Here is a 118,787-nt window from a genome sequence, read left to right as displayed (position 1 = left end):
ACGCACGGCTAGAAAATATAATGCCCATAAATAGGGCATGAAAAATGGTGGGTTTAACCTGGTTTTGTGGCTAGCAAAACCTCAACACGGAGCCTTGCCTCATACCAAACAGTGAGCTATAAGCGGCATAAAAAGACAAGTGTAAAACCATTTAAACAGAAAAACCAACGGTCTATTCTATATAAAACGACAAACAGTTATGTACCACATCAACAAAAGACAACCACTGAACATCAGGTTCCTCACTTACGACTGGTCTAAACTCAATCAAATTACATACATGTATTACAAATATTAATGAACATACTTGATTACATAAGTAAATAAACATACGCTAAAGAAAAAAAATGGTTCTATGACACAATATTAATACAAAATTATTGAAACAAGGGGTTTAGATGTCAAACAATATCAGAAAGACAACCATAGGGAAAATAAAGTACACGTACTACAAATGATTTTGTAGTTAGATATACAATGGAGTACGGATATATATATTACTGAAAAAAGAACAAGATTGTGACATTTTATTGTTTAATTCTAAAATGTATTTCCGAATTGAAATGTTTAAATGGTAGGTACTTATATCTTTATTTCAGTACTTGCATCTGATATAGAGTATGTTTTGTGTTTTTCTCTTTGTTTGTTTCTATAACCAATGACCCAGTTCAGCGCTTTTGATGTAATTTCTATTTTTTATATGTGACGCTTTATAAATATTCATTCTTTCATCATCACACATGGAGAATATCAAATGGAATGGGGACTCTAAAAGGTGATGGCCACGTTTTAATACGATGGCATGCGCTTATATGCAAATGTCTGATGCGCTAAAGTGCGATGATCTGTGCTATTGAATGGAACACGCTAAAATATATATAGAACCACACAATGAAAATTGTAAAACAATTCAAAAGAGACGGACAACGACATGATTTATAAACACAACAATAGACGAAAAACTAATAAGAACACAGCAAAAAAGAATAAACAATAAAACATTGCCGGAACCCAATTTCCGTAACACCATCACACTTTAGCGTGTTATACAATCGTATTTTTGCATGTCATATATCTTTGCACTTAAGCGTGTCACTGATCGCACTTCAAAATCAAACATCCTTCGCACTGTAGCTTTCGCACTTAACTAAGATTGCCATTGCACTTCAGAGTCCTACATATGAAAGGATATCCAAATATCTGTCAGTTTTGTATAAATTAATTGGTGAGTGTTGATATGGAAAAGTGAGAAGATCGTGCTCCTTAAAACTGCAGTGTATTCCATCTATTAGTCTGTATTATTAAGTGTTTGTCAAAAAAATGCAATGTAAAGTTGTTACCATCTGAAGGTAAACACAGATTATAATCGATACAAGAAGATGTTAAAAAGTATATAAGCATTGATAAATAAAACGATTTTTCCCGGTCTCTGCAGATGATCGTTTGCTAAATTTCTCCGATAAACTGAAATGAATATGAACACACATCTTATATTTTTTGTTTAAATAACATAAGTAAGGCAATTGTTTAATCTTTCAATGTATTTATAAAATATAAAAATCACTTTGACTCAGGCGTTAGTTACACAAGTTTGATTAAATCATTAATCATGAATCTAAATGAGATGAGATGAATAGAAATGAAATATGAGACTATGATTAGTATTGATTTTCATTATATATTATGCTCGAAATAAATAACACAAATATTATTGAATATCAATTAAAGGTGTTCATTTAATGTTAGTATATCGAAACCCCTACGTAATTTAAATACTTTTAACTTTTCAAAAATCGTCAATTGTTTCCTAAAAAGCAGTGGAATCATCAGCCTAAAAGGAACCAGTTTGTTGACTTTTCTAGTCAGAACATGATACGATAGGCTTAATAGCTTGCAGTATAAACGTGTTTTCTTATTAAATATAAGATGTCGGTTTTTTTTGTTTGGTCCTTCTCCGTTATTTTAGGGCTTTCATTTTACTAATACTAAACAAATAATGACAGGTAACCTTTACATGGAGCTAGTCTTGTATCATTTGACTTCAAACGTATGGATTAAGTGAATATGCAATCACTGAATCTTGATTGAAAATGTTTTGAAAATAATGAGTTGTTTTCCTGGAGTTTTTTTTATATAGGTATTAATTATACTGGTCTTGTCTTGTTATAAGAAGAAAACAAAAGAAATAGAATAATATTAAATAAAAAATGAAGCCGAGTAAACAACACGACATAAACAATAATTAAAAACAAGCTAAGAAAAAATTCATCTAAAAGACAAAGATAATGTTGATGACACAATCGATGCTAAATAAACCGTCTGCATTATTCTAAACATAAAATAAATAATCGAAATTCTAAATAATCTGAAAATGAAAACAAGGAGATGTGGTATAATTGCCACGACAGCTATCAACTAAAGTTCATATCATGTTGCTATGCGTCACCAAAAGGCCATTTAAATTGACCAAACCAATACCATATAGTCAGTAAAAAATGGTAATACAGTAAAATGTATTTAGTTAAAATAAATTGTAACCTTTAATCTTGACACAACAAAATATTTTAAACTGAAAAAAGCACACACATGAAATGTATCTTATTTGTCATCATGCCAGAATATTCTTGGGCACTTGCATGTGAGCTACGTAATGGTATATACACTAAGAAATACCAGATGTCCAATTTCGCCCTAATAACACGTATGTCAGGAATAACCTTATTTGTATATCGTAACTTGATTTCTGGTATCTGAATTAGATTTGGAAAACACTTACAAGTGGTAATTGACTTTAACTCAAAACCTTCATTCTTGTAGATGACTATCAATTTTAACTGTTATCGTAATGACACAGAAATGTGTTTTTATTGATCCACTTTTGATTGCATATCTACTAATCTATTCAGTTAATATTACATAAACTATCAATAATCAATCAAATATAACTATCGTGTGATAGATATCATTTTCGAAAAATCTACTTTCAATTTCAGTCAAACTTTAAACCCACATTGTATTCATTGAATTCCTGTCACAAATTACCAGAACGAGGTTATTTCTTACAGAGCATGATAACAAACGCACCAGACAAGGATTTGAGTGTGCAAAACTAGTATATCAATGTAGATGTACACGAGTAAGTGAAAACATCACTGTATGCAAGATGAATAACGCAAATGAAGAAAAACGGGTGTCCGCTATATTTGCAGGTGGAATTCGAGTGATCTAAATATTTGAGTTGGCACACAACATGTGATATGTAAGTTGTTTTCCTTTACTGACAGCTTGTGTAAATTAATTTAAAGGACGATTTAGAGATAACTGCAGTTAATTACATTATTTTCAAAATCGCCTATGGTGGAAATGGATCCTTTCCAAAAATAATATGGTGTCTAAACAAAGAATGTTGACTATTGTTTGTTTATGAACGCGGAAATGTCAATTTGTACAATAGAACGGTTGAAAACAATCAACTGTTGTTAATCCGATCAATTTATTAAGATTTTAGAGTATGAAATTCAATTGTGGCTCATTTAATGTCCTTGTGATGTAGCGCGCAAGATTACTCACACGATTCAATGTTGGATAAAACAAAGTTGTTATTCCCTTAAATACACTTCAACTTGTCAACTGTTACTTCGATAGAACAACGTAAACAAATAAACAAAACAGTGCCCGAAAATGGATTATAACTGGTTTCGAATTCTGACTTCTAAAAAATAAGAGAAATACAACTAACCAAAGCCTTTTCTCATAACTGTATAAAAACTCACTCTTTTAGTTTTGAAAGTTTCAAAGTTCAAGAACCGTTAGCAGATAAATCTTTAAAAAAAGGGGGAAACAAACACGTTGAAACAATAAACGACGAAGTGCGCTATGTTAACATGATGGGTTAAAAAAGCAATATACCTTACTTTGCTAATATAAGTCGATATAGCTTTAAATCGATTGACTATGAACAATGTAGATTAATATTATTGATTGGCTTGCATATATATCATGTAAGTGACACACATTCAATGCAATGGGTTCTAAAGATTTAAAATGGTTTATTGTAATATTTAAATGTCTGTGTGAATACTTTTGACACATTTTGTTTTATTCTAAATCTTATCCTGTCATCACTGTATCATGATTTAAAACGTTTTGATAGAATGCCTTCTAAGTACATGTATTCTGATTACAGATTTAAATACAATTATCAATAACCAGACTGAAAATTTCTTTAATATATAACTGTAATCAGCTAAAGACGATTTGAGGGCTTGAGCTCTATGTCCTGATAATTGGACTGAGGGTTTTATCATAGTGCCGATATGGAAAATGTCTTTATTGTTCTATTCATCACATATATTTGTTCAATTTCTTTTTCAAATTCCCCATTTGAAATTGTAATAGTACAATTCATTTGCTCCAAACGGCAATATAACTAATGCACATGCAAAGCACAATGTAAATTTTTCGATATGTTTTGTGAATACTAGCACCTTATACCTATCCGTATAGGTTTGCAACATGTTATCCCTCCCCCCATATTTATAATTTTACACTTTTCCTTTCAAGTGCAAGCCTAACCAAACCTAAATTTGTATGAACTGAACATCTGTCTGCTGTTCTATTTTCAAAATTTACATCTCTATAGGTTTGTATTTGAGTAGTAAAATTGAACACATATCGGATGTTTGTTAATTGAAACATGTGTAATTTTTGTCTCTTTTGTGGAGAGTTGTCTCATCATTATTTTTACCACATCATTTTAGTTTTATAACCTAAATATATATATGGTGAACGGACTGATCTAACATTCAAGTAAAAGTTACGTTTTCCGGATACCTTTTTACTTAATGCTAGCGCAGCCACAAAATAACCAAATTAACCGAGGTTCTATGTACTTCCTACCAAAATACACAATAAATATTCTAATATTATGACAGTAAGTTGTACAAAAGAGGGACGAAAGATACCAAAGGGACAGTCAAACTCATAAATCTAAAACAAACTGACAACGCCAAGGCTAAAAATGAAAATGACAAACAGAACAACAATAGTACATATGACACAACATAGAAAACTAAAGAATAAACAACACGAACCCCACCAAAAACTAGGGGTGATCTCAGGTGCTCCGGAAGGGTAAGCAGATCCTGCTCCACATGTGGCACCAACAATACAGATGTTAAATAAAGTTGGAAAATGTTTTACTTTAACTAGCGGCTGTTTAAATGTATCATTTAAACCATTTTATACCCAAGTCCTAGCGTTTGAGCCCTAAATACTGCCTAAACATTTAAGAGAAGAATTGGTCCTGAACAGTAATAGTAAACAGCATGGCTGTAATGAATACTGATAGTTACCTTCAAAGAAAGTCTGAATTCTGGACAATATATAAAATGTGAATTCAGTATATAATTAATAACAAAATGACTTAACAAATGGTACTTTCTTGAAATAAGATTTGCCATTAAACCAATTGCCAACATAGTCTTACCTTTAACTATGAATAACTGGTTTAGAAAATGAGTAAATTTATTGTGTACATAAACACAGGTGCAAGTTTTCATGTAAACAATTGTAATTATATAAAATGTAAATACGCTCAAGCTAACAAAGTGGCTAACAAAATAACTCTTAATTTCGATATTGCCACAATATATATAGTTATTAAAGGTACCTATAAATATCATATACACAAAAGAAGTGGTATGTTTGCCAAATCCCATATGACATAAATCAATAAGACATTAGATGAACGCCAAACCACCGAAAATTAAATTTGTTTTCACTCTTTTGGTAAAAACTGTTGATCGCTCTTGTCGATATCGAGTCTGCTGATTATGTTGATCTTCTATGGTAGATTGGTGATTCTAATGCAATTTGTATGTAACAATATTTTTCATTGGCTAAAAGTTGCCGTCAAATCCACAGTTGACCAGGCGTAACTAAGGATGTACCCGCCATTTTGAATTGTTGAATCCACAAATGTTCGATTACTACTATATAATCGAAAATAAAACAACAACTACCTCTAATTTGTCGTTTTAATGTAGTTTTATTCGAATTTGAATCGTACAGGTAACGTAATAACCTCCAGTTAGTAAGTTTTCATTTGTATGACGTCACGTTAAGCTATGACATCTTTGCGCCAAAATCATTCATGAAGTTTCGCGGATTTTTTTTTATTTGTCAAATTTAGACCTTTTTTCAAGTGTTATCGTATTATTTCTTTTTGTAATGCATTATAATCGGAATAACAGTACTGTAGTTGAAGAGCTGCCACCGTCAATCTTGATTTAACGGTATCAAATCTCCGTTTTACTGTCTCCGCTACGCGTCGCCAGTAAAACTGCATTTACGACCGTCAAATCTACAATTGACGGTGGCAACTCTTCAACTACAGTACTGTTATTCCTTAATTATATGATTTGCTACCCAACTCCTAAGCATACTTCATTCAAGAAAAAGTATTCAGTTTTCCTTCAAACATAGTCCAACAGTAATGAAATCTAATCAATAGAATAAAATTGAGAATGGAAATGTGAAATGGGTCAATGAGACAACAACCCAACCATAGAGCATACAATAGCCTAAAGCCACCAATGGGTCTTAAATGCAGCAATAAACTCCCGCACCCGGAGAAGTCTTCAGTTGGCCCCTAAACAAATGTGTGTACCTGTTCAGTGATAATGGACGTCATACTAAACTCCGAATTATACACAAGAAACTAAAATTAAAATTCATACTAGACTAACAAAGGCCTGAGGCACAGGCGCAAAAAATGGCGGGGTTAAACATGATTTTGAGATCTCTACCCTCCACCTATACTTCTAGTCAATGTAGAAAATCAAACACACAACAATACGCACAGTAAAACTCAGTTTAAGAGAAGTCAAAGTCCGATGTCAGAAAAGATAGCAAAGGAAACTAATCAAAATGACAATACTACATAAATTAACAAAGGACTACTAGCAGTTATTAACAAGCCAGTTTCAGACCTTAATTTAACTGATTGAAAGATTATGTCATCATCATATGAATATCAAGCACAATACCTCACGTTAGTGATTTAGTATTATACCATCATAAAATATATGAAAAGAACATAGCCCGTGTCATGCCAACAACAGGTTTTAGAACAAATGTGTTTAATTAATGATGCAAAGATACTATAAGTGAATCAATATTAAAGCCAACATATGCAATCTTTAATGACCTGACAACAGTATCGTAACTAAATTCTTTCTCAATAAGTCTGTTAAACGTTTTTGTTAGCTTTTGAGGTCAATAATATCTATAAACACTAAGAATACTTTCCGAAATAAAAAAGCTTTTTCGGGCATGAGTTTCAATATAAAGCACTGAAGGAAAGTATGCTTCTAACTTGTATATAAAGATACAAAAACATATCAAAATATTTTAAAGAAAAAGATACTTCAAGGATATTTAAGCTCGATAGATAAATAAAAAAACATCATGGCCAAAAACCGCAAACAACCAGAAGACAAACAAATGTCAATTAAACGAAAGGTAGAAAAATGAAGACTAATCACACCAAACCTGGAGATGATCTCAGGTCTTAGATCCTGCTTAAAAAAATAGCAGTTTTAGGTCAATTTGGCAAAAATCAAGAAATCCATCCTCATTTTGTTACCATCAACAAGTACACATTTCTGAATTTTAGTAAAGATTAAAAACCCTTTTTTTTAACTGCCCTGCAGATAACCCTTTTGATAAATTGTCCCATTACACATATGTTATCTATATATTGTATAAACAACGTAATGTGCATGTGAAATGTTGTTGCAAATCTGTCGAAGTATTTATCTAATGCAAAAAGCATTTAAACAACAGACGTAAGATACATGCAATGAGCACTGATAAAAACATCATTGAATATCCACTCAAAATGTCATTGAAGTTTTATTAAAAAGATTAATCGATATAAAATGCAGTGCATACATAATGGCATATGAGAATATGATTCGTTATAGTTTTTGTTATGAACTATGTTCCACATAAAAGACGACAACGTGATTACATATTAATTAAAGATCTACATAGTTTGTTTAAATTCTGAAACGTCTAAGTTATTTATAGACAATGCATTTTCCGAAAGTCGTCAAATAATGATTGGAAATCGAAACCAATATTTCACATGCATGGATATGAAGACGCACAGACTCAGGTATTTTAAACACGTTTTGAGCTTAATCAATACGTTATATATTGCAAACTGGATACAATATGATTTCTTTAAATTTATATTTTGTACTGATCGAATTCTTAAAATCAAAATATTGAAGTCGGCAAAATTTGTAAATTAGTAAGATGGTTTCCGTGACATGAAAGTCCTGCAGGTTGATTAGTTTTAAGGTCAATTTATAGTTAATTGTACTGCATTACATACTAGATGATACAGCTATGTACTATAATGAAGAGAATCTCGATAATGTGGAGAAGAAGCTTCATCAAGATGGAAATGTTTTTTGATTTTTTTCTTTTTTGTGATTTACAAAACAAATCTTGATTACCTCTCCTGTTTTATTCAATTTATTAATTTGGAAGCGTATTCAAGGTCAGTTGTCGCTCATGTTATTTGCTGAAAACGAGTGAACGCTTATTTTGCACGATTCAATGTTGATAATATCTCCCCGTTTTTAAGGAGTGTACCTTATAAACAACACAACTTGTCAATCCTTTTATGGTTTTACGTAAAACGTAACCAAATGAATAAAACGTTGCACAAAAAAAGATTGGAATAAGTTTTAACTGGTTTCTGATATCCATAGAGAATGTACATTGAAATAGCTCGGCTTTGTTAACAATAAATAATAACATCAATCATCAGGTAAAGAAGAAAAAAGAGAAAACAACTATTTAATGCCAAAACTAGCTTGTCATACCATTTCATATAACCGCAAACTATACCTCACTATTTGATAAATACAAAAAAGGAACATTCCTGTTAAAAGCCAACACATTGAACACATTAAAAATCAACAGTGTACCTTATTTCGTCAATTTGAATCCATAGTAAAAATTTATATTGACAGTAAATGTTTTAAAAGTAAGATCAATGTCATTGGATTCGGAAAAATGATAAAAAAAATCTAAAATTTACCGAACCAAGCAATATATGAAAAAAATGTTCTTTTTGATAAAAAAAATATAAATCAGAAGATCTGATCCAATTATTGAAGTTCGAAGTGTCACAGTCTACATTATTGCACAAAGAATTTTAAAATCATCAAAATCAATAATATATATTATAACTCATTGCTAATATGATATAAGTAACAACTGTGCATATTAATCGACGTTCTTTGAACATTGAATGCCAGTGTATACAATTTTGTCACCTTTTATTATATTTTTAAACGCATCTGATCTACTCTTTATAGTTATATAAAACGTTCCATTCTAATGCTTTTCGAGTACCGGTATTCTGATAAGAAATATATTTAAGTACTAATACGTGTATCGGTTACCAGACTTGAACATTATTTTATGGCATTGTTGTTGTTTTAGTAAGAAATATACTGACTGACTCTAAAACGCAACACTCGTTTTGTTGATATTTTCTTTCCAAATCATGTTTGATTCTCATACAATTACTATTCATGATTTCCATACTTCCTTCTTAGAAAAAATCAACATCTGACTTACCTGTGTTTATTAAAATATCGGATTTTTAAAGCCGCACGAATTTCTTAAAGCGAAATTTGGAACCCTTAAAAGATTTTTCATGTTTTTTTGCTTCGTGAAACAGTTCTTTCAATCTTAGGCTACACTTAAATCAGTTTAAAATGTTGCATCTCAATATTGCCAAGACCGAGGAATGAAAAATTGAATCAGCCGATAAGAATACGAGAAACTTAAAACCATGAACGTGCAGCAAACATACAGATTGACTTCAGAAACTCGTCTTACTGTCCTCCCGACAACGATACACGAAGACGGGATTCGTTGATGACCATCAATGACCAGGTCAACATGTAGTTACAATGCAAGGTCAAAATAATTTGATAACGTTTACGATCGTAACGTCAACTGCTAATCGAATTGCCGAATGCCATTGCGCACAGATTCATGCCATAAATTTTTACCATCAACTGAACTGCCAAAATGTCGGCTGAAGAAAAACATTTTAAGCCCTAAAGTTCAATCGTATCATTGCCAAAACCCATTGTAATGGGTGGATCAAAGGCAAAATCAGAAGATGTAAAACAGAACCCAAAACGTGTCGAACAGAATTGGTTGAACATTCTGACAATCATTGTGGCTTTTGTTACAGGCAGTCATTGCTTTTCACGGTGACACATTCACTCAAATTTTTACAATTAATAATTTAGTGTTGCGTTTCAGTATAGAACAGTGTACGCCCTGTACTTCAATGCGATCTGTAAACCTCGGTGGTCTATGTAGTTCCACTACTGGAATGCTATGAATAGTGGCAACTATTTAAATAATCACATAGGATCCAACATAACATTATGTTTTGATATTATTACCAGTAGTCCGAGTGTTACAACCAATAACCCCAGTGAACTTCGCGTGCGTTTTCTGTTGTTTCGTGGTTGTTTCCGGTGTAAACAATTTAATCTGCGGATTCAATATTCATAGTTTTTTTAAAGGGAAGTGGGAAGGGTAAAAATATTACCATGTTACGAAGAAATATTCTAAAATGGACTTTTCACAGAACTGACGATTTTTATTTTCTATTTCAGTTCAATGTAGGAAATGGAAAGAGATAAAAGACGTACATCAATTTCAAGTAAAGGCAACTCGCGTAGTACCACAACGTCAAATTTAAATCCGAACCAGTTTGTAAGACAAAGCATTGATTACAGTGGTGTAGACTCTGACGCATTATCTGAAATCATCAAACATGAAGATAATGCGAACAATGACGTTATTAATACATCACATCACAAAGAGGGACTAACCTCGAACAAAATTAAATGCACTTTAAACAAAAAACCTAATATAACAGACATAAACAAATCAACAAAAGATGCCTATAGAAGATCTATACTTGAGCTTCCAGGTGCTGCGTCAAATAAATCACTGAGCTCCCCTTTTATAAATGTCTCTCTAAGTCAAACTGTTAGCAATTGTCAGCACACGTTGAACAGTGTTCAGAATAAGGATATCTCGTATAAAGGTTCTCGTCCCAGCATCCATCATAAAACAAATAAAAATAAAAAATCTGATAAAAATGTTGCAATTCCAGAAACAAGAGGACAAGACATTATTTCATCAAAATATGAAACAAATGAGTCAAGAAAACGAAGACACAGAAGCCGATCACATAGTACGGACTCCAGAAGACGAAAGAAAATTAGATTGTCTACCAATTGTGTTGGTAATTCAGAACACAAACAGCAAAGTTCTAGGAATGACAAATATCCTGATGGAAAAACAACCTATTCCGTCGGACGAGGAGATAAATCACCGGTCAGCCGTTTTCACGGTCGGGATAGGCGTGACACAAACTTTGACCGAAACATATATCGTAAAAGCACACAATCACCACGAAGTGCTGCTTATAGAGAGAGGTCTCCATTAAGGCAATCACATGAGCAGCAAAAGGGACATGTTTCCAGGCGACATGCTTATCATAGGTCTGGAATCAAAAGAGCAGATTTACATTTATCTTCAAATCAGAACTATGATCTTCATCGTGAGCAGAATCATACATTTGATAACAGATCACGTTCAAATGTTGATATCAATACTGAATATGATCGAAATATCCAACGAGCACATGAATTAGAGAGGAGTCATGAAGATTATTGGCATGGAGCGTCTTCAAACAGCTATGATGATCTTTGTCATCGGCAGAGTCCTACATTTGATAGAACACCTCGATTAAATGATGATTTCAAGAGTGAGTATTATAGAAATAGCCAAAGAACACATCAAAAAGAAAGCTATTTTGAAAATATATGGCAGGGTGTGTCTTCAGACAGGAATTATGACATTTATCATGAGCATAATCATATATTTGACGGAAGATCTCGTTCAAATTATGATATCAACATGGAATATGATAATAATGCATTGAGTTCATATGAAATAGAGAGTCAGCATGAAACCCCATGGCATCGAGTGTCTTCAAACAGGAATTATGAACTTTCTCGTGAACAGAATCCTACGCTTGATAGAAGATCTCGTTTAAATAGTGATATTAACACTGAGTATGATCGAAATACCAAACGACCATATGAGATAGAAAGCAGACATGACAACACAAGACATACAGTTATTCCAAATAGGAATTATGAACCTTATCGAGGGCATACTTCTTCATTGGATAAAAGATCTCGTTCAAATGTTGACACCGAATATGATCGTAATATCAAAAGAACACATGAAAATATCAATCGCACAATAAGTAACAAAGAGACATATGAAAATCGTTCAAACTCAAAATCAAACGTTGTAAGCACATTACAATATACCTCTGAGAGACAACATTTCAGACAAAATTCTCATAATAGATTTCAAAAGATAGACCTGGAGAAATTGTCAAAGATGGATACCGATAGCCTAGCTGCTCATTTGAGCACTTATAGAAAGGAGCTAGACACATATCTGTTCGAGGATTTGGGAAGGGAGCAGATTTCTTTACTTTTGCAAGTGATGTGTCAGTTGTGTGAGTGTAAGCGTAAATTGTTAGTTCAGAAGGCTCTCACCCCATTAAAAGAAAGAAGGTTCTTCGACCGACAGGATATAAAGAATATTATTTGCGAGTTACGTTTACAGTTTGATGAAGAAAAGATTCAGATACTGAAAAATTTACTTCTTTTGATGAAAGGGCTTGCTTATCATGTCAATACTGGGCCCGCTGATTTAATCACACCATTAGATTCCCTAGAAGTATGCGTTAGTGAAAAACTAAAAGATGAAAATCAACGAAAGGAACTTAAAACATTAATTCAACAAATAAAGGACAAGTGGGATCCTGAAAACAATCACTGTAAAGAGAACAAACTATCAACATTAGACATATTGCCAGATCTTATTGAAATAGAGTCGTTTGCGAGTTCTTCCATTGATTCTGAGTATGAAACAGAGGAAAGCTACTTACGAAGACTTTTTATGGTTCATCGACAAGATTTTATAAGGCCTTTATGTAAAGGGTTGATGTCTTTAAAAAACGCTTTATTCGAAGATCCTTGTTGTCTAGAGAGGAAATGGCGCCATGATGACATCCGTGTTTATAAAAATATATTTTTTCTCTCTCGATGCTGTAATGAGCAAAACGGCATAACTTGGAAAATAAGATTTGATACCAAACCCTATATTCGAATCAACTGGAACACAAGAAAATTACTTACATTTGGATCTCTTGTTTGCTTAACTAACAGAGAATTTACTATTCTTCAGTATGCAACTGTAGCAGATCGTAATGCTGGTGACCTAAAAAATGGTCTTTTTCAAATCAAACTTGTCGACGATATTGGTGAGGGGACTGAAATATTGAAACAGCCTGATGTCCTTCTAATTGAGAGCCAAGCCTTTTTTCCGTCTTACTTTCATACTTTAAAATCGCTTAAAAGTATGCACAGTGAGATAGTCAATGCAGAAAATAGTTTACCATTTGGGAAACAATTATTTAACAAAAAGCACAGTGTAGAACAAGATATGCCAGACTATTTTAAATCAACTTCGTTCGTAGAAGGATTTGACATCCGTTGTTTGAATTCGGAACAAAAAGCCAAGGTTGACATCTCAAATGAGGCAAACTGGCCTGATGCAGATAATCTTTGTATGGACAATTCTCAACACAGGGCATTTACCACATCAATTAAAAGTAAGCTTGCATTGATACAAGGACCACCAGGAACAGGGAAAACCGTAGTTGGACTTAAATTAGCAGAACTTCTTTTGAGAAATAAACATATATGGCGTCAACATGATAACCAAGGACCAATGTTACTTCTTAGCTACACTAACCATGCATTAGATCAGTTTTTATTAGATATTTCTAAAAGATTGCGAATAACTGACGCCGCAGATATTGTCCGATTAGGAGGAAGATCAGAAATCGAAATGTTGAGCAAATATAATTTAGCTGCTAAACGTAAGGCATACAGTTACAAACAAGAAGAATTCGTTACTCGCAAGGGAGCAGTTAAGACGCACACGATAAGAGAAAGCTCAAGCGAACTGAATGTTATAGCATTCAATTCAAGAAAAAAAAATGAAAACTATACTTAGCGAGCATGAAACCTTGCAAAAGCTGCGGGATGAAATTCAGACAGGAATAGTTCATCAAGACTGGCTCTATGATGTTGCAGGAGTAATTACTGACAGGCATTACAGAACACTTCGGAGTACCTATTCTTTAATAAAATGGCTTAACCTTGAATCTATAACACAATTTGTTACTACTCAACAAAACCGCGTGGCAGAAATTTATGAGGATGATGATTTTGATTATTTGGATTACGAAGACAATCGGTATGATTATCAAAATGAAGATTATGACGAAGAGGGCATAGAAACAACAGCTGCGGTTTCAAACACACATTTGGATTTACAAAAACTGAAAATGTTAGTATCATCCGACATTGTATTTAACCTACAGAGAACACACAGGCAACGATGGTTTTGGGATCAATACAACATGAAAGTCAAATCTGTTTTTATTGAGACTATAAAAGAGAAACTTTTTCACACTAAAGAAATGCGAACAGTAGAAGCAAATTCGGTATCAAATATATGGTACCTCCCCAATGTGACAAGATGGCGCTTGTATAAATACTGGGTTCAGAAAGCTCTTATTCCAATCAACGAGGAAATACAAGACTGTGAGGAATATTACAAAACAGAACAAGAATGTTATGAAAATAACCAACAGATAGCTGATATTAACATACTGAAAAGGGCAAAACTTGTAGCATGTACCACAACAAGAGCTGCAAGAGATATAGAAATTCTTAAACGAGTTTCTCCAAGCATTGTTATCCTTGAAGAAGCTACCGAAATCCCAGAACATCACGTGGTGGCATGTTTGACGTCTTCGTGTCAGCAACTTATTATGATTGGCGACCACCAACAACTGCGCCCTTCTTACAACGATTACAAAACTGCACGAGAACATAAAATAGATATTTCACTTTTCGAAAGACTCATTCGTGAAGGTTTTCCATTTACACGATTAGAATATCAACATAGAATGAGGCCACTAATATCTAAGCTATTTGTGCCTCACATTTATCGATCTCTAATCGACGATCCAAGTGTGTTTGAATACGAAAACGTAAAAGGAACTAACTGTAATATGTTCTTTTTATCACATTCTGTATTTGAAGACAAGGAGCGCGAAGAGCTTTCGAGAAGTCACAAGAACACATTCGAGGCAATGTTCATTTGTAAATTGTACAGGTATCTCAGAATGCAAGGATATCCATCTTCTAAAATAACTGTGCTTTCAACATACTTAGACCAGGTTCGGCTACTTTGCAACCAGATCAGGACCGAAGAAAAAAACATTTCAACAAAAGATGTGTTGATCGACGACTTTGTCAGTTATCCAGAGATATCAAGTGGTCGAGACAGACCATCCGCAAGAGTTACGGCAGTAGATAACTTCCAAGGAGAGGAAAATGATATAATTTTGTTGTCACTTGTGAGAAGTAATAAGGAAAATAATATAGGTCATCTATCCGAGGCAAATAGAATCTGTGTTGCCCTATCAAGGGCAAAAATAGGACTTTACGTAGTAAGCAATTTTAAACTTTTAACATCGAGATCAGAACTGTGGAATAATATTGTCAGATATGTTAAAAAGGAGAAATGTTTTGGCACTGAGCTACAGTTAACATGTCAGAATCACAAAAATTCAACATACGTTTCTAAACCAGATGATTTTGATAAGGTTGCAGATGGCGGATGTCAGGAACCTTGCGAAATCAAGAGACAATGTGGGCATTTCTGTTTAAGAAAATGTCATGTTGATGATCCAGATCACGAAGGTATTTGTCCAAAACAATGTCACAGAGAAATGTGCGAATTGAAACATAAGTGCATTAAACCGTGTCATTTTCCAGTCCCATGTGGAAAATGTAATGAAGTCGTAGAAAAGATAATTCTAAAATGTCAGCACGCTCAAAGTATGCCTTGTCATGAAGATCCAAATTCGGCATCATGCAATGAACAATGTCAAGCTACTATATCATGTGGTCATCGTTGTCAGAAACGTTGCACAGATCCTTGTAATACTGAAGACGACTGCAATGCCTTGGTAAAGATAAACGCTCGCTGTGGACATGAGGTTCAAGTTGCTTGTCATACCAAATATGATGCCCCTTGTAAGTTTCCATGCAATGGAATATTGAAATGTGGTCACGAATGCAAAGGAACACATTCTGAATGCAGCCAAGGAAGGCTTCATGTTCCATGTAAAGCAAAATGCCAAAGAAACTTGGTATGTGGACATATTTGTGAAGATTATTTCAATTATCGCTGTCCACCTTGTACTCAGAAATGCGATCGGAGATGCATTCATGGCGATATATGTAAAAATAAATGTAGCGATAGCTGTATACAGTGTACTGAACTTTGTAAATGGGCATGTAAAGCAAAATGTCCAAACAAATATAAGTGCGAACAAATATGTATGGAACCTTGCAAAAGACCAAAATGTAATACTCTGTGTAATACTACATTAGATTGTGGCATCGGTCACAAATGTTCGGGAATATTATGCGAAAGATCAAAGTGTATTTGTAAAGTATGCGATAAATTGACAGAAATATATTTTGGATATGAAGATGAAGATAACGCCATGTTTATTCGGTTAGAAGACTGTAGATGCGTTTTGGAAGTAAAAGGACTAGACCAATATATTTCTACCGTCATGGATAATATCAGTGATGAAATAAAGCCTTTGAAATGCCCAAAGTGCAGCACAAAAATATCAAAGTCAAAAAGGTATTCTAATGAACTAAAAATTATCAACAAAAACATTTGTGAAGTATTTCGAACCATTCAAAATATTGAAAAAGGTACGGATCTTCATGCAAAGCGTTATACTACAAGTAAGCTATTAACTGACAATAAAGAAAACGTATCTATTAAGAAATTCATTCAACTTCGGAAACAAATTGAAAACACCAAGAGGGTCGATTCTCTGAACATGATAATAGACCAGTTAACTTTTTGTAAAGAAATCCATATTATCAGAAAGGAATTATTCACATCCAAGTTCAAGCCGCTGTTAAAAGCATGGTTAGATCGTCTAGAAAAATGGGTATTTTTAAAGCGAAGTCGATATGCCGAACAAGAACACATAGAATTTTTTCTGGAAATACGAAGACTACAGCTTGCGATAGATATTCATAAATTCAAAATAGAACTGTCTAAAAAAGATGAAGGACTCGATATCCCAGAGAATATAAAAAATTACCTGCTTGAAATTGAATCTATTGAAGTCATTGACGAGAACGAATTGTCAAAAATGAGAAAGGAAACCCAAGAAATCTCAGACAAAATGATTGGTTTAACTCTTCAGGAGAAGTTAATGATTAAACGAACCATGGAGAATGAGTTTACGGGGTCGGGACATTGGTATAAATGTAAAAATGGTGAGTAATAATTTGAGATACATTTTACTAATTAAGCATTTAATTACATTAATAAAAACTTCAAAGCGATATTTGTCGTCAAATTCATGTTGATCTATATAGTTATATATATAGTTAAACGGAAGAACACATTTCTCAAAAAATATGCATCGAATCATAAAAAGTATCACTTTTTAGGGATAGAATGCCATTTAATTAACCGCCGACATGACCGTCCATGAGTTCTGGTTGATATGTTATACAGATCTAAACGTATGTATATAAATTACACGTGCTAATATATATATATATATATATTAAAATTAAGAACGAATATCGGGATTGTTTCAAGAGTCAACAACCGGACGAATTAGCAGAAATCAGTCAAATACCACCAATCGGTCGTCAACTCAGCAATAAGACTTTTTTTATATCATAATAATCAAATTATAATATCTTTGAAAAATCCCGTAATTTAATTCCAATATAGATTTGTTATTACAAATAAAGTCTACGGCAACTGTATGTATTAGTTGTTCAAATCTCAAACAATAAAGAAGATATTTTATAACTTTATTTGTATCTTCTAAATAGACTTCAAAGATTTCAACTTTGGTAAGCAACTGTTATATTTATTTACCATAACTCCTCATTTACTACATGTAAAACATTGTAAGTAAAGCATATTCTACGCAATTTTAGGAAATATCCCGATTGTTCATCTTTCTACATGTATATTAGTTTATCGATTAGCGTAATAGAAAAAAAACTTCAAGTAAAAAAAGTATGAACTGCGACATCTTTTCATTGATAACATGCGCGTAGCTACGTTTACGTCAAAACGCCCGGGCGTACACTTGAATTTTGAAAAAAAAATATATTTTAATCTAAATAAAATACAAATATTTATAAATAGTACATCAGCCCTGTAAATCTTTTTTCAATTGCGAATAAAAGTGACGAATTTTAGTTTTCGAACAAAAGGTATCATGTTATATAGATTTGTTTCTCAAAGTCTGAATCTACTAGTTGTGAATCTTCAGAGAATTCTACCAACTCTCCTTCTATTTAAATGAATTCATTATATTCTGTGATTCGATATGGGGTTTGCATTTTGTCGAGCCTGTGACATTTCTATATGTCGCAAAAGCAAAACATGCGATTCTAAATTTCGTCGGTGGTGTCACTCTTGACCCCCCCCCCCCCCTTCTTTAGGATAAGTGTGTGGTTAAAAGGTGTTCATTTTAAATATCAATACCTTAAGCAAACATTTGTATGGAAGTTGGACAGGAACTGTGCATGACAAAAAGAGTATCCAAAGCATAATGAAGAAATTATTTAGAATAAAAAAAAACCTTGTTGCACGAGTAGATACAGTCTGGGATAAACGTTTATTATAGATCAATTACTTTGTCAAACCATTTTTGGATTTTATGATGGAAAAAGCTTTTTTCTGATTAATGTCTGAATCAAAATTTTGAAAGCAATTTTTTTCTTCCATTGTTTCAGCATTAATCTGACAGAAGGACTTATCTTTATTCAATTTAAGATTCTTGGACTTTTTTCACATAATTTTATAAACCTTAAGAGATTTTCGTTAAAATTGGGTTGAGTCGATTTTCCAATTAAGAAAAGTAAAAATATCTATAAAAAAAAAAAAAAAATTAAATCCCGTAAAAGATAAATGCATTCACTTTACGCGGGAGCAATTTCAGCCGAGAACCAGGTTTCAACATGCAGAAACCTTCCGAACATTAATTATTTTCATCAACGACAATTACCCCATGGCTCCTTTCGAACATAATAAACTGTTTCTCTATATCCAAAGATTCAAAATCAACACAATGAATAAACTAAACATTCGTTCTTATGTTGTACTGTTATACCACTGTCCCAGGTTAGGGGGAGGGTTGGGATCCCGCTAACATGTTTAACCCCGCCACATTATTTATGTATGTGCCTGTTCCAAGTCATGAGCCTGCAATTCAGTGGTTGTCGTTTGTTTATGTGTTACATATTTGTTTTTCGTTCATTTTTTTTTTACATAAATAAGACCGTTAGTTTTTTCGTTTGAATTGTTTTACATTATCTTATCGGGGCCTTTTATAGCTCACTATGTGGTATGGGATTTGCTCATTGTTGAAGGCCGTACAGTGACCTATAATTGTTAATGTCTGTGTCATTTTGGTCTTTTGTGGATAGTTGTCTCATTGGCAATCATACCATAAATTCTTTAAGTATGTTGCTATTGATGAGAATTTTCAATAACGGGAACGGTATCTCATTCTTGATAACCTGTTAGCTTACGTGGGCTTCGCAACGTTGAACCAACTACCAACAGGTGCTATGACTTATACCCTCAGACCCCTAGCCGAAGTTCGGGCGTACACGTTACAAACACCTAGCTACGCCACTGGATAAGATATCACATCCCTTAGTATTAATCTGCTATTAAAACAAGGAATATATTTCAAAGGAAATTTCTGGGTATCTTTGATGTCAGTTTTCAAGAAAATTGAGAATGGAAATAGGGAACGTGATCAAGAGACAACCAACCTACCAAAGAGCAGAAAACAGCCCAAGGCCACCAAAAGATCTTTAACATTGCGAGAAAAACAGGCACGCAGAGGCGGGCGTCATCTTCAAGATTTATATTTATTACAATAACATCCGAATTATTTAATGATGGAACAGCTTTTAAATTTTATGAATTCTACTGATAGATTATTAAGTTGCTCTTTTTTTATCTGAATTGCAGGACACTACTATTCTATTGGGAAATGTGGAATGCCTATGCAGATGAGAAAATGTCCACAGTGTAATGTGGCAATTGGAGGTACAGATCATATGCTAACTGATGACAATGAGAGAGCTATGGACTTTGAAAATCTTTAAATTTCTGTTATATACTCTACAATACGTTGTCGTTAGGAGATGACATTGAATTTTTTAGCGTATTGTGAGGACATTTAACGCAAAAAAAAAACAAATATGTTAGCGCCAAAGTGTAGCCCAAATTTTTGTTTAAATAACGGGCTTTGGACTTGATAAATTGTTGAAAATCACAGTTATACGGACCTTTTTTCTAAACGCTTTCAGATATTGGGCTGATTTTTTGTATGTCAGTTACTCATGATGAGTTACAGATCAAGTTTAAGTTTCGTTCCGCTCTGCTAATTTTTGCCAAAATTAAGGGTTTACAACTTTGAAAATTGTTGAAATTCATAGTTATACAGACTTTTTTTCTATACGCCTCCAGATTTTGAGCTGATTTTGAATATGTGAGACTACCATCATGTTTGTGTCCAGCTGTGTTATTGAAATAATATTGCAGATTTTTCAACTTTTTGAGACGGGGCCATTCGTGTCGCTTTGACACATCTAGTTCAAATACTGTTGTGTAAGTGATTGATAAGTGCACACTGATATTTATTACGTAAATATATATGCAATCATAGTTACAAAAAGAAATCCGCATTATACAAAAAACTTTTTCTGTTTAATTCTTGATTAATATGTTTAAGTGATTTACTATAAGGTTTGATTTTATTTAATTTAGTTTTTATGTTTGTTTTTATGTTGAATATTATACTAACTATTTATTACCATAATTCTGTAGATTATGCAGATGTACCTTTATTGGAACGTATAATAGTAAGATTCCTTTTTAGCTCACCCGACCCGAAGGGCCAAGTGAGCTTTTCTCGTCACTTTGCGTCCGTCGGGTCAAATTTAACCAAACTTGGCCACAATCATCATTGGGGTATCTAGTTTGAAAAATGTGTTCGCTGACACGGCCAACCAACCAAGATGGCAGCCACGGCTAAAAATAGAACATAGGGGTAAAATGCAGTTTTTTTATTATAACTCAAAAACAAAAGCATTTAGGTCAAATTGTTTTTCAGGTAAAGATCTATCTGCCCTGAAATTTTCAGATGAATCAGACAACCCGTTGTTCGGTTGCTGCCCCTGAATTGGTAATTTTAAGAAAATTTTGCTGTTTTTGGTTATTATCTTGAATATTATTATAGATAGAGATAAACTGTAATCAACAATAATGTTCAGCAAAGTAAGATTTACAAATAAATCATCATGACCGAAATGGTCAGTTGACCCCTTTTAGAGTTATTGCCCTTTATAGTCAATTTTTAACCATTTTTCGTAATTCTTAGTAATCTTTTACAAAAATCTTCTTCTCTGAAACTACTGAACCAAATGAATCCAAACTTAGCCACAATCATCTTTGGGGTATCTAGTTTGAAAAATGTGTCAAGTGACCCGGCCATCCAACCAAGATGGCCGCCACAGCTAAAAATAGAACATAGGGGTAAAATGCAGTTTTTGGCTTATTATAACTCAAAAACCAAAAAAATTAGAGGAAATCTGATTGGGGTTAAACCGTTAATCATGTCAAAATCTATCTGCCCTGAAATTTTCAGATGGATCGGACAACCTGTTGTTAGGATTGGTATTTTTAAGGAAATTTTGCCGATTTTTGTTATTATCTTGAATATTATTATAGATAGAGATAAATTAAACTGTAAACAGCAATAATGTACAGCAGAGTAAGACCTAAAAATATTAAAGTCAACATGACCAAAATGGTCAATTGACCCCCTAATGAGTTATTGTCCTTTATAGTCAATTTTTAACAATTTCATAACATTTGTCAATTTTTACTAACATTTTCCACTGAAACTACTGGGCCAAGTTCGTTATAGATAGAGATAATTGTAAGCAGCAAGAATGTTCAGTAAAGGAAGATGTACAAACACATCACCATCACCAAAACACAATTTTGTCATGAATCCATCTGCGTCCTTTGTTTAATATTCACATAGACCAAGGTGAGCGACACATTCTCTTGAGAGCCTCTAGTTTGCTTATTGTATCAAAAACCCTATATTTCTCCCAAACAATACTGAGATCACTCCCAGTTGTTGGTTGGTTTCGTGCTTAGTCTTTAGTTTTCTATGTTGTGTCTTATCATCATCATATGTACTATTATTTGTCTGTTGTTTTTTTTTTCATTTTTAGCCATGGCGTTGTCAGTTAATTTTCGATCTATGAGTTGGACTGTTCCTTTGGTATCTTTCGCCCCTCTTTTACTAACCATACAAAACAAATTTGCAATTTAAGAATTTTATCCAACTTTATGCACAGGAAGTAGATTTCCAACAATTTTTTGACAATGTTAAATAAAAATATATTTCTTTACATCATGATCAAGCAAAACACACATATTATATAACTGCATATATATGTCATACATTTTGCTTTGTGTTCGTTTTCAATACCACAAATGTACATGTATAATGTTTATGATATTGTACAGTGTATTATGCCAATTTCTCCTGTAGTACCTAACTTAAAAACAAGAAGTTTTTATGAAAACTATTTAATCACGTCTGTTTTGAGAAATGCTCTTACGATTGTTGGTTTTAATAGGTATAGGAAATAGAGATTTTAGTTTAGAATGCAAATGTTTATATTTGGTTCCTTTTTAATAAATATTATAGTTGATATGTAAATTTTTGGTTTTTGGTTTTAGGGAAGCACATGTTTTCCTTTTTCATTGTAAACCAAAACGATATAGAGGGTTATACGCCTCTGGAACAACTACTTCACAGTGTGGGAACGGAACTGTTCGATTTTCTTATATTTTGGTCATTCGGGTGACTGTCAAGCGGTACTCTGACCGAAAAAATAACAATTTTATTAGTGGAAATGTTTATGAACTTTAATTCTTTATTATATAAAGTTTCTGTTGCAAGCTTTAGTAATCAAAACTTTATATATGTGAATATGACTATTCATGTAATAAAAACGATATTTGCATCCAAACGCTTTCCTTAGAATGGTGGAGCTCCGAGTAAATCGATCAAAATTGTCAAACAAACATCGAAAAACCAATCGTTGCTACACGAATTTTCACATGTACCTTTTTATATACAGTTTAACCTCTCTGAAAGTTTAAAAGCCATTGTCAAAATAGAAACCCAAATATATTCATTTTCTCAATATTAGATATTTTTATTGACTGTGCAATCGCTTACGAGTTAACTGTATAATTATCACTTGGAGCTTTACTGTATAATCGCTTGGTAAATTTGTTTCTTTTAAGTAGTTATCAAGGGCACCAGGATAGTAATTTAATACGTCAGACGAGCGTTTATTCTACACAAGACTCATCAGTAACGCTCAGATCAAAATAGTTATAAAGCCAAACAAGTACAAAGTTGAAGAGCATTACATATGCATTTCATTGGTTGTTCCTTGTCTGTCCTATTATATATCTATGGTATTTGAAATGAATCAGACTCATTTTGGTCTTTTGTGGATAGTTGTCTCATTGGCAATCATACCACATCTTCTTTTTTTTTATATCAGATAGAGGATCGGGAGATTCTAACTTAATAAAGGCATGTGAACGTGGAATGGTTGTAGCTATTCACGGAACCAAGAAAAGACATTCATATGTCTACAACAATGATATAAAAATAAGTAGATGTGATATATATGCAAATGAGATGTCCATTTATTACAAGCTATAACAATTATAGCTTCTGGTGTAAAAAATAATCTCCCTTAAAAATAAACGTTATCAAGGATCGGGGTATGACTTGTTATCTGAATAAAAGAGAAAACATCAAATTATTAAACATGAATTTTCGTCATAATACTAATGCATAAAGGCTTATAGCTTGGTTTAACATGTTTATGTGTGCCCAGTTTTCCCCAAAACCGGGACTGGTGTTACAGCACAACACAAGACACAACCATAAAAAATCAGTTGAATTGTCAGGTCACCTTTTCAATACTATCATGAACGATATCAGACTACACAGATACTATAGTACAAGTAATTTTGATGTACAGTTTTAAAGCTGTATATATATAAACTGTATATGAACATGTATATACAGCTGTAAAGCTGTTATATAAACACTATTTTTAAAGCTGTATATAAACTGTACATCTGTTAAGCTGTATATAAACCGTACATCTGTAAAACTGTATATACATTCTAAAGTATATCAATTACCATATGGTAACAAGAATGTGTCCCTAGTCACGGTACACGGATGCCCCATCCGCATTATCATTTTCCATGTTCAGTGGACACAAAATGGGGTAAAAACGCTAAATGGCATTAAAATTAGAACGATTATATCATAAGGAACAGGTATACTAAGTTTCAAGTTGATTAGACTTCAACTTCATCAAAAACTACCTCGACCAAAAACTTTAACCTGAAGCGAGACAGACGAACGAACGAACTAACGGACGGACGGACTGACGGATGGACGAACAGACAAACGGACGCACAGACCAGAAAACATAATGCCCATAAATGGCATAAAAGTTAAATTATTCAATGCCCAGTTTATATAGTTTTGCAGATATACAGCAGTCTTGCATGTAGATTACAAAACCACTTTGCTTGTTGATAAGAACTGTTATAACAGGGCTGTTATTGCTTCCACTCGTGAAAAGATCACAATGAACGGTGTGTTATATGAATAACTGATTCGAATCATGCATTAATCTGGTTGGTCTGTGCTTCTATGTGCCACCAAACGACGACCTTTCCTTTAATTTTGCGCACAACCACTTGTTTCAGATCTCCCTAAATAATATACCTTAATGTTATATTAAGGTATACAGGGGAAAACTCTGAGACAAGTAACTGTGGTTATGCGTTATATTTAGGTCAATGTGGATGAAATAAATGAAAGTGAATATTAAAAAAAAAATAACAATTATTTGAATAAAAAATAAAAGAATGTTTTTATTAAACAACCAAGTTACCATAACCAGATAAAACTCTTTGAATGTGCAGATAAATGTATTGTACTTTACATATTAATATCATTGTTTGCTATTTGAAGAAGAAGACTCCACGTAGATAACGTTTACTTATTTTGGTACCGGTGTGTCCAGCGTGGAGTTCTCATAATCTTCATAGTTTTCTGCCTGACATAGAGACTGACAGAAACTCTTAAACGACCATGGTTCTTTTGGTGGTTCATATACTTTGTATAACATATCGAGCACTTCATAAGATGTGGGTCTTTTCTTTGGATTAGCGTGAGTACATCTACTGGCAATTTCCTTCAGCTGAAAATGAAAATTTACAAATACAAAAATATCACGTTATACTGTACAAGTTTAAAATAAGCAAATATACGTTGTAAAGTATATTTATGTTAATATACTAAACAAATGTCTGTACATTTCTATAAGTATAACATAAGAACATGTAGATGTGTAATAATTGCACTAGGGCCAACTATCAACTAGAGACCTAATAACGTATAGATATATATAAGTAATTGTATGTCACCGTAAGACCTTCAACAATCAGCAAACTCCTCAAACTCAGCTAAAAAGATCACTACATGACAGATGACACAATGTGGAACAATCGAATAGAAAAAAAACAATGGTTTTGTTTTGTTTGGACAAAAACGCAAAACAAATATGCTAGTAAACAACAACCAACGACAACCAGTAATAATGGTCGACAACAAAACAGACATACTAGTGTTATAGATGGAGTTCTTTATACGGTAGGCACTTACATGGCATCTGTAGTATTTACACGAAGAGTAAACAAAGTGAATGAAGTTGGGAGATCTTTAACATAACTAAGCTGCGATGCTGTAACCTAAAAATACCAATTGAAACAGGAAGAGGGAATGGAATTCCTAGAGATGAAAGACAGTGTCATCTCTGCTACTTGTCAATTGGAAATGAGTTTCACTACTTATTTGAGTGCCAATCTGATCTTGTTAAAAATATCAGAAAAAAATATATTTCAGAATATTACCGCATTTATCCATGTGTTGAGAAAATGGAGGGACTGCTTTCATTTTGCAATATCAAAGTTCTTAAACATTTATCATTGTTTATTAAGAAATTAGTTAAAATATTGTAACTTATATGATTATATGTTAACATATATATATTGTTTTGTAGTAACCGTAATAATGACTATGTATTTTGCCTCTTGTTGCACATGTAAATATGTGTCTGAGTGTTTTCAAATAAAGTATATTGTTATATTATTATTATTATTGTTATTGATAATATAACTAGATTACTCAGTCCATTCATAAACACCCATTGTAACTACATGTATTATGATAGATCAAATGATGTATGGCCAACTGTTTTTGCCATGAATAGTACAGATCGGAAACTATGATAATACTATTTTAGTCTTTGCGTCAAAATACTTGTACATGTAAGTTTCTGATATTATGAACATCGATGTTTAGTATAATTGTTCACATGATCAAGATGGGGTAAGAACCGAAGAAATTTTGACTTAACTTTAAAACGTATAAAAGTCTTACACATTGTATTATTTTTCTCTCTTCCTCTTCTTTCGTCATCCAGTCACAATCATTGTCCTCACCTTCGTCATCTTCATTTTCGTTATCTTCATCACAACCGTTCTTTTCTTCCTTGTCACCAGCATTGTTCTTGTCCGGGTTACCTCCCTTGTTCTCCAACTCATCTTCAGAAATTTAAATCATCACTTTCTAGAAGGGGTGTGTTGCTCATTCTCAAGTGCTTTGTTGGCTTTTGTTTGTTTTTGTTTATCATTTTCCGTTTTTTACCAACTAACATTATTAACCCCGCCACATTATGTATGTGCCTGGCTCAAGTCAGGAGCCTGTTACGGTAATTCAGTGGTTTTTGTTTGTTTTTGTGTGACATATTTGTTTTCAGTTCATTACATTGTAAATACATTAGGGCCATTAGTTTTTCTCGTTTAGATTGTTTTACTTTTGTCATTTCGGGGCCTCTTATAGGCGACTATAAAATATTGGCTTTGCTCATTGTTGAAGGTTGTACAGTGAACTCTAATGGGTAATTTCCGAGTCATTTTCTCTCTTATGAAGAGATATCTCATTGGCAATCATTCCACATCCTCTTTGTTATATTTCAGCAAAACAAGTGCAAAGTTAAAAATAAAAAACAATACACATAGTTTAGCTAATATAAACTTAGATACATGAACAGATAAGCATACTGGTAATATACAAAATCAATTCCAATCAGGAAAAAACATCATGAACTTCTCATTTTTGTCAAATCTTTAAATATCGCTTTGGTACATGCACGCAATAATCGCTAAAATTACAGTATAGCAAGTATCTGTACTTCGATTTATATTTCTATCGCGTATACAGTAGTTCTTTTTTCCATGTAGGAACAAAATACTATAATATGAAAATTGATATTTTCTTTAACAGTTGTATTTTCTATCACTTTTCTATTTCTACTACATGACTGTTACCTGGTATTACATTGTCGTTCAGTTTTTGTTTGTTTTATTGTTGTTTTTTGTGCTTTTTAAAACTTACAATTTTCTGCATTTTCTTTTTCCTGTATTTTGCATGATTGTGTCCACGTCTTTTCCTCTATAAACGATCTGAAATGTTTCAAGCATTTCCAAAATGCAGTGAACAAGAATTTAGTTAATTTAGAACTAACTACTTAGTTGTCTAAAGGTATCGTTTAATTCCCTTTTCTATAATTTTGAACCCATACACCGAGTGACATTAACTTAGCAAGAACCAAAATCCTTCAATTTATAGAATGTGAAAATTGGTAGTCTGTATCCCTTGACGTATTGATAGAAGGGCGTCGAATAAAAATTAATAAAACAAGCAGTCGCACATTACACAAAACAACACAAATGACTGATCAACATGAATGTGTACGCATGTGTGGAGTGACGTCTCAGATCTCAATGTTCGCTACAACATTTGATTCAGCACAAAGAGACACATTTTAAAATGCATTTTACTGAATCCCATTCGACATGTGCTTTTCGAAGAAGTTGGAAGATACACAAGGTGTGCGTCATTATAATATTGATAACTTTACACTGTAAATGATACCTTTTTAGAATCTTTACCAGGAATATGACAAAAATTACAAAATTCGAAATGAATGATCAACAAACAATACTTACTTATTTTCTGCCATTTTATTGATATCTGAAACTTCGCTGATATTTAATAGAATGTCAAATGCTCATAGCTATTGAACATTTGTATCAATCAGTTTTATTTCCCTAGACAGACTTTACCAATGAATATTTATATGGTATTATAAATTTGTGTTTAAATTGTAGCTTACCGTGGGGAATGTCGGTGGAATTTAATGATTTTATTTGATGCAAATGCAACTTTCATTAATATTTATCTGAAATACTTGTAAAATGACATCTAATTTGATGATCTTTCTAAGATATTAACCCCTAGAGGAGAAGATTCGCTTGATAACTAGTCACAGATTGGTGTTTAACTGTTAGGGCATTCAATGTAGTACATATATCATGGGTCTTAGGACTACCTTAAGATATTAAGTTTTCCAATAATTATGACTTGTAAAGACCAAAAGAGAATAGATTGCCTAAGACTCTAAGACTAATGAAAATAGGGGCAGATAGTATCATGTTGTTAATATATATAAACTCATCATTAGTGAATAAAATAATTCCTCATAAAAGCTATAAACTATTAGAATTAAATGAATTGATAATACAACATACATTGCATTTCACAAATTTCGATTCTGCACTAAAATTAAGGTTTCAAATTAAACTGTATTGATAAGCACAGATTAGCAATATGTAATCTTATAAATTGAACACAGTTGACGAAGGACGTGCATGTTCAAGGCTTATATCTAATGTACACGAAACGCGCGTCTGACGTATTCAATTATAACCCTGGTCCCTTGATAACTATTTACACATCTGGGCCGATGCCACTGCTGGTGGACGTTTCGTCCCCTAGGATCGATATTATTACGAGAGGTAACCAAGCAGCTGCGCAAAATTTGATCTGGCGAAAATTACGAACAATTAGTATTAAACCTACTAAACGAAGATTCAGAACAGAGGTAGAAGGAATTTAAGTAAGCATTTATCAATTGGATAGTTTTTTGTGACATTTTCCCCTGTTTCTATCGAGTTAAATAAAAAGCATTTTTTAAGCCGACAACGTCGCCATCGAACGCCGCCATTTTCTTATTGTTCAATCAAGTTTTCTTAGCAACGTAAGACAATCTGCTTTAATTTTGCAAAAATCCCGCAATATTTAGTGTTATAACGTCAAAATAAAATGATGGAGTCCAATGCTGGTAATCAAAATATGGAAGAAGATATTGTTGAACTACTTACTAGAATCATGGAAGTAATATTTAATATTACTTCCATGCTAGAATTGATCACCGATTAGGTGTTATTGAAGGGAGGACGGATAAAATAGAAAGCATTGATAGAAAACTTGGCGAGCTTACGAGTAAAGTGACAAGCATTGAAAAAGAAGTTGATAATTTAAAAAAACGAACAAATACATTAGAGAAAGATACAGTGGAATTTAAAAAAGAACTAACTGAAGCTAAGAGAGATATTAATGAATTGAAAGATGCCTCTAACGCCGCTAACAAATAAATGTGTCAGATCTGCGGGAGAAAATTTTAGACCTGCAATGCAGGTCAATGCAAAATAACCTTGTTTTTAGTGGAATTGAGGAAAAACCCGAGGAAGATACCAAAATCGTAATTCAGAACTTCATTTCGAATGAACTTTCAATTAAAAAAGATATACAGTATGGAAATATCCATAGGTTTGGTAGGGCAGACAAAAATAAGGGCAAACCACGGCTTATTGTTGTGAAATTCGTATATTTTGCTGACCTACGAAAAGTGTTAGAAGCAGGGCCAAAGTTAAAAGAAAAACCTCAGTTTGGGATGAACTTACAATTTCCTATCGAAATCGAAGAAAGGAGAAGAAAATTATATCCTGTCATGAAAGACGCGAAAAGAAATGGGAAAAGAGTAAGTCTGATACGTGACAAATTAATTATCGAAGGCAAAGTTTATTATTCTAAAAACAATATAGAGGAAAGCCAAACCTCCCCAAAAGAAAATAATGATACTGTAAGTAGGCCGAACAAGAGATCTAGAACTAGCTCATCGTCATAGGAAATCGCAGAAAATACAAATGTATATATATAAAAACTTTGAATCATAAACAGTGTAAGCTAAACTGCCGTGAATATTAAATTAGAAAATTAAAAATATTAAGCTTAAATTTATGTGGAATTAATGTGGAATTAAGACAAGCATGAAATATCCCGAATTTATTGACCTTATAACCAAATACGATATATTATGTTTCCAAGAAACCAAAACCGACAACTGCGACCATTTATTCCTGCCTGGCTATACTTTCAAATGAAAAACAGATCAAGCTTATCAAATAGACGATCCTAATAATTTGTTATAAAGATGAGATTTTAAAATATGTCCGACTTATAGAAAATGAGAGCAAATTTGTCATGTGGATTAATATTTCATCCCAATACACAAAAACGGAAATCGAATAAATCATGGTTTGACAACGAATGCAGGCAAAAAAGAAAAAGACAAGGCGCACTCAAAGATTATACAGACTATGTAAATCATAATTTTGTACTTTTAAAATATCTTACTGTATTTGTTTACCTTAACTATTGTAAATGTATTTATATTGTATGTTTCTCTGTAAACTTGTATTTAGTTTTTAGAGAATAAAGTATCTATCTATCTATCTACCAGCCCAATAGTCAGCACTTCGGTGTTGACTTGGCTATCAATTATATGGTAATTTTTATAAATTTCCTGTTACAAATCTTTAAATTTTTCGAAAAACTAAGGATTTTTGTATCCAAGGAATAGATTACCTTAACCGTATTTGGCACAACTTTTTGGAATTTTGGGTCCTCAATGCTCTTCAACTTTGTAGTTGTTTGGCTTTATAACTATTTTGATCTCAGCGTCACTGATGAGTATTTAATTTTATGTAGACGAAACGCGCGTCTGGCGTATTAAATTATAATTCTGGTACCTTTGATAACTATATCATGATGAATGCATGTGGATATTTTAATTTGTAAAACACATTATATGTAAACAAAATGACTTTTAAATTTTATCAACATCCTTATAACATTTAAAAAGAAGATATATTTGCATATCTGAAAAGTGCATTTCTAATTGGACAGGGTGTTAAAAGGATAAATTATTATATGAAGGGTGATTTAATGTGAGATGTTAATCAAACCACCATTATTTACAATGCAAGACTCAGTCCGTGCATCGTATAGGTTATCATATGGTTTGCGGCGTCATAAGTAACAGTACTCGGAACTTTTCTGTCTGCTGGATCAGGTCCTGTTCAGTTACGTACCCTTAAAGCGGCCCGAGGGTACACAAATTTCAGCAAACATTTAAACATTTATTTTTTAAATTACAAATTTTATTTATTACGTATACATTATTAGTTGTTATTTTATGATATGGTACAAAAATTAACAAAATAAATCAATTCGTTTTGACCCTAGATGATTTTTAAAATGTTTATATCATTGAAAAAGCTCCAAATTATCTCCCTTTGGTGCAAAAATGCATATTTTTGGCATTCAAATTGAAATATCTTTTTTAAATCATCGGTGATTTATATGTTTTATTATTTTTGTTCAAATCAGCTGTACTCAAAACTAAACAGTTGTAAAATTTAAGCGATTTTATAATTTAGTTTTTTTTTTTTTTTTTTGTTTCGATGTTTCCTCTATTTCTCCTATATAAAAAAAATTCAACTATAAAAAAAGTACCTAAGTGAAGTTAACAAAAATGTATGCTTCTTTCGAAGGCAGATTGTGAGCTTAAATGAACGGTGATCCCATTCTTTTATTTTATTGTTTTATTAAGTAAATGTTAACGTTCATTTATAGAAAAAAATAGCGAAATCCTACATTTAAAAAAAAATGATTTATTCCCTCGAGTCCCCGCAAAACGTAACTATAGCCTTATTTAAGCTCTGTTATACTTTTCAGTATGTTATTTTTAACAAGCACTAATTTGATGGTGTTAGATCTTACCCAATTATTTTGCTCAGAATACACTAAACTTAAACAGCTATGGTCAGTCTTACACTTGCAGTGAGGATGAGTTCTTTTTGCTTCGTATTGAAGATCTCGCTGTGACCAAGGATTTCAATAAAAAGAGCTGTTCCTTTGCGTTTGTGTTATGTTGCTGTATGTGTACTGGTTTTGTGTAATGAGTGGTAGGTATCCAATATACTTTTTTTTTCTTGCAAGGCAAAGTCTTATATTTTGAAAAGAAGGATCTCTCTACAAAATTATTTATTCCCATAAAATACATGTAGTTTACAACAGTGATTAATACATTGTAACGTTGTATTGTAGAATCATTTGTCCCTTTCAATGAACTATCGGCTTGTAAATGATCCGTTTTTATTTTCTAAAAAGCAGATAATTCTAAAAATGTTGTGCGCAATTATAGATAATTCGTCATAGATGCAATATTTTATATTATGTGACTTTTCATTTTTCAACAAGACTGTACTAATATATTTATCAGGAATGATTTTTTTTGTTTTGTTTTGTGAATCAATGAATTCCTAGCACTAGTACCGAATACCGTTCTGCAACTATACTTTTCAATAAAAAAAAAGAGGTGCACGACTTTCGAAATCAATCGTATGTTTCATGTGTCCAGCAGCATCTGTTGACCCTACCTGGGCACCTGAGATCATATTTGTTTCATATTTGCAAAGTGTTTCTAAATCTATATTTTATATGTTTACTGCTATAGTTAAGCTGTTGTTTGTCGTTGTTCGTTTTTGCTTTTTGATTATTTGTTTTGACTTGTTCTCGAATTATGAGTTTGAGTATACCTTCGGGATCCTCCTATAATAACAACTGTCGGGTAACTGCTGCTTAAATTGTTTAAGTCAGGGACTATCTTTTGGTCTGTTGGGTTTTTTTTCTTTTTAGAGCCTTAAATGTAAATACAAACTATTGTTTTTTTTCCGATTTAATCGTCAAAAGTAACATAACCAGTATATTTTGAAAGACTGGCTGAATTAACCACATTTAGTTTGACATGTATGTTCAGATTCAATTTTCAATTGGTACATATGTTCACTGCACACAAAATTTCGCTCGCCTTTTGCAACAATTTTATTTTAATAGACATAAGTGTAAGAAATCAACAGGGACAACTTAACAGTAACTCTAATGATGTAAACCTTCAATATGACCAATATTGACTAGTTGCAACTAAAAAGAAGAAATCAAATTACAACATCAACCATATGATTTACTGAAACGATTACAAGTATATCGATAATCGGAAACAAATAACGATATAACAAAGCGGTCTCATGTTGCTGTTATTTTTTTTTTTTTTTAATCATAGACCATTATTTCGAGGAGGAATTACTTCACCTACTGCATTCGTACCATTTAAAACAGAAATAATGTTAGCCGCAGCAATTTCCGACATACTGTTTCTTGATTCCCATGTATTACTACCCATATGTGGGAGAACAATACAGTTGTTTAAGGTCAATAACAGATGATCTTTAGGAAGTGGTTCCGGTTCAGTTACGTCTAATCCGGCAGCCGCAATAGTGTTTGTACGTAATGCTTCATATAGGTCATCATGTTGGATTACTCCCCCTCTCCCGGAATTAACTAACACTGCACTGTTCTTCATCTTTTCGAAAGCCTTCGTATTAAACTTGTGCTTAGTTTGTGGAGTTAAATTACAACATATACATATCATATCAGAATCGCTCAACAAAGTGGGGAAATCTACATATGTAGCGCCAATATCATCAGCGTAACTAACTCTGCAGACATCATGGTAAATAATTCTTTCAATTCCGAAAGGTTTCAGTCGTTTAGCCACCCCGTATCCTATACGACCAAGTCCGAGGATTCCGACTGTTTTGTTTGTTAATTCGACTCCACACAGCCACATAGGTTTCCATTTGCCCCATTCTCCTACATGGACAGCACGTATTCCTGAAAATACAATGAATGTATAAATGTTATTTAACGGAAAGGGGGTAGCATTTATTTAGTAATCCTATGATTATAAGCACACATTGACATAGTCAGCTAAGATCGTCCTTTCAACAAGCGCCAAATATGAAGCAGTATCTGTTTACCCTTCCGAAGCAACTGAATCTCCTGGTTTTGGTAAGGTTTGTGTTGCTCGATCTGTATTGTTCTAAGTTGTGCTTTTGTGGGTTTGCTTCTATTTTCGTTGTGTTTTTGTTGGTTTTGGGTTTTTTGTTTTTTTTTTGTTTTTTTTTGGCTATGACGTTTTAAATTTCTCTCAACTTGATATGAGTTTTGAGTTTTGAGTTTTGGATCCCCGCCTCTTTAATTTTCACAATGCTTAAATCCTTTATACGAATAAGTCTCGTTACCAAACAATTTGATTGAAATCCAAGAACACAACTTGGTGTTCGTTACTACATTTATGTTGAGCTCTATGTACCCTCTAAAGGTTTTAATAATAATCATTTCTGAGGTTGGATCATCTAATTAAAAAAATATATATCTCTGATTTCGTTATACTACATATGAGTATTACGTAGTATAACGAAATCAGAGATCTATATTTTAATTAGCTATAGATAGGAGGTTGGATTAATTTGTTGTTAAATATTTTGTGTGGAATGTCGGAGCTGATCTTAACAATTATTCTAAATTTTCAAATAATTATAACGGATTATTTTTCAACATAATTAGTACATTTCTTTAAAGTATTCATTAGCAGAACATTGCTTTTTAAGCATGTTACTTGTCAGGTTGAGCATTTACTATATATCTAACTCGAGACTACTTTTAAAACTACATGTACCTTCATATAGTCTCCTCGCCACCAGCAGTAGAAGAGACACCGTTAGTTCTGACACACTATCAGTTGATACATTTGGAGTGTTTGTTACAGCTATCCCCCTTCTTTTACAAGCTTCAAGATCTATGTGCTCATAACCTACAGACATAGTCGACACAATACGCAGGTTTTCACCTAGTAAAAAGAGGATATTTGTTAATTATACTCAGGTTTTCATCTAGTAAAAAGAGTATATTTGTTAAAACGCAGGTTTTCACCTAGTAAAAAGAGTATATTTGTTAATACGCAGGTTTTTACCTAATAAAAAGAGTATATTTGTTAATACGTAGGTTTTCACCTAGTAAAAAGAGTAAATTTATTAATACGCAGGTTTTCACCTAGTAAAAAGAGTATATTTGTTAATACGCAGGTTTTCATCTAGTAAAAAGAGTATATTTGTTAATACACAGGTGTTCACCTAGTAAAAGAGTATATTTGTTAATACGCAGGTTTTCACCTAGTAAAAAGAGTAAATTTGTTAATACGCCTAGTAAAAAGAGTAGAACTAAACACATTTATTCAAAAACCCGTTATTGGCATGACACGGATTATGTTCTTCTCATATATGTTAATATGATGGTATGATGCTAAACCCCTAACGGGAAGGATTGTGCCTGATATTCATATGATGAAATCATAATCTTTCAATCAGTTTAATTGAAGTCTGGAGATGGCATGTCAGTTAACTGCTAGTAGTCTGTTGTTATTTATGTATTATTGTCATTTTGTTTATTTTCTTTGGTTACATCTTTTGACATCAGACTCGGACTTCTCTTGAACTGAATTTTAAATGTGCGTATTGTTATGCGTTAACTTTTCTACATTGGCTAGAGGTCAGGAGCCTCTGGCCTTTGTTAGTCTTGTATTATTTTAATTTTAGTTTCTTGTGTACAATTCGGAAATTAGTATGGCGTTCATTATCACTGAACTAGTATATAATATTTGTTTAGGGGCCAGCTGAGGGACACCTCCGGGTGCAGGAATTTCTCGCTACATTGAAGACCTATTGATGACCTTCTGCTGTTGTTTTTTCTATGGTCGGGTTGTTGTCTCTTTGACACATTCCCCATTTCCATTCTCAATTTTATATTTGTTAATAAGCATGTTTTCACCTAGTAAAAAGAGTATATTTGTTGATACGCAGGTTTTCACCTTGTTAAAAGAGTATATTTGTTAATACGCAGGTTTTCACCTAGTAAAAAGAGTATATTTGGGTGTTCACCTAGTAAAAAGAGTATATTGGTTAATACGTAGGTTTTCACCAAGTAAAAAGAGCATATATGTTATTGTCCTATCTGAATTACTTCCCTTACACTGCAAAAATGGTTTTTGATGTGTATTTTTCTGTCGATATTTTTCAAATTTTTTTTTCGATAGCCTACATCGAATTTTTAAACCAAATACAAAGGATTACAAATGTCCTCATCACATTGAAAATTTGGATGTTATAGAACATTTAAATCTAATTTAACAAAATCAATTAAAATACGTTAGATTTAACAAAATCAATAGACTTACGTAAGATGCATGTGTCTGACATATGCACCAAGGTCTTATATTTATTGCCAACTCAGGACAAATCTTTCTACAATATTTTTCTTTTTATAATCAAGTTTAAAAAAGAATTTATAAGGTATATCTAAATAAGATTTTTTTTTAAAACAATGGAGAAACCGTGTTCGTTATCACCCAAGAAGCTTTTATTTCAGATCAAATTTGTTTTAAAAAATAACCATATATACGATAAAAGTTATAGTACTGATGCATTTTGATATGAAAACAAGTATATAATAAGGCAAAAATACCAAGCAACTTCACAGTATGTTACTGTTGAAGTTTGTCCTGAATGGTGTTTATTTTTTCATTGACTTCCTACTTCATTGACTTCCTACTTCATTGACTTCTTACTTGCAAAGAAGCAAAGACGACAACCTATGATATATCATAACAATACAGTATAAAAACCGATGCTGTGGCCGTTATTAATATTCTACAGCAGTTGAAAGGTACAGGAAACAACTATTGCAAATACACGAGTATGTTGCTAGTGAGTTGGAAAGTCAACTGTCCAAATAAAAGCTTTACAAAAATACATCTAAAAATCATATTACGATTTTTATCCAATAAGTCGAAATAGTGGTATCAAAACACTTTACAGGAAAAGAAAAGTAAATATGTATATATTTACCTGCTTTTGCTAGGACTTCGTCATCTATTTTATCAGTCAGCATACACAGCAAAGCTCCTACTCCCTGAACTTTCTTGAGAAGTTCGTCTTGTGGAATGGCTTCATCACTGTCCCAAAACTGTACATCACAATCCTGTTGTAGTATGTCAAGTCCGGGTTTGGGTATCCTCCTAGTCACAAACACTTTAATTTTTGTCATCCTCTCTAGATATGTTAAAAAACATATACTAGTAATCTGTTATATAAAATGTTATTCGAATGTTATTAATAACTATTTGTTTAGAGTAAATATAGCAAGATAAATTAGCTGTTATCAATATTTCTGTGTTGAAATGTCGATGACACTGTAAACGCCCATACGATACTGGACAGTATTTTATACATAACAGTGAAACCTACGAAAGGATTACGTGAGAAAATTAAGGTTTAGAATCAGCTCTAGACTTCTATCTATCGATTGATAGCAGACAATGTCAAATGAAGGACAATCCAACCTCCGCAACATAACGAATAACATTCGAACATCTTAATGACGACAAAAGGATGCAGAAGAGTAACGAATATCCTAATTGATAATCTGTCTTAATTGACCTTGATAAAACAGCAAACGTGCTACCCTGTGCACGCTAATTTACATCGACTTCTGTCTAATTTCAAAACGATTTAAAAGATGAGGTGTTTTGTATGATCTGACAATTTAATCTGAAATTAATTACGTAACATTTATTCCTTTAAAAGTGCATTCTGTTATTAATCTCATTTTTATTCACAACTTGTATCACACGAACACGCCTATTACATACTTGTACGTGTTTGTCTTTCTTGTATATTCAAGGGTGAGATCAAACTTTACCGTTTGATTAAACATAAAGACCTTGTGAGTAAATCATTTCTTGACACATTGTCAATCTTACATAATTACGTATTATCTTTGCTCCTCTGTATGACAAACTATAAATAGATCGAGTCTACAATATTGGGGCGAAATAAGAAACAAGATAAGTTTTAGAAATGAAAAATAAGAAAAACCGACAAAGTGGAGGATTTTCTTTACCCTATAAAAAGTGTGTTGTTTTTTTAATTGTATTGACTGGTTGCAACTTTTATTAGTTAAGATCCAGCACGGGACAGGTGCACTCGACAAGTCATAGTCCTAAGTCAAACAAAGTTTGTTAATGTCTGTGTCATTTTGGTCTTTTGTGGATAGTTGTCTCATTGGCAATCATACCACATCTTCTTTTTTATATCTTCTAAGATATGTATCCTAACATTGGTTTTTATATCGTAAGGATATACAGTCTGTATACTTATAGGTGTCATAGGATGGTCTAAGGTTTGTCTTAAAAGTTGCGATGTCGTAAGTCCAAATAGAAACAGCTAATATGGCCTGCAGTCAGTATTGTATTTCTTATTATTCTTCTAAATATTATTTGCTGTCATATGTGATAGTTTGCTGAATACAATTCCACTTTGCTTATCTTTATCGGCAAGAATAATATGATAACACTAATTTCCTTTATTTTTAACAATTTACATGCAGAGGTAGTAAAAAGACTAGTATTGTTACATATATTTGCCAGGGTCCTCCACCATATATTATAACAAAAATAAAAGGACGACAATGCTATCCAATGTGAATGGTATATAGATTGTTGGTATATTGTGAAGTTAGCCGTTGTGTTGATTCCCGACAAACTCTCAACAGACGAACTACATCCGTGAGAGCTGGTTCTGGGTCTAAGCATGATGGGGGAAACTAGCTGTGACAATGCCTAGGATGGTGCATGGCATTGCTGCCGATGTAGAGGCAGGCCGGGATCGACTGACAACTAGAATATCAAGAAACTCGCACTTTATTTAATAAACAAAGTACAACTTTAAAGTTAAAATAAATTGAAAACAATAATAACATACTACAAACATTGCTAATAAAATATCAAATAATAACAATAATAATTACTGTTAAATTAAACATTTGAATTAAAATATTAGTTACTTGTAAACTTTATCTATTTTTCTTCAAAATAAAATTAAAAGAAAATCATTTTTAAAACCAAGAGACTCACCTAGAATATCAAGAAACTCGCTATTAATTTTATAGCGGCTTAATCAGTGTATAATATACTAATTTCTGAACTTCTAGTAACCTTTAATTGACTGCAGCAAACAGAATTACAAAAAATAACCAGGATAAAAAATAACAGGATAACGAAAGAATTTATAAGTTATTAACTAAAATTAGAATGCATATAGTTATGATCCAAAAAATAAAGGCAACAGTAGTATACCGCTGCCAAACCTCCCGCTTTTATAGCAATAATAAATATATAACATTAAACTGATAACATTTTATGACAGGACTACAATACAGTACAATAGAAAATCAGGCTAATACTAGTTTACAACAAGGTCCTGAATTGTATGTACATATCTAAAATAAAGTATACTTATAGATTATCGTTGATCATCTCAACGAGATTGATTTTCTCGCTTGAGCCGCTTGAGCAATCGAGTTGAGATGACCAATGAAAATCTGTTTATCGCTATTTTACCTATGACGATGTTGTCATGTCAATTACATTAGCAACGTTACGCGCTTCCTTAGTTTCTAGCGATAATTTTCCATCTCAAGCGAGTAGCATGAGATGAAAAATCATCACAAAAAAAAAGATCAAAGGAAAAATGCGCAAAATAGCGATAAAATTCAATAATACAAAATTAATACAACTACAAATATCAATATATATCCAACATCGTTTCGAATTTGTAGACAAGTTGTTCCTTAAAATACTTCAAGATAAATGTTTTAACTATGAACCGAGCGTATATATATATAGTATTCAGTTTTAGTTATTGAAACGAAAATTAGATATATTTCAAGCACGTTATCTGTATATGTGTAATATGACTTACCTAATGCACGTAATATCTAAATACATTGAGATATTCCGGAGTGATTTCGTGAAGTACAAAATAATCTGAAAAGGGCACCCATTACAGCTCTCCCAAAAGGTTTGTTTGACGGTGTCATATTTATTACGATTCAAAAGGATTATAAATCCGACGATAAGTGCACAAAGGTAACCTGTATTAACACAAATAAATAAAACTGCGTAGTAATAGGTTTTAGAAATAAACTAGATCGCGTACAAGTGTACTACGCAATAAAGTTTTTGCTTATATCATATTATTGACTTTTGCGGATTTCCGAGTATGTACCTATACATTAGTGTTGCATTAGTATAATATTGAACACCATAAACGGTAGTTTTGTGTTACAGTAGTAGCTACCTTTGATATGCAAAGTAAGGAAAAAAAAGTTGAAAGAAAAATGTTTAAGAAGATTGAAAGAATACCAATAATTGTAACGGTCCCTTTCTATCCCACGGCCGACACTCGGCTAACCGAGAGATTGGTCGGTTAATCTATATTGAGTATGCGGCTATATGGGAGATTGGTCTGTTAATCGGGTTGGCTATACGTCTGTTAAGAGTAAAACGCACAATTTAATGTTAATTTCTATCAAATATACAGATTTTTGGCATATTATAAGAATCAAATCAAAAAAAGAAAAGTGTCTGACAAAATGATATCTATCATAGAACATTTTCCACCTTCAAAAACATTTCATAGTCTACGCAGTTTTTAGTAAAAGTAAAAGGTGTCGCGCAAGTATGTAGTATTAATGACTACACGCATAGCAATTTTTTTGATAAAAGGCGAAACAAACAATTTTAGATATCATTTAAAAGACACAAACTACTACTTTGGTTCTTGCATATAAATTGACATTAGTAAATATTTCATAATTGTAATATAACGTGAGTAATACCACGTTTTAGTGAAAATTATGGGTTATAAAGTCTGTTAATGGGTTGGACAATTGAAATTGTGTCAGTTAAGAGTTATTTAGCCACGAAAATAGTTTTGCTACCTTTATATTTTCTCATTGAAAAAGTTAAGAATGAGAGATTCTTGAGTAAAAAAAAAATGATAACACGGTGCAGCACTATCCTTCCAGTAAACGCATTTTTGTTTTGACTTTCTTTGCATTTTATTGAAGAGTGTGTCACTTCAATATAGCGTGATCTGGGTTGGCCGCTGGAATATGCATGAATTTATTATTAACGATTTCAATCAGCCTTAATTGTTGTGTCTGCAAAAAGTAGCATGTTCTCAAATCCGACTGAACGTGTCTTCCTAATACAACACAGGGTACTTATAACGTGTTGTCGTTCTCATATGCACATGATATTTGTCACTGGACGTTTAACCCAAATTCGTCAGTATCATCCAATTGGTTCTTTTCTTCTATTACTTAATAATCATCTGTTGTTTATAAATCATTCTAAAGAAGTAAATGGAAAGGAGCGAATGCAGCTACATTTGGTTGTATTAAGTTTAAATTCATGTTATTCCGTTTAGTTCCTTTTCAACATATGTGCAGTGGAGAACTGCAGTTGTCCACATGTAAACTTCAAGCATTTGTTACCAATATGAGTACATCGCAATCCGTTACTGTTTCAACATCCAGGGTGGTTTTATGTCTTTATTCTTAAACAATTATTGTTTTTTTTCTCTCTTTTTTAGCAATGCATCACTCTCTACTGTCCTTATCTTTTATTTATATTCTGTATCTCCATCCAGATTCTCGTGTATACAAGGTTGGGTGGTAAAAACCACCCCCGGTATTTACCAGTGGTATTTACCGGTATTTACCGCCCCGGACAATACTCCCCAAGTGGTCAATACTGGCAAATACTGGTCAATTGAAATTTTTATGGTTGTTTTTACTATTAATTGAAGTAAAAACTTGACAAAAAGTAAAATATACTTCAACTTTAATCTTTATGAATGTGTCAGCTTATAAAATTAATGAATTTGATGTTTTATTCATTTAAAACACTTGTTCCTACTGATTTAAAATTTAGTTATTATGAATTATGATATTGCATACTTCAGATATATATATAAAATTACATTTTATTTCAACATTTATAAATCAATATATTTTTTATTCAAAATGTATGATTTTACAGGTAGTTAGAATTAAAGGTAAATAAAACTACAGGTAAATGAAGTTACATGGGTCTTTTTACCCATCACCTGGCATTGCTAGGTGTGAAAATTTAATTACTAAAACAACAGCCCCCAATAAAAGTTGACAGTACATGGGTTGAAAGTAATAAAATTGATACATGAAGACTCCCTTAAACAATAAATTATTTCCTGTCTATTTAGCTGTGAGATAAAAACCTTCTTCATGCTGGAAATGGAAATATTGAAGCAGGGACAAAAAGTTTTGATCTTTTACTATAATATTATATACACATTAATCAATGTAGATCCATGTTTGAATTTACAATAGAAATTGAAATGAAAGCATTAAAAATGATTTGAACACTTTCTAGATAAATTAATTATTAATAGTAATTATAATTGACCAAGAAGATAGTGGTTTTTATAGGAATGACCACTAAAAATTCAATCGACCAGTATTTGCCGGTATTTGCCAGTATTTCCCGGTATTTACCGGTATTTACCACTGGCATGGTCTAGAACACTTTTTTGCCAACCTTGCGTGTATACCATGAGGGTCCGGATTGGGGTGTTGATTATTTCTGTATTCTTTAAATTGTTATGTTACTTTTCTATACATTTTATTTATCTTACTCATTAATTATTCTTTCTCTATTCTATATATTTAGGCATCCCAATATATTTTACTTACTTATGTTTAGTTACATTACGACGTTAAACGTTATACTGGTCACCAATGTAGATGACAAATTGGTGTCATTCATGACAATAAAACAGAATCCACACAATATATGCGACCATTCTCGGATAAAATTAATTTTACTCTAATTTAACACTTTTTGAAACCACTTTTATCAATTTTCAATATTCATTGACTAAATTGTTAATTGTTCATGTGTTTTGTTTCCGTATATTTTATATTCCATTGCTCATGTTTTGTTTCCGTATATATTTTATGTTCCATTGCTCAAGTGTTGTTTCCGTATATTTTAGCCGCTCGTCTTGAGCCTACCAAATTAACACCCTATATAGTAATAAAATTATACTTTTATTGTCATTCATAACTCTTAACAGACCAATTAACAGACCGGGTTTTATACATCCGACCCATTAACAGACCAGGTTTTAAAAAAAGATTGATTTATGTCACCAAAATACGGATTTTCGTGTAGATTTTTCACACAATGATATCAATTTGGTTAACACACATAATGCCTGTCTTTTTTCGATGTTCAAAATATTGCATGCAAGTAAATTCAACACAGGTGTCATTTTGTGTACATTTTGTGTGTGTAAAATGTGTATAAATTTATTGATGAGTAACTTGCCTTTTCATTTTATAGGTCGTACATAGAAGCTAGAAAAATAATAATTACACCACTGGATTCAGAACATTGAATATTTTTGTTAGACATAAATATTTTTTATGATAAACATATATTTAAAAGGTTATACAATGAAACATGCTGAGTTTTCAATGATTTTCTCGATAACACCTGATTAACAGACTTTAGCCAACCCGATTAACAGACCAACCGCCGATATAGCCGCATACTCAATATAGATTAACCGACCAATCTCTCGGTTAGCCGAGTGTCGGCCGTGTATCCCGAAATGTATTTTACTTTCAGCTAAAAAAAATAATTTTCGGAACAATTTAAAGATCGATGCATCATAAACAATTTATAAGCTGATCTGTTTAGGAGTCAATTAAAGTCTCATGACAGTGTTCCTAAAATTCACGACGGAGGACATTTTTGCCCCAAAAAATGGAGGTTTTGACGCCAAAGTTAAACCTATTTTAGCGCAACCTATTTCACCGATTTTAGCGGAAAGTAGAATTATCTATTGCAATTTTAGCGCAACATTTTTAATCCATTTTATAAACGGGTTGCCTGATTGGTCTGAAAATTTTAGAGCAGATAGATCTTGACTTAATAAACAATTTTATCCCGTCAGATTTACTATAAACGCTTTCAGATATGAGCCAAAAACTGCATTTTACCCTATGTACTATTTTTAGCCATGTCAGCCATCTTGGTTTGCGGGCCGGGTCATCGGACACAGTTTTTAAACTTAATACCCTAATGATGAGTGTGGAGAAGTTTGGTTAAATTTGTCCTTGTAGTTTCAGAGAAGAAGACTTTTGTAAAAAATTACCAAAAACTAAAAGTTGTAAAACATTTACCATAAAGGCCAATAACTCCTTAAAGGGTCAACTAACAATTTTGGTCATGTTGACTTTATTTGTAGTTCTCACTTTGATGAACATTATTGCTGTTTACAGTTTATCTGTATCTATAACAATATTCAAGATATAAATAACCAAAAGCGGCAAAATTTCCTTAAAATAACCAATTTAGGGACAGCAACCCAACAGCGTTGTCCGATTCATCTGAAAATTTCAGGGCAGATAGATCTTAACCTGAATAATAATTTCAACCTATCAGATTTGCTCTAAATGTTTTGGTTTCAGAGATATTAACCAAAATCTACATTTAAACTTATGTTCTATTATTAGCCATGGCGGCCATTTTGGTTGGTTGGCCGGGTCACCGGACACATTTTTTTTAAATAAGATACCCAATGATGATTGTGGGCCGGCCAAGTTTGGCTTAGGAGTTTCAGAGAAGATTTTTGTAAAAGTTAACAACGACAGACGACGACGACGGACGCCAAGTGATGAGAAAAGCTCTATTGGCCATTTGTGCCAGGTGAGCTAAGAACTTTAATAGCTGGGTGACAACTACAAAGTTCTCAAATTTCTACATACGCGGATTGGATATTCATTTTTGACAGTGCTTCATGTTTTTCTTGTCTAGATTTCGCAAGAGGAAGATGTGCACTACGTCTTTTTCTGTAAATAGCTTTTGTAACACATTTAAGATCATTTGGTTGCAAATTATACTCATCCAACCTCTGCAGCTCCGTGCTTATCATCTTAGAAGGCCTTTCGTTTCAAAACATTATTTTCATGATGGACCCAAGTGAACATACGAACAACTTAACGTTAAGTAAGCATGAATTATTTTTAATAAACGTGGAATGTGTCAAAAACTTTTAAGACAACAACCCGACCGAAGAGCAGACAACAGCCGAAGGCTACCATAGGTCTTCAATGCAGCGAGAAAATCCAGCATCTGGATGTGGTCCTCAGCTGGCCTCTAAATATAATAGTGTATAAGTTCAGTGAACTATTGAATACGATTGGCAGATAATGATGTCGTACGAAGTAACCTGTTCAACATTTTATTTTTTAAGATAATCTATATAGTCACTGCGAACGGAAGCGAACACTGTACTTTGCAAAATGCTTTATTGAAATCAAGTAAAAGTTGTTAATTTATTGCATCAACCTTTTGTGTATAATGATTAGAATGATTGTGGATAATTGTGCCTTCAAATAAAAAAAAATCGTTTGACGTGCCATCGACACTAGCTCAAACAATGCGCTATTATAATTGAATACAACTGCATCCATTTGGTGGAATAGCGCGCGAAATACATGTAGTATAATTCATTCAATCCGAATCAGTCAGATCAAGAACCGCCAAAATATTTTTCGCCGTGTTTATTGACATACTCTTCCTTGCCTCATTCGTGTTAGTACCCATGTGAGGCAAAATGACACAATTCGGTAAAGATACCAGAGGATGGTCTGACGGAAGTGGTTCCGGTTCAGTGACGTCAAGTCCTGCCGCTGAAATTTGACCGGATGTTAACGCACTATGCAAATCATCAAGTTGAACAATTCCTCCTCTTGATGTATTTATCAACACGGGTTTCCTTTTCATTTTTTTAAAGGTACTTTGATTGAATAAACCTTTCGTCAGTGACGTTAGTGCACAACATATGCAAATGATGTCTGATTTCTCTAAAATCTCGTCAAACGAGACAAAGGTAGCGATATCTTTTGCAAATTCATGTGGTCTGATATCGTTATAAATAATTTCTTTGACCCCAAACGGTTTAAGTCGCCTCGCAACACCAAAGCCAACACGACCAAATCCCAGAATACCAATGGTTTTAGACATCATATTTGAACCACATAACCACATGGGTTTCCAATGTGACCACTGACCTTGTCGAACAGCGTCTACTCCTTAAAGATAAAAAAGGAATCCATTAAATAATAAATGATGATCACATATTGTATTTTCTTATAAAACATACCAGTAGTATAAATATACCAGTATTATAAATATATTAGTTATATTTAACCACTATTGTCTACAGTTTATTTCAGTTGACATGCATCGCCATTAAGATAAATGTGACCATATGAAACCAGTGATACTCTAGAGACATGTCTGATCTAACCCAGCTAACACATAATATTTTCATGATATTATTGACTGGTTATATATATGTTTTTCAAAAATATTTACCAAAAAATATTTTAAAGACATTTTTTTTTACATCAGAAATTATGCATTAATGATATTTTAACAATAATATTTCAGAGGCGGATTTAGGGGGGGGGGCCCAGGGGGTCCGGGCCCCCCCTTTTTGGAAAAAAATTTGGTTGCTTATATAGGGAATCACTGAAGCGTGACTGGAGCGGGCCCCCTCTTAGGTCAGTCAGTGGGCCCCCACTTATGAAAAATTCTGGATCCGCCACTGTATTTCGTCCCAATGTTTGATTGCTAATATAAACACATTTTTTGTAAATATTTTTTTATAATGAATAATAAATATTCTTTGCTGATGTTTTTAAAACGTTAAATAGACAGTTTTATAAATGAGAACAATTGTATGTCGAGGAGATATTTCTTAGCAATATTCAATCAATATCTGATGGACATTTTTATATAACATTTAATATATATATTTTTTAGATGTGTAAAAGAAATATTTATAAAACATTTTTGATTTACATCTATGTAAAGCATAGGTTTGATGTATAATCAAATATCTTTTTGATGTAACATCAATATACTTTTCTTGTCCTAATCAAAAATATAAAAATGGTAATATCTAATGAATATTTCAATAACATCATAACAATATATTTTTTCGATTTTATTTAGAAAATATTAGTTAAAGACTGTTTCATAATAGTTTTAAGATAATATGTTTAATAGATATTTGTAAGATGTATGCTAGAAATGTTCTCCAAATGTTTGTCAGTGATATTTGAGTGAAGCACATGTTTGATATGAAAAAAGAAATATTTTATAAACATTTTTACATAATATTTTTAATTGATATTTGTAAGATGTACGACAAATGTTTTTCTTATGTTTGTTAGTGATATTTGTGTGAAGTCCATGTTTGATATGAAAAAGAAAATATTTTTTATATAATTTTTTAATCAGATTAACATGAATGTCTCCTCATTTTTGATAGAAAAGTCTTAACAATTCTAATCTAACTTAAATGAAAATTCAAATCAAGTCAAAAGAAAAATTATCTAGCGATTAACGATTGTGTTCTAAGAGAATTGAGGACCCAGTAAAAAATCAAAATGATAAAGTCATACCAAATAGGACTACAATAATCTGTGTCTAGAACTAGAAAATTCTTTGTATTTTGTCTAATTCAAAGTTTTTTAAACAGTGTTTATAAAAAAATATCATTGATATTTCATGCCAATAAAGAAATATAAGCCAACATTGTGCCAACAATATGCCAACGTATTAGGTACTTATCTCCCCCCTTTATACCACATACTTGAAAATTATATTATTCCAATGTTCTAACAAAAAATGTGCTCTTCCTTCTCTTTATCTAACATTTTCAAATCTGTGTAGTCATTTAAATGTATTTACCTAAATGATTGAATAATTTTATGCACAAACAAAAAATATTTAAAACCAGCCCAAAACAACAAATACAATTTGAATATACTTTCATTTTTTTCATTTTCTTGTATATCAACACATCATTGACACGAGTGCATTTTCTTACTGTCCAATTGATAGTTGTTAATCTATTGAATATATATATTATAAAATCAACCAGTAGAACTTATGAATTGACTTATAATCATCATAGTTCAATTCAATGCCTGAACTTTTTATTAAAATGAGAATAAGGTTAACAGACTGTATTTAAAAAAAAACATTAGGTAGACATCAATAAAACATATCCTAGACATTAGAAGAATATTTTGTCCAGATATTGAAAGATGTTGTCTGGATATTTTCAATTGAAACTGAATTATATCAAAATTATGTTATTTCAATATAAAATCAAGATATTTAAAAATAATGCTCTTTAAACATTAAGAACAAATATTTCCAGAAAATATGCTATTCACATGAGTACAGCCAGACATATCACGTCAAAAACATGTTTTTGAATGATATTTTGGTGATATTTTGCAATATATTTTAAAAATATCAATAAAATGTTTTTGTGCTACCTGGGAAATTGCGATTCGAGAAAAAGATATGACAGTGTGTTACTCATCATGGTCGGACCAGAAAAGGACTAAAATTTTCATTCTTCAGAAAAGTGAGGGAAAAAATGTACATATGACGTGGTCTTTTATTAATACAGATCGAACTTTTGTGTCATGGTAATTGACGAAATTGACCACTCCTCTTACTCCAATTTTACAATAAATTATTGGACAACGAAAACATAACAGTTCCAAAAATTTCGTTTTAAATTCCGACTTTTATTAACAATTAAAATAATTCAGACCAGTCTTATCATTTCTTGTCATACCTACATACATTTCAATCTTTATTTGTCATAACGGCAGGTATTTTCATTTCCTGTCATACCAAAATGTATTTTTATTTCCTTACCCAATGTAACCACTTCCCTTTCAATATTAGGGACGACATCAAAAGTTCAATGAAGGATAAAAAAACTTTAATTCACATAGTTTTTTTACTGACCCCCTCCCCCTCTTAACTTAATTTGGGAAAAATTGATTGACCAATTATATGTAAAATCGATTTAAGATTAACAAAACTTGCAGCAATGTTGACCCCCCCCCCCCCCCCACACTCACCCCACCCCTAAACCCCTATTTGATTTAAGTTTTTTTATCCTACATCGATCTTTTGATGTCGTCCCTTATGTGAAGCTATATTTTCTTTGTTAATGCCACACATATCGATATTAATTCTACTTATATATATATGAAAGCAACCGGCTCGGAATGAAATGAAGAACCTTCCATAGGTAATGTTTATATTATTACCTTCAACCAGACGTCTTGTTGTCATTAGGACAAGCGCCATAGTCAGATCCGCAGCACTATCCGAAGCTATGTCCGGCGTGTTAGAGACGAAAACTCCTCTCTTCTTACACTCCTTCAGATCAATATGGTCTGTCCCAACGGACATTGTAGCCACAACTCTGAGGTCAGGACCTACAAAAATTACTAAAATGTATTGGATGAAAACAAACTATGAAATCTATTTGTTATAATAGTAACACAGCGGCGGATCCAGCCATTTAAAAAAGGGGGCCAACCCAGGACAAAGGGGGGGGGGGGTCAAAATATATGTTCCCATTCAAATGCATTAATCGGCAAAAAAGGGGGGTTCCAACCCCCGGAACCCCCCCCCCCCCCCCCCCCCCCCCACTGGACCCGCCAATGTAACAGTTTTTCATCTCCTGCTGCCATGTGCAAACTAATCAATCGTGTATACTTTTGTTGAATTTAGTACATGTAGTAAGCGAAGATTTGAATTTTATAAATTTACTAGTTTTCAACGGGTATACACAACGCCATATTCTTCAGGAAAAAGGGAAGGGTTAAAATTTACTTAATTAAAGTAATAATTCTTTAATTTCCAACTGATAATTTTTCAAAAATAAGACGTATTTCAACGACTAACATTTCAGTCGTATCATAGTTGTTAGGAAATGCGTATTGTTTTTGTTTTATTTTATAGAAGATGCTTAATAAAATAAGACATTCAATGACAAAAATCAGTTTGAAACAATATAATTTATGTTCATATTCAAATGCTTGCACATTAACAAATACATACCAGCAGCATCCAAGAATTCAGCATCGATCGTTTCTGTAATCAAACAAAATATTCCGTTAATTCCTTTGACATTCTCCAATAAAGTCTTTCTCGGAATAACTTCATCGTCATCCCAGATTTGAACCTCACATTTACGTTTCAGAAGTTCCAATCCATCAACCGGTACCCGTCGAGTAATGTACACTTTTGGTTTAGACATTGTACGAGGATTTGTTCAAAGAATCAGACTATAAGTTAAAATAACCCGTCAATATGTTTTGACATGCGCATTGCTATTCTCCTTGAGGTTTGTTATTTTGAACCAAATATAGGACAAGGATGTTTACTTTGCAATTAAATGAACGAAATAAAAAAAGTTATCTCGATCGAAAACACAATCGCTTGCCAGGTCTTCTAGGTGCATATGCGTGCACATGCGAAAATGTCAAAGTGCTACAGATTATGCAACATGAATGCATCAAGTCTTTATGCATTTACCTGTGCATCAAAACACATCAAAAACATGAATAGCTTTCCAAAGTAAATAGGTTTGGACTTGATTTATATTATAAATCGTGGTCTATGTCCTCAAAGTACTGATGATAATAAACATGTAAGACATTTGTTAAGCAACTTGACATGTATCTGATTCGTAAGGCTATGAATTATTGTTGGTTTGTTGTTTGTCCAGTGACAAGTACTTCATGAATATTCAGGAAGTAGTAATTTGAGTGATCTTTTCTCTACCCTTTGCAGTTAATATAAAATGCAACTGAGTATAAGCATGCATAATAACTTGAAAAAACATTGTTCGTTATTGAATATTTAATTATAAAGATGTTATATCAATTTTCAGTATTGTTACAGTTATCCACTTTTTAGTTAATAACTCACCATCCTTTTGATAAGCTTTGGATTTTCAAATGTTTTGTCCTGGAACATCGCTGGAGGGAGATTGATTGTCGAAATGCGCATCTGGTGCAGAAAAATGGGCACCGTTTATGTTATAACTACCACTGGTTCAATGCCTGTGCTGGTGGACGTGTATTACCATCCCATTAGCCTGTACTTCGGTACTGGCATGAAAATAGGGATTTTGTGTTGTAAAAATTCGCTATTCAATCTTTTAGAATTTTTCAAAATTAAGGAATGTATCTCCCCCATGCAAAGCTCTGAATTTTTGCCAGAGTTAGGTTATACCTCCTGTTGGTATATACAGTTTAGGTAAGACAAAAATCGCTTTGGACCGTTTTAATAGTAGGCACTCAGTTTTGAGCTTTCCAGTGATCTGAGAACAGGGACAAAGCAGGGAGATAATTAGTTATCAAAGATACCAGGATTATATTTTGATACGCCAGACGCGCGTTTCGTCTACATGTACATAAGACTCATCAGTGACACGAAGATCAAAACAGTGATCAAGCTAAAACAGTACAAAGTTGAACAGCATTGAGAACACAAAATTCCAAAATGTTGTGCCAAACATGGCTAAGGTAATCTATTCCTGGGATAAGAAAATCCTGAGTTTTTCGAAAAATTGAAAGTTTTGTCAACAGGAAATTATTAAAATGACCATATAATTGATATTCATGTCAACATCGAAGTGCTGACGTACTACTGGACTGGTGATACCCTCAGGGACGAAACGTCCACCGGTAGTGGCATCGACCCAGTGGTGTAAATAGTTATCAAAAGTACCAGGATTACAATTTGATACGCCAGACGCGCGTTTCGTTTACATAAGACTCATCAGTGACACTCAGATCAAAATAGTAATAAAGCCAAAACAGTACAAAGTTGAAGAGCAATGAGGACCCAAAATCCCAAAAAGATAACTTGCACCTTTTGGAACATTTGTTGTCTACAATTGCCTATGTTCTTCTGTGGTATGATAAGATAGCCACTTTTGCTGAAATTATGGGAAAACAAAATAAATTCTCAAGACAGTTAATTGTATCAAATGTTTGTATAATGGGAGGTAACTCTGGTTTACTTATACAATATATCCAAAGACCAGTCGACTTTTGGTCAGAATATTCAACGCTTTTACGTTGAACGGCTGAGATAAATGTGAAAGTAACGAATTTAAAAGGTGTTTATCGTTTTCCCCTCACCTCACCAATCCCCTTCATGCCAGTCAGCTTTCAAGTAGGGAAGGGAATATGATCCGCCATAATTATACAATTCTTAAATTGTGAAATGCAATTTCTTAATAAGAAACATGTAATTTTTTAAAAGGTGCTCCAACACTTTCAAGTCAAATAGAAAAACATGTATTTATTGGGTGTCATTGTTCTGTCAAATAAAACTTTTCTGTCTTGTTTATGTGTACCTAAATTCACATTTTATGATAGTATGATATCTACATTAAATCATGGGTTCTTTTACTTATAAAAATTCAGAAAGGGCAATACGTGATTTTTCCCCTCAAAATACTGCTGATTGTATGTTCGTTGCGTTCTTTGAAATATCTCTCTATATTAAAATAACGTTACATGTATTAAATGTGTTCTTATTCAAGTGTCTCCACCGCCAGCTCCCACTATTCATCCTGTTCAACAGTGATTCAACCGACAGATAAGAAAGATTTGTTTGCTGAATCACTTTGTAAACATGTACATGTATGCAAACCACAGGGCTTCGGTTAACGGATACGCACTTTTAATCATTGTAATTTAATTTGTTTACGTACGTCTCTCCTTATATGCCTGTCTATTTGCATTAAATAATACAATATTGTATTATAAATGTCCGTTTATTGAAATATCATTTGTTCGTGACGATATAAATTATCTAATGCAACTAGACAGAAAATTCGAAATACAAATTAAGTTACAAAAATAAAAATGAAAATATATCCCTCTGATAAGCAAGACTAGTGTTTACTTTTCATATTCACTAATTTTCATTTTAAACTATAGTGTTTTTCTTCAATTTATTATAGGAAGCATCATATGAAGTTAGTAGTCAAAATCAAATCTAGTCGGTTTTGCTCATTGATGAAAGCCATACGGTGACCTATAGTACTATTTTTTTTTTTAATTTTACTTCGTTTGGTCTCTGATACAGAGTTGTCTCATTGGCAATCAAATCACGTCTTATTAATTTTTTTTTCTTATCTACATTTTTTATCTACTTTTCACTAGTTGGCGTTGAGAATTTGCTTCCTATAGAAATGCTAGGGTGCTACAATTGTATAACGGTTTCTAGAATAAGTTATAACGGCAATTTCAGAAAGACGTGTGTCTTGTGTGTTGAGTAGCATACAGCATCGGTCTGAGCATGGTGATTGTACAGCCATGGTCCAGTGGGATACTTTTTGTTTTGTGTTGTACAGCCATGGTCCAGTGGGATACTTTTTGTTTTGTGCATCCGTATGTGGTATATATTAACACTGCTATGAATATGTTTCTCGTTTTTTTTTAATAGATTAAACAGTTGATTTTCCCATTTGAATGGTTTCACACAAGTAATTTTTTGGGGACCCATTATAGCTTGCTGTTCATTGTGAGCCAAGGATCCGTGTTCAAGATCGTACCTTGACCCATAATGATTTACTTTTACAATTAGGGACTTGGATGGAGAGTTGTCTCATTGGCACTCATGCCACATTTTTTCTATATCTATATAAATATCGACACAACAGAAGTAAAATTAACTATTTATATATACATAAAACTTGTAACAAGAACTTCAAAATTTCTAACAAGCGTTCTGAGATGTTTTATAAAGTAACGGCTTACATTCTCAAATCTAATAGCTCAATGAATGGTGAAAATGTGTATGTACACTGCTTAAATAAATTCAATCATATGCAATATTGTTCGATGCGTGAATAAAAGTTTGAACCAACAGATGAAACAACAATAACATTAGCCAGACACTGGACGATTCTCAGGAATACAATCCGGCGTTTGTAAGATAGCAACAATTTTGTTTGATACAATTGCAGAAATTTTGCTTCTCTTGTCCCAACGATTAGATTCTTGATAAGGAACGAATATACAGTTATTTAAGCCTAACAGTTGGTCTTTATAAGGGATCTTTCCCTGCTCTCTCAAGTCCACAGCCGCGGCAGATATATGTTGTTCACGCAATGCCTCGTATAAATCGTAGTAGTTAATCACATGACCACGTGCTGCGTCGATTAAGATGGCCGATTTCTTCATTTTTTGAAAAGCGTCTTTATAGAATAGTTCGCTGTTTTTATTGTTCCCTCTGCAGCAGATACAAATAATGTCAGATTCTTCTAAAACTTTTTCAAATTCTTCGTAATTGGCTCCTATTTCTTTTTCTTGTGCTGATTTGACTGTAAAATCACTGTATTTAATGTCTGAGATGCCCTTTCCACGTAATCGTTTACCAATGGCAACAGCGGTGCTTCCAAGTCCAATTAGTCCAAGTGTCTTGCCATTGTACATTTTTTGAATGACGTCATTCTTATTTATTGACTCATTTGCATTAACATCTGGAAAATGAAATAGACAATTGTTTTATCATGTCCATAAATTCAGAAATATGGAAGTAATTATTATCATATTTATACATGTAATGTTGTTTGAGCATGTTGTGATAAAAAAAAATGCACTTAATGTACGTATATTGTACTTTGTTGTCTTAGTAACAATCGTATTCTACATGTATGTGATAACTTCTAATTGCGTAACAGAAATCAAAACATATTTACAGTTGTTTCATACTTTTGCCAACTATTTTCACATTGATGGAAAAACAATGCATGTTTCAAATGAAAACATATCATGTAACTTGAAAGAACTGAAAATTAAAATGAAGCTGAAATTATTAGAAACCTGATTTCTCAACGTGGTCAACGGGGGATAACTCTATTATATCGCCTTGCTTACCTTCGTTCGACATTAACTGTCCCTCAAGTGCAGCTACCGTTAAATCGGCCACAATTTCTGTAGATATGGATGGCATGGTGATAATTTGTATGTTACGTCTTTTACATTCGTCTACATCTATGTGATCACATAACTCAGATAATGTTCCAATCACTTTTAACGATGGACCTGAAAATAAATTAAACTTTTCTAATATTTGTATATGACAATTTCTGTCAATATATAAATTCAATTCAAATTATTTTTTTAACTCCATACACATTGAATGTACAAGAAGACTGTCAACTGTTGCTTTTTAATAAGTTATTTACCGCACCTCGGTTAAATTAGTACGTTGTGACTGGTTATCCGGTGATCCCCTATCACCCATATCATGCATATGGGGTCAGGAGATTTTATAAACAGTGACGCCATCTATTAAATGAATTTATATCTTTATACCAAACTTGACAGGAAAAGTCCCGTGTGCGAAACAGTTGTTATTCGATTCACTACTGACCCTCAACAGTTCCGTATAGGGTTAGTAAACTCTCAGTATAGAGAATTCGTCCTTCGGCCTAACTCACTAGAGATTATACTAATCCTCTATGGATCCGTATGGGGCCAGTACAAACCATACAACTTATACATGTATTATTATTTTATTCATAATCATCGCAGTTACATTTAGTTACGCTAATAATGTATTTATTAAGTTATATATGTTTTCATTAAGTTAAGACAACGAATAAAACATTACAAAATCCGGATTTAGTACGAATTGGTTTATCTATAATAATTCTTTAGAGCAGTTTGGACTTCCTTGTTTGTTCTTTTGATGACGTATATTATTCGATACCATGTCGAGTTGTTATTTTTTAAATCCGGTATGACCGTGATCTTTTTATAGAATACTAAACTAAAACGTCATTAGATTTAACTAAATTTAACATTGAACAATAGCTAATCCCAATCCTTCTAACCTCACTGTCTGAACTACATGCATCCCGCAATCTCATTATACAATTGCAATGTCATGTCTTTTCAAGGAATTGGTATATTTAAATGTACAATTACTTATTTCTTTGTAATATCTTGTTTTTTACTTCGTCACAATGTTTTAATTCTATGACAATGGAGTATACGTGATTAATATTTGAATATAAATAACAAAAAGTATTCTAGAATATGATTTAGGACATTTGCAAGTTTCATATTGAAATTAATAAAATATTTTCAAATAATTTGTCCTTTAACATGTTTAAATTATGGTGTATGCCAGTAGGCATTCAGTGAGGAAAAAGCGGTCAGAAGCTGAAAACTCGCCAGAATTTCATGAGAGAGAGAAAACTGTTTCCCTCTGAGTTCTAACCCTTTTATTTTCAAAATAAAATGTAAAAAAAGCACTTGATGCATGAATCCGTTTCATTTGATCGTTAGATTTTGAACTTTCTCAAACAAAGAACAAGGAAGCTCTATTTTCTATTTATTAATTTCTCAGTAGGAGATCAATCCCTTTTCGTACTTTGAAAATTACATTGTTCAAGTACATGCATACCAAAAACCATTTTCTTTTGAAAAAAAAACCGGAATGCATAACCAAAAAAAAGGGCAGGGATGATACGGAAAATAAAATGAATAAATTAAAAAAAGTTAATGTATAGTATATATATACGTATAAATTATACGTTCAAAAGAAAACAATCAAGCTACAAGACTGGTCACGAAGGTATCATTTCACCTGTCAGTGTATTTACTCAAACGATGTCACAGGTACATCTACATGTATATATTATGTTGACCTACATTTCTTAAGTGTATTTATCCTTGATCTTAAGACATGCTGTTTTTGTCAATAATATATCCCGTCAAAATACAGACAGAAATGTGTTTGGTCTTTGTGAGATAGGGTGAATGTTTACTTAGGTGACTTTTATCTATCTTTACCTGGTCAAAAGGGGTCAGAGAAAGTGGACTTTGATCTCATGCCTGTACTTGTGTCAAGATCACTGCAAACATTCACATTGCTTTTAAAGTACACTGGTCTTCCGTGACACAAATACAAAAATTTGTTTGTGGACATCTAATTTCCTCACTTGGAAAAAGGGCATTAAACAAATTTATACACTTAGTACACTTAGGAGAGAAAAATATTGAATAAATTATCAATGATAAAAACTGGACCAAAAAAAAAGGTGGAATGCAGCATCTATTACAATCTTTGAAGATGCCATAATATCTGTGAAGGGTTTGCAAACATCGCTACCATGCTGGATTATGTACCATGAATAAAAGTTACTCACACAACGAGTGACAAAAACATCTTCCTTTTACTTAACTCAAATAATACTACAGCGTTTCATATTTCATATTAAGAAAATAAATATTGTTACTTAAGAAACAAGCAAACGAAAAACGAGTTTATGATTTACAGTTTGACAAGCCCAGCGAGTCCAGTACCCAACACCCAACCCCCTTTTTTTCCACCCCACAACAAATATTTTCTCAGAATGATTTATCATAAGAATAAAAAGTAAGTTAGTTATAAGATATCATTAATATCATTTAGAATATACTTCAAAAGTGTACGTGACATATTAATATTGATTAGCAACAAACAACATGTTTTAAGAGGTGTGTGGATTTAAAGCAATCTGATTGGCTGACTCAAGGTTGCCGATCAGCTGTTCCTAAAATAATTTGGTAACACGACAATTTTATATATTTTCCCCTATCACACTCGTCTTTTTCCTGAATACTGAAAATAGTAGTAATAAAAAACAGTTACATACCTGCCCTATCCAAAACATCCCGATCTATTTTGTCTGTTGGCATACACAAAAGTGCATCCACGCCTTGTATGTTATTCAACAGTTCGCCTCTAGGAACCGGCTCATGGCTATTCCAAAAGGAAACATTGCCGTCTTCCAGTAAAACATCGAATGCACCTTGCGGAATCTGTCTTGTAACGTATATCCTAGAACGTGGTTTCATCTTTACAGATTTTTTTCAATATCGATCCAGCCTTATCCGCGACAACGTGTATAATGTTTTGACAGGTCGTACACTATCTATTTATATATTATATGACGTCATAAAATTTTGTTGAGTTATAGTCTATTCCGCGAAAGATTCTTATTATGTCAAGCGCCTTCAGGTAGCACTAATTAATTTCAATGGTTAATTAATCTTAAACACCTCAAGGTGTCGCACGAAATACGAGTAGTAATTATAAACAAAACAAAAAAAAAAACAAATGAAAAGTTATGATACCGGTGATAATGGTTTCTTTTCATTTTAAATTAAAAAAAATAATTAAAAAAAATAGTACTAAAATAAAAAAAAGAGTTTGAACGGTACTGAAATAATTTCATTCATGAAAGTATATTGAAGTGGTGTTTTTTTTTTCTTTCAAATTTTATATAGTTTATATAGTTAGGGAGGGGGTTACCTTTTTATATTCGAAAATTTGAACTTAATAAAATATAGCGAGACAACACTAACAGTTTTATACACTGACGTCAATTTCGAGAAAATGATAAAGAGTATTACAAGACCAAATTGCGAAATTAAAGTAACTACTAGTAGTTCATGAAAATAACACAACATGCAGTAAGAAGAAAGAAACCGCTGAAAGACATCTTGATGTTCCCTTTTCGTAATATACTTTTAATAGTTTTTTTATAAGAAAAATCAGAATTTCCAGTAATATTTTACATATGATGAGTTTATTTACATTGAAGCCTAGCACCCTTCGCCAAACATTATTTAATCCTATGATTTCTTAGTGGAAGCGAGTTCTATCTTGGTTCCATATGATAATGTCTGAATTCGCAGTTTCTAGAAGTCCTTCTCAAAACATTGACTTGGGTTTTGAAATACGGTCATCCCTATGTCTTTTCTCGATCAACAGTAAAACGGTTGCTAAAGTGAGGAGTCGGTTTAGCTTTGCGGTATTTATAAATTCCTAGTCACGTCCGTAAATAGGGACATTAAATCCGATGCCTCGTGTAGAGCTAGTGCCGTGTTCTCTGCATGTTATAAGTCTTATACACCTTTGCACCAACTCTAAAAGGGATCCATTGCGGTAGCTGAATTGTTGCAAGGCTAAATTACTGTCCTTATTATGCAATACACTATACCCTTGTATTAAAGTTGCATTCATGAATCATTACAGTCCTCCCTATACCAGAGGCGGATTTAGAGGGGGGCCCAGGGGGCCCGGGCCCCCCCTTTTTAGGAAAAAATTTGGTTGCTTATATAGGGAATCATTGAAGCGTGACTGGAGCGGGCCCCCTCTTAGGTCAGTCAGTGGGCCCCCACTTATGAAAATTTCTGGATCCGCCACTGTATACTATTAATTATTTAGAGGTTCTCGCCTGGAAACACGCAGGAAATATTTGCCACTGGACGCTAAACAAACATCAATCAACCAATCAAATATTGCATGGGTGAGGATTGGACAATTTGAATAAGTCTAGACAAAAACAAACTGTCTGTTTATAGCTATAGATGCGATATAGAATCTTGAATGACTTGTGTATAGTATAAAGATAAAATATATTGGATCAGCCCAGTACTTTCGACCGAAATATAAACATCCAACTTCTGAATGAACAAGAGTACAAAGTCCAACTTTATATATGTCAGGCGATATGTAGTACGTTATTGTTATATTTATGTTGACAAATAGGAAGTTTTCGTTTAAAGGGTCATTATTTGTGTCATCACTTAATTACAAACTGGGCAGATGTAGGTTACTGTTATCCATCAAAATAAGATTTAAATGTTATGTAGTCAATTTTTCCCGCATTTTGTTATTGCATCAGCACGACAATTCAGGTAAATACGGCATGGCGTTGCATCATGGAGGTGTTTCGCTCTCCGACCCATTGATTGGTGGCCTCATGTAAAACATTGCATCAGGACATACCATGGGTCAAGTCATACATAGTTATAGTTCATTTCTTGTTTATTTACACTATGTCCGGGTAAATGTTTGTTGATCAAAGATTTATGAGGTCATTGACCTATCTAAATGATCTTATATATTTCGATCGACCAGTGGTCTTTGACATTCTCACAAGATTATCATTCTTTTTATCAAGATAGAAAAGGACAAGATAAAGGGAGAACGTGGGAGTGGGGTGATCTCCAGGTATTTTTACCATTTTACAAGGGGGAGCCGGGGGTAATTTTATATGAGGGATAGGACAACATTTTATTCAGACAATTCTCACCTCTTACAAGACATTTACACATTATTACAACTTCATATATAAAGCAAGAACCACTCTTATTTAAAAAGAGTTATTAGAGACTATTAAAATTATATTTAAGTCATATACATGAATATAACACATGAATTTAAATATTAAAGATAAAACATTTCGTGACATTAATTTCGACAAAAAAAGCAGAAAAATATAATATTTCTCTGATTTGGGTTAATTACTTTTTTTTAACCTGTACAGGTACATTACGGGTAAAATATATCATTATATGACACGATCCTTTATTGCAGATATTAAATAAGAAAATAAAAAAAAAAATCAACCTACACAACAACAAAAAATAATCCAAAGTTAATATGATAATTACAAAACAAAAGTACGTTCAAGTGTTACGTCATAGATTTCATTCTTTAAACCCTATAGGATTTAAATTTAGAACCAATCTTAGGTAAAATCTGTTAGATAAAATTATTCTTTTTTAAACATCTTAGCAAAGTTGTTTTATACCTTCACGTTGGACGCATTTTATTGCATTTTGATTTTGATATATGATTTAAATATGAAATATTTAAATGTAATATAGGGTTATTGCATGAATATTGGGGAATATTGTCCCGAGTAGAATTTTATATTGCACGAGCTTGCGAGTGCAATATATGTTCTACGAGGGACAATATTCCCCAATATTCATGCAATAACCCTTTTATTGTATAGCAATATAATATTTGAAAGTAAAAATTGGTTTAAACTAAGATTTTGTCGTTAATGACGTCATGAATTTTAAAGATTTATTGCACAAGTGCAATATTAGAATTTATTGCACGCTAACTTTTGGTTACGTTCTGTGGAAAATATTATATTGCTATATACAATAATGTACCTTACATGTGAGAACTAAACCAAATTATAACCCAAATATCGACATAACAAAGTACATTAGAAAATGGCCACACTTCATTAATTTGCATTTTGTTTTGGTATCTGCCGACAAAGTATATTATACGACAACGTTGTCGTTGATTGATATAGGTACTATACTGAAATACACTTACATGCATATTCAAAACTAAAATCACAAATTCGAATACGTACAATCATGCCTACAACTTCTAATGAAAAGATCGAAGATAAAGAAGTTTCAGCAACGGGTGAATTGAAAGTTGCTACAGATAACATGCACCAAGGTACCTGCAATTGATTGCCTTTTTAAAATAAACACTAAGTCTACAAAGACTCTTTTTAAGGAAGATTCATGACGGAAGAAAAGGAAAATAATCCTGTTCCTTCATTGAGGTATTTAAACTTTTTAATGCGTTCAGAGAATTGCCAATAACAGTGCATAGGAAAAGTTTAATTTCATGGATATGATTCTGATGTTGGATTACATGTATAACCAATGTATGATTATGCATACGTCCGTCCGTCAATCTATCTATCCGTCCTCATTGTAGGTTCGTCAGTCCTCCATCAGTTTAAAGTGTTGCTTTAAAAAAGGTTCCGAATTAGGTTGTGTAGCTAGCTATAAAACCAGGTTCAATCCACCATTTTCTACATTTGAAAATGCCTGTACCAAGTCAGGAATATGACAGTTCTTGTCCATTCGTTTTTGATGTGTTTTGTTATTTGATTTTGCCATGTGATTATGGACTTTCAAAAATTGATTTTCCTCTGAGTTCAGTATTTTTGTGATTTTACTTTTTTGTAGTAACATACGCTTAATTTTGTACAAATGGTTGTTATGAATTAAACTGCTTAATGTATTAAAAATGAATATGCCATATTAGGATTTTGCTCATTTTTCATGGTTAAATGAACATAGGTATGTGATGGCTTAAAGGTTTGATGTAAGGTAGATCTCGGTCGAATTAACTTGAAACAGCAGGTATGATCCAGTGGCAGATCCAGAAATTTTAATAAGTGGGGGCCCACTGACTGACCTAAGAGGGGGCCCGCTCCAGTCACGCTTCAGTGATTCCCTATATAAGCAACCAAATTTTTTCCCAAAAAGGGGGGGCCCCCCTCTAAATCCGCCTCTGTGATCATCATTAAGGATGTACTAATTAGGTGATCTAAGGTAAAATTATATAAATCAAAAAATCAAATACTTTAAGCTGGAAGAGTATAGGTCATGGAGCTCCTTTTCGAGATATTTGATTTATAAAATATGGCGAGAAAAGGCAGTCTCTGAGTTTTACCTTATATTTGCATTGGTATCATTTGGGTCTCAAATCAAAAGAAAGAAAATCAAAAATCTGCTTAAATTTTGTCAAATGACCTTTTATGCCGACGCTATTAAGTCTTATGTTAAAAGACAAATACAAAATGTTGGTGTTATGGGGCAAAGTATTTTACATTATATTGTATAGTAAAAAAACCAAAGAGTCCAATAATTAGACACAAATTCCAAATCCTCACCTAAGTACATCCTCAAGTAAACTTTTTTTTGGTATATATGCCAAATTAGGGATTTGATCAACAATTCAAACCTCATTGAACATGTAAACGAGCGGGGAAGTGACCTATGGAGTTGTACATTATTTTAAATGTTAAACATGTAAGAACAACAAATATAGTTTACATCTCATCAGCTAAATTAAAATATTCACTGAATGGTGACGTTAGTGAAATAAATAAAAATTTAAGAGATGTTTACATTGATCCTTTAAATTTTAAGATTTGGTCATAAATGTTTAACTCTTAGCGGTTCATGATATGACTGACAGTTGCTTGTTTACGAATTGGCAAGTTTATTATCTACATAAACCAAGCTTTTAAGTTTGTACATTGTCTATTAAAGTATTTGACGTCATATTTTGTAACATTAAAGAATTGTAAACAGTTAGGATTTTAATTTATTTTTAAAACGTAGCGAAAAGAAAGAAAAAAGTCAGTCGTACGCAAACGATAATATTTATCACACATGTTTGAATACCCTTTCAGAGCACGATTCACCCCCGGACTGATATTGTTTAAACTTTAGTGTTTAAAAGTGTACTGTATTTCTGACCTGTTGCATTTCTTTTCATTTTTCATACTACTCGCTATATACAGTATGTGGGAGTCCATCTGACTATTCGTTTGTTCCTTTGTCCGTTCGATCGTATATTCGTCTATCTGTACCTATTCACACATTGTGCACCTTCTTCTTTGGATTCTATGAAAATCATTTGAGGATTTTCCTTTGGCCATCAGGGTCTTGGCAAGTTACGTGGGTATAATGTTGCGTTTTCGAGAGAAAAGAAGAAAGACCATTCGACATTTGTTTTTCTCTCTTTTAATTAAATAAAAAAAAATCTTTCAAATGTAGAGTTCATAAGATGAAATTATTCCCTTTGGACCCTCCCCCCTTTTCCCTCTTTTTATTTTGTTTCGTGCTGTCTATTTTCAACCCTCAAATTAAGGTTTCCTATCTATTCATGAACCGGACAGGCAACTTTCTGTATTAATAAGAAAATCGACAATGCCGTTATACGCATGCATGTTGTTTGCTAGGAGTCCCCGCCCGCAAATAAAGAAACTAACCCCAAGATACTATATTCCTGCATCACGTGATTTTTACCACGCGGAGCTTACATGAGGACGAATACCTACTAATATGGAAAGTGAAACTACACTTCTTACATAGATCCGAAAGCACATATATGAAAATGAAGGGTTTTTTTGTCAAAGGATGCCGGGGTAATCCTCTCTGTGTTTCAAATATGCACGAAATATTTGCCACTGCCCCTTTTCTGTTCTATGAATTCTTACCCTGAGTTTCTATCTGTTACATGCCAAGAAATCCTCGCTAAAAATTTCGGTCGACCTCCTACGGCACCCATTAGTAGTTAAAGATTTGATTTCATTCAACAAATCAATTTATGACCTTCATGTACGTGTCGTTTAGAATACGACAATATACCAAATGGTCAATATTAATCGTCCGTGTAATTTGCTCCATGGATATTTGCAGAAATTCAACGGAGGCAATTTCTTGGCATATTTTTATCGCTGTACCTTTTGTCTCTTTTGGTCATGGTGTTGATCTTTGACACCAGTGTAAATGCCATCTTGGCATACAAATAAGATGAAGTGGTATATATGGTTGCCAATGGTAACGGTTCCTTTAATTAATATACTAACATCGTTTTGATTGAGGTATAACTGAATGCTAAACACTGATTTAAAAAAAAATATATATAAAAATATACTAGTAGTTTGTATATCTTTTTATCCAAAACTGCAAAAATTCTCAGATTGGCCATTTGAAGATTACATTTAACATGAAACTTTCAGTTGCAATTGAACATTTTGCTTGTTATATAACTTAATTAGCCCGTGTTAAATATCAACTGTCTATCAACAATAAGATGATGTGTATTAACTGCCAATAAGACATCTCTCTAACAGACACCAAATGACGGAGAAATTAGCTATTTGATATCTCTCTAAAAGACCCCTCAATGACCAATGAATTCGAACGAGAAAACTAACAGCCTGATTTATTTTTAATAAAAAAAAAAAAACAATAAAAAAAAATATGATATACGAGTACAAACTGTATTACAGGCTACTTCTGATTTTAGACATATACATACAAAATGTGGAACGCCTTACTTTTGTGTTTGACAAATAATGATGTTGTATTGGGACACATGGTTGGAGTCCACTCTTTTATATGACTTGCACATGTTAGAACCCCCTCACTTTTTTCTTCTTCTGTGCCTTCAGGATTTGAAAGTAAAAAATCAAAATCGAAAATGTCAAGTCGGTGGTTTTCACTGTAGCCTGAAATTCAAATTATTAAGCAACGTATGGGTTATAAAACAATTTTAAAGTATGTGTCTTTATTTCTAGCAAATGTGTTGCTGAGTACATTTGGTTTGTACGTCATTACCCCTAAACCTCCAGATCAATTACTCTGTGTAGGTAAACACTTGGAGAATATTGCCTTCAAATATGTTTATCCCCATCTTTCACGGGAACATTTTACGAATACCATTCTGGCCAAAATTTTAAACAGTTTGGTCATCAGTATTTTTATCTCACTTGATAGTCTCGATCATCCAGCCGCTTTATTTTTCAAAGTATTTAAATATGCGTCTGGGTAATCGAGACTACTCACTTGAGAGAGAAAGGATTTACTGTTTTTTGGGTTTTTTTTTACACTTCTATAAAACAATAACAATTTACTCAATAACGGTTAGTCTTTGGAAAATTATATCATACTGTAAATTTAGAGCGAGGGACTTTGCAATAAAATAACTCATTAGGTAATTCAGGCGAAGTGTGAAATTACTACTAGTATTTAAAAAAAACTGACGGTCACAAACAGCTCTAAGGGGGATAACTATGTGTTCTATTTGAACGATTCAACAGCTGAAAAGTTTACACAATTCAAATAGTAATGCAGTGCTTTGTTCAAAATTATTTATGTTTAGTTTTTTCTTGTGATTTCTTTGAGAGAACGATACAGCAACTAAGACCCCGTTTACACTGACAAAAAAAGATCGATCTTTACTAAGATCGGTTGCGATCGATTTTTTTCAGGTGCTACTTATATTTAGATAGGAAAATAAAGGTCAGACCAGTTCTTTTTATGTTGTAGGGTAACTGGATTAAATAAGATCGATCGAGATCGATCTTGCTTGTGCAATGTAAACGCGAACTAGCGTTTTTAAGATCGATTCAAATAAAGATCGATTCAATTTCGTTGCCAGCGTAAACGGGGTCTGAGTAGTAATTATATTTTCTTTAAATTTATAATACTTTCATGGGGATTTTAGTTTTATTATTATTAGAAAACACAGATGCGAGACGAGAATATTATAAATAAATATCTATTTATATTTAAGTATTGAATACATCTTTTTGTTACTTCATAGGGTTGTAAAAGCGTTGACCGAAGTACATATTGTTTCTAAAAATGTGCACACGGTCAACGCTTTTACAACCCTATGAAGTTACAAAAAGATGCATTCAATACTTACGATTACATTTTTAGCTAGGATCATGAAAACACGTTTTTTATCAAGTTATTATTTAATTTACCTGTGTGACTTTATTGTGGGACCTCGTGTCATCATGAATGATATTAAGGAATAACGCGAGATTGTAGTGTAGCTAATCAGAATAACGTATTATAATGAAACATACATCTAATTATATATATATGTTACATTTATTTTTTTGAAATAAGGTATTTTGTTAAATGCATGCCTGAAAATTTGTTCAAAAGTCATAAATCGATTAGGAGAAACAGATCCGGTAAATACAGTCTAAAACGTGTGGCCGAGGGAAACACATCAACTGTAAGAGGAAAACAACGAAACAACAGAAACACTGAACTGCAACAAAAACAAAGACAAAAGCAATAATTAAAGTGATTGTATATACATGTAATGTCTTCTGAATTATTTATAAATCGAAGCACTGAACTAGGCAGTTATTTACTATTTCATTTAATGTTTGGATGGCATGAAATGTTATACAATAATATATTGTCCTGATATATTTGCTAATCCTTTTTTGCCGTCAGATCGGGTCTAAGCAAGCACTACTACCACATTAAGTGAATATCGGACCATGACCCAATTATTTCTGATCTATCACTCAAGGTTCGAAACCGTAGTGTTTTGTAAACCGCACAACCAGGAATATTTTCTCTTCGTGTGTTTCAAAAAAGATTATTATTATTCATGAAAAGTTTCATCTTTTGATTTATCAGAGCATTTAAGAGGCTGAAGCTGATCTTCGCATGACTGGTAATACATGCATATATCATGGGACATTTGTGTCAACATACTAGGTTGCACTTCTTATTGAGTTCGTGCAACTCTCTCAGTTTGTTACCTTGATTGTTTCCGGCCGAGAGTTGAACCTCGACAAACTTTTATCACATTGGAAATCATCAGATTTTAAAGATCCAACTTGATGTTTACTTTCAGGGAGTGAAGATGGAGATACTCATATCAATGCATCATTCGTCACAACTTTGCCTATTCACCCGAAGATTGCCGATTGAAAACCAAACACGATATTGTATTGTGAAACACATGCTACAAAGAGGAATTCATATGATTGCGCAGGATAAATACATTCGCATGTATTTTCATCGAATATTTAGGTGACTACAAAATTCTTGTAATCTGAGGTTGTGAGTTCGAACCCTGTTGTGACATTAAAACACAAAAAAAATCGAAATCAAATCTGCTTTATTAGGATGGCCTCGTTTTGGGGAATGCCATGCTGTCATGTCTATGATGATAACTCTGGGAAAAGATAGGGATATACATATGAGGAGATGTGATATGATTGCCAATGAGACAAATTGACACCAAAGTTTAAATCAGTGAAAAGAATATAAACAATTATAGGCAGCCGTATGGCCTGAAACAATGAAGGATTAACCAAACTGTATAGTCGGCCATAAAAGACAAGAAAAATATGAAACATTCAATAATATGAAAAATTGACAAAACAATTTAGGAAAAAATAAATATGCCAGACATGAACTCACAATAACGACCAAACCATTGAACTACAGGCTCTTTAATTTGTACAAGTGTCGTACTGACTTTTCCGCTGCGTCGGATCACTTTTAGCGCCTGGTGTAAAATAAGAGAAAGTTCTAGTAAATATAGATGTTTATTTTTGGAAATCAGTTATCAAAGTGATCGTTGAACATTTGAAAGCCTAAATTGTTTCCTTGCAGGTGCGGTCACATGATCACTGATTTCTTAACTTTCTCCTATTTTCAACAATCAAATAGTACCTTGTATGGCTCCCTTGACCACAACCTATTTTCACTGGTTGGTCAATAATTAAGTCATGGGTGACAGGTGTTATTAACAATTCCACACATGAGTAATAGGAAAAGGTTGTTTAACAAAAGCCTTAATTTACATGTAAGGTACATAATCCAAAGTAAATAATTTAGCACTTACATGTCTCTTTGTTATCTGGCTTAATTATGTAATCTAAATATTCAAGTTGTTTGCATTCTTCTTTATCAAAAAATAACATTCCAAAAATAATGTAACTTACATAAAAGAAATTTTAGAAATGAAGTAAAAATTTAAACTTCAAAATACTTTGCACCTAAATAGTAAAATTTGAATAATTTCCACTTTAGTTGGGTCTTTTATATTAAAATTTTGTGTTTGGCAATTCATAATTTTACAATAACAACTCTTTCAAAAGTTGTTGTAGTAAAATTATGAATTGCCAAACACAAAATGTGAATATTACACAAGCACATGTAGGATGTGGCTGGGTAGAACCTGTTGGTGAGTGTTCAACCCTTCCTTTACCCAAAGACAGTTGTATAAGACAATAACAATCAAAACCAAGGAATAAACAAAAACTCATAAAACCAAAAGACATTTATATCAACAGTAAACTGTTACAAATAATAGATAAGAAACAACACGAACTCCACTAAAAACCGGGAGTGAAATCAGGTTCTCCGGAAGGGTAAGCATTTCCTGCATCGTGTACGGCACCCGACGTGATATTTCTTGGTTCAGTTCGGTAATGATGGAAGGTTATTATGACTGAGGAAGAATATCAGATACGATTTCTGACAGAAATGGAAAGTTGACTTTAGGAAAATTAAAATCATCGCGTTTGTCATGAATATTGGTATTTAACCTACCATCAGTAGTCATTTCGAGAAAAAGGTCTAAATATAAAGCAGATTTATCTGTGTCGGTAGTATCTTTAATTTCAAGTTCACTTGGATATATCAAATGTAATCAGCACAACATAAGAACAAACTGCTGAATATGTATAAAATAAATCAGTTGAAAAATTGCCCTTATTAGATCGACACAAAGCAGATACAGTCACATCAAACAAAACACCGGCAGTGGCAGAGTATTTATCCATCCTGCATCCCTAACACAAGAAAACAAAACTAAGTAAAGACCTGAGAGTCCTCGCGTTTACTAAATTCTTCCATAGATATAAAAAAAAAAAATGGTTTTGTAGTTTACTTGTACCTGTTGAAAACTTATTTCAAACTGGATAGCACGTCTCAAAAAGTTGAAAATCAAATCATAAAGCCTTGAGCGACGTGAAAACAAACGAATGATTATTTTCAATGGCACTTAAAAGAGGGACGAAAGATACCAAAGGGACAGTCAAACTCACAAATCCAAAACAAACCGACAACGCCATGGCTAAAAATGAAAAAGACAAACAAACAACAGCACACACGACACAACATAGAAAACTAAAGAATAAACAACACGAACCCCACCAAAAAACTAGGGGTGATCTCAGGTGCTCCGGAAGGGTAAGCAGATCCCGTCGTGTTGCTTATGTGATGACAAATCCGGTAAATAGTCTAATTCGGTAGGTCACATTCATGAAAGGGAAGGGGATTGCAGTTACGACGTAAGGAACATATCCGATATCATTTGTGAAACCGTTATTCCATAACGGTCAAACAACTCGTGATGGCGTCCGTAAAATTTACGAAGGGATGATTTCAACTTCACCATTTGGAACTCTTGGTTCAATAGCTTCCTTGTGAGCAGCAACCCTCTATCAAGAAAATCATGATAGGAAATGCAAGCACGGGAATATCGTATCAATTGGGAGATATATACCCCGTATATGCAGGTGCTGCTACATCAAAAGTTCAATGTAGGATAAAAAAAAAAACTTAATTCACATAGTTTTCACTGACCCCCCCCCCCTTCTTCTTAACTTAATTTGGGAAAAATTGATTTACCAATAGGGATATTTGTAAAAATCGATATTAGATATACAAAACTTGCAGAATTTCAACCCCCCACCCCCAAACTATTTGATTTAAGTTTTTTTATCCTACATCGATCTTTTGATGTCATCCCTAAGGTATTTATATATATAGAGATATTCTTTTTGAAGTATCAATATTTGGGTTTTAAGTGCTTAGATTCTTTGTAAACATTATCATAAATTGTCTATTTAACCTACTCAATCTTGGATTAACGTCAAATTGTCAGATTGTTTAAGCACTTGAAGAGTTTCTTAAAAAGATCAGTAAAGTTTATATAAAAATTGTCAAATCATTTAAATATGGATTTTAAATCGACGTACAACAAACCGATATAGTAGTTCAAATTGATATTTGGTAGATCGTTTGAGAATTTTGCTCTCAAATTGGGGAAAATGTAGGGTTTTTCCCATTGAGAATGGGTGAAAATACTGAAAAATTCATCATTGTGGAATTTGTTTTATATTTTGGTCGGTGATCAAAGTTTTTCCTTTACCACAGAGAATGAATGATTTTTACCACATTTTGGAATTATGACCAGCAAAGACATTTGCATCCTATGTATTTCTTGAAGCCACTTTTTTTTTTATTAAACACTGTTAACGTCACAATGTTGCTCAACTAGATGTGTCAAAGCGACACGAATGGCCCCGTCTCAAAAAGTTGAAAAATCTGCAATTTCTGTAATACATGTGGACATTAACATGATGGTAGTCTCACATATCATAAATCAGCTCAAAATCTGGAGGCGTATAGAAAAAAAGTCTGTATAACTGATTTTCAACAATTTTCAATGTTGTAAACCCTTAATTTTGGCAAAAATTAGCGGAGCGGAACGAAACTTACACTTGATCTGTAACTCATCATGAGTAACTCGCACTCAAAAATCAGCCTATTATCTGAAAGCGTTTAAAAAAAAAGTCTAAAAAATTGTTAAAACAAAGTCCATACAATGTAGCCCTTAATTTCCGCAAAAATTAGCAAAGCGGAACAAAACTTAAACTTAATCTGTAACTCATCTTGGTTAACTCACATGCAAAAAATCAGCCCAATATCTGAAAGAGTTTATAAAAAAAAGTCCGTATAATTGTGATTTTCAACAATTTACCAAAGTCCAGAGCCTGTAATTTCGCCAAAAATAGCGGAGCGGAACGAAACTTAAACTTGATCTGTTACTCATCATGGTTAACTCACATACCAAAATACCCTATATCTGAAGGCGTTTAGAAAAAAATCCGTATAATGGATTACGTACATTGTTGATTATTTCACTTTTTGTTTCGTTTCGTTCCGCTTATATTTCGTTTCGCTTTTTACAGGTACCCCTCTTTTCGCCCCTTTTCTATTTTTGATATTTTAATCAAAAATTTCAAACTTTCAAAAAGTGAAATAATCAAAATTGCACGTTAGGTTTAGTATTTTAAAAGTTTGATCAAATTTCTAAACTATCAAATTTATAAACGATATTTAGAATTTTATTATTTTAATAATTTGGTTAAAATTTCAAAATTTCAAAACTTTTACACAATTTGAAATTTTTATATTTTAAAACTTTAATCAAAATTCCAAAAAATCTAAAGTTTCAAATTTTTTTAAAACTTTGAATTGATAAGTGTTACACGGACCTCATACCAGTTGCATATATATAAGAAAAAAGTTAAACATGTTGAAACAAGAATATGTCCATATATAGTACACGGATGCCACATCGGCATTATATTTACTAGAGTTCGAGTTGATTGGACTTAAACTACCTCGACCAAAAACTTTAACCTAAAGCAGGCGGACGGGCGAACGATCGAACGAACGCACCGATGCACAGACTATAAAACATAATGCCCATAAATGGGGCATAAAACATTTATTGTTGAAAGTGAATTCAAAGGTAGTGATTTTGCAAAGTAGGGTAAAGATTAGAGGGAGGCAGGACCTTTTTCTGGACATCGGGATCGGGTGTTTTTATATTTTGGCCACGAGCATCACTGAAGAGACATGTATTGTCGAAATGTGCATCTGGTGCAAGAAAATTGGTACCGTTAATTTTATTAGTACCACTGGGTCGATGCCTCTGCTGGTGGACTATTAATCCCCGAGGGTATCACCAGCCAAGTATCCAGTACTTCGGTACTGGCATGAAAGTACGGATTTTTTGTGTTATTAAAGTTTGCTGTTACAAAATGATAGAAATTATTATAAATTAAGGAATGCATCTCCCTCATGCAAAGCTCTGATTCCTTTCACGGATTTGGCTATACTTTTTGGACCTTTTGGATTATAGCTCTTCATCTTTTATATAAGCTTTTGATTTCAAATATTTTGGCCACGAGCATCACTGAAGAGACATGTATTGTCGAAATGCGCATTTGGTGCAAGACAATTGGTACTGTTTATTTTATTTAAGCTCGTGATTTGGGGATTGATCCTTACAGGATCCGGGAATATATTTTTCGATTTCGGGATTTTGGGATATGAATTTCTTTAAATTCTGCATCTCGGGATTTCATGTTTTTAAGGCCGGGATTTCGGGATCAGGACCCCTCCGATCACCCCTCAAATTAGCCTCAGTCGGTCTTAGTCATTTATACAAGATTCATATCCTACCATTGGCATGTTAATAAGGCTCTCAAAAGAAAAAGCACTGATGGATTGTCCTAGAAGCATATTTTATTAGACTAACAATGGTCTATATATAAGCAGTTACATTTATTTCATGTTTGAAGCGGTCCGTTTTTTAAATTCGATTTGACTTTTACCAAAAGGTGCATTGTAACAAAGGAGAAGCATAATTGTGGTCTAAGGCCAGAAACACAAAAAATAATTGAATTTAACAGAAAGAAAACAAATATCGGACTTGGAAAAAGGAAGAGGGCTTTTGATACCTTTTATGAACTTATCCATACATAAGGTCACTGTCACCAGCTAATAGAAGCTCAATGGATATAGCATATCTTTCTTATTTTGAAAACAGTATTTCTCTTGCTTCGTTGTGAAAAGCGCACTGTAAAAATTAGTGTATACTATCCTCATCAGGGTGGCCACAGCTGCATGCGGGACTGGGTTTAATATTAACACGATGTAAATCTGAATTTAAAGAACTGCACATATTTCTCAAACGTGTAAGAATGATATTAAGTTTTCTATCCCCACAACTAAAATAGGAAGGTGGCTGTATCAATTTGGACTTCATCTTTCGTTTAAAACTATTTTTGGACGTACGTATGTCGGGGTTAAGGCTATTCCATTCAATAGTAGTGGATGGGGAAAGGGATTTTCTAGTTATGTCTAGTCTATAACCGGGTACTACATAATTATTACTGTTTCGCAAATCGTAGTTAGATACTTGACCAACAAGCGGGGGCATTAAATCACAGAGATAATCAGGGGCAGTCCCATTATGTAAAGAATAGAACATATTGAGCTGTCTGGACTTTCTTCTGTCCACAAGCAATTGCCAGCCAGTTTCAAAATATATAGCTTCCCGACTAGCAAACACGGGCAACCCAGTTACTAACCTCTCTGCTTCTAACTGAACATGTTCTAAATTGTCGGCTTCTTGTTGAGTACAACTATCCCATACCTCACATGCATATTCCATAACGGGTCTTATAAAAGTTAAATATATACGAGCAAGATAATTTCTATTCAATACATATTTCAATTTTTTAAGAACATTTAATCTTGTGCTTGCACTTTAAAATGTTTTCTATATGTGTATGGAATTTACCATAGTAATCAAAAGTAATCCCTAAGTGTTAATGACAGGAGACAAATTCTACTGATTGGTTTCAATATCATATGGGGAAGTATGGCAGGAGAATATCATAGCCTTTGTCTTATTAGGTTAAAACTAATAAGCCAATCGTTAGACCATACTGAAATTTGTTCTAAATCGCTATTGAAGACATCCTCTATAGTGTAAGGGTTATTGCTGGAATAAGAAAGAGATGTATCATCAGCAAACAATCGAGTTAGACTTGTCAAATTATCAGCTATGTCATTTACATAAAAAATAAATAGTAGGGGACCTAATACAGAGCCTTGCGGAACTCCTGCATTAGTATTATCAAAAGGCGAATAGGCATTTGAAACAAAAACGCTTTGTTTTCTATTTGAAATATAACTTTCAAACCATTTATACAGATTTCCATCAATACCATACGCTTTTAGTTTTATTAAGAGGCCACTATGCCATATCCTATGATATCAAAAGCTTTCGAGATATCACATAATATAAGAGATGTTATACAGCGATCATCAAGTGACATGCATATCCTATAGTAAATTTCTATTAGCTGGTGAACGGTAGAATGACCTGGAATAAAACCTGATTGAAATTTGTATAATAACTTGTTTGCTATTAAGTGATTAAATACATTTTTAAACACAATTCTTTCAAAAACTTTACCCACTGCTGATAATAATGAGACTGGTCTATAATTGGAAATCAGTGATTTGTCTCCGGTTTTGAATAACGGCATAACAATAGCTGTTTTCCATTGACTAGGAAACTCTGCCTTTTCAAATGACAAATTAAACAACAATGATAAGGGTACACTGCCAGTATAACTTGGGTTTTTTTAACATTTGATGACTAATTAAGTCATGACCTGATGTTTTTCCCAATTTTAAAGTCTGCAAAATATCAATGACTTGATTTGAGTTTATATAGAAAATATCAATTTTAGAATTTGACCTAGTCAGAAATTCTGGAGATCTATCATTATTTTCATTTACAGTAGATATGGAACAGAAATACTTATTCAAAAGACATGCTTTATCGTAATTTTCAGTGACTAGTTCGTCATTTTCATTTTTAAGTTGAGTGATATGAGTAGAATTACCCGATGTCTTATCTAATTTTTTCATTAATGACCAATACGATTTAGAATTACCAGACGCAAACTCGTCCAACAAACTGTTTGTGCTGAATATAATGATGGAAAAATGCGTGATATTTAAGAATAACATTTTATTGTATAGCAATATAATATTTCCCACAGAACCTAACCAAAAGTTAGCGTGCAATAAATTCTAATATTGCACTAGTGCAATAAATCTTCAAAATTCATGACATCATCATTGACAAAGTCTAATTTAAACCAATTTTTACTTTCAAATATTATATTGCTATACAATAAAAGGGTTATTGCATGAATATTGGGGAATATTGTCCCTCGTAGAACATATATTGCACTCGCAAGCTCGTGCAATATAAAATTCTACTCGGGACAATATTCCCCAATATTCATGCAATAACCCTATATTATTAATAAATTAGAAAAAAAGTTTAATCGGATAATGGAAAATGCACATAAGTTCAAGAGAATATATATCAATAAATTATAAAATAAAATGACAGAAGAACAAACTTAAGTAAAACAAATTAAAGAAAGTTAATTTGTTTATAGAACAATTTCCTAAAAACATACATTGTAAATGTAAGTGTTTTTATCTATTTAAGCATAATTATTTATAACGTTGTCTTGAAAATGGTCTCCAGCTAATTGTCAGCCTCGAAGGCATAAAGATAATTGTATATAGACAAGACAAGACAATATATATTTTATTTGAGTCTATATATACTTTTAAAATTAATATACTTAAACAATTAAGATTAAGTAGTTCCTTTATCCGATATAGTCCATTGTTTATCAAAATAGATCAAAGAAAGCTATTGTATTGAGTAATAAAATATTCATGTATCAATTAAGTCCAGTTCTGCTATCTAAAGTCGTGCAAAACTATTTGGTTCATAAGATTGTGAACCAAAATAAGATTTAGTAAGCAGACTGGATTGTCTTTTAAGGTTAGTAAATATGTTAATATTGTTTAATTATAGTTTGCCTTACAAATTTGAAAGAACGAGTTTAAAGATTGAAAAGTTCTTTTCCAGTAAATCTACTAATGTTTTTTCTTTCAAAATTCTGCATAATTTGCAGCTTCAGAGGAGTTTTGAAAAGCATAAATAACAAAGGGAGGGTCACCGATGTTTTAATTCCGCTACAACGGAAAACAAATCTTGTTATCAATTATTGGCGTTATAGAACGACGCTGCTAGCATAGCAGCATTTCTTGCAATGCTTGAAACTATTGAGTTAAACCTTTTCACTACAAAATATCAAAACATTTTTTTCAAGGTATTTTGATTATTTATTGTTAGACACACAGTAACAGTTTATTTTAAAGTAATTGTCAAAGTTGAAGTCATCAAAAATTTTCAATTGCATTTGCTGCATAGATAATACGTAGGTGTGCCTCATGCCGTATTACATTGTAAAGAAATAATTTACGGCTTGCAGATTAAGAATCTTTTACTTCAGAAGATTGGGGGTATCTGGGCTGAAAAGTAACACGTTCCATTTAGACTACAAACAGAACAAATTCACTGACTTGTCCATTTGCACCAGTAAGATAAAAACTGAAATGCCGTGTTTAAAAAGCCACAAACTCGGCACTTAAAAAAAAGCCCTCAATGACACCGTTTTCGGAAAAAAACATAGTTCCTTACGGTTTCTACTTTAATTTAAAAAAAAAGCCATTTCCCAATGTAATAAATAGAATAACTATTGAAATAATTAAATACCGAAAAGTGTCTTAGACTAAGGGGTCATCCATAATTGTCAACCATTTTCCAAAGTGTACAAAACGTACACTTTTTCAGACCCCCCACCCTCCCTCAAAAAGTGTACATCAACCATTTTCAGATTTCAAGAGAAGAATCAATCATTCTTAATAAAAAGAAGATCCTGTCTATTATATTTTAGTTTAATATAGAAATTTGTATTGAAAAAAAACTAAAACATATCTGACTATTTTATTTGATGACATCTATCTGTGATACTTGTGTTTTGTCAGAATAAAGAGTACAAAGATTAGTGTTTCCCCTATAACACAGTGGTAATGGTAACTCCAATAAAAAAGGGCACCTAGAGCATGCAAAAGATTAACAAAAGGGCACATAAATTATGCTAAGAATCAAAGAAAGGGAAATGCATGGTTATATTGCATTGGTAAAGTATGGACTGACAGTTGTTGATGGAATCAGAGCTCAAGACAGCAATCAATAAAAGTGTAATGTTTTAAAACATTTTGAGTTCTTAAATTTCCCGCCTGTATTTCTATTTAAAAGGTCCCTGTAAATATGCCATTCATGGCACTTTTATCGTTTATGTATATATACTGTTACGTGTACATATATTGGATATTTTTTAAGTTAAGGTTAAACTTCATATGGAGGTGCTCCTAATTAAAGGAGGTTTATACTAAGAAAAATAAGTTTACTTCCGGTTTACTGGTTTACTATTTTAGAATGCATTACAAGGAAATTTAATCGAAGGACCAGTTTAAAATCTTTTCACAAAATGGCGTCTTGTCAAAATCAAAACATTCAAAGAATTTAGTTTTTCCATCAATTTTGTTTATTAAACAGAGTATAACGATATCGATCAATAATAAAGCAGCTGAAATTGACAATCGGGGGTACTGAGAAATGCTTGCAAACTTTTTGTTTAAATGATTTTACTAGTTCACATTTTTGAAAGATTTAGTTTTCATATGATTTGATCTTTTAATCGTTCAATCCCGATTGAGTAAAATTATGATATAGAAATCAATATCATCAAGTGAAAATAATAAAGAAGAAATAAGAAGAGAAACACACCCAAGCCAATTCTCGATTTTATAAATCGACTTTCCCTACAGAAACGATATAAATTCCGGAAATAAAAAAAAAAGCGTACGGTAAAAATGTTGATTTTTTAACCCCCCCCTCCCCCCCCCAAGTGTACGTTTTGTACACTTTGGAAAATGGTTGACAATTATGGATGACCCCTAACTCGTGACCGAACAACACTGATATTTAATGCATACGCTACGAGCATTCGTGAATAAATATGTTTTTGGTCACTCGTTGAATATTCTCTCTGTTTGGATTCTTTGATTAGTTATTCTATAATTGCAATTATGAGTTTAATTTATTGAGCAGTTCCAATAGTTGATCAGCTAGGCGCTACCAAAACCCATAAATTTAGCAAAGAAAGGTGGAGTCTGAAGTTTTATATAGAAAAGCCTATCAGATTCATAGCCCTTGTTTGCTAAAAATAGGATAAAACATTATTGTGACATCACAGCCATACTATGTGATCAGTAAAATTGAGAATGAACATGAGGAATGTGCCAAAGAGACACCAACCCGAACAAAGAGAGGAAACCAGCCGAAACCCACCAACAGTCTTCATTATAGCGAGAAAATCCCACACCCGGATACATTCTTCAGCTGGAATGCCTTCTATCTTACAGAAAATCAAATTTGCAATCCCATATACTTTTCTTTTTAATTTTCTGATGTTTAAATTATGTTCAATATCTAATTGAATTCTATATTTGAAAAATTCTATGGACGGGCTATTTACTGATCTAGACTGGCCTTGAGTGCGAAAATGAAAATGCTACGCGAAACGGACAAAATGTATGGGAAAAAAATAGCCGAAAGTGGTCATGATATGACACACCTTTGGTAGCGTATCACAGCGATGCAGTTTGTAGGGTTCAGGGGATATTGTTTTTTAGGGATACTAAAAGACCAAAAGTAACAGCATGTAAGCGTACAGCTTCCGGAATCTGTAGTTTTTCTGTCCAACAGATGGTTGTAATTCAGAATCAAAGTACTGAAGTACTGAACATCGGAGTTCTTGTGGATGGGTAAAAGCACTTGTCTCAGAAAAAAAATCACATATCTCTTTACCTGAAACTGAGATAAATGTGCAGAGAATTATTTTTGGGATATTAAAAAGACCAAAAGTAACAGCATGTAAGCGTACAGCTTCCGGAATCTGTAGTTTTTCTGTCCAACAGATGGTTGTAATTCAGAATCAAAGTACTGAAGTACTGAACATCGGAGTTCTTGTGGATGGGTAAAAGCACTTGTCTCAGAAAAAAAATCACATATCTCTTTACCTGAAACTGAGATAAATGTGCAGAGAATTATTTTTTCTGAGACAAGGTCGTGTGTGGATGACGAATAAATGACAGGAATTCAACTTCACCGTAATAACTATTATGTTGTAGTGTTACAAATACATTGATTTGTTGTTATATATTATATTAAAATAACAGTTACATGTTTATATGATTTCCATCCATTTGTATATCTTTCTGTTCTACTATTCTTCTTATGATAGTACAATGCAAGTGCATCGCGGACACTTTTCTGTAAGAAATCGATTTTTTTAAACGTTTGGATACGAGTATAACCATTCATATTTTCCCGCAAATAATATTTATTCGAACTGGAAGTCCGCTTAAGATATTGAGAATATTGTGTCAGATTCCCAGACTATCGGTATGTGTGCATTGATATCATCAATGATTTTTTACTTATATATACTACAAAACATTTTCATATTAATAATTAACAAAAATATTTGTATCAGTATTCATTGAAGAGATGTACTTATAAAAAACGATAAGGAATGTTATTTTGCACTAGGTTATGTGCGCGTACTTATCATGTTTATAGATCGGTTAAAATTTTCATTATTTATGCATTAATGGAAATTTAGGCGATAGCAATACATCGAAATGACCTCAAGGTCATCGCGATGTAAAAATTAGTTACGACTTTTAAGTTTTCTGACATCACATGCATGAAACGTCATATCTTTAGTTTCTATACTACATGTACTACATGTATAAATAACTCATCAAACATCTCATTTTATATTTGTATTTTTCCGGCTCAGCCTAACGGGTTTTTACAAAGCAGAGTAAAAAAATATATGTTCTTGTTCTACATGTATATTAAACTTAGCCACTAGACCTAAATGTGTGAATTGCTATTTGAAATCGCTATTTATTTCACATGTGACGACAGAAATGATCAAAGTGTCGTCTATCTTTCCCAAATGTGCCTTTGATATCTAACGCCTCTAAACCCTGAAAAGTTGGGGCAAGTTTATGAAAATGAAAAGGGAATTTACATCAACAGATATAACCAATTCTTCAAAGTTGTATGAAAATTGGTGAAAGCATTATTGAGTTATTGTCCGAAAACTGGAAAATCTACCTTTTTTAATGAATAAAACCATATAACTCGGAAACGTAAAATCAAAATCCATTAAAAACGAAAGGGAGCTCTCGTCAATAGATATCAACAATTCACCAAAGTTTTATGCCAATTGCATTGTTAAAGCGTTTTTGAGTTAATGTCCGACATGTTGACGACGGACGGACGGACGGACGGACAGGGATATTCCATAGTACGTCCCGTAACAGGGCGTATAAAAATTCAACACATACTATATATTTGGCTTTCCAAATCTTCAACAAGAGAAATATTTAACACACACACATGTATTTATGTCACAGTAGAGTTAGACAAATGTTTTGTGCTGATGTTCATGTAATATTTGCCACTGAAAGTTTTACAAAAATAAAGAATACAATGGGGGGAAAACAAAAATACTAGTAATAATTATAAACTAGGTTCGAGTTTAGCTCACTCAATGGTATCACTATCGACTGTGATATAGGGAGATTGTCGGATTCCGATCATGACTGTTTACAAAGGCAGCAGATTAACTCTTGATTCTTTGGTTCTTAAAAAAAATAGCCATTATGATATAGCAGATAGTGTTTAAATTGGCTCACAAATTCAATGAATTATTTTTATGTTGCATATTGTAATACTTATGATAGTGATTTAAAACCATGGAAATTATTGTTCAAATTGTGTAAAACATGTTGATTCATGAATGTTCGATGTTTAGTTTTCAAAGTTAATTACAAAAATAAACAAGACAGTTAGGTAACGTGTTCCCCTTCTTTAACATATATCAACTATATAATTGTTTTTCATTTCTAACTTGTTTACACATTCGGAATTAAAATTGAAACATTCATATCTAGTCTGAAACTTAAAGATAGTTTTTATATTGGGAGCCATACCACATTTTCTTGTTTTGACATAGCAGGTAAATAAATGCCTTTCTTTTTATATAGATCTTGATAAAAAATATTTATCTGCACTTTTTTTAATTTATAAACTACATTTATAAATTAACCGTTTTACAAGTTTGTTTATGTTTCATACCAATTATACAATGATATTTTTTTAAAGTAATAAACTTGTCGCAACATTTTTGAATTAACAGATTCTTACGGAACTGCTTAATACGAAGTTTTATATTAAGACAACTCTGATTGTTTCTATCTAATTAAAATATTGATCTCTGATTTTGTTATACTACATATAAATATTGATCTCTGATTTCGTTATACTTCATATAAATATTGACTTCTGATTCTGTTATACTACATAATGTAGAATTACGAAGTCAGAGATCAATATTAAATTAGATTGAGATTTCTTTTTAATTGAATGAATCGGACTCTGGGATGTTACTCGAAAATACAAAATGTAGGCCGGACATGGGCAAAACATGCTTGATACAATACTGCTTACTCTGTTTTCCTTGTATTATTTGACAGCCATCGTTCAAGGTCTGATGGGGTATTTTCCCGTTTTTTTACAGATTTTTTTTTTTTTTTTTTTTTTGTATTTTCAGGATCCGTGATCATGGAAATTTATTTTCTGTGAATCGTGATTGACAGAAAAATCTACTCGTGAATCGTGATGAGACACCCCCTTTCAGGCCCTCATCCTTTATTCATGTCATAATATGACCAAAAACACTCATCCGAATCTAGGTTTTCCCTATTATACCTCAAAGTGTTATATTTCGGGGGGAAAGGATTAAAGGCGTCGAAAGACTAAAATAAAATATTAAAACATATAATATCTGACCCTCCCTTGCAGTTAAATGGTTACTCCCTTACGTTTTGGTTGTTAGATTTCGTCCCTTTTCTAGTACCGTATTCTTTCTCTTTAGAATGCATACGACATCATCAGACAGAACGCTATATAGATTTCTTTGTAGAATAGTTTATTTTTCATTTTCAGCAAAACGAAAAGCATGATAAGGATAAAGAAAGCACCACTCAGAAAATGTAGTTGTACCATGTGAGTTTTAGTTTCGGAGATATATTATCTATCGATATACAATAGGTATGTGCGCTACATTGCACATACTTGCCATTAAGCAAACTAAATGGGTTAAAACAGCAATGAAGTAATGTGAAACATTAGCTAGATGTATAGGGGGAGGGTTCAGATCTCACACAACATGTTTAACTCGCCACATGTTTGCGCCTGTTCCAAGTTTAGAGCCTCTGGCCTTTGTTAGTCTCGTATGGTTTTTTTCATTTTAGTTCAAGTTTAGTGTGACGTCCATTTCAACTGAACTATAAGTACAAAATTTTATTCAGGGGCCAGTTGAGGACCACCTCCGGCTGCGTTGAAGACCCAATGTTGGCCTTCGGCTGTTGTCTGTTCTTTGGTCAGGTTGTTGTCTCTTTGACATATTCCCCATTTCCATTCTCAATTTTTATTTTGTAATAATGTATCTTTTGACAATTCTCCTAAAGAAGAACATCGTTTTATAAAACAAAGGCTTCACGAAAGATATACTAGACGTATATATATTTTTACAACACACCAAGCTCAAAACTTCATAGGTTCCAATATAAAATAAAACACATCATGTAAGGAATGAAGGTATTTTTATTTAAAAGTAAAATAAAACAAACGGACAAATGTACTGTGTGCAATGAAGCTATTGACGATATTGAGCACATATTTTGTACATGCCTTAAAATATCAGATTTATTGATTAAACATGGACATCAACATCACCTCACATGTCAAAACATTTTATAGAAGCGGGATCAAAATACCTATGTTTATACATCAGACCTTAGTGCACTGGTGATCGGAATTTTGGCTACACCAAACCAGTCTGAGGCCTTCATATTTGAGAAACAGACTATATATGCCCTCATTTTTAGAATTCATTCATAATGTTTGTGTACATTCAAAATTATCAGTAAATTGTGTGTTCTACAAGGATCACCAGTCCTCTATACCTTAATTACTCAAATATATGCTAAATAGTTAAAGACTACAACTATACGTAGGAACTATTTTGTTTTAAATAAATACTACTTTCCATTCATTTTTAACCTTGCCCGATAATGAGGTGTAACGTCTGACAATGTCCTTCCTAAGTATTAATGAGGTGTAACGTCTGACAATGTCCTTCCTAAGTATTAATGAGGTGTAACGTCTGACAATGTCCTTCCTAAGTATTAATGAGGTGTAACGTCTGACAATGTCCTTCCTAAGTATTAATGAGGTGTAACGTCTGACAATGTCCTTCCTAAGTATTAATGAGGTGTAACGTCTGACAATGTCCTTCCTAAGTATTAATGAGGTGTAACGTCTGACAATGTCCTTCCTAAGTATTTTTGCCAATGATGAGATCCGTCTAAAACTTGCAGTGAAGTGAGAATTTTTTTAGCGCCGTGTTGAAGGCCGCACTGTGATTTAAGGATCAAAACAGAAATAAAAGCGCTGTTCCTTTGCTTTTTGTGTGTGTTTTGTTTTTTTAATTGATATTTTGGCATGGATGGACACCCCATACCCTTTGTTTTATTCTTGTATATTCATTCTTTATTTTTCATAGGCATAAAAGTATCATTGTTTATTCCTGTTATCTTTGTTTGTATTAACTTAATAATTCAATGACGTCTTTTTTTGTAAATAAGAGGCTTTCAACCCGATCAATCAAGCTCATAACCCAAAAACGAATTGACAGTTCCATGGGAAAAATAAAAAAAACCTTCAAACGACAACAGTATACACATACAATATAGAAAACTAAAGATGGAGCAACACTAGCCCCATCAGAAAACTAAAGATGGAGCAACACTAACCCCATCAGAAAACTAAAGATGGAGCAACACTAACCCCATCAGAAAACTAAAGATGGAGCAACACTAACCCCATCAGAAAACTAAAGAGGGAGCAACATTAACCCCATCAGAAAACATATAAGCAATCATAAACAGGAACATATACATTGTTAGATATGCTGTTTCTGGATATGAGAGAGAAAAAAAACGGCAAACGAAGCTGGACTGGATGTGCGTCTACATTGTGACGATAAGCCATAGTAGAGATCATATATATATCTGTATTGGCAGTCTCATTTGTCTTTAAGACCAGAATCTTATTTTATTTGGTATTACTTGTATTTGATGTAACTATATATAGATATAAAAAGATGAGGTGTGAGTGCCAATGATACAACTCTCCATCGAAGTCCATAACCTATAAAAGTAAACCATTACAGGTCAAATTGCGGTCTTCAACACGGAGATGTAGCTCATACCGAACAGCAATTTATCAAGTGCCCCAAAAATTAAATGACTATAATTGTAAAACCATTCAAACAGGAAAACCAACGGTCTAAACTGTTTGAAAAAAACGAGAAACCACACCACTGAACATGACATTTGATAGTAAATTAAAATCCACGGTTATACATGTACATGTACATGTATCTAGGGCCCTTAACATAAATATTCTGTTTGGCTTGTTAACCTACTGTATAGTTTTTTAAATGGATTCTGTCTTTTAAATGAAGATTGGAGGCAAAAAGGAGCTTTATTATAACGATGATTGGTCCTACACAAACACTACCGTATTCTACCTTAAAGTTTGTGATTATCTAATCTATAACATGCTTGATTTTTTTCTTCAGATTCCTGACAATACTAGTGTTTTTGTGTGGATTTTTTTTCTTTTTGTGGATATATTCAATGATTTGCATGAATATGACTTATATGGAAATGGATTTTCTTATGCCTAATTCAAGGGAAATAATGAACGATATTCGAAAGACAGCCAATACAAATGTGAAGCCCTTCAATTCCTTCGTGAAGGAAAATGCTTATAAGATAGACCCTTCAAAACATTTCTGTGACAATACAGCTTGCGATTCTCTACAAATGATGTTTGTCGTTAAATCACATGTTTTGAACTTTGGTCAACGATATGTCATACGTAAGACTTGGGGAAATGTAAAACAACTACGTACAAAAATAGTTTTCATAATTGGCTACACAGACATTGAGACTCCATTCATTGAAGAAGAATTAAAACAATATAATGATATTGTTCAGCTCAATATTGCTGATACATACGAAAATCTTGTTTATAAGACTATTTATTCCATGTTGTGGTTATTGGACCTTAATATTGAACCAGAATTTATACATTTCGTAGATGATGATCGGTTAGTTAACACAATAAATGTGTATGATATTGCCTCTTCCCAGATTGCACCATCAGATTTAGTAATGATTGGACACAAAGTCAATTTTCAGAGACCACAGCGAGATAATAATTCCAAAGTTTACCTTTCACCTGCGGAATATCCGTTCGCTTATTTACCATCACATTTAATTGGAGGAACAATTTTGACAAATATGAAAACCGTAAAAATGTTAGCAATTGGAGCATTATATGTGAAGGTTATTCCTATAGAGGATAGTTACTTGGGAATAGTGGCAGCAGCTTTAGGTATAGAAATGAGACACCATTCTGGGTTTCTTACCTGTAAATGGCCCACGGATGTATTACCTTATATGTTATCTTCTCCTGGTTACGAACCTACATACGCCTTACTTAGAGACTGGAAGTTTATCAAAAGACAGGGTTTGACTACCATGCATATATATTATGAATCATGGAGTTTATTGGATAGCTATGTATTTTCGTAAATACGATGATTTTTTGTTCATATTTCAACCATGTAAAAGCTTTACTTTACTTTAGTCTGTACTGTTCCGCCTATATCAGGCGACCCACTTTTCAGTGTGAATATCCTTAAATTGTTCAATGCACTAATATTGTTTGTTTATATACATTAACCACCACCTCTATTTACACTCACAATAACACAGAATAAATACATTCCAATAATATATACGTGTCCGAAACTGGAGCGCAAGTCATTGGACTTAAACGTGTTCATTGCCCCATTTCAAATTAACAATTGTCACATTTGAGCACTTATTCATTAAGCTGATTAATATCGATTCGTTAGTACTACCTCAATAAATTCGATCGCACATGATGTAACTCAAAGCATAGTCCTCTAGTGATGCACTCTACTGTAAACACATCTCCTCTAGTCAGAAAATGAAATACAGTTGCAGTCGATAATTAACTGTAAAGTGTTAATTTCGGAACAAAATAGTTCATCGTAAAGTTTAGAAGATACAACATCTTTTATAACAGTTTTTAGACTCTGTATAAAGCTGTTTCTCACATTATTTAATTTACTGCATCTCAAAATAAAATGTAACCGGTTCTCTTCCTCAGTTCCACATAACACTGATTGCACTGATTTGTCATTTACTAAATTTAGACTTATCACATTGAAGAGTATACGTATTGCATGCTAATTTGGATTTGATGCAGGCACGTAAGGTAGAGTAAGGTTCAGATCCACTAGTATTCCAAATAGGATGAATGCTTCCAAATTCAGCATCAGCATAGTTTAAAAGATTTAAAGACGATTTTTCTGACGCTTCAGATTTTAGTTTAGTTATCCAGTAGTAGTTTACCGAGGAGTTAACCAGTTTTTTCCATTTTGACTTTGAAGGAGAGCTGACAAGTAAACATGAGGTGACGGTAGATCATATAATTCTGTGATAATAACTACTTTACCAAACCAACTGTTTGATGACTCGGATTTCATTGCTGCAAGTTGACGGAATGCTAAGTCATGTTCGACAGAGTTATCGTTATCAATAATGTTTCTAAAAATACCAAGAATTCTTTTGTGGATTTCCGCTTCAGTAGGAATTTGTCCAATTAGTAAAAGAACTACAGCATTTGCTGTACGGTCCGGTAAATGTTGAATACGTTTTAATAGCTTCACAAAATATGTTGTAAGATTACTAATGTCTGTTTTCGAAAGCAGTATGACCTCAAGTCCGTATAAAAGCCTGGGAATCACATAGCAGCGGATAAGATGAAGTGAAACCTTAGGGTTGACTCCATTTAGACAATAAAGTCCAGCACCCATCAGTGAGTAAACAGTCTGTCTTGCTTGTTGAATGCGACCAGGGACAACTTCTTTAGTGCCTTGACGGGAAAGCATATCACGTTGAGTACCAAGATAAACAGCGTTTTCCGGAGTTTCCAAAAGCTCACCGTTAATAGACCAGTCATAAGAGTCAGCGCATCTGAAATTAAGTGCGCACGATTTTTGACTACTAATGAGATAATGGAATTTATTAGCATGAAAAGTTTGTAAGTCCAACATAGTCTGTATTTCGTAGGGACAGTTTGAAACTAAGGTGACATCATCTGCGACTGTCGGCACTCCTACGTAGATTGAGCCAATATGAGAACCTATACGATAGGTTTCGAGTGTAGTGAAAAGAGAGTTTATGAAAATCTTATAAGCGGTTGGGGACTAAACACCACCCTGTCTGACACCTTGAGATTCCAGGAAAGTTCTGGACGTTTATCCTTGCCATTTGATATTATAGTTCAGCCCTTTATACCAGTCTTTAAAAAGAAGCCAGTTGTCACCACATAGACCAGCTTTGTTCATTTCACGAAGAAGACCATCATGCCACACCACATCAAAAGCACTTTTAGCATCTGTGAGTGCAATAATAAGTGGATTCCCATTCTTTTTAGCCTCAGTATGTAATTCAGTAAGAATAAGAGCAGTCACAAGTGGTATTTCACCTTGAGTAAAGCCTTCCTGTAACGGACTTTGTATGTTGGAAATATTGTCCTTATTCCTGACAAGATGTAATTTTTCAGTTAATTTCCCAACGGGATTAGTAATAGTAATTTTCCTGTAGGAACCAGGATCCTCTTTCGGTTTCCCCTTTTTTTTGAAAACAGGACAAGCAAGTCCATTTTTGAATATAGTTGGAATAATATGGTTTTAAAATGAGAATGTTATGACAGATGTTAAAACGTAAGAGAGAGTCTTCCCACCAAATTTAAAATGTTCACAGGTTACTCTAGAGGCATCAGGTGCCTTACCATTCTTAAGTGAATTAATAGAATGAAATTCAAAACAGTTTGGCTGTGGTCATTGATTGACACATTAAATTCATCCATTGACTGGGACAATTTAGGTGAACGTTTGTATGTAACGACCATTGCTCACTGTGTACTTTTTAAAGACACTTAAACTATGGGGTCACCAAAGGTTCTCAACACCTTCATAAAGTAATTCCAAAAAATTAATCAGAAATAACACGATGTTTTGATTTATATCAATTATATAAATCAAAACATAAAGGTTATTTCTGATTTCTTTTTCGAATTATTATATAATTAAAGGCGTTAAGAAACCTTGGTGACCCCACAGTTTAAATGTCTATCGTAGGTACGTCGTGAACAGTGGTCGTTACAGACAAACGTTCACGTAAATTGTCCCAGTCAATGGATGAATTTAATGTGTCAATCAATGGCCACAGCCACACTGTTTTGAATTTCATTCTAATTTGTACCACCTCCTTTTCTGAGACAGGGGCCAGAGTATCTCTATTCTCAGTATAAGTATCGGTCAAGGCTGATATGTCCTAATCCACAATATGTTTATATGTATTATCAAAGTCCGGGTTATCGACCGGAGTGGCTAACTTTTCATAATATGAAGCCCAGGTATCTAAAATTTCTTCTTCAGTATTAATTATTTTATTGTCATATTTTAAAATAGATGTCACAGAAGAGCGCAAGTTTCGCTGGTTGTTAAGTAAAGTATAGAAATTTTTATCATTTCTGTCAGATTACGACATAATATCAGTAAATTTAGACTGTCTCTTAGCAGTTTCTATTTTCCTTTGTTCTGATCTAAGTTTCTTTTTAAATACTCTCATTTGTTGATAATGAATGCTTAGTTTATCTGATGTTCCCTCTTGTTTCCACATCCAATAATGATATTTACTACGATTTAAAATATCTGTCATATTCGGAGTTCAGTATCTACTATTTTCCCCACGTTTTCTACTATTAGGAGGTTGAAGCGAATCAGCAGTTTGGGTAATTATCTCACAGGCAGAGATGACAAATTCATCAAAGTTTTCAATTGATAGATTATCTATTTCAGTTATTTTTGACTGTAAATTTAATTCCAATAATCTCTGATATTCACATTTATCAATCTTATTCCAGTTTATACGCTGCAAATATTTGCTTTTTGGAATAGCATTTGGTTTATCTGAAGTTTTTATTAAAACTGATACCATTATCGGATCATGAGTAGAAGTGTTAGCTGATTCTCGGGTATATGTACAGTATGTATTAATAATATCAAAACTCTGAATAAAATAGTCAATTTGTGACTCATCACGATTTTTAAAATGATAAAATGTACTACTCTCAACACAGATGTCAGGAATACGTAGATTATTATTACGTAGAAAGTTTTTAAAATCATTATCTCTAGGATGGTTCCTGAAAATTGAGGCATTCATATCACCACCAATTAAAATATAAGCAGAGTCGATAAGTTCGTCTAATACGGAAAGATAGTCATCACGGCTATAATTATTACTACGAGAAGGTAAATATACAGAAATTATCACCAGAGGTACATCAAAGTTCAAACGTATTGCAGCAATTCTATTACTTCCATCAGGCAGTTTTTCCAAACATGGACTATATTTATTATTTACGCAAATTGCAACCCCAGTATGCCCGCGTTTTCTGTCAACTACATCATCAATAATTCCATCGTCAAAACATTTTATATGACAGTTAAAATCGGTAAAATTAGTATACAAATTATCCTTCTCATGGCTATAGAGCCAGTGTTCTTGAAGTAAGATGATATCAGATCTTTTAATAAGTTTATAAAGATACACTAAATTAGAGGTCAGGCCTTCAATGTTAAAAGATAAAATATTTAACAAATGTTTAGTTAAATTCTTGAATGATTCGATGGGTGAAATTGTGGACTCTGGATCTGAAATCTTGGGATCGCTTGGTATTGTCGATGGACATTTGGTTGACGGACATGATTCGGATGTCTTGTCGGAGGAGGGTGGTACATAGGTTTCTTTGGTGGAGAATAATTCATATGTGGCAGGTGTCTTTTCGGCGCACGAGTATAGCCTAAAAAAGGTGACTGTTCAGTATACAATATACTATGACCGGGCGATTGTTCATCTCCTGCCTCGTCATCACGCATTTCAAGCTCAGAATCAAATAAAATGTTCCTACAAGAGTCATTTGAAGGTTTCTCATACTTAAACTGGTCAGCCGTTTGATTATTTATCACTTTTTGTTTCTTCTTTCTTGTTCTCGGTTTTTTACGTCCATTATCTATTTTAAAGTCAATGAATTTATCAGCTAAATTTGAAATTTTATTGTCTTGTTTAAGTAGTTCAAATTCTAATGAACGCACACGTTGTTCCATGGCATATGATCTAGAGTTATCTTCTCGATTAAACGCAGATGGTTCATGTGCCGTATTGCTAGGTTTTTGTTCTTGTATCAGTAAGGAACGTTTAAAATCCTTTTTATCTTGCTCTAATTTAATAGTGAGGGCTCTGTTAGTAGCCAATTCTTTTTTCATTAATTTTATTTCAGAATCTTGTTTACAAATGAGTGATTCTTTGGTTTTAAGTTGCTTATCTTTTAGTCCAAGTTGAGATTTAAAATTTTTTTATCTCCTCTTCTAAAATGTTAGTGTTATTACATGTTGCTAGGGTGGCACTGATGGTCACAGGAATAGGATATACATTAGTTATTTAAACGAGGCGGAGTGGAATCCAGGACAGTGGGATGACTCAAGTTTGTAGAAGTATCGCTATTTTCTGAACATGACCTAATACTTGTGGTTGGTTGATTACCAGTGTTTTCCGGAGCATGTTTTAACTGAGAAACAAGTAGATCAGACTGCAGTGATTTTAAAGTTTTGCAGCTGTTACAATTATATTGAAGTAATAAATTGTTCTCTATCTCATCAGCCTCCTTAACAGTAAGATTTTCACATTTATAATGAAGCCATTTATTTCAGATCTCACATTCAACTGCCTTATCGCCAGAACTACAAAGATTTTCACATGTAGGACAGTAGTCATTTTGTTGTTGATCAGAAGCATTTATTAGTGACTTTAAAGATGCGGAAGCACTATTTTGTTTAGAATGTTGATACTGATCTTGTTGAATACTAGTATTAATGTCTGTTGTTCGAGTACAACTAGCCTGATTTGAGTTAAGATATACTGTGCAACATTGTCTGATTTTACTGTTAATTGTTATGAAATCCTTGTTGTGGTCTAATACATTACATTCAAGATATGAGGTAGGGTTGACGAAATAAAAACTGACATATGTAGCTGATTACCATTCAAAACTACTTTAGACGAGGTATTGTAAAAGTTTAATACATAGAGTTTGTTCTGTGCATCATTGACAACGACAGATATTCAGAGACTACTGCTTTGTTTATGTCGGTGGTATTAGTCCTTCTTAACGAGAGCCCCTGACCCTGAAGCACACTCAAGGACACGATTTTAAATTCCTCATAGGCACCGGCAGTGAATGTAAGCACTAAGTTACCAGGACTAAATTCAGGTACTACTGCGAATGTTCGATTTGAGGCATCAAGTTTTTGACGAATTGCATTGTTTTTATTTAGAGTATATTCAGCTGGGTGATCAGTTGTATTGACCTTAGATGACCTGTCACTTGTTGAGGCAACAGTTACAGCTTTACGTGATATCTTGGCAGGGGTATACGTAGAACGTTTTGTTTTGACTCTGTCACTCCTTCTTCTTGCTATCTCCATTGTTGTTTATTAACTTATCGATGGAAATGAGTGATATATATCGTGAGGTAGTACTATGGATGTCAATGAAAGGTAATTAACTACACACGGTTAAACGAGTTAAAAATTATGAGCAGTAAAACGCAACCGTTAAAATCGTTAAAAATATCCAGAACTAAAAGAACAGGTTCAATTAAAAATGCTATAAAATCTGTTAAAAGGTAAAAAATGTTCTCTGTAAGGGTTGCTTATAAGGTCCTGTAAGACGAAGACACAATAAATGTGGAGTATATATGAGTAAATATCAATTTACCAAGAAACTTAAGATGGCGTCGTCAGCAGATGCCGGTTTGACACACGATTCGTAGCTTTCCAAGTGCAATATGATGGTTTTAATGTTCAGGTAACATGAACGATTGTTTTGGAGTAGAGGTGGTGTTAATAAAACAATGTGTATATAAAATGATATGACTAAAACAGTAAAATAACACAATTTCCTCTGCAGCTAGAAAAGTGGGTCCGCCATGTTCGTCATTCGGGTATCTTTTTTCAAAAGCACGAAGATATGTAGGCAGGTTATCTCCCTTGCAACATACGGGTACTTCAGAGTCAAACAGATGACGGTCAGGAAACCAGTCTTAAAGATATCTTTTGTACACACAGTCCGGTATACATCTATCTTTTCATGCTAGTGTTTAAGAATAAAGTTTACTAAATATTTTACTCACTGCAATATTTTTTTTTATCTTGACCATTTTAAATATTAAAGTCTAATTGAACAGGGTTTAAAATGGTTACACAAATCCCGATTGTACAACTGCGACCAACACGCGAAAGATTTACCGAAAATTACATGATACGGTTTGTTGTCAATCACAATCTGTGTAACCACATATATATATATTGTCAGCTGACATGTATTTAGCAATTGGGGGGGGGGGCTTTGCAGATTGGTTGTGCACGAGTATTCATCTTCACATTCAGTTTTTATGCCCGATAGTAGAGGGGCATTATGTTTTCTGGTCTGTTGGTCCGTTCGCTCGTCCATTTGTCCTTTCGTTCGTTTGTCCGTCTGTCCTGCTTAAAGTTAAAGTTTACAGTCGAGGTAGTTTTTGATGAAGTTGAAGTCCAATCAACCTGAAACTTAAAACACATATATGCATGTTCCCTATGATATAATCTTTCTTATTTTCATGTCAAATGTGCGAGTAGGGCATCTGTGTACTATGAACACGTACATTCTTGCTTAATTCTAATTTGTATGAAAGACCGCACAGTCTTAATCTATTCGAAAAGGATATCTTCCTCTTCTTTTTCGCTGTTACACTCAGTGACTGCTGTCTTGCAAGTAAGTTTTTACAAGTTAAAAAGCAAATTACATTCCAGCTCATTTGTTCTACCAAGGGTGATATGAGCCCCTATCAGATCACCCTAGCTTGCGTTTGTTTGTTTGACATGCTTTCCTTCGTTTTGTAACAGTGGTTTATTGGAAAATGACGCTTCAGCGGCATTGTTCCGATACCATTGACCAGAACAACAGGAAGTCGATTATTGCCTCCGCCTACCGCACTCGGTTTCATATTTACTATTTTACAAACTGACTGGTATCTGCTTGTATTCCGCTACACTCGAACAAAGTGTTGTAGTCGGAAGGGAACCAGTTTACATACTTTATTTTATTTACAACAAAAATGTTGACCTGTCCATAGATAGGCTTGTATAGTCAGCGGTTTTATTCTCCAAAATTGGACTTTCCAGAGAGATTGCGGACTATAGAGTACAATAAGCAAGAAATAAGAGAACACATTCAATTTCGCGTCGAGGTGGTTGTTAACGTTCCGCCATCATTGATATCGTAGAGGGCGCTCTCATCATTTTTCAAACTGATAATTTTAACTCATCAATATCAATAAGTTATTTCTATCTAATTCAAATTAAAACTGATTAATATAAAAACTAAACCTTGCATTACAAATTTCTCGTTTCTTTTCAATGCATTTGAAATGAACTGGTATCTGCTAGATTGAAACGATCCAAACATAGTAAAAAAGACAACCGTAAACCAGCTTAGAATTTGTAAACTACAAAACGTAATCGGTTATTGTTCATTCCGTCATACCGACTTATATGGGTTGTATAAGCTTAAGACCCTTCAAACATTAATGTGATAGGTATAATTAAGACTGTTTTACAAGAAGATGGAACTGTTTTACTTTCAAAGGCGTATTATAGTGATATCTGTACGGATTTCGACTCTCACCGGTTAATTTCTTCCTTTACACGTGCCTTTTAAACTTCCTGTTTAAACATCGCAAGTTTCAAAATTGTTTTTTAAGTGAATTAAATCATGAAGCGTTCTAGAATCATTTTAAAGCAGTTTCTACTTCTGTTTGATGATGGAAAAGAGGTTTTCTCAAGAAAATACCGCAAACGATCGCAGAAGATTTGAAATGTACAAGTCATTTCATTGGGTTTGCCAACCCTGGAATATCGTAGGGATAGGAATGATATGATACAAGTCTACAAAGCATTGCATGGTATAGATGACATCGACTGGATGAGCTATTTACTTTAGCACTATCTAATAATACTAGAGGTCACTCATTAAAAAAATTTAAAAAACAGTGTAAGACCACACATAGACTAAATGCTTTTTCAACTGGAGTAGTGGATCAGTGGAATAACCTGTCAGATTTAACGGTGACGGCAAAGACTCTGAACAGTTTTAAGTCTGCATTAAATGGCGAAAATTGGAACCCATATAAAATGAAATTCAAAACAGTGTGGCTGTGGCCATTGATTGACACATTAAATTAATCCATTGACTGGGACAATTTAGGTGAACGTTTGTATGTAACGACCACTGCTCACTATGTACTTTTTAAAGACACTTAAACTATGGGGTCACCAAAGGTTCTCAACACCTTAATAAAGTAATTCGAAAAATTAATCAGAAATAACACGATGTTTTGATTTATATCAATTATATAAATCAAAACATAAAGGTTATTCCTGATTAATTTTTCGAATTATTTTATAATTAAAGGCGTTAAGAAATCTTTGGTGACCCCACAGTTTAAATGTCTATCGTAGGTACGTCGTGAACAGTGGTCATTACAGACAAACTTTCACGTAAACTAAATTCGTATGTTCGTGTTAAGTGTTTCAGCTGCGCACACCTAAATAAGTATTTTTTGATAAGTGTAATATATTATATATAAATATATTATTATGAGATGAGAAATCATATACGACAATCCAAGATGAGGGGTCAGTAAACGGAGCCTTTGGCTTATGTAAAGACCCGAAGATAAAGGTAAAGGTAAAGGTAAAGGTATAAAGGTAAAGTCAAATCGGCACCTGGTTAAATCGGCATCTAGTCAAATCGGCACCTATTTGAAATCAATTCGGCATCCAATAATATTTGTTATAATATTTTCTATTCAATTGATTAATAACTTTTACCAAGTACATAGTTAATATGCTGTTGTGTATAAAGGTAAACAACGAAGCCCTTACCCAAGCTGTTGTTTTAACAATGAGACAATTAGAAAAATAAAATGGAAAACTATGAGTCCCTTTCAATAAATCAAACTTTCATGCCAAATAATTAGCAAATTTAAGGTGTTTTTTTTCAGGAAATTTTAAGTTTATACAGCATTAAACCAACAATCCTGTAAAATGCTCAACTGGTTAAAAAATGCATAAAGAATATCCAATACCTCATATATATGATTAAAATTACACATTTAGTTGAGAAAAATAAATATATACAAAATGTACATGAACCCCCATAAATGTGAAAGTTAATATTTTTGGACAATCCTTCCTTAGGTATTTAACTATTTTTGCTTCAATACTGAACAAAATTCTGGTAACCCCTTTTTTATTTTTACTCTTTTTGCTTAAAATACTGTTAAAAATATATATTTAACATGGGTGACGAATTGACTATATCAGGTGTCGATTTAACCAGGTGCCGATTTGACTATACCGGGTGCCAATTTAACCAGGTGCCGGTTTGGCTAGAATTCTTTAAAATGACCTAAGTTTCATTAGACCTTTGATAACAGTAACAAAAAGATTATTTACCTAAAAATTTGTGGGGAGATGGTGGTTCGGACTATGAACCAGTGACAAATATACAAGCCTATAGTATTTATTTGTAAAATTCAGGTAGTCTTGACCTATTCATTTGTCTTAAAAAAACAGCCAGTTGTCATCTTCACTTCACACACACACACATACGAATATCAATTATATGCTTTCGAAACATGTTGCATTGTTAAACTAATTATACCCCACGCAACGAAGTTGCGGAGGGTATAATGTTTTTGACCCGTCCGTCCGTCAGTCCGTCCGTCAGTCCTGTTTCTTGTCATCGCAACTCCTCTCAAACCACACAACAGAATTTCACGAAACCTTTTCAGATAATAAGGACATACTATGTAGTTGTGCATATCGACGGGAAATTGCGATTCAATTTTTTTTCTAGGAGTTACGCCCCTTTGAACTTATTTACTTTAATGTACTACTGCAACAGTTTGTCATCGCAACTCCTCTCAAACCACACAACAGAATTTCACGAAACCTTTTCAGATAATAAGGACATACTATGTAGTTGTACATATCGACGGGAAATTGCGATTCAATTTTTTTTCTAGGAGTTACGCCCCTTTGAACTTATTTACTTTAATGTACTACTGCAACAGTTTGTCATCACAACTCCTCTCAAACCACACAACAGAATTTCACGAAACCTTTTCAGATAATAAGGACATACTATGTAGTTGTGCATATCGACGGGAAATTGCGATTCAATTTTTTTTCTAGGAGTTACGCCCCTTTGAACTTATTTACTTTAATGTACTACTGCAACAGTTTGTCATCGCAACTCCTCTCAAACCACACAACAGAATTTCACGAAACCTTTTCAGATAATAAGGACATACTATGTAGTTGTGCATATCGACGGGAAATTGCGATTCAATTTTTTTTCTAGGAGTTACGCCCCTTTGAACTTATTTACTTTAATGTACTACTGCAACAGTTTGTCATCGCAACTCCTCTCAAACCACACAACAGAATTTCACGAAACCTTTTCAGATAATAAGGACATACTATGTAGTTGTGCATATCGACGGGAAATTGCGATTCAATTTTTTTTCTAGGAGTTACGCCCCTTTGAACTTATTTACTTTAATGTACTACTGCAACAGTTTGTCATCGCAACTCCTCTCAAACCACACAACAGAATTTCACGAAACCTTTTCAGATAATAAGGACATACTACGTAGATGTGCATATCAACAGGAAATTACGATTCAATTTTTTTTCTAGGAGTTATGCCCCTTTGAACTTATTTACTTTAATGTACTACTGCAAAAAGTAAATGTACTACTGCAACAGTTTGTCATCGCAACTCCTCTCAAACCACACAACAGAATTTCACGAAACCTTTTCAGATAATAAGGACATACTATGTAGATGTGCATATCAACAGGAAATTGCGATTCAATTTTTTTTCTAGGAGTAATGCCCCTTTGAACTTATTTACTTTAATGTACTACTGCAACAGTTTGTCATCGCAACTCCTCTCAAACCACAACAGAATTTCACGAAACCTTTTCAGATAATAAGGACATACTACGTAGATGTGCATATCAACAGGAAATTACGATTCAATTTTTTTTCTAGGAGTTATGCCCCTTTGAACTTACTTGCTTCAATGTACTTCTGCAACAGTTTGTCATCTCAACTCCTGAAAACACAGAACATAATTTCATGAAATTTTGTAGATAATAAGGACATACTATGTAGATGTGTATATTGACAGGAAATTATTATTCAGTATTTTTTCTTATACTTATTTAATTTCTCCAATGACAATGTGGGGACGTGGGGTATGTGAGCGTGCTCACTAAGGTTCTTTAATTACGGTATGTAAAAATCAAGACTTGCATAAAAAATATCCCAATATTAGAGACAGTGGCGTCATTTTTCCTCAAAGCTTTCAGCTCTTTGATTAATGTTTCTTCATCAGTTGACTAAAATTACATGTGTGTAGGTGGAGGTGGGTTCTTATTTCCAACAGAGGGGCACTCAACCTATATCAATATGTGCATGAAGCAAATTGGTTTGCTAGATACTGAATGGTTATCCCACAAGAAAGTTTGAACCTGTGCATATAGACTTAAAATAAGATAAAAAAAATCATGTCTTTTTCAGGACTTCTGATTCAACCATGTAGTATGGCATGTTATTGAGATATGGTACTGGTCGATGGATGTTCATGAAGGACCTGTACTTCAAAGTATATCACTGGATTATTAAAGTACTTTGATTTGAGCTCAGTTCATTGTTATGCAATTCATTCCTTGTAAAAGTAAGATTTGACGGACAACTCTAATGAACAAGGATTTGTCAAAGTACATGTATTATCACCTCTATGTACAATGTAAGTAATAGGGAGATAAAAGCATTCTATTTCGATTTGAACCAAAAATCTGCACTGCCTACTGATGACTCGGTCCTGAGTGTAAATTGTCCTAGCTTCAATTATGTTAAAAAAAAATACAAGTCCTTTCTGGCCTAATCGATTTCTAAAACTATATTTCATTGTACATGTTCAACATTTTTCATTCATTTGTTTATTTCTTGATTTGTATGAATTAACATTGTTACAGTAAATGTTAATAACTACACTTTCATACCACAACAAATACTGTATTGGTACATGTATCACTTATATTTGTATCCATATAACAAAAAAAATGAAAAGAGAATAATTGTGTAATACCTTTTGAATACTATAACTTTTTAGATATTTTGACATATTAAGACTAATTAAGTAGATGTTGATAATATCCACTTGGCATGCTTGAAATTCTATCAGATTAGTTTTGGAGCAGTTATGAGTCTTTGAAGCATGCTCACAAAGGTTCTTTTGGTGAAATCATTTTCATATTGGTCAAAATTGTTCTTTGCTTCGACCAGCTATGGAGGAGATATTATCAAAGAATTGAAAAAAATCAACACAAAGGTTTACTTCCTAGCTCATCTAGCCCCAAGCATCATGCATGTCAGGCATTGTCATTACTAAAAACTAATGAATGTATTCTAATCTGAGGAACAATTCGGCATTTTAACATTTTTTTTTACTAATGATACTGACGATCCACCACAAAGTAATTTAATAAAACCATCCGTGTTACGGAAGCGTATTAGCGCCACACATTTTTTTTTTTTTTTTATTTTTCTTCCTATGTTTGCGTTTTAACGCAAACCTTTGCGTTATAACGCAAATATCTTGATTTCAATTATTCATTAAGTTTTGTATATATTATGTCCGTCTGTCATTCATTTCGGATGTGATTTACTAGTAGATAAAAAAAAAAGAAACATACATACAAGGCCAAATCATAATAAATATGCATAGGAATAATGGAATAATTGAAGTGCAATGATACATAAATTAAGACTGATTAGTGCATCAGAAAAGTATATAATTTAACAAGAAAGTAGATATAGTTTAGTATATAGTCATATTAAAATTGAAAGATCAAAAATAATGTCATACAATTGTAAAACCTCCAAGTCAAATAGACAAAATGATCTTTCTGCTTTAAAATGAATTATTAATAAGGAAACATTTTTTTTAAATCTAAAGAATATGATCAAGATTCTTTGATAGAAAGTCATTGAATTTTCATTTCAATATAATGAAGTATTTTTAAGATGCTTGGGTAGTAATTTAAATAGAGAGAACATAATTTTATTAATAAAACATCTTCATTCTATACATTTATTGCCAAAGGGTAGCTTGTTTGAATCTAACCTACTTTACACAGTTCTCAAACGAGAGCTTACTTTGGAAGTATATTTATATTCGGCTATAGCTATATTAGCAGGGTTGATTTTTTTCTTAGGTATAACCTCAATTTACTCAATTTTCTTTGTAATATATATACTAGTAGTAACTTGGATATCGTTTTTGGGGACCTTTATAGTTTGTTGTTCAGTGTCAGCCAATGCTCCGTGTTGAAGACCGTAATTCGGCCTATGATGGTTTACTTTTACGAATAGTGACTTAGATGGAGAGTTTTCTTATTGGCACTCATACCACATCTTCTTGTATTATTCTGCTCATTAATAGTCATTGATATGATCTAATTATTCAAGCAGTTTACTTTGCAATTACTACAAAGGTGATAAATTTTATTATATACAGTCTCCTCTATTAATAACTACTGTTTCCTTTGAATCTTAAATAAGAAATAAGATAAAACAAATGTTTGCGTTATAACGCAAACATAGGAAGAAAAATTAAAAAAAAAGATGTGTGGCGCTAATACGCTTCCGTAACAAATAGTAAGCAAATAAAAAAAAGATGTGGTATTATTGCCAATGGGACAATTCTCCACAAGAGACCAAAATGACACAGAAATAAACATTTGCAGGTCACCGTACGGCCATCGATGAGCAAAGCCAATACCGCATTATCAGCTATAAAGGGCACTGAAATGACAATGTAAAACAATTCAAACGAGAAAACTAACGGCCTAATTTATGTACAAAAAATAAACGAAAAACGAATAATCAAAACACAAACAAACGGCAACCACTGAATTACAGGCTCCTTATATTATGGTCTCAAATCTAGGCATTGCACTTAAAATATTTAACTATTAACAAGCATTGCAGGACCTTGACTTAGAACAATAACTAAAAAACCCTCCGACATGTGACTGTTCCCACTCGCCTTATAATTACAGCCCCTCTGGTCATGTTATAACTGGGGATCTAAACGTAATTCAACATGAAAATCTCCGAAAGGTGATTTCTCATGGTCCTACGTTTAGAGAACCCTAACACATCAATTGGAACCATAACTTCAAAATAATTATGGATTCCATTGAGGACTACGCCAGAGCATGGGCTAAGCGAGAAGAAGTTGAACTGGACACTTTGTCAGAATGGGTTAAAACTATCAGGTCTCTGATAAAACGTCGCATTCACAAGTTGAAAAACTGTGTGAACGATCGACCAAAGTCCGTTTTCAGAGACAAAGAGGCCATGAAATTTATCATCTCTTCATGTATGTTGTTGTTCCTGCGGACAAAGCTTCAAATAATATTGTCTTTGTATGTAAATCGTATTACTACGAATGTCTTGTAAAAGAATTGGGTATAAAGGAGCACTCAGGTAATCCCACATACAAAGACATATCATTTGACAAGGATGAGATTTTAGCAAATCGTAAGTCCTTCATGGCTTCAATAAACATTACATCGAACACCAAATCGGAGGACTTACCTTGTTTGTATTGGATACCAAAGCTTCATAAAATTCCGTACAAACAACGGTATACTGCTGGCTCATCTTCATGTTCCACTAAAGAATTGTCCATTAGATTGACTAAAATTCTTTCCGCAGTGAAAGAGGGTCTTCAGAAATACTGTGAAACTGTTTACTCGCGTAGTGGTATTAACAATATGTAGATTCTTAAAAATTCTAAAGAACTTCTAGACAATTTTAAATCTCGGTCTTTTTCTGAAATTAGTTCTATCAAAACTTTTGATTTTTCAACCCTGTATACCACCATTCCCTATGTGAAATTGAAAAATCGCCTAAAAGAAATAATCCACAATGCCTTTCAACATAAAAATGGTAGAATACGCTATAAATTTATTACTTTGGGATTCCATAAGGCATATTTCGTTAATAGTGACAAACAAAAAGGTAAAACATGCTACACAGTAGAACAAGTGGTCAGTATGCTGGAGTTTCTTATCGACAACATATTTGTTGAGTTTGGAAGTAAACTTTTTCAACAAATTGTCGGCATTCCCATGGGAACAAATATGTTCGCCTCTTCTTGCCAACCTCTTCTTATTTTCGTATGAATCGGAGTTCCTCCAGACACTTGTCAAAAACAAGAAGATCAAAGAAGCCACATTATTTAATTTCACTTTCAGATATATTGATGATGTTCTTTCTATAAACAATCCGAACTTCTGGTTGGGTTCCATTTATATATCCCCAACTTATTCGATATTCAAGAGCTTGCAGCTCCTACTCATACTTTGTAAAATGTCATCAGTGTCTGAGTAGAAAGTTGATGAACCAGGGGTATGTCAAAGAACGTCTCGTCCTTTTTCTAAAAAAAAGTTCATCGGAAGGTACCAAGACCTTGTTGATAAATATTCTGTATCAACTTCACAAATAATACACGATGGTCTTGATGTATAGATTCTGTGTACTGATGTTGTTTATCATCTTAACTACGTGTTTTATAGTTCTTTCATTTGTCCTTAATCTATTCTTTTATTTGTCTTTATTAATATTACTTTTACTGTTAAGTCTGTTTTTTGTTATATCCTTTTGACGCAACTCTGTGCTTACGTGTCCCATCATACTTTGAGCGACAAAATTATTTTATGATGTGACTCTGTACCTATGTATCTTGTCATACTTTGAATGACAAATTATTTTATTTATTAATATTACTTTTACTGTTATGTCTGTTTTCTGTGATACACATTTGATGTGACTCTGTACTTATGTATCTCATCATACTTTGAACCACACTATTATTTTATTTATTATTATTACTTTTACTGTTAAGTCTGTTTTTGCTATATCTATTTTACGTGACTGTATTTATGTATCCCGTCATACTTTGAGCGACAAAATTATTTCATGTTTACCTGTGCGAATTTCAAACGCGCAATTTTACACCAGTACTTAAAACCCTCTATCCTTTGTGGGTGCATTTTACATAGATAAATTAAATCGTATAGTATAAACAAAATGAGGATATTAAATTTGCTGTATGCCTTTTTGTGCTTCTTCGTTACATTTGTTGTTTTTATAGTGATTTAGATGATAACACAATGTTGACTGCTGTACCCCTATTTTTTTTACCTTTTTACCTATTGTGTCTGTTTGTTTTGTTCACGCATCGGTGACAATATAATGGAATTTGATGCGACTATCATACAAGTGAGAGGTTTAGCTAGCTATAAAACCAGGTTCAATCCACCATGTTCTACATTTAAAAATGCCTGTACCAAGTCAGGAATATGACAGTTCTTGTCCATTCGTTTTCGATGCGTTTTGTTATTTGATTTTGCCATGTGATTATAGACTTTCCGAATTGATTTTCCTCTGAGTTCAGTATTTTTGTGATTTTACTTTTTTCTAGATATCATCTCCCATTTAGAAAAAAACACATGAAAAAATGAACCTATCATGCGTTGCTCTCCTAGCTACAAATTGTATCCAAAATCAAACATGTGGAACATATTCTATCATAATCATTTGGTAACTAATGAAATTACTACCTCTTCCATGCCCGTCTTTAGCATAAAAACTAGATATTAAATACACAACACTCCTAATGCTCAGATTATTTGTCATCGTGCAACACAGTTAATAACACCATATAGGAAAAACATAGAACTCTTTTTGTCATAAAACACTGTCAAACATCCAAACATACTATCCACACTCATCTGTGTCCACACTTGTATTGAGTAATAAAATATTCATGTATCAATTTAAGTCTAGTTCTGCTATCTAAAGTCGTGCAAAACTATTTGGTTCATAAGATTGTGAACCAAAATAAGATTTAGTAAGCAGACTGGATTGTCTTTTAAGGTTAGTAAATATGTTAATATTGTTTAATAGTTTGCCTTACAAATTTGAAAGAACGAGTTTAAAGATTGAAAAGTTCTTTTCAAGTAAAATCTACTAATGTTTTAACTTTCAAACTTCTGCATAATTTGCAGATTCGGGGGAGATTTGAAAAGCAGAAATAACAAAGGGAGGAGGGTCACCGATGTTTTAATTCCGCTACACCGGACAAAAATCTTATTATCAATTATTGGTGTTATAGAACGACGCTGCTAGCATAGCAGCATTTCTTGCAATACTTGGAACTATTGGGTTAAACCTTTTCACTACAAAATATAATAACATTTTTCAATGTATTTTGATTATTCATTGTTAGACATACAGTAGCAGTTTATTTTAAAGTAATTGTCAAAGTTGAAGTCATCAAAAAATTTTAATTGCATTGTTGCATTGGAAATACGAATGTGTGCCTCATGCCGTATTACATTGCAAAGAAATAATTTACGGCTTGCAGATTAAGAATCTTTTACTTCAGAAGATCGGGGGTATCTGGGCTGAAAAGTAACACGTTCCCTTTAGACTACAAACAGAACAAATTCACTAACTTGTCCATTTGCACCAGTAAGATAAAAACTGAAATGCTGTGTTTAAAAAGCCACAAACTCGACACTTTTTAAAAAAAAAAAAAAGCCCTCAATGACACCGTTTTCGGTAGAAATGCTCCATAATCAAACCAAATTAAGTTCGAGATCCAGTTAAAATTTGAGTTAAAGTTCAAGTTTTATTTTGATTTCGAATATTTATTCCAGTAAGATTTCTAGTTAAAGCTCAGGTTACATTTAAAAACTTCTGAGCTATACTTTTAGATAAGGTAAAAATTCTGGTAAGAGTTTAAATTTTGAGATCCGATGAAATCAAGAGGAAGATTGTGGTTTCTTTTTTTTACCTCTCTTTTTTTTATTGTATATTCTTTTATCACATTTATCTTTCATTGTGGTAAATGCACCTATTTTTGCCAATCCTGATTAATGATAGTAAATTTGAAAATAATTGATTGCATTTGTGTGCCAAATTAAGCACTATCTGCTATATCATATTGGCTAAAAAGAATTAATGAACCAAAGAATCAAAAGTTAATTAGCTACCTTTGAATTAAAAAAAAAAACTGGTTGTCCTTTTCAGTCTTGATCGGGATCCGACAATCTCCCTATATCACTGTCGATAGTGATAACATTGATCTGAACTCGAACCTAGCTCTGAACTATAATTACCAGTAATATTTTTTCTTCTTGTGTTCTTCATTTTTGCAAAAATTTCAGTGGCAAATATTACATGAACATCAGCACAAAACATTTGTCTATATGAGTGGAATATTCTTTCACCAGACGGATCATTAATGTGTTTGTCACAGTTTAACAGTACTCCAATAAGAGTAACAATATTATGTGAGCCAAGAAAATAAGCCACGTGCGTCCTTAGTTTCTAGCGATAATTTTCCATCTCAAGCGAGATGCATGATATGAAAAATTATCCCAAACAAATATTAAAAAATGCACAAAATAGAGATAAAGAAGATTAATACATTCGTGCAATGAATTACATAGATTTCCCAGTGAAATAAATACCGATATTAAACATCTCATGAACCGTTATTTCACGCCTCTGGAGTCGAACAACAATAGGCGGATCAACCCTTATCAAGTTGCAAATGCGTAGAAAAAGACATAGTTCCTTGCGGTTTCTACTTCAATTTTATAAAAAAAAAAGCCATTTGCCAATGTAATAAATAGAATAACTACTGAGATGAATGTACAGAGAATTATTTTTTTCTGAGACAAGCAAAACATGCTTGATACAATACTGCTTACTCTGTTTTCCTTGTATTATTTGACATTCATCGACAGCCATCGTTCAAGGTCGTATAAGGAGTTAATTAGTTGAATTTAGCTGTTGTTTTAGATCCTTTTTGTTTTGGTCATATAGCTCCCCGACAGCTTCGGTCCGTGTTCATCATTGGATTTTGATATTCGGGTGGCTTTGGTCCGTGTACATCATTGTATTTTGATATACGGTTGGCTTGGGTTCTAGTATATCATTGGATTTTGACATTCGGGTGGCTTCGTTCCGTGTACATCATTGTATTTTGATATTCGGGTGGCTTCGGTCCGTGTACATCATTGGATTTTGATATTCGGGTGGCTTCAGTCCGTGTACATCATTGGATTTTGATATTCGGGTGGCTTCAGTCCGTGTACATCATTGGATTTTGATATTCGAGTGGCTTCGGCCCGTGTACATCATTGTATTTTGATATACGGTTGTCTTGGGTTCTAGTACATCATTGGATTTTGACATTCGGGTGGCTTCGTTCCGTGTATATCATTGGATTTTGATATTCGGGTGGCTTCGGTCCGTGTACATCATTGGATTTTGATATTCGGGTGGCTTCAGTCCGTGTTTATCTTCGGATTTTGATATTCGGGTGGCTTCAGTCCGTTTACATCATTTGATTTTCATATTCGGGTTGCTTCGGTCCGTACATCATTGGAATTTGATATTCGGGATGCTTCTGTCCGTGCACATCATTGGATTTTGAAATTCGGTTGGCTTCGGTCCGTGTACATCATTGGATTTTGATAATTGGGTGGCTTCGGTCCGTGTACATCATTGGATTTTGATATTCGGGTGTCTTCGGTCCGTACATCATTGGATTTTGATTTTCGGGTGGCTTCGGTCCGTGTACATCATTGGAATTTAATAGTTTGAGAGTTCCTGATAAAGGTGATTCAAGAAAAGTACTTCGGACGCATGTAATTTATAAAGTGTTTTACAGGGGTTTTTTTTTAATACATTGTTAGTCATATTATGTTGACACTTTGATGTTTTCCTAAGCTAAGAGTATGTCTCATTTGTCTTTATATTTCTGGTTCTCACAGCTTAGGGAACAACCGTTTCAATTCAAGGGGAAGGAATTGTGGTTTTTTTCCTGAAAACAAATTTTCTTATCTGAAATTTGATAGAAAAAAATTTTGTGGTCAAGCAGATAACTATTGTGACAGATATTTGACATACATTTTGAACATTACTGACGTTACAATTATTAATTAATTTTTATTTAAGGTAGCACAGTACAAAGATTGTATACCTCCAATTCCCCAGTTTTAAAATGCTGTAACTTTCTTTGTAATGCTTAAAAGTGGTATCTATGGATAGCTAACAGATTACTCTTTCATATTATGGCAATGCTAGTATTAAACAACAATTATGTAATCAATTAAAATGATACTTGTATCTACAACATTTTACAAGAAATTTCCATTTTAAATTGAAATTAGCTTTTTCATGAATCCCCCGAGAGGGTTGCTTTTATTATATGTTGTTCCAAGAGCCATTATCTACAAAAATGTGTCTCAGATTTTGGATAGAATCATAGAATATATAGCTCAAATTTTACCTAATCATACATTATCTACTTTTATGTGGTAAGGATGTTTACACTAATTACAAATTTATGAGAGAATGGAATACGATAACAATAATTTGAGACATCCTTTTGTAGGTCCTGCTGTGTTGATGAAGATAACGTTAACATTTCTTGTGTAGCTATAGAGATGAAAGAGCTAAACTCATTCAAGTGAACTGACCAAGATTTTACCTTTAATTGCATATTGCATTCATATAAAAGATTAATCCTTTATCTATCTATATACACATCTTTTATTAATTTATATGCAGTTTTAAGAAAGTTACAGCATTTTAAAGGTTGGAGATTGGAAGTAGTAAAATCTTTGTATTGTGCTACCTTAAATAAGAAATTAAAGAAAAAAAACATGTTTATGTAACTTGTAGTTTTTGGCCTGGTTTTGTACCATAACTATACCTATGCATTCTTATTTTTAGTAATAACTTATAAATTCTTTTGTTATCCTGCATGTTTTTGTTTTTTAATCCTCACTTATACCTGTTTAATTTTGTAATCCTCTTTGCTGCAGTCAATTAAAGGTAACTAGAAGTTCAGAAATTAGTATATTATACACTGATCAAGCCGCTATAAAATTAATAGCGAGTTTCTTGATATTGTAGGTGAGTCTCTTGGTTTTAAAAATGATTTAGATTTAAAATTGTTTCTTCATGTGTTGAATTTTATTTTGGAAAAAATATATTATAAAGTTTATAAGTAACTTACATTTCAATTCAAAGGTTTAATTTAACAGTAATTATTATTGTTATTATTTGATGTTTTATTAATTAGAATTGTTTGAAGTATTTTATTATTGTTTTCAATTTATTTCAACCTTAAAATTGTACTTTGAAATTTTATTGTAATTACTTTGATGTTTTGTTTATTAAATGAATATCGAGTTTCTTAATATTCTAGTTGTCAGTCGATCCCGGCCTGGGCTCTACATCGGCAGCAATGCCATGCACCATCCTAGTCACTGACACAGCTAGTTTCCCCCATCATGTAAAGACCCAGCTGAACCAGCTCTCACATATGTAGTTCGTCTGTGAGAGTATGTTTGGGAATCAACACTACAGCTAACTTCAAAATATACCAAAAATCTATATATCATTAACCTGAATTACAACGTCAGCCTTGACGAGTCTGATGGGGTATTTTCCCGTTTTTCTACAGATTTTCCGTGATCATGGAAATTTATTTTCTGTGAATCGTGATTGACATAAAAATCAACTCGTGAATCGTGATGAGACAACCCCCCCCCCCCCCCCCCCCCCCAATCAGGCCCCTCATCCTTTATTCATGTCATAATATGACCAAAAAAAATAATCTGAATCCAGGTTTTCCCTTTTATACCTCAAAGTGTTATATTTCGGGGGAAAAGGATTAAAGGCGTCGAACGAAAGACTAAAATAAAATGTTAAAACATATAATATCTGACCCTCCCTTGCAGTTAAACGGTTACTCCCTTACGTTTTGGTTTTTAGATTTCGTCCCTTTTCTAGTACCGTATTCTTTCTCTTTAGAATGCATACGATATAAAAAAAAAAAGAAGATGTGGTATGATTGCCAATGAGACAACTATCCACAAAAGACCAAAATGACACAGAAATTAACAACTATAGGTCACCTTACGATCTTCAACAATGAGCAAAGCCCATACCGCATAGTCAGCTATAAAAGGCCCCGATAAGACAATGTAAAACAATTCAAACGAGAAAACTAACGGCCTTATTTATGTAAAAAAAAAAGAACGAAAAACAAATATGTAACACATAAACAAACGGCAACCACTGAATTACAGGCTCCTGACTTGGGACAGGCACATACATAAATAATGTGGCGGGGTTAAACATGTTAGCGGGATCCCAACCCTCCTCCTAACCTGGGACAGTGGTATACCAGTACAACATAAGAACGAACTATAAAAATCATCAGACAGAACGCTATATAGATTTCTTTGTAGAATAGTTTATTTTTCATTTTCAGCAAAACGAAAAGCATGATAAGGATAAAGAAAGCACCACTCAGAAAATGTATTTGTACCATGTGAGTATTAGTTTCGGAGAAATATTACCTATTGATATACAATAGGTATGTGCTCTACATTGCACATAATTGCCATTAAGCAAACTAAATGGGTTAAAACAGCAATGAAGTAATGTGAAACATTGGCTTGATGTATAGGGGGAGGGTCAGATCTCACAAAACATGTTTAACTCGCTACATGTTTGCGCCTGTTCCAAGTTAAGAACCTCTGGCCTTTGTTAGTCTCGTATGTTTTTTTTTTAATTTTAGTTCATTTATATGTTTTAGAGTTTAGTGTGACGTCCATTTTAACTGAACTATTAGTACAAAATTTTATTCAGGGGCCAGTTAAGGACCACCTCCGGCTGCGTTGAAGACCCAAAGTTGGCCTTCGGCTGTTGTCTGCTCTGTGGTCAGGTTGTTACATCTCTTTGACATACTCCCCATTTCCATTCTCAATTTTTATTTTGTAATAATGCATCTTTTGACAATTCTCCCAAAAAAAGAACATTGTTTTATAAAACAAAGGCTTCACGAAAGATATACTAGACGTATATATATTTTTACAACACACCAAGCTCAAAACTTCATTGGTTCCAATATAAAATAAAACACATCATCTAAGGAATGAAAGTATTTTTATTTAAAAGTAAAATAAAACAAACGGACAAATGTACTGTGTGCAATGATGCTATTGACGATATTGAGCAGAACAAGTCATATTTTGTACATGCCTTAAAATATCAGATTTATTGATTAAACATGGACATCAATATCACCTCACATGTCAAAACATTTTATAGAAGCGGGATCAAAATACCTACATTTATACATCAGACCTTACTGCACTGGTGACCGGAATTTTGGCTACACCAAACCAGGCCTTCATAATTGAGAAACGGGCTCTAAATAAGAGGCGTGCATTTCGATCAATCAAGCTCATAACCCAAAAACGAATTGACAGTTCCACGGGAAAAATAAAAGAAACCTTAAAACGACAACAACAGTATACAAATACAATATAGAAAACTAAAGATGGAGCAACACTAACCCCATCAGAAAACTAAAGATGGTACAACACTAACCCCATCAGAAAACTAAAGATGGAGCAACACTAACCCCATCGGAAAACTAAAGATGGTACAACACTAACCCCATCAGAAAACTAAAGATGGAGCAACACTAACCCCATCAGAAAACTAAAGATGGAGCAACACTAACCCCATCAGAAAACTAAAGATGGTACAACACTAACCCCATCAGAAAACTAAAGATGGAGCAACACTAACCCCATCAGAAAACTAAAGATGGAGCAACACTAACCCCATCGGAAAACTAAAGGTGGAGCAACACTAACCCCATCAGAAAACTAAAGATGGAGCAACACTAACCCCATCAGAAAACTAAAGATGGAGCAACACTAACCCCATCAGAAAACATATAAACAATTATAAGCAGGAACATATACATTGTTAGATATGCTGTTTCCGGATATGAAAGAGAAAAAAACGGCAAACGAAGCTGGACTGAATTTGCGTCTACATTGTGACGATAAGCCATTGTAGAGATCAGATATCTATATTGGCAGTCTCATTTGTCTTTAAGACCAGAATCTTATTTAATTTGGTATTACTTTTATAACTATATATAGATATAAAAAGATGAGGTGAGAGTGCCAATGATACAACTCTCCATCCAAGTCCATAATTTATAAAAGTAAACCATTACAGGTCAAATTGCGGTCTTCAACACGGAGACGTAGCTCATACCGAACAACAATTTATTTAGTGCCCCAAAAATTAAATGACTATTGTAAAACCATTCAAACAGGAAAACCAACGGTCTTAACTATTTGAAAAAAAACGAGAAACCACACCACTGAACATGACATTTGATACTAAATTAAAATCCACGGTTATACATGTATCTAGGGCCCTCAACATAAATATTCGGTTTGGCTATTGTATAAGTTTTTTTAAATCGATTCTGTCTTTTAAATGAAGATTGGAGGCAAAAAGGAGCTTTATTATAACGATGATTGGTCCTACGCAAACACTACCGTATTCTACCTTTGTTATTATCTAATCTATAACATGCTTGGTTTTTTCCAGATTCCTGACAATTCTAGTGTTTTTGTGTGGATTTTTTTTCTTTTTGTGGATATATTCAATGCTTTGCATGAATGTGACTTATATGGAAATTGATTTTTTTATGCCTAATTCAAGGGAAATAATGAACGATATTCGAAAGACAGGCAATACAAATGTGAAGCCCTTCAATTCCTTCGTCAAGGACAATGCTTATAAGATAGACCCTTCAAAACATTTTTGTGATAATACAGCTTGCAATTCTCTACAAATGATGTTTGTCGTTAAATCACATGTCTTGAACTTTGGTCAACGATATGTCATACGTAAGACTTGGGGAAATGTAAAACAACTACGTACAAAAATAGTTTTCATAATTGGCTACACAGACATTGAGACTCCATTCATTGAAGAAGAATTAAAACAATATAATGATATTGTTCAGCTCAATATTGCTGATACATACGAAAATCTTGTTTATAAGACTATTTATTCCATGTTGTGGTTATTGGACCTTAATATTGAACCAGAATTTATACATTTCATAGATGATGATCGGTTAGTTAACCCAATGAATGTGTATGATATTGCCTCTTCCCAGATTGCACCATCAGATTTAGTAATGATTGGACACAAAGTCAATTTTCCGAGACCACAGCGAGATAATAATTCCAAAGTTTACCTTTCACCTGAGGAATATCCGTTCGCTTATTTACCATCACATTTAATTGGAGGAACAATTTTGACAAATATGAAAACCGTAAAAATGTTAGCAATTGGAGCATTATATGTGAAGGTTATTCCTATAGAGGATAGTTACTTGGGAATAGTGGCAGCAGCTTTAGGTATAGAAATGAGACACCATTCTGGGTTTCTTATCTGTAAATGGCCCACGGATGTATTTCCTTATATGTTATCCTCTCCTGGTTACGAACCTACATACGCCTTACTTAGAGACTGGAAGTTTATCAAAAGACAGGGTTTGACTACCATGTATATATATTATGAATCATGGAGTTTATTGGATAGCTATGTATACCAAATAAGATGATTTTTTGTTCATATTTCAACTATGTAAAAGGACGAAGATATTTAGGCAGGTTATCTCCCTTGCAACATACGGGTACTTCAGAGTCAAACAGATGACGGTCAGGGAACCAGTCTTGAAGATATCTTTTGTAAACACAATCCGGTATACATCTATGTTTTCATGCTAGTGTTTAACAATAAAGTTTACTAAATATTTTACTCACTGCAATATTTTTTTTATCATGATCATTTTAAATATTAAAGTCTAATTGAACAGGGTTTAAAATGGCTATACAAATCCCGATTGTACAACTACAGTGTGTGCGACCAACACGCGAAAGATTTACCGAAAATTACATGATACGGTTTGTTGTCAATCAGAATCTGTGTAACCAGAATATATTCTCCGTAGCGAGATGTAATTTACGTATTGCTTTATATTGTCAGCTGACATGTATTTAGCAATTTTTGGGGGGGCTTTGCAGATTGGTTGTGCACGTGTATTCATCTTCACATTCAGTTTTTATGCCCCGATAGTAGAGGTGCGTTATGTTTTCTGTTCTGTGGGTCCGTTCGCTCGTCCATTCGTCCTTTCGTTCGTCTGTCCGTCTGTCCCGCTTAAAGTTATAAATTATGGTCGAGGAAGTTTTTGATGAAGCCAAGTTGAAGTCCAATCAACCTGAAACTTAGAACACATGTTCCCTATGATATAATATAGGATTATTGCATGAATATTGGGGAATATTGTCCCGAGTAGAACTTTATATTGCACGAGCTTGCGAGTGCAATATATGTTCTACGAGGGACAATATTCCCCAATATTCATGCAATAACCCTTTTATTGTATAGCAATATAATATTTGAAAGTAAAAATTTGTTTAAACTAAGATTTTGTCGTTGATGACGTCATGAATTTTGAAGATTTATTGCACTAGTGCAATATTAGAATTTATTGCACGCTAACTTTTGGTTACTTTCTGTGGGGAATATTATATTGCTATACAATATTCTTTATTATTTTCATGTCAAATTTGCGAGTAGGGCATCTGTGTACTATGAACACATTGTTTAATTCTAATTTTATGAAAGACCGCACAGTCTTAATCTATTCGAAAAGGATATCTTCCTCTTCTTTTTCGCTGTTACACTCAGTGACTGCTGTCTTGCAAGCAAGTTTTTACGAGTTAAAAAGCAAATTAATTGTTTTACATCCCAGCTCATTTGTTCTACCAGGAGTGATATGAGGCGGATCACCCCTATCAGATGACCCTAGCTTGAGTTTCTTTGTTTGACATGGTTTCCTTCGTTTTGTAACAGTGGTTTATTAATATTACATTTTTTCTGTTAGGTCTGTTTTTTGATGATATCTGACATGACTCTGTACATAATAATTGTGTTATTGTTCTATAATTTTTGTATTGTCTTTCATTTTTGGTAATGTGCTTTGCCTGTGCGACTTTTTGTCAGTTTCTTTGTTACACATGACGTGGCTCCGTACTTATACATCTCGACATCATTTTATAACGTTCTATGATGATAATTTTTGTATGCTTGTCTTGCATATTGGCTAAATGCTAATACTATATGCTCATTTTTGTTTCTTTGATACATAATGACAAGGCTACGTTTTAAAAGAAATTACAAATAAGCATATAAACAGGCGTCATGAAGAGCAAGAGAAATTTCTGATTTATATTCTGCAGAGGATATGGCTTAAAGAACTTTACATTATATTGTGATCATACTTTGAACGACAATATTATTTTATATCTCTACCTGTGTGACGTTTTAATGTTCTGATCAATTACTGTACGTCAAACGGGCGATTCTAGTTCAGTGTTAATGTAAACTTAACCATGTGTCTTTCAGGGTAATGAGTCGGTACTAGTAGTATTTTAAATTTTGCAATCCTTTATGGTTGGATTTAAAATAGAAAATAAAAAGCAATAAATGAGGTTGTTAAATTTGATATATGCCTTTTTGTGCTTCTTTGTTAAATATTTGTTTGATTTTGTGGTGATTGATATTATAACACAGTGTTGTATCCCTGTTTTTGGCTTTTTTGCATATTGCGTCTGTTTGTTTAGTTCACGCATCGTTATCAATATAATGGAATTTGATGCGACTGTCATACATGTACAAGTGAGAGGTTTACCAAGCTATAAAACCAGGTTCAATCCACAAGAAAATGACTGTAACATTTCAGGATTATGACAGTTGCTATCTATTCGTTTAATGTGTTTGAGCTTTAGATTTTGCCATTTAATTAGGGACTGGCCGTTTTGAATTTTCCTTGAAGTTCAGTATTTTTGTGATTTTACTTTTAATCTACTTATCCCTGCCAAATGACTTGTGTTTTTTAACGAATGTTTTCATCAAGTTATTTGGTCAGAATCAAGATCTGAAATTAAAAACAAATTACTCATTACGTAGCCTTATCTTGTCAAAATGTGGTCGTTAGATCGACGATATCGTGTAGGGAGAATGTAGTTCTTTAAATGTCGGTATTAATCGTGATACAGAAGTCGTAATTTCATCTCGGTCGTCAAACTAAGTTAATTATACATTTAAAGGGGTATCAGCTACGAGATATGAATAAAAATAAAATATATGGGTTTTTGTTTAGTTCAATCATTAACAACAGTGACATAGGGAAATGATAATTCGCCTATAGCGGTTTGTATGGTTCAACCTCGTCAAAATAGAATAAGAAACATCGCTAATGAATTGTTCACTTGCAAGTGAATAATTCGAAATCGTTGTATCTGCATTCATATGACCTTCACTTTATACCCTTAGAGATGAGTTACGCATGAAGTAGACGTGTTAGTTTATTAAAAGGAAACGAATGTCAACATGGAAAATGAAACAAGGGAGATCTCAGAATCAATTGATTGACTGATTCGATACACAAAAACGATGGTGAACGTATATTTTTTACCTATATTATAAAACAAAGCAGACCTTGAAAAAATGCAATTGCACAAATTAAGTTTGCTTTCTATGAATATGTCTATAATTATATCAGGTTATATTACCTTCGGCAATCTTCGATGTCACCTTAATAGGTTATTAGATGACCACGTTACACAACTTGTGCGCACGAGTCACACAACTTGTATGCGCAAGTTACACAACTTGTGCACGCAAGTTACACGTGATCTTATAGATATGCGCTGTTTTGCTAAAGAGACTACTTTATGGAACGCCGTAGCTGCCGAATACGAACATATGTTTAAATATACATGAATGCACATACTTTTCAATATCTTCACATGTTTTTTTTCTATATATACACATACTTTTCATATATATGAATATAGTTTACGTTATATGCACTTACTTTTCCTATACTTTTACTACATATGCACATCGTTTACCATTTTTTTTTTAATATATATTTGCAAATAGTTAACTTCATATTAACATTTTTTTTCGTTCATTTTTATATAAATAAGGCCGTTAGTTTTCTCTTTTGAATTGTTTTACATTGTCATATCGGGGCCTTTTATAGCTGATTTTGCGGTATGGGCTTTGCTCATTGTTGAAGGCCGTACGGTGACCTATAGATGTTAATGTCTGTGTCATTTTGGTTTCTTGTGGACAGTTGTCTCATTGGCACTCATACCACATCTTCTTTTTTATATTCATAAGCATATACTTTTTTTCTATATATGCACATACTTATTCTACATATGAATGTACAAATGTAGTTCTGCATGTGAATACTGTTCTCAGTATATATGAACATAGTTTTTCGACGTGAGAATGACAATTCATATTATGCTTTTCTGTTTTTTTTTTTTTTCAAACTGAACTAAGAGTTCCAATATCATAAAAGGAATGTTTATTAAGAATTTCTTAATAATGTATGTTGTTCAATTAAGCAACTTTTGAAATCATTTTTATATGAATGCAATATTATGATGGTATGGCGCTGTTGTCTTCATCTATAGTCACTTGTTTTAATGCCATAACTTTGGATTTTGTATGAGTCGTTTGTATTACATTTTAACACAAGGATTATTACCACTAATGGCGTGTTGAATTCAGTGAATACATTGAAAAACTATGTTCATATATACTGAGAAAAGTATTCACATGCAGAACTACATTTGTATATTCATATGTAGAATAAGTATGTGCATATATAGAAAAAAAACATATGAGGTTAACTATGTGCAAATAGATATATAAAAAATGCGCATATATATGCATATATAGAAAAGTGTGTGCATATAAAGTAAACTATGTTCATATACATGAAAAGTATGTGTATACATAGAAAAAAAACATGTGCAGATATTGAAAAGTATGTGGATTCATGTATATAAACATATGTTTGTATTCGGCAGCTACGGCGTTCCATAAAGTAGTCTCTTTAGTAAAACAGCGCATGTCTATAAGATCACGAGTAACTTGTGCGCGCAAGTTAGTAACTTGTGTGCGAAAGTTGGTAACTTGTGCGCACAAGTTGAAATTTTTTATTGCATGGCATTCCAGTGCTTCTGTAGTACGGGATAATGATATTTGATTAAGTTATTTAGAAAATAAGAAGTCAAGACGTTATGTACATAACCGCGCGAAACATCGCACGATTTAGTTCCGACATGTCAAGGGGAATATGATACTCAGAGGTGAATATGAAGTTTTGTTCGACGTCACGTGTGAACATTTCAACCAATCAAATGTTGATTTCACTATCAAAATCAACATGCAGTGGAATAATATAGTTTGGCGTTAAATTTGATTCGTCAGTCATCGATTATAATAACGATGACTTTTTTTGAGTTGTACTGTTCAAGTTGTTGGTCCTACATTTTCTTCACCACGTTTTTCCTTTCTCGTATTCTTGTTTTTAGCAGAGACATATAATATGTAGTACACACTATACTAATATATAACAAAACATATATCAAACACAATTTATAATTGTCGATCGCCCACAAGACTAGATTTCTGCTATAAGGTGTTACTCTTGGTTTGCCTTTCTTAACTTTTCCGCCTTACTCTTTCTTTCTGCTCTAGACTGAGCCCTCATCATCTTCTTTTCGTCTTCTGAGTCGTCAGCGATTGGATTAGCTACGTAATCACTGACGACTTTCCATCCAAACTAGGAAGAGTCGGCCAGTTTTATAAGTTTTTGCCTTTCACGCAATAAGTCAATACCTTCAACAATCTTCATCTTTGCTGTCTGTACTGAATCAATTCCTAATTCTTTTAGCTTTCAGGTTAGCTTTAGCTTCTTTCAACTTGGTTAACACTTTCACCTCATGGCGATACTGGTTTTCATTTCCTTTACGCTGAAAACTATAATTGTCAGTCATGGTTTCTTCAAGCTTAGCTATCTGAGTTTGGGAAATCTTCTGCTGTGACTGTTGCAGTTTTGACTGGAAAGACGAAAGCCTACTATCCATCACTGTAGTTATACTGTTTAGAAGATCTTGCTGTAAAGAGGAAACTGCATTTTTCACCTCATGTAGAATAACTGCCTTAATTGAATCGTCTAAATCGGTGTTCATCTTCACCAGTTCGAAGTTGGCGAGAGAATGATCTAAAAGGGAAATAAATCCGCGAAAAGTGACCATTCACGTGATACTATAATTATTATCACGTGTCCATACATATATTTGAAAGAACCGTTAGTACATTAATTTTCCTCTATACTTCGAAACGCTGAAAATTATTATATGTTTCTGCTTTTAGTAATACGTTTTGGACATACCACTTGTGTAAAAGAGTACACGTTTTGCTCTGAAATAATACTTTAGAAGAAGTTCAAAAGTTTGAATTTCAGAACGCCAGAAGACTCTTATATATCATTTGTTCTTATATTCCCATTAAATTTGAATAAACGTATAAATAATTTACTAACAGATATTAAAATGTCCATAATTTAATGATGAAAGTTACTTGAGTGGACCCAGTATCAATTTATTTTACTACCCCCTGAGATTTGGAGAAACATGATACAAAATCGACAATTCATGGTATAATGGTTGTGTTCTGATTCATAACAAAATGTTCATTTTCAAACAACAACTGATATTGTGAGTATTACTTTGATTAACAATTCAAACGAAATAACAAACGGCAATATTTGAATACAACAAATTAACGGAAAACAAATATGTAACACATCATCAGTCGACAACCATTGAATTACAGGCTCCTGACTTAGGACAGGCACATACATACATACATGATATGGCGGGGTTAAACATGACTTAGGACAGGCACATACATACAGACATGATATGGCGGGGTTAAACCTGACTTAGGACAGGCACATACATACAGACATGATATGGCGGGGTTAAACAGGTTAAACAATCGACAACCCCTGAATTACAGGCTCCTGACTTAGGACAGGCACATACATACATACATGATATGGCGGGGTTAAACAGGTTAAACAATCGACAACCCCTGAATTACAGGCTCCTGACTTAGGACAGGCACATACATACATACATGATATGGCG

General features: G+C 33.1%; 6 protein-coding genes and 2 long non-coding RNA genes across 12 annotated transcripts; 4 read left to right on the top strand and 4 right to left on the bottom strand.

The window, feature by feature from the left end:
- The first annotated feature begins 3,075 nt into the window (after window positions 1-3,075).
- On the top strand, window positions 3,076-14,223 carry LOC143056965 (uncharacterized). Its single transcript, XM_076230178.1, has 2 exons — window positions 3,076-3,259; window positions 10,725-14,223. The coding sequence occupies exon 2, from the start codon at window positions 10,738-10,740 to the stop codon at window positions 14,221-14,223; it is 3,486 nt and encodes a 1,161-aa protein (XP_076086293.1). The 5' UTR covers window positions 3,076-3,259; window positions 10,725-10,737.
- Window positions 14,224-14,557: 334 nt separating this feature from the next.
- LOC143056966 (NFX1-type zinc finger-containing protein 1-like) lies at window positions 14,558-23,096 on the top strand. Its single transcript, XM_076230179.1, has 2 exons — window positions 14,558-17,594; window positions 20,332-23,096. Exons 1-2 carry the CDS (start codon window positions 14,558-14,560, stop codon window positions 20,466-20,468), a joined length of 3,174 nt encoding a protein of 1,057 aa, XP_076086294.1. The 3' UTR covers window positions 20,469-23,096.
- A 2,256-nt stretch (window positions 23,097-25,352) lies between these two features.
- On the bottom strand, window positions 25,353-28,669 carry LOC143057560 (uncharacterized). Its single transcript, XM_076230873.1, has 4 exons — window positions 28,567-28,669; window positions 27,953-28,020; window positions 26,936-27,099; window positions 25,353-25,694 (listed from the first exon to the last, which is right to left on the bottom strand). The coding sequence occupies exons 1-4, from the start codon at window positions 28,578-28,580 to the stop codon at window positions 25,494-25,496; spliced, it is 447 nt and encodes a 148-aa protein (XP_076086988.1). The 5' UTR covers window positions 28,581-28,669; the 3' UTR covers window positions 25,353-25,493.
- Window positions 28,670-33,610: 4,941 nt separating this feature from the next.
- On the bottom strand, window positions 33,611-40,597 carry LOC143057559 (glyoxylate reductase/hydroxypyruvate reductase-like). Of its 3 annotated transcripts, none has more exons than XM_076230869.1 (4): window positions 40,462-40,597; window positions 37,549-37,783; window positions 35,325-35,495; window positions 33,611-34,477 (listed from the first exon to the last, which is right to left on the bottom strand). In XM_076230869.1, the coding sequence occupies exons 2-4, from the start codon at window positions 37,745-37,747 to the stop codon at window positions 33,861-33,863; spliced, it is 987 nt and encodes a 328-aa protein (XP_076086984.1). In that variant the 5' UTR covers window positions 37,748-37,783; window positions 40,462-40,597; the 3' UTR covers window positions 33,611-33,860. The 3 variants fall into 3 exon arrangements, with proteins under 3 accessions (XP_076086984.1, XP_076086986.1, XP_076086985.1); XM_076230871.1 differs by lacking the exon at window positions 40,462-40,597 and adding an exon at window positions 39,615-39,700; XM_076230870.1 differs by lacking the exon at window positions 40,462-40,597 and having other exon boundaries at window positions 37,549-37,889.
- Window positions 40,598-45,823: 5,226 nt separating this feature from the next.
- Window positions 45,824-50,818, bottom strand: LOC143056816 (glyoxylate reductase/hydroxypyruvate reductase-like). The gene is made up of 3 exons (XM_076229979.1): window positions 50,547-50,818; window positions 49,748-49,918; window positions 45,824-46,690 (listed from the first exon to the last, which is right to left on the bottom strand). The coding sequence occupies exons 1-3, from the start codon at window positions 50,743-50,745 to the stop codon at window positions 46,110-46,112; spliced, it is 951 nt and encodes a 316-aa protein (XP_076086094.1). The 5' UTR covers window positions 50,746-50,818; the 3' UTR covers window positions 45,824-46,109.
- A 3,356-nt stretch (window positions 50,819-54,174) lies between these two features.
- LOC143056815 (glyoxylate reductase/hydroxypyruvate reductase-like) lies at window positions 54,175-58,430 on the bottom strand. Its single transcript, XM_076229978.1, has 3 exons — window positions 58,162-58,430; window positions 55,391-55,558; window positions 54,175-54,993 (listed from the first exon to the last, which is right to left on the bottom strand). The coding sequence occupies exons 1-3, from the start codon at window positions 58,361-58,363 to the stop codon at window positions 54,398-54,400; spliced, it is 966 nt and encodes a 321-aa protein (XP_076086093.1). The 5' UTR covers window positions 58,364-58,430; the 3' UTR covers window positions 54,175-54,397.
- A 17,624-nt stretch (window positions 58,431-76,054) lies between these two features.
- Window positions 76,055-86,152, top strand: LOC143056016 (uncharacterized). 2 transcript variants are annotated; one of them, XR_012972203.1, is made up of 3 exons: window positions 76,055-76,154; window positions 82,308-82,367; window positions 85,009-86,152. It is a non-coding gene; the product is annotated as an uncharacterized LOC143056016 (long non-coding RNA). The 2 variants fall into 2 exon arrangements; XR_012972204.1 differs by lacking the exon at window positions 76,055-76,154 and adding an exon at window positions 81,201-81,318.
- Window positions 86,153-103,657: 17,505 nt separating this feature from the next.
- LOC143055994 (uncharacterized) lies at window positions 103,658-112,526 on the top strand. Of its 2 annotated transcripts, none has more exons than XR_012972200.1 (3): window positions 103,658-103,722; window positions 109,148-109,207; window positions 111,298-112,526. It is a non-coding gene; the product is annotated as an uncharacterized LOC143055994 (long non-coding RNA). The 2 variants fall into 2 exon arrangements; XR_012972199.1 differs by lacking the exon at window positions 103,658-103,722 and adding an exon at window positions 107,700-107,781.
- The last annotated feature ends 6,261 nt before the right edge of the window (window positions 112,527-118,787 follow it).

Source organism: Mytilus galloprovincialis, chromosome 13 (genome assembly GCF_965363235.1).
Source record: "Mytilus galloprovincialis chromosome 13, xbMytGall1.hap1.1, whole genome shotgun sequence".
Lineage (NCBI taxonomy): Eukaryota > Metazoa > Mollusca > Bivalvia > Mytilida > Mytilidae > Mytilus > Mytilus galloprovincialis.
This window is presented reverse-complemented; position numbering and strand designations above follow the sequence as displayed.

What these genes read in the sequence shown, in the direction of transcription:
- LOC143056965 (XM_076230178.1), top strand. Translation starts at nt 10,738, where the DNA reads ATGGAAAGAGATAAAAGACGTACATCAATTTCAAGTAAAGGCAACTCG.
- LOC143057560 (XM_076230873.1), bottom strand. An exon ending in AAAAGAAAATGCAGAAAATT is followed by an intron (nt 27,100 to 27,952) that starts GTAAGTTTTAAA and finishes AAATTTCTGAAG; the next exon opens with ATGAGTTGGAGAACAAGGGA. An exon ending in AGAGAAAAATAATACAATGT is followed by an intron (nt 25,695 to 26,935) that starts GTAAGACTTTTA and finishes TTTCATTTTCAG; the next exon opens with CTGAAGGAAATTGCCAGTAG.
- LOC143056816 (XM_076229979.1), bottom strand. Translation starts at nt 50,745, where the DNA reads ATGTCTAAACCAAAAGTGTACATTACTCGACGGGTACCGGTTGATGGA. An exon ending in TGAATTCTTGGATGCTGCTG is followed by an intron (nt 49,919 to 50,546) that starts GTATGTATTTGT and finishes TAATTTTTGTAG; the next exon opens with GTCCTGACCTCAGAGTTGTG. An exon ending in AACAAGACGTCTGGTTGAAG is followed by an intron (nt 46,691 to 49,747) that starts GTAATAATATAA and finishes TTTATCTTTAAG; the next exon opens with GAGTAGACGCTGTTCGACAA.
- LOC143057559 (XM_076230869.1), bottom strand. Translation starts at nt 37,747, where the DNA reads ATGACAAAAATTAAAGTGTTTGTGACTAGGAGGATACCCAAACCCGGA. An exon ending in CGAAGTCCTAGCAAAAGCAG is followed by an intron (nt 35,496 to 37,548) that starts GTAAATATATAC and finishes TCTTTTTACTAG; the next exon opens with GTGAAAACCTGCGTATTGTG. An exon ending in GGCGAGGAGACTATATGAAG is followed by an intron (nt 34,478 to 35,324) that starts GTACATGTAGTT and finishes TTGTATTTTCAG; the next exon opens with GAATACGTGCTGTCCATGTA.
- LOC143056966 (XM_076230179.1), top strand. Translation starts at nt 14,558, where the DNA reads ATGTTAGTATCATCCGACATTGTATTTAACCTACAGAGAACACACAGG. An exon ending in TTGGTATAAATGTAAAAATG is followed by an intron (nt 17,595 to 20,331) that starts GTGAGTAATAAT and finishes TCTGAATTGCAG; the next exon opens with GACACTACTATTCTATTGGG.
- LOC143056815 (XM_076229978.1), bottom strand. Translation starts at nt 58,363, where the DNA reads ATGAAACCACGTTCTAGGATATACGTTACAAGACAGATTCCGCAAGGT. An exon ending in GGATGTTTTGGATAGGGCAG is followed by an intron (nt 55,559 to 58,161) that starts GTATGTAACTGT and finishes ATTTATTTTCAG; the next exon opens with GTCCATCGTTAAAAGTGATT. An exon ending in ACAGTTAATGTCGAACGAAG is followed by an intron (nt 54,994 to 55,390) that starts GTAAGCAAGGCG and finishes TTCATTTTCCAG; the next exon opens with ATGTTAATGCAAATGAGTCA.